The sequence below is a fragment of the Anser brachyrhynchus genome, assembly GCF_964034855.1.
Source record: "Anser brachyrhynchus genome assembly, chromosome: Z".
Lineage (NCBI taxonomy): Eukaryota > Metazoa > Chordata > Aves > Anseriformes > Anatidae > Anser > Anser brachyrhynchus.
Genome location: NC_137697.1, coordinates 16,909,857 through 17,037,174, shown reverse-complemented (window position 1 = coordinate 17,037,174; position 127,318 = coordinate 16,909,857). Strand labels below are relative to the sequence as shown.

General features: G+C 38.0%; 2 protein-coding genes and 1 pseudogene across 10 annotated transcripts in view; all 3 read right to left on the bottom strand.

Moving 5' to 3' along the window:
- Positions 1–3,017, bottom strand: part of LOC308185179 (large ribosomal subunit protein eL33-like) — a 9,738-nt pseudogene extending 6,721 nt beyond the window's left edge. Inside the window, exon 1 of the transcript in view lies at positions 2,998–3,017. The product of the transcript in view is annotated as a large ribosomal subunit protein eL33-like (transcript). The remainder of the gene's footprint in view (positions 1–2,997) is intronic.
- A 12,778-nt stretch (positions 3,018–15,795) lies between these two features.
- Positions 15,796–126,671, bottom strand: IPO11 (importin 11). Of its 7 annotated transcripts, none has more exons than XM_080574115.1 (33): positions 126,542–126,671; positions 126,108–126,278; positions 125,959–126,036; positions 111,981–112,063; positions 111,550–111,693; positions 108,684–108,784; positions 101,306–101,378; positions 97,528–97,731; positions 92,505–92,637; positions 91,513–91,571; positions 90,617–90,665; positions 87,518–87,588; positions 85,672–85,864; positions 84,701–84,853; positions 84,422–84,465; positions 83,477–83,567; positions 82,000–82,047; positions 81,328–81,433; positions 79,298–79,424; positions 77,519–77,552; positions 77,305–77,345; positions 75,970–76,086; positions 73,714–73,827; positions 70,524–70,639; positions 68,815–68,891; positions 61,182–61,261; positions 60,401–60,481; positions 52,333–52,428; positions 50,777–50,890; positions 49,854–49,975; positions 28,722–28,817; positions 25,050–25,134; positions 15,796–16,160 (listed from the first exon to the last, which is right to left on the bottom strand). In XM_080574115.1, exons 5-33 carry the CDS (start codon positions 111,685–111,687, stop codon positions 15,996–15,998), a joined length of 2,928 nt encoding a protein of 975 aa, XP_080430241.1. In that variant the 5' UTR covers positions 111,688–111,693; positions 111,981–112,063; positions 125,959–126,036; positions 126,108–126,278; positions 126,542–126,671; the 3' UTR covers positions 15,796–15,995. The 7 variants fall into 7 exon arrangements, with proteins under 7 accessions (XP_080430241.1, XP_080430239.1, XP_080430244.1 ...); XM_080574113.1 differs by having other exon boundaries at positions 126,441–126,563; XM_080574118.1 differs by having other exon boundaries at positions 125,974–126,036; positions 126,441–126,563.
- On the bottom strand, positions 35,116–49,847 carry LRRC70 (leucine rich repeat containing 70). Of its 2 annotated transcripts, XM_080574128.1 has the most exons (3): positions 41,463–49,847; positions 38,146–38,312; positions 35,116–37,687 (listed from the first exon to the last, which is right to left on the bottom strand). In XM_080574128.1, the coding sequence occupies exon 3, from the start codon at positions 37,674–37,676 to the stop codon at positions 35,754–35,756; it is 1,923 nt and encodes a 640-aa protein (XP_080430254.1). In that variant the 5' UTR covers positions 37,677–37,687; positions 38,146–38,312; positions 41,463–49,847; the 3' UTR covers positions 35,116–35,753. The 2 variants fall into 2 exon arrangements, with proteins under 2 accessions (XP_080430254.1, XP_080430253.1); XM_080574127.1 differs by having other exon boundaries at positions 38,146–49,847.
- Positions 126,672–127,318: the final 647 nt, after the last annotated feature.

Genomic DNA, 127,318 nt, shown 5'->3' with positions numbered 1-127,318 from the left:
GAAAAGTAAGAAACCACTCACACTAAAGAAACAAACCACCACCCCTCCCAAGGAAAAAAAAAAAAAAAAGAAAGAAAAAAAAAGCCATGATCACTCAGTTTTCATATTACAAAAAAAAGCACAACGTTTTAGTTAGTGAGATTTATATGGTTTAGGAAATGGAACCAGACAAAGATCCCAAAGTTTGGATGTTTATATAAAACTCAACAGAACCTAGCTGGCTTGCAAAATGAGACCTGAAATCTGACTGGAATTTGCTCTAACTAGACTTTTTCTTTCCAGCTTGACTCAGTCACAAAGTGTATTTCTGCCTTTTCCTATCCCACATCATCTGAACCCAAAGAAGCACACTTGTACTTTCCTTCACCTATTTTAACTCACTCTCCAGAAACCATACACTGGCATAAGAATACGTTTGTGCACTAGTGCTTATTTTATCAGTATGTGCCTTTTACTGTTTTATCAGGCCACTCCCATTTTTGCTGAGTGTGAACAGTGAGTCCAACAGCAACAGAAAAGCTGATTCTGGTTCCATCAAACCTTATATTGCCTTGTGAAAATTCACAAAGCCTGAAGTCCTGTAATTAAAATGAATTTATTCTAGACTTTTCAAATAACTCCATTGGCTAATTAAATTAACCTCAAAACATGATATAACCCATGCCATTACTAGACACTGCAAATGCAGAAAAGGACTTTCATGAGGATTGATAATGGTAATTATTTTAAAATTTATTATTTTTAAAGGATTGGCTTTTGACAAAAATTGTCTTTTCGACAGGTTCTATAGCAATAGCAGAATATAACTTCCAAACCTTAAAAAAATACTTCTGTTTATCCATGTTTAATAAGTATATTAAAATAACTGGCCAAATAGCTGATGAGAACTTCCATCTCTTGATGTTGTTCACACACTCACCCTTAAACCCCAGCCTTTAAAACAAAACATTGCATGATCTTTATATTTCCATGAGCACTTACTAGGTTTTTTCATCTTTACATAATCTTCTATAATGCTATCATATTCTCACTAAAAGTGTATCAAGAAAACCAGTCACTATGTCTGAAGGTCAACATCTGTTCACTGAAGATGAAAATCCCACTATGTATCCGATTCTAAGCCATCAGCCCTGCCACCAGTATACACATTATTCTCTCCTTTTTAGAAGAAGAAGAAGACGAAGAAGACGAAGAAGATGAAGAAGACGAAGAAGAACCACAAGAACCAGAAGAACCACAAGAACAAGAACAAGCCTGTCAATTCAACTCAAAATATTTTGCCCAATAAACACCGTCTCTTTTATCTGCAACAGTGGTAGACTTAACAGACATTCAGCACTCATCTAGGCTTTATCAATCAGACTGCACAAAACAGATCTTCCCTGAATATTGCAGAGTCACAAAATGCACACCGTATCACATGGGACATTATTTTCTATTTTAATGTTATTGTTTTCAAGCACAATTCTCAAAAACACACGCAGATGGAGAAAACCTTAGTTCACAATGCCTGCTGCTTTTTTTTTTTTTTCTGACACAAATATTTCCCCAGAGGAACAAATATGTTACACTCCTACCTGTCACAGCCCTCATATTTACCTCAAAGACATCTCCAGCATTATCAGAAGCCTTGTTCACATCCTACTTTTTGCCTCATTATTGCTCTGACTGACTGACATTCGCCTGACATTTACAAACATGCCAGTAAGTGAATTGCTGACACCTCCCGTTGAATAACCCACAGTCATGTTTTCACTTTAAAATTCAGTGCCTTGCAATTTGTTTGGAATTGAGTTATCATAGTTTGGGTTGTTGTTTTTGGTCCAGAGTTACCAATTCCTGAAGTGGTTTAATTGCCTTAAAAAGAAAAAGCAACAAAAAAAGAATAAAAAAAAAACACTTGCAGAAACTTTAAAAAAGTGTTTTATACCTTCTGTATAGTTATAGCAACTAATATCATAGAATCATAGAATATCCCAATTTGGAAGGGACCCTCAAAGATCATTGAGTCCAAGTCCTGGGTCCCCAAAGGACCCAAAGATTCAGACCATGTGTCTCTGAGCATTGTCCAAACTCTTCTTGAACTCCGTCAGGCTCGGTACCATGACCGCTGCCCTGGGGAGCCTGTCCCAGTTCTCAGTGCAGAACCTCTCCCTAACCCCCAGCCTGACCCTCCCCTGTCCCAGCTCCATGCCGTTCCCTCGGGCCCTGTCGCTGTCCCCAGAGAGCAGAGCTCAGCGCCTGCCCCTCCGCTCCCCTCGTGAGGGAGCTGCAGGCCGCCATGAGGCCTCCCCTCAGCCTGCTCTGCTCTGGGCTGAGCAAACCGAGGGACCTCGGCTGCTCCTCAGACATCTCGCCCTCTAGAGCCTTCACCATCCTCATAGTACCTCTTTTGGGTACTCTCTGATAATATCCTTGACCTTGTGCATAAAAGTCAAAAATGCTGTTTACATATATTCAGCATCCTACTAGTCTGTTTTGAAACAGAAAACTTAGTTTCAGGAAATTTAGTTTCAGGAAAAACAGTTGTTTTGTTACTCATAAAAAATAGAACTAGTCCCAACTCCTACCTATGAAATCTTCATGTGACAATTTGTCATCATAGACTTTTCCCACAGATGAAAAAATTACTCTTTCATGAAACAAAGTATTAGAGGAGAATAGGTGTAGGTTTCTACACTGCTGTTTCTCAGGTTCTTGTGGCATTTGTTTAAGTAGCAGAACTTCACCCTGCTAGCAGCCTCTATGTTACTACAGAAGCATCATAGCAGTGCTGCAATGGAACATGTAATATGATGGATTGGCAATACCAGGGGTAAATGGCATTGCCTATATGCAGCTCTAGAGCTGAAAGAAGAGCTCTGGTAAAGGCTGCTATTTTAAGCAAGTCCAACAAATTTACTCCCTTTCCACCTTCCTGAATATCAGCACCTCCCCCCCCACCCCCCCCCAAAAAAAAAATGCACCTCTGCCTGAAGGGGGAGGTAAATATCTTACCTTTTCCCAGTTAAACCCATGTTTCAAAGACAGGTTTTCCACTGGTGATGCTTTATGTTCATATTGGAGGCACAAGAAAATGACCCAAATCAATTGTGTTATTGTCACTTGGTGACTTATCACTGATATGCTGCAGTCAAGCTCTGAAGCCCCACGGTCCTGTGCATCTTTGGTGTGAGTTTATGGTGGTCTAAGCAAATAAATTCCTACATACTTCCTACTTAAAACAGGCAGAGATCATACATAAACAGCATAACAAGTGGTACCTTTATATGCTGTGATTTCTATTGCTACTGTATGAGTGGAGCTTTAAGTAGAGATTAACTTCCTTCTCCAAAACCAAAGAAGCTCTGGCAAACTTCTGAATGTGCTCAGGTAAAAGCTGCAAGGGCTCGTTTTCCTGTGTAAGCTCTGGAAAATATACCAGTCCTGGTAACAGCCACAGAAACACAGGTGACTGTGCACACACACACTGATGTCTGCACCAAACAGAACATTTTAACTCTGATACTGTTGGTTTTACTGTTTTCCGTCCTTTCGTATTTATCATTTTTATTCTTCAGCATCATTCATTTCTTACCTCTGTGCTTGTGTCAGCTCTCATCATCTTCCTTTTTCATTGTCTTTCCCACTCTTTCCCCCATAGCTCACCTTTTCTATCCTCCCCCTCCCTAGGCCAGTTCATTTCTCTTGATCTACTCCTGAGGGCACCCTCTACGGCACCTGCTCTCTGCAAGCAGGCAGTTGAAACTGTCCCATTCTGAGCTGTGCAGTTTCACTACACAGAGAACACGACCTGGTTATGTTCAATATGCTGAGAGTTTCAGGCTGTAAAGTGCAATTCAGACAAAATTGACCTGCAGGAATGACACTGTGAGGTTCATGCTACTCTCCCAATCTCCAGACCAGAGTGAACTAGTTTAAAAATATAGTAAATGAAAAGTTGCACCTGCAATCATCCCCAACTGCAAATAGAAGGAAATATGGGACATTTCTGAAAGCCTCCTCTCCACCTCAATTTCTAACTACTAGCCTACAAAATTCTCTCCAGATCTAGGACCAGGAAGATTCACTAATGCCACTGATCTTTATTTAGTTGCAGATTTGGCTATTTTTTCTTTTTTATTCTATAAATCTGTAAAAGTAATGAAGCATATTAATAATGGCCTGATAAATAAGCATTGTAGGTAGCTCTGTTTGAAAAACAAAAACAAAATCACACATTTCTTTCTCTTTTTAAATGTGGTGAATAGGGAAATGCCAGTGTATCACAGTGTTCAATCAGAAGCAACATCCTGGAATCCTTTACAATAAATGATAAAAGAGGTTCAAAATAAAATGTAAAAATACAGCAGCCCCCGATATGGTCTGCTAGGTTTAAGTATTCTGCTAAATTTTAATGTTGTATTGAAGTAACAAGAAATTGACAGAACAGAATAACAGTGGTAAACTTCTAAAGCTGTCATATCATTACTTCATTGTTTACAAACAGATTTCACACAAAGTGCAAATTAAACTAGACTATGTTGCTCAATTGCCTGCGGGTAATAATACATTAAGTATTTCAGATTGTCTTTGGTGCTGAACTCACATTCCTACATATTAAAACAAGGACCTTGAATTCCAGAGAGAGTGAGATTCATGAGGGTGGTCATGCTACCATGAAAAAATTGTCAATATCTCCATCTCTAGTTATGTTTAATATCTTCTGTACCATTTTACAAATGGTCTGAGCCAACACTGTTGGCTTTGTGTTGGTTGTGATGCAAGTGTGCATATGGCTGGTCACATATGAAATGTTCAGTGACTTGAACCCATGGACTGAGCCTTAAAACAAAAGCAGTAGATTCGAGGTTCACTTGTCTCTCTGGAAGCTAACCTATGAAAACAGGACGAAATGATCCCATCTTTCACTCTGCAACCTCAACTCAGACTTTGTGAGCAAATTAAACATCAAGTGATCACTCCTTCCAAAATTAATTTGCTGCAGTGATACAATTCACCAGATGTAGACCTCAAGGCAGAAAGTCTTCTCCAAACCCCACTCTTCCTTTCAAAAAAATCAGAAGTCCTCCCTTTACAATAAAGCATAAATCATCACTGGATCTTTTCTGAAGAGGACCTTTCCTCTTTCTGTTCCTGAAATATCATCTTCAACAAGGCTAAGATATTTTTAATTCCTCATTACAGACTTTTTGTAACATCCCTCCAGTGTGTGGGAATCCTTATGCTCTTTTTAGTATTGGCCCAGTCCCGGTACCCTAAAACTCTTAAGTTTTCTGTCCTAATCCAAGTGCACACTTGTTTCTTTTTCATACCAACTACTCTTAAAATCAAGGTCTTCATCCACTCATATTGTCTTCCTTAGAGGGAAAACATTTGCAGCCTTTCCTTTACTCTGTATTTTTCCCTCAAAAACTCTCCACAATAAGATCCCCAAAGATTTGGGAGTCTCTTACCAGCGTGTATAAGTACCTGCTAGGAGGGAATTAAGAGGTATCCAGACTCTTCTCAGTGGTGCCCACTGACAGGACGAGAAGCAATGAGCACAAACTGAAACCCACGAAACTCCATCTGAACACAAGGAAACTCTTTTTTTTTTTTTACTGTACGGGTGGTCAAACAGGTTGCCCAGAGAGATGGTGGAGTCTCCATCAGTGGAGACAGTGAAAACACAACTGGACACAGTCCTGGGCAACCTGCTGTAGCTAACCCTGCTTGAGAAGAAAAAGTGTACTAGGTGTACTAGGTGGTCACAAGAGGTCCCTTCAGCCAAAACAATTGTGTGAAATCTCATTTTCTGCATAACTGGGTGACTTTGTTCAAATTCTGTCTCTCCCTCCTTGGTAATTTGACTATCTAGGTTTCCAGTTCATCAGCCACACATGAAGGCTGATTCAGGATATCTCTTGCAAGGCTGATTAGCCTTTGCCAGCTCTGAAGCTTCATCTGCCTTTCCATCCTGCTCAGTTACGTTCCTGGCAGTTCCCAATTCACTGGCTATTTTTGCCAATTCACTATTCATCAACACTTCCTAACCATCAAAAGTTTGATAAGAATCTAATCTATTCCAGAACCACGTGTCATCTTTCCGAAAACCTTTTACCAGATTGAAAATTGCCCATTCACCTTCTGCTTTCTACCTCTAATTGTTGAGTTGTTAGAATTTCACGTGTGACCATGCAACCACCCACCTTCCTTGCCAGTCTTTGTGACATGGCTTTGTGAAAGTCCAGCTCCTCCCATTCAGCCATGTTCAAGAAAGAGGCTCAAAGGAGCTTGTTAATTCAGGCACAGCAGAACAATTCTGTTTGCAGGGTTTCAGGCTGATTTCAAAAGTGAGACAATACATCAAAATGCTTCAATAAGTGCATGGCTAGCAGAAAAAAGCCAGAATAGGGCTCCTGGGATCCAGGGACCATTGATATATTCTGCTTTACAATATTGCTGAATAAAATATATAAGAGGCCTTGACAATAACTAAGACAACACAGGACTCTTACTGCTTCCTAAACCTATAGCTATTGGATTAATAAATCTCCTTAGCCTTGACCAGAGTCCTTAGTGCTATATATTCAAGAAGTTCATTTATATATTAAAAAAATAATATAAAATAAAATAATATAATATAACATAAATAAAATAAAATAAAATAAAATAAAATAAAATAAAATAAAATAAAATAAAATAAAATAAAATAAAATAAAATAAAATAAAATAAAATAATAAAATAAATGAAAAACACAAGTGCTAGTGAACCACCAGGCATTTGCTATAGATATAATAAAAGATAAAGCAAGTTCTGTTAGCACAGAAAAGGGGAAAATACACAGCAGAACATTTCACCAGCTGTATGAAACTAAAATATATTAATAACAATCAAAATTTTTAATAACAAACTGTAGTGGATGTACAGCTTATTCCTGTATGCATCCCTGCCTGAACCATCATAGTGAAAGTGATATTTTGGGTTCCCTAATGTTTCCCTTGCAAACTCATAGTCATAAATTCTGTATGTATGTACAAAGTCCCACATTCCTGTTGCATAAGAGTTTCTAGTTTTCCTCAGCATCCTGGAAAAACTGGGGAAAATATCTGGAAGATACAGTTGTCAATTTTGTTTAAACAGAAAGAAAGAAATCAAAAACAACAACGACAAAAATAAATTAGAATAAAACTCCAACTGAAAGAAAGACTATTTGGTTTAAAATACTTCCAGAACAACTTCAGAAATTACTCATGTTGTACTTCAGAAACACTGCCATGCAGCAAAATAACTGCTGTTATTGTTATACAGATTTAGACTTTGTGAATTTACCTATCAGCAATTTCAGTTTTCTCAAGTTGGTAAGTTATTAGATAATACTTGTACGGTTGATTTAGTTGGTTTTCCTGAAACCAACATATTCGTAGCTTAAAACACAAACACTGAACAATGCACAGGCATTCTGTTATTCTCCCTGAGTAACACCAAAGGTTTTGCTGGTGGAAATACTGGGAATAAATAGCTTTCAGTTCAAACAGTCATGTCATAGACAGACTGTGTTCTGTGTATTTTAAAATGCTGTTTCAATGATCTTTCTTGTAGGAGGCAGTTAAAAAACACTGTAGGAAGTGATGACAACCCACAATCACAATCACAAACATAACTAATTTTTTGTTTTGTTTTGTTTTCTTTTGCTGTTGTTTAAAATAACAATGTGCCCCTACCTCCAATGATTTATAATAGTATTAAATCCCATAACAGAATTGAATAAGCTTTCTGGAGCTTAATAAAATGCAGAAAGTGAAAACTAGTTTCAGGTAGTAAGAAACTATATGCAAGTTCAGGAAATTATTTCTCCTAAGAATATTTGTTTTAAATGTTCTAGGTTTTTGACATATTTAGAAGTGACAGAGCTATTTCAAAAGCTATTGTATTTTATTAAAAGCTGGCTACGAAACCTAAAAATGAAGTACTGTATTAAACCTTGGGTCACATAAAATATTTTTTTTGCCAAGACACCATTTTACCCTTCTTTAGAAAGAAAGTGAAAAAAAAAAGCCAATTACTTCTACAGCTCCAGCCCAGGGGACACATTTGCCACCTGCCAACAGCCACTGCTGACTTCAAGCATGAACATACTTTGATGTAGAGTGTGGTTTTATTTTCTGTAATCCCTTTTAAGAGCCATACTTTAGTTACATTTGCACATTGGTGGCAGAATTGTCTTGTTTGCAGCAATTTTACTTTTACTCCTTTATACTTCTTTTTAGAGCCCTCTTTGGAAACTGATGTAACCAATCACCCATTTTGTGTAAACCTGAGAAGAAATTCTTTCATGATCAATATTTCTCTAAGTAGTATGTAATAGTATAAGCAATAATCAATGCAATAATATGCATTTAGCCTAAAAAATGGTGCCTAACCAGTGTGGACTATGGAGGATATATCAATTTTAAACACTTCTTTTCACTCCACAATCAAATTTTAAGGGGGGTTAACTCAATTCCATTTTCATCCCAGAATCAGCAAAATCCAATATGAACCAGCTATCATACCTTTTGAAAAGTTTCTACAGAATCAGTCAAATTTGACTATCTGATGATTAGTCATCATGGTTAATCACAGCTAGCTGCAAGATGGCAATTGTGAACATTTAAAAATTAGTAATTAATCATTTATTTTTTGAAACAGCAGCACTTGAGCAAGACAAGTAAATGAGTTTGGAAAGCCTTCAAAATGTACACCTCAATTACAAAGATGCTGCATTTCCTAGGGCAAGATGTGGCATGTTCAGCAGTTCAAAGAACACTATGAACTCTAATTTATGGGCATCACAAGAGTTTGGAACTATATATATTTAAAAAAAAAAAATTAAAAATTACCAGATGTTATTAACTGTAAATCTAATAGCATGTCTGTGATAATACAATTTACAAAAGTGACTTTATCATTGTTGAACCATCAAAGAAATTAACCCATTTGTTATGATTTTCAGTTAGGAGATGTGTCTCCACTTAAGACTTCAGTCAGCATTCCTGGTGTGCTGAGAGAAGATACCTGTGGGGACCAACAAGAAAACAAAGATTATCATGAGTAGCTTTGCGAAGGAGACCAGACTATGAGGTGGTCCATTTTAAAAGAAAAATTGTGGTCTAAACCTTGGAAAAAAGACAACTTCACAACAGGAAGGACAAAAATCTCTGCATTGTAACATTCTTTCCTTTGTAGCATGAATAATACAGCCTGAAGAGTAATTGCAACAACACATTACTTCCACTGCCCTTCTTTCCCCCTGTATTGTCTCTAAACAACAATGCAGGAGCCAAGTTTCCTTATGCAAATTCTTCCAGATTACTTCCTAGATCACCACGCAGCCCTTCCTCAAATGGTGCATCCTGCCAGTCAAAATGGCTTGGATTGGAAGGGACCTCAAAGACCACCCAGTTCCACCCCCCTGCCATGGGCAGGGACACCTCCCACCAGACCAGGTTGCCCAAAGCCCCATCCAGCCTGGCCTTGAGCACCTCCAGGGATGGGGCACCCACAGCTTCTCTGGGCAGGCTGTGCCAGCGCTTCACCACCCTCTGAGTGAAGCTTTCCTTCTAAACACTAAATCTAAATAACCTCTCTTTTAGTTTAAAACCATTCCCCTTTGTTCGTAGAATCATAGAATAACCCAAGCTGGAAGGGACCCACAAGGATCATCGAGTCCAACTCCTGGCTACGTGCAGAACCACCCAAATATCAGACTAGATGTCTGAGGGCATTGGCCAAGCACTTTTTGAACTCCAGCACCTCAGTTCCAAGACCTGGGCAGCCTGTCCCAGTGCCCGACCACCCTCTGGGTGCAGAACCTTTCCCTAACACCCAGCCCGACCCTCCCCTGTCCCAGCTCCATGCCGTTCCCTCATGTCCTGTCGCTGTCCCCAGAGAGCAGAGCTCAGCGCCTGCCCCTCCGCTCCCCTCGTGAGGGAGCAGCAGGCCGCCATGAGGCCTCCCCTCAGCCTGCTCTGCTCTGGGCTGAGCAAACCAAGGGACCTCAGCTGCTCCTCAGACAGCTTGCCCTCTAGACCCGCCCCCCACCCTCACAGCCCTCTTTTGGGTACTCTCTGATAATATCCTTGACCTTCTGGATAAAAGTCAAAAATCCTGTTTACGTATATTCAGCTCCAGCTCCCTAATCATCTTTGTGGCCCTCCTCTGGACTCACTTTAGTAGGACCGCAGCCTTGTTCTGGGGGCCTCAGACCCGGATGCAGCACTCCAGGTGGGGCCTCACAAGGGCAGAGCAGAAGGGCACAATTCCCTCCCTCCACCTGCTGGCCATTCCTCTGTTGATGCAGCTCAGGACATGGTTGGCTTTCTGGGCTGCAAGCACACACAGCTGGCTCATATTGAGCTTTTTGTCCACCAGAACCCCCAGGTCCTTCTCCGCAGGGCCACTTTCAATACGTATCTGTACTTATGTCTGGAATTGCCCCAGCCCAGGGGCAATGTCACTGTCACCAGCGCATCTTGCACTTGGACTTGTTGAACCCCATTAGGATCACATGGGCCCACTTCTCCAGCCTTTCCAGGTTCCTTTGGATGGCATCCCTTCCTTCTGGTGTATCAATTGCACCACTCAGCTTGGTGTTGTCCACAAATTTGCTGAAGGTGCACTCAATCCCACTGTCTATGTCATTGATAAAGACATTAAACAGCACTGGTTGCAAGATGGACCCTTTAGGAACGCCACTCATCACCGGCTTCCACCAGGACACAGAGCCATTGACCACCACTTCCCGGGTGCGGCCTTCAAGGCAATTGCTATCCACTGAAAAGTCCACCCATCAAATCCATATCTTTCCAATCTGGAGATCAGGATGTCATGTGGGACTCCATCCAAGGCCTTACAGAAGTCCAAGGAGAGCACATCACTCGGTCTTCCTTTGTTGACTAGTGCGGTCACTCCATCATAGAAGGCCACCGGATTGGTCAGGCACTATTTGCCCTTGGTAAAGCCTTGCTCAGAGGTTCATGGACTCAAGAGATGTGGAAGCCTGACTCGCAGTGAAGGCCGAAGCTAAGAACTTGCTGAGTACCTCTGTCTTCTCCATGTCTGTTACCAGTTCTCCTTTCTTGTTTATCTGGGGGGTTGGAGGATGGGAGGCATACTCTCCTTGGCCTTTCCTTTCTTTCCAATTTACCTATAGAATCACTTCTTGATATTCTTTGCAATCTATCAGTATTATTTCACTAACATTACACAAATTAGTCTTCCTAACTGTTTTGCCCAGAAGGACTCACAGGACCATATGCAGCTTTGCAGCATTCTCCAGGGCAACCCCTGTCTTTTATGCTTCCCCATGAATCCAACCAGGCAGACACTTAGTTCTTATCAAAAACAGAAAAGGCTTGCCTTCAACTTCACAGTTACTGTCTGCAGTGGTTTTACCCAGCTGGGCAGCTGAGCTCCACCACAACTGCTCTCTCACTCCCCCTTCTCAAAGGGAAAGTGGGAGAAAATACAATGAAAAGTGCTCAAGGGTTGAGATAAGGACAGGATCACTCAACAGTTATCATGATGGGCAAAACAGACTCAGCATAGGGAGATTAAAGACATTTATTGTCTATTACTAACAAGCTATAGATGTGAGAAACAAAGAAATCAATTTAGACACCTTCCCCCTATCCACCCTCTTCTGTCTCCTCCCCCTGAGCAGTGCAGGGGGCTGAGGTCAGCCCCTGATGCTTCCTCTGTCTCCGCCGTTCCCTCACGGTCCCTCTGTGCCCCCGCTCCACGCGGGGTCCCTCCCACGGGATGCCGTCCTTCCCGAACTGAGCCTGCGGGGGCTGCCCACAGGCAGCAGCTCTTCAAGACCTGCTCCCACACGGCTCCGTACCACGGGGTCCATCCCCCAGGAGCAAACTGCTCCAGCACGGGTCCCCCACGGGCGGCAGCTCCCCCCAGGCCCCCTGCTCCTGCGGGGGCTCCTCTCCACGGGCTGCAGCTCCGGCCCGGGGCCTGCTCCTGCGGGGGCTCTCCATGGGCCGCAGCCTCCTCCAGGCCACATCCACCTGCTCCACCGGGGGCTCCTCCACGGGCTGCAGCGTGGAGATCTGCTCCGTGTGGGACCCGTGGGTGCAGGGGGACAGCCTGCTCCACCAGGGGCCTCTCCACAGGCCGCAGGGGAACTGCTGCTGCCTGCCTGGAGCACCTCCTGCCCTCCTGCTGCACTCACCTGGGGGGCTGCAGGGGTGGATCTCACCCCTCTCTCCCAGCTGCTGTAGTACAGCAGGTTTTTTTCCCTTTCTTAATTCTGCTCTTCCAGAGGCACAAACAACATGACTTATTGGCTCAGCTCTGCCAGCAGCGGGCCCCTTTTGAGGTGGCTGAAACTGGCCCTTATCTACCATGGGGCAGCTGCTGGACTTTTCTCATAGAAGCCACCTCTGCAGCCCCCCGCTACCAAAACCTTGACATATAAACCCACTACATTACATCTTCTGAAAGGTAAAGTGATAAAATTTGTAAGCATCAGAAGTTTAATTATCCTGTATTCCATACACACCCCTTTCCCCTTTCAAAAGTAAAGCTAAAATGACATCAGGATCAAAATCCTTCCTCACTCAGGACAGTTTCAGAATCTACTTCAAGGCTTCTGTTTCAGGTGGTTCGTTGTATTCAGTTTCCTTTCTTATGGAAGTAGCTGCAGTCAGAAATTTCAACATAAAGTGTCTAAGGCTTGCAGCAGTCCTGAATTCACAACCTTTTAGTGAAAATTTAATCCTATTTTGGGAGGGAGAGTGGAAATAATTTGTTAACATCTTAAGACAATGAAGAATTTTTTCTGCTATACCACATATAATATCACCTGACCTGAACCTGGCATTGCCTAAACAGGCAATACAGGTTCTCCCATTGTCTCAGAACATGTTTTTCTTCTATTTTTTAAACTGAAATTTCTCCATTTTTTCAGTATTGGAATGGTACTGAGTGCTGACAGACACTTGTTTCGCATTGTGCTAACAGTTGTCAGATAAGCAGTTACAATGATGACAATTAATTTATAGTCCAAGTCTTGCAGTAAAATAGTTCAAGATGAAAAGCTAAACATTTAGTGAAAAATTCAACTTGTTCCCTAACGCATGTGAAAATGAATTAATATGCTAATTCAGAGGTATTACTCAAAGTTAATCACAATGTTATGATGCCATTATCAGCCGAAAGTATGTCCATCACTCCTTACAGCCTGTGCTGATATTAGTTACTGTGCACTAAAATAAACTGCTAACACTTCATCACATGGAACAACGCAAGGCTTGAACATCTGAGAAAAGAACAGGTCTGGCTCATCTGCACACAGCAGTGCTGAGAATCCCCACCTGCACGCAGATGCTGTGTAGGGTCCTAATGCAGAGACCATCCTTCTACCCATGTCTGGAGAAGGGGTGGTAGGACCTCCCTCCACCTGAGATCACAGAGCCCCACGTGGAGGTGCACATGGGATTTTACCAAAATGTGCTTTAAGATACAGAAGTATTGTTTCCCAGCCTGAGGTTGCTCTGCAGGTCTTTCAGTGATGTTATGCAGTGAAAAAACTAGCAGGGTTGACTAGACCTGCACAGCAAATGTAATTTTCGTGAAATAACAGCACGTATGTACGGTAAAGGAGGAGGAAGTGGAGAACATTTGTAGTGATGGTGTTCTTCCCAAGAAACCGTTATGCATGACACGCCCTGCTTTCCTGGACATGGCTGAACACCTGCCTGCTGATGGGAAGTAGTGATTGGATTCCATTTTGCTTTACTTGTGTGTGTAGCTTTTGCTTTACCTAATAAAATTTGTCTCAATCCAAGAGTTCTTGTGTTTTCACCTTTAGGATTCTCTCCCCAGTCCATCTAGAGACAGTGAGTGAACAGCTGTGTGGTACTAGATGCCTGCAAGTTTAAACCACACAAGATTATCAAAAGTATAAGTATCTCTACCTTTAAATAGTTAATCAACTCTGAGAAAAAAAGAAGTCCGTCCTAATAGCTTAATTATCCTTTAGTCAGGCAAACAAACTTCAGCCTTGGAGGTGGAAGACTAGAACTTAAAAGGAAAAGCTAAAAATGCAAGAGTCTTCTCCTCACCCCAAACCCAGATATGAAAGACAAAGACACAGAAAGGAGAAGCTTTGCCCTGTCATTCCTGCAGCTGCCAGGTAACTAATAAAGATAGCTTTGAGTTTCATTTGAATCTCAAGTTTGTAGACAATTGTTCGAATTGTGACACTCTGGGCTCACACTTTTCAGTAACAATTACGAAGTACCTCAGTGATACGACTTTGGTGAAAAGGAAAAGAACTGTGACAGTGGATAACAACAACTTTAAGTCCAAGTACAGTCCAGAGTTAACTGAAATTAATTATTCATAAAACTCTGGAGAGCTTCACTGTGTTACAACAGCTAAAAGGGAGACAGAAGGAACTCAAGAGAAAGTAAGAAAAATTTTGTAACAGAAATAAACTGGTGACAAAAATGAAAACCTCCATCTTCGGACAGATATACATCTGCATTCTCTAACCCCTTGACAAATACAGTTTTAAGTGTTACAATCTAAGTTTCTTTTTCCTTAAGACAATTCAAACTGAAGTTATCACGTTTTGCTCATGAAGGAATGCTTCTACTCACAGTTTTACTGGTCTACTTGTATGGCTGAATATGGAGCCAAGAAATGGTAACAGGACAAAGAGAAAATTATAAGTATACAGTAACAGAACACGTAACTACTGATACTGAACCATACTGCTGGATTAGTAGGTATGCCTCATGATATATATTATCAAGTTCCTTCATACCTCTCAGTTTATGACATAGTTTTGTGAAACAAAGTCAGTAACGGTAAAGAAAACAGTATGACCTGCAACAGCATATAACACGTTTTGAGGCATTATCCTGAAATTTAATTGACACTTCTCTGTTTTCCTCTCTGGAAGCACCATAAATTGCAGCACTCTTTTACTTTTTTACGTTTTCATAGGGAACAAAGGACTCCCCAGTTACATGCTGTGCGTAGCCATGTACCGAGAATTTATACAGTCCATTTTGACATTACACCTAAGAAGTCTGTCACCACAGGCCAACTAGACAAAAATAGGTTTCTCCTCGTCCCTCCTCCCTTCAGCACTTTATTCTGTTGAGGAATAAGCAGTAATGACAAAGGGGAAAAACACTGCCTTTGAATCACCAACTACCCTCAAGATTTCTCTACAATTTTTCTAAGTTTAATATCCTCACTACATCCTAAAGGGACTGCTCCAAAAATCAAATGTACTCTACAGATTTTGGATGTCCTTAATCTTACAAAGAGGATGCTACTCAATCCTGAATATATCATAGGATCCAGTTCTACTAAGACTGGTAACTTAAATTGCTATAGTACACGTGAACCCTATCAGCTTGTGAGAGAATTCACATATGGTAGGATTTTCTTTTGTAAGGAAAAGAAGTATTCAACTTCTTCAGCCTGGAATCTTAGGCATATACAGGTTTATGTGTGCACATAATGTTTAACAATCTTCAATCAGAACTGTTTCCTGTTGAAACAGTTCCCTACAGCTGCAGAAAAATGCTGTCACAGGCAATTAAGAAGTATAAGGCTGAGAAATCAAGGTATTACCACTGCATAAAAGCAGCTCCAAAATCAGATTCTGCTCCTCAGTGTGGAATCAAAAACACTTCCTGTTACTATTAACAGCAGAAGAAAAAAAGAAAAAAATAAACATATTTCCTTATACAATCCATCGTTCTTCATGCACAGAAAAATCACACACAGTCATGAAACACTTTGTAAACTCTAGCCAGGACCCAATTTACATTTATTCTTTCAGCCATACAGTGAGAAAAAAGAAATCTGCTTTTTCTTTGTGAACACATTATTTTCAGCTTTCAGTAGGCTCTTTCATACAAGAGGGAAGGTTAGAGTTTTTTTTCTTTTGTATCTTTTGAAAGGAAAATTGGACATAAAAAATCTTGTTTTCGCTTATTTAGAAGCCTTGTAAAAATTCTTGTAGCTGTGCAAGTACTTCTGTATCCACGGTTTCCATAAGTGCATGGAAACCTGGTTCTCCCAGCAATTCCTGCTGTGCCTTTAGCTTCTCATAGACGAATTGCTGCAATGACACGGTGTGCACAGGGTCCTTCAGTGCAAGCTGTGGAAAACGAGAAAAAAAAGTATAAGAACACACTTAAAATACTGCAAGTACTCATCTCTCTAATAATCTGAGCCCAGGAAAGAAATCTACATTTCTTTGTAATTAATTGAGAAACAGAAGAAAAAACTATAAAAAAAGATCAAATTAATTATTATCAAAAGCAAATGTCAGCCTAACACTATTTGAAACAATAGTCTCAAACCATGAACACAGTCTGTTGTAAAGTTCCACCCTTCTATAAGATAAAACAATTTCAAAGCTGCTTTGCTGAAATGAATTCTGCTGAATAAATTCTGCTGAAATTCATTCTGTTGAATGAATTCTCCATAACTCCTAAGAAACACATCAGATGTGTTACCATGATAAGCACTTTAGATAGTGTATCAACTATGATCAGTTATATTTTATTAGTAAGGAAACAAAGAAACTAGTTCTACTAGTGCAGCCCTAGACTTACATGACAAGATCTGGAAATAAAAATATTTACGATTAGGTCAATATTTAGGTGTTAGGTCAATAGCTAAAATAAATTGTTCATATGCATAAAGAATAGACACACTTCTTCAGTAGCAGTACTTATATAACAATCTGTCCAGCTGAATTATGCAAATTTCTTTTAGGCAGGGACCGACAGAATATTTGTCTATTTTACACAATAACTGCGGAAGAGGTAAATAGAAGGGCTACATTGACAGAGGATCAATTTTGAAGTCAGAAGAGAGGGGTGGGCTAGCTAGGGACATGGACAGGTATACAGCATCTGTCCCTCAGTCCACCAGGGTGGATGAAGGGGAGGTGAGGACACCTAGAGCTTGCAGTATCACAAAGTACTAGGATATTGAAATAATAACAAAATCGCTGCAGATGCATGAGCTTCTGCTTATCTTAGTATCAAAACCAAACAACACTACTATTTACGCTGGAAAGTCAGGAAATAACATATAATGCCAGGTTTCAAAGTCCACTGAAAAAGAAAACCTTCTGAGCCTGTATACCCTGCTATGCTATTTCCAAAGAAACAGGGCATACTAAATGCACGTATTTTCTTTATTCCTTTTTATTCTTATTTCACAGTTTATTGCCCTAGTCTGTTGCATTATTACAGCATTATCTTAGCCGCCACTACGTAAAAATCCAAAGTGAAAATTACACAGGATTATGGTGACGGGCAAAAGGATATTTCCAGTAATGTACATTTATTGATCAAATTCCTTTGTTGGGTTGAATCAGAACAAGGAATTACGGCATTTAATTCTTCTCTGACTACAAGCTATGGGATACAATTAGCATCACATGGGGATTTATATCAATGGGAATGCAATATCGGAAGTATGCCTTATTAAATAAGCTACCTGGCCTGACAAATGAGGTTGAACACAGATGCATCATTTCATCAGTATGAGTACAGATATCTACTGCCTAATACAGAGTTTTTATTTTTCCAGAGCAGTAGTAATCATAGGTCACTCTCAACTTGTGAGCTGTGTCTTTTTTGTAACATTAATGGATGAATCTACAAAACTTCTAAAGAAAAAATCTTACTGCATATTCATAAATAATTCACGCATACCATAATGTTGCATGTTTTGAGATAAACTGGAATAAAATAAAGAGAATCTTTTCTGTTTTGGTATAACAGAAAAAAAGGAGTATTTGAATTTTAATAGGGGGTAGAAAACATTAAGATGTACTTATCTATTAAACAATACTACAGGCAAAACAGAGGGACATACTGATAGAAACAACCATATAAGCACAGGACTTCTTATAATATAAATACTTATTATTGCCTATTAGTGGTTTGTTTCAAAAATAAAAGCAAAGAAAGAGTAGAACACCCTGAAACATTGTAATTATCACAAAAAAGTGCTAGTCCTTCATCTTTTTAATTATGGTCACATCAACTTTCAAGTTGTAAACCTCATCATTCCCTCTATGTTCCTAACACTGTCTTCTTAGCCTTTGATCGTTCACCATTTTATACTATCCACCTGTTTTACATTTCAAAGGTGAGATATGACCTTTTTACTACTTATTCCTAGCACTTTATAACAATAGCATTTTATAACGTTATTATAATCCTAACATTGTATAACAATTTTTTTAACACATTCTTTCCACTTTTGAAAAGGGGACTAATTGCAGTAAGATTTTAATCTTTTTTTGTATAGTAGTAATTCTCAGTAAATATAGTCTGGTTGCTAGAATATACACAAGCTTTTCACACTGAAATACTGTAATGTAAATTCTAAACTACAGCCACCGTAGTCCAGATTTACCAAGGTGTATTGAGTCCACATCGCAAGGGTTTGGTACCATGGGGGCTGTAGATGTGGCCTCTGTGAGCAGAGCTCAGCAGATGCCCCACGTCAGATCAGAGCCAGCTCCAGCCAGCTCCAAAATAGACCTGCCAGTGGCCGGAGCTGAGCCAGGGACCAGCGCTGGTTGGGTGTCTGGGAGAGCAGATTGAAGAAAGAGAAAAATAGTGCAGCGCAACAGCAGCTGGGAGAGAGGGGTGAGAAGCAGCCCTGCAGCCCCGCAGGTGAGTGCAGCAGGAGGGCAGGAGGTGCTCCAGGCAGGCAGCAGCAGTTCCCCTGCGGCCTGTGGAGAGGCCCCTGGTGGAGCAGGCTGTCCCCCTGCAGCCCACGGGTCCCACACGGAGCAGATCTCCACGCTGCAGCCCGTGGAGGAGCCCCCGGTGGAGCAGGTGGATGTGGCCTGGAGGAGGCTGCGGCCCATGGAGAGCCCCCGCAGGAGCAGGCCCCGGGCCGGAGCTGCAGCCCGTGGAGAGGAGCCCACGCAGGGGCAGGGGGCCTGGGGGGAGCTGCCGCCCGTGGGGGACCCGTGCTGGAGCAGTTTGCTCCTGGGGGATGGACCCCGTGCTACGGAGCCCTGTGGGAGCAGGTCTTGAAGAGCTGCTGCCTGTGGGCAGCCCCCGCAGGCTCATTTTGGGAAGGACGGCATCCCGTGGGAGGGACCCCGCGTGGAGCAGGGGCAGAGAGTGACCGTGAGGGAGAGCAGTAGAGATGAATTGCCAAGGAATTAGAGCCCCCAATCCTCACTCCCCTGTACTGCTTGGAGGGAGGAGGTAGGAAAGGGTGGATGGGGGAAAGTTGTCTTACATTTGCTCTTAGTTCTTGCTGCTCTAATCTCTTAGTAACAGGCAATAAATTACATAAATCTTCCCTATATCTGTTTTGTCTGTTTTGTCTGTGATGCTCAACATTGGTGAGCGATGGGTCGTCCTTATCTCAACACGACTCTTTTTTCATGGTATTTTCTTCCCTTGCTCTTTTGAGGAGGGAGAGTGAGAGAGCAGCATGGTGAAGCTCAGCTGCCCACTGGTGTTGAACTGCCACACAAGGTTATATCCTTCAGTAGCAGTTCGAACAATCTACAGGGTTAAAAAAAAAAAAAAGACCATCTTGCCAAGCAAAGAAAGCAGTTTCTGAACAATTTTCTTTTGTTAATGAATGACTGTAATTTGGAGCACATAACACATTCCTAGTTAGTTTCATAGCTCAAACAGTCAAGCATATAATTACTGTAGGAAATATTGCACAGAAAAACAGGCATTGAAACTGCAATGGAAATGTCTTCTCATAGCTGTGACCCTCAGAGCAGCAACTAGACTAATGGCATGTACTACAAACTTGCCTTGGGAAACAACTCTAAAAAGCTGTTTGTTAACAACCGTTTTACTCACAAACCAATTAATAATCCACAGACGTAGTCAACTAAATGACTTACGTGACCCTACCAAAAATCTCTGTTGAAGTACTCATTATTATGTGTGAAGACAGAACAATTTCCTGAAAATATCAGCTTTGTTCTATTCTTCTAGAAAACATTCTTCCACGTGACAATTTCATATTTACAAAGTATATTCCCTGATATCTAAAGAAAAAAGAAGGTGAAAACAAAGAAGAAGAAACAGACTTCAAGTCAATGGAAAAATAAGCTTCTAATATTTATAACCAATGTTTACTAATAAGCCTCAGCTTTAAGTCCATTTTTTCCCTAATTTTCACAAGCTTCTAGAATACAATTATGCATATAATGCTATTCTAGCACACAAACAGTGATTTTCAATTTCCAGACAGAAGTGCTGTTTTCTTTTGAAATATAAGGTTTGAATCCTTGCATAGTTTTGCAAAGCTCATTGGAACTTAAAATCTGAGCTCTTGCTAGCATCTCTTAATTATACTGGTCCTCTCTAACATCTCTTTGAGGTGCTAACACACTAGCACTTGTCAGGTGGCAGACAGCAATTCCAAAGATCTTTTGAATAATCTCTGCAATACTACTGAGAAGTAATTGTATAAAAATTTGTTTAGGTTATTGCAACAGGCATAAGTATCTCCCACCATCTGTTCAATGCAGCAACACCGTAAGCCAGTAGGGACTTTTATAGTATGATTAATGCTTGCTGTCATAAGCACCAGCTAATGTTTCTAAGCCACATGGGACTTAGTCTTCTGACTTAAATTCAAGGAGCTAAATACACTAATTTGATTTCATTCAGATCATCACATCAAAAATATTTTGAGTAAATTAAATTTGCTTTCCTTCTACTTTACATTTTCGGAACTTGTACTCAGAACTAACAAAAATGAAACAGCTTAGTATAACTAGTTTATAGATAATACTAAACAATCAGCTGCAGTCTTGGCTGAATAATGAAGCAAAATGATCAGTTTGGTAGAACACCAAACACTCAAGCTCTCATCTTTCATCTTATAACGCCAACAAAAATGCTGCCTCAGGTAGAAGTCTCCCCTGACCATACCAGAATTTCATCAAAGTATTCAGGTACACCTCAACGCGTATATATTTTAAAACAAAAGTCCCTTGACATTAACAATGGAAGTCAGTAATCAAGTCTATAAATTACTTTCATTATGACAAAATTGTAACAGTACCTGGTTTAAGAGATGACCTTTCATATGTTTTCAGCCAATTCTACCTGATTTTTCGAGGAACAATTGTCCTCTTGAAAATTAAGTCTCTGGCTTGATAAGCACTGAGCATCTAACATCAGTCCGGCTCGAACAGCCATATCAATATTAACACTGGCTATTATTCTGCAAACACTAGGTCAGGGACAATCTTTGAATTAAAGCATGTATGTTGTGCTCCTAGCTGTGTGGCTAGACTTTTTTTGATTGAAACACTCCTGATACAGAGAAGACCAAAAAGTACCTACTTCCAAATAATAATTAAAAAAATGTAGAAAATTCCAGCAGTTTCTTCACCTGAACAGCAAGCTAAACAAAAGCAGCAGAATTTTGGCAAGGAAACGTATGTTACTAAAATCTGCTTTAAGATGTTGAGTGAAAACCTAATTTGACTAGCTTTTTAATATAGCTACTTTACAAATTGCTCTTGAATCTGGACATGGGTGCCTACTTCAAGGCTGGACTCAAAAAGCAAATTTTCCACCTCACTAGTTGTAAAAAGCAGTTTGAATAGGAAAAGTAATACACAGGTCTGGAGAAAAAACATGCCCCATACCTCCAAAATCCACTTGCCACCATCAGACTTTCTGCAGAATTATCCGTTTTTTGAAACCAGTATTTTGTCAGGTGGATCTCTCCCCTCAACATCTTTTGACAACACCATCAAAAATCATACCATTTCCAATACATTGTTATACATCATTCAGTACTCGATCAGTGATCTAATCACCACAAGCAAGTCAATGGAATGGTATTTAGAATGCAAGAATGGGTAATAAAAGTCTAATAAAACTCAAAAAGTTTTTTGGTGATATCCTGAGCTAAATTTTTCTTGACAAGGTTTCCAGAATTTAAAAGGATCTCTTCAGTTTAAAGATGAACACTGATACTAAAGAAAGCAAGAGTGGCGGACATGAAATATTTACCAAGATGAGTAGTATCTTCAGACTGTGAAAGACTGGAAAAATGATTTAAGTTGTGTTATGTCCTTTACATTTAACAATGATCTCAGATTATAAAATGGAGATGGACAATATGAAAGGTTTTTCACAGACTTCTACTAATATTTTCTCACAGATTTCAATGGGCCTTGCATTAGACCTGTGATTAACCTGTAGGTTAAGTGTATACTGAGAAATTATACCACAAACAGTGCAATAATAGTATTGTAAATTTTATCACATAAAATTTGATCATTTGACTTATTACAATGTAACTCATCTATTTATTTTCCTCAGAATATAAAGTCACGCTTTAACCAGTGTCTTTCCACAGTAGAGTAAAAAAAAAAAATACTCCCAAACCTTTACACATAAGCACATTATTTACACTTAAGAATCATCTAAACAACGTGCTACCATGGACAAATTTTAAGTCTAAATAAAATTTTAAAGGAAAGTAGTTCATTTTTCTTCCCTGGTTTCAAATAGACACCTGAAAAAGGTTAACTCCCTTTTTGAACAATGATACTGGAGTTCATCAAAACATATACATTAAGGGCACATAAAAAAACATTTAAGTCTATATACTATATGCAATGCAAGGTCATGAATCGGTCTCCATCTATCCACATTTTCTTCAACATATTTACAAGAAGAATAAAATATAGCAATAGCTGATAAATGCTGATTAAACAAAGTTATCACGAACTTCTAAAGCACTGTCTAGCTAAAACTGTCTTTAGTAATTATGAGCTATGCGTAACTATGAAGAGAGGTAGCAATGACAGGATAAAGGGATAGATCATAGAAGAATATCTAGACCCTGTGCAAACATCAGGAAGTCATACTTAGCATGGACCTTGACAGCATTTTCTTTTCTCCGTTTTTTTTTTTTTTTTTAATCTTTTCATTAGTGTCTTATGAGGTTTAAACTCTGAACCCTGCCATAAAAGCTGCTGATTCAACACGTAGAATATGTAAGAGGGTATAAACCTCTTGCAGTAATTAGATAGAACAGGAGACTGAAAACTTTCTTAAATCAATTACAGATTCCTGTTAGGTGGGTCCTGATCTTCCTCTTTTCACCCCCAAATATTTGTTCACATCTTTGTTTCACCAGAGGTATTTGCTACTGCATTTGTTATAGATATCACAAGAAATGTGTGTGCTGATGCTATTACATAAAGGAAAAAGCTTTCAGTGCAGGTGGATGGGAATGGTCCCTGGTGCTGTTTTGTTTTTAATCCAGTTTTGCAAATCAAATGCCGGTTGCACTTTCAAAAGCCCAGTGTCGCAAAATAACCAGGATTGGCACGCTCCTACTACTGGTAACTGACCCAAATCATCTGCATCATTTTTGCTACTGACTGCAGAACAATTTGAAATAAACGTTTGTGAGAAGTCTCAACTTGTGCACCATCCAAAAAAATTTATACTGAGTAAATTCAGCTGGGATTCAAAATGAATTTCTAGCAGACAATCCTAATAACTAGAGTTTGCTTGCTTTAACAGCTGAGAGAAATTGCAGAGAACAGCATAAGAAAATAGTGAACACATTAGCTGAAAAAAATGACAGCAGAGAAGGCCCGAGTCTGAAACATATCAGGAATAATCATCTAAGTATGAGCATGAAGAGTGAAACAAAGAAAGATATTCTTACAACAGAGGCTTGAAATGAGAGAAACAAAGGATTTTCATAATACTTAGGAACCTAGAAAACACAGTAACAGTGGAAATAGATATATCTAGATTATGAGATGAGAAACATAGAGGAAGCTGCAATGTCTGTGTATGATAACGTGTTCTAAAACTTCCAAAGACACAAAGGCTGACTATGTGTTCAGGTTGAATGTTAAAGAACAGTAGAGGAAAAATCACAAGCAATTCCTTCAAAAAAAAAAAAAAGAAAAAAGGAAAGTTACAAAGGGAAAATACATTTCCCATGTAAATTAACACCTGACTCGTCATGTCCTTACAAGTTCTGGCTCTTCATTACCGAGGCACAGCTATTTCTCTTTAATCACAAATAAAAACTATTATCCAAACGGCCAATGAACTTTGTATTACGCATGATCCCAGTACAGTTTCTTCATTATGACTGCGTTAATCAACACTGTACTGCTGCACTGAATTGTTTAGGAGGTTAGAATGATACTGGTCATAAAATAATGACCCCTTTTCACTTCTTGTACATCCCCAACAATGGTAATTCATATTAAATCCACAAAGTCAAAATTTCTAAATGCATACTATACTATTAAAGTCAATCTATAACTACAAAATTGAGAGAATTTTGACTAGAAAGTTATTAAAACTTTAGCTAGAGAGAAATAAAATTGGGTATATTCGAAGAATGCTAATAAAATGGAAAGACTATTTAAAAATCCACTTGATGTTTTTAAAATCTGATTACAAAATCCAATGTATACGAATTTGTGTAAGTCTATACATACAGATATGAATATATGGAGCCCTGAATCTTCAGCTATCTCAATAGATATATCTATGTATATATCTCAAGATATCTATATATATTTTATTTCAGCATATGAAATCCTCATCAGATTTACCTATATAGATACCTGCATAGACACAGATAACATCTATCTAGATTAGATATGTACCTAAAGAAACACCACAATTCCTAAGAATGAATACTATGATTCTTCAACAAACTTCAACTACTATGACATATCAGTAAGCTTCATCTTCCTGCATTTTTCGATAAACCATTTTTAAAGCATCTCAATTTTACAATGTCCAGATTTTGTGAACAGATGATGTTTACTTTGACAACATTTTCTAATACTCAAAAGGAATGCAGAAGCATAAATGTTGTCGCTGCAAAGTTCATCAGAGTTTGTTTTTTTTTGATTCAAGAGATGAATTCTCTAAGAAAAACAGCTGAACCAGATACAAGTAATTTAGTCTCATACAAGTGAATTACATAATCAGTTCAATAATTGATTAACAGATCAAAAACTTACAATTTTTTTCCTTTTGTCTTGTTCTGTGGGAGGTTCCTCATCTTCTGTAACTTTGGGCTCCTCAAAATGAGGCATCAACATGCAGCTAAGAATGGGAATAAAAATAGTTTGAGTACACACTATAATTAAAATTTATTTTAAAACAGTTTTAAAAACATGGGACAGGTAGGAGGAAGTTTGGAAGTCTGCCAATACCTATTAACAAGGCAATATATGCCTGTGGAGATAACACATATTACTGCTTAGTCAGTAATTTGGTTGCTGCCAAATTTCACCTGACTTTCCTTCAGTGGAAACACATTTAGACTCTCTCCTCTGCCCAGACAGTAACTTCTGAAAAATTTGTCTGAAATTGTAACTGATGTCTGTTGAAACAGTTGAAAATTAGCCACAAATTTAAAACCTATTCAAGTCTGGGAGAGACAACCAAACTTGGCCACTTTCTAGTGCATAGATGTATATTGTGGCAGCATGTATGTACTTACCATTTTTATATCAGTACTGCATTTAACAGTAGGTTATTATTGTTATGATTATTTTTCTTAAAAAAAAAAAAAAGAAAAAGAAAAGAGCTTGCATTTAGAAGTTTCCGTGGCATCAAATTTACTGCTGATAGACATCTCTTCTGTTAGATTGCAAATCTTTTCTAATTTTCAGTAGTGTTAGGCAACTAGTCTTCTATACTAATGTTTAATATATATGCTTCCTAATTGACTTATAGATAGAAAAAGATTAAGACCGAATTTACTAAGTGAACAGATACTTTCATTTTGCAGTGGAGTTCATCATGACTAGACATTTTTGTCTTGGCAGATCAATTCAGAAATTATATTTAACAAGAACAAGCATCAGGAAAAGAAAATCTGAACAGATATATTTTAGCTCGAGTTCTTGCTTAAAAATGCATTTCTGCATATAGAAAACAGACCAAGTGGGTTTAAAACACATAACATATAAAATCTACTGTCCCTAACTAGAGTTTCCCAATCTTTCCAGGTGAGTGCTATATAAGCAGTCTGCATTCTGCCAGTATGAAAATCAGAGTGGCACATACACAAACCTGTAGCATTAACAAAATCAGCAGACATTTCTCATTACATTCATGCTTTTCTGTGAGATCTTTAACAAGAGAATCTGAAATCTATTATGATCATTACTATTGGTTCAAGACAAAATCTGAAGGACACTGAACAGTAAAGTTTTAGGTGGATAGAAATTAGTTAGCTTTTGCTTCTAGGCAGATACAAGGCTTTTAAACTTGTTTTTCTGTTTTGCCCTGCCCCCAAGTGATAGGTGACTGTATGCACAGATAATAGCCATATTTTAATTTTTGTAGTAGGTATGAAAGGGGAAATTATGAAAAAAGGTCCAAATTCCAGAGATTTTTTTCTGTCTTTTCAAATAGTTTGTATAGACTTCATAAAGCCATTGGTGAAAGTCATCCCCTAGCAAACATGTAACCATAAACAGTAATTAAAAAAAATAAAGAAGGAGGTAATATTTTTTTTTTTTTTTTAAAAAAAGCAAGATGATAAGATTGGGAAACCTGCAAATATTGGTGAGACAATACTAGAAAAATGGAATGCTCCTCTTTCCAGAAAATCTGGAGGTCCAAAAAGATTTCTTCTAATTACCATTACAATGCAAAATACAAGTTCTAGAAAATCCATCTGACTGTAAGCTCTTTGCATTGTAAGCCAGGCCACTGTGTTATCGTTTTCAGACCTTGAGCAGAATCCCATCTATAAACTGGCAAGACCTCTACCTCTGCCTTTGTATTTGGAAAGGCTCCTCCAGAACCTCATTCCTCTAACTACAACACTTTCTTCAAATTCCCAGTGTAAAGGTACTCAGGGTCAGCTTATACTCAAGCCAACACTATCATTTAATTTGTAGTTTTCCCGTGCATATTTACCCCTGCTCCATCCTTTATAAGCTGCAGTTCTATGTATTGCTTCAGCCTTCATTTTCCTATACTCAACATACAAGTTCTATTAGCCTTTCCACTGAAGTAAACACTAAGAAGCTACATGTTGTGATTTCCAGTAAGGTACGTGATTTTTGTTTTCTCTACCAGTTCAAGCTTAAATTCATTCTTCTTCAACCTGGAGAGACGCAATAGCACACACCACTCCAGATGAGTGCTTTTACTTTATTTACTTTCAGATGATTTGGAAAATTTTAACACAAATGTCAGAATCTTTTAAACAGCCCATTCGGTATCTGTTAACAGAAATATATCCTTGGTTCAGTGTGCCTGTATTTTATAAAGAAAAAACAACGTCGATAGTTTAGAAGTGTACAGTGAGATGTTCTACAGGCCTTCAAGCTTAAAATATAAAATGAACTACGACAAAGTTTTATTACTTTCTATGTGAGAGCTCTTTCCAAAAGGTGTTGGCAAAGCAACATGTTTAGAAATAGAAGTGACTCTATGGTGTTGTCTCTGATAGTAAATAAAACATCATCACGGCACATTTCCAGACTTTGCAGATAAATCTTATATACTGATAAACAGTTCAAAGAAAAATAAATGCCTAGCATGGGTCAGCACTTTTGCAATCAATTTTTGAGCACAACTGAGGTTTAGCCTGTATGAACCATTCACACACTGGTGCACAGCCCACCTATTTTAAGGGGAGGAGAAATTAATAACACATATGCAGGCTGTTCTGTGCCAGCTGGCTTCAGTGACAGAAAACACCCCCTTAAGCATTTAAATAATTAGTCCAGGTCCAGGTATTCTGTCACCAGATAATTATCTGAAAGTTAGAAAATGTTTGATTTTTATCACACAGTAAATAATATTATTAGAATATATTATGCCTGTAGGGACTATCCTGCAGAGCACTTTTTTCTCCTAAAGGAGAAAAAAGACTCTCCATCGTTCTAAAACTATGTAATCATCACAGAGGGAAAAAAAAAAAAAAAAACCACAAAACATTAAAACCTCTGTCCTAAAAAAAATAACTTTATTCAGTGTTTGTTTTTGACTTCTCTGGCTTTGATATAATACCTCTAATAAGCTGGGAGTTAGTAGTAGATGAATGAGTGTGATTCTGGCAGCACATTCTCAGCAACCCTGAATCTTCCCGCCATAAACAAATCCCCTTCTTCCAGCTGAGGAAGCTGCCCTTTCAGGTATGCACTGTAGCATAACTTAACATACGCTGGTATGTTAAGTAGAACAACTGAAGACCATGAATTCTGCTTGAGGAATAGGTTTCCAAGTGTCTCCACACCTAGGTACATTGGGTACACTCAATGGATGTGAGGCACTTAAAAAAAAAAATGAGTTAAACACTGGATGTCACATTCAAAGAACTGTGCTATTGTTGAACTATCAACAGCAATCTTTATTGGAAGATAATCTTAAATATAAAATAGTCAAGTGAGCAAAAAGCAAAGCTAAGAATGTGAGTATTTTAAGCCATCATTTAATATTTAATATAAAATTCTTTCCATTTTCATTTTATGTTCAGCCCCAAGTATTTTTCTTGGAACCAAAAATTTGCTAGAACTTTGCAAACAAAATTTACTATCCTGCTAAAACAGATTCTGTTACAGAAACAGACCCTTATGAGCACGTCTCAAATGCCTACAGAGTTTTCCCAAGAGAACACCACATATGCAAAACTATTATTAAACACAAAAATTAGATTTTCCACTTACTCTTTGTATGTTCCTGTTTCAGGATCTTCAGTCATAACGTCATACAGCCCTTCCAATGTAACGTGGATGATACCACAAAATTTATCTTGGATAACACTGGAAAAGAACAAAATTTATTTTGGATAACACTGGAAAAGAACAAAATTTATCTTGGATAACACTGGAAAAGAACAGGAAAGTGACTTAGCTAAAGGAACTAAACAGGAAATATGCTCAATAACTTAAAGCACAGTTAGTGAGCAGTGATTTCATTACTTACTGCTTAGCTAAGCATGCTATCAAGCAGCTAATTTGATTTTTATTTTGATTACATAAATGACCTAAAGTCACCAAAAAGATGCAAGTAACATTCACTTTAAAAAAAAAAAATAGAATGAAGTGTTGCATGCCGTCGTTGAAAACCTAAAAGTAATTGCAAATAATTGCATAGAATTCCAGAAATGAGCAGGGAATCACGCTACTGGCTTATCTTCCTAACACATTTGCACATTCATTTTCTCCCATCATGAGTTGATGAAAAACCTACACTGCAAACTCCTGAGCAAAGAGCAGCGTGTAAAGCCAGAACGCTCCCCTGTTGTCTTCTCTCTTCAGCTTTATGAATATTTAACCTCCACTGTTTCCACCCACAGAAGCCAATTTTCTTAACTAGACAGGTGGGGACAGGATTCATCTCTGCTTAAACATAGGCATCTTCTGTCACTTGAAATACCAGGTTATTTAAGACAACTGAAAAGGGCTGTCAGATACCACCAGCGACTTTAAAAAAAAAAAGAAGAGAAATAAAAAGAGATGAGGACCTTCCTTTCTGCAGCTAAAGGCCAGGCTGGATACCCACATATATCCAAAATGACACCTACATTTAGACACTTATCTCTGCCTTGAGGAAGAGTGCCTGTAGCCTAAGAAGAGCACAGAACCACAATCTCCAAGATTCACTGAAAAAGTAGTTGCCACCAACTTCTAGTTAAACGGAAAGCAGCTGTGATTGCTGTAATTTCTGCTGATTTCCCTGCTATTCTGGGCTTGACTATCAGTGCCTGAACTCTTGCTCTGTGAATTACAAAAGGGTTAAGCCACATTGCAAGTAAAGAGATGTTCATCTTTGGAAGACTGCGAAGTTTCCAGCTATAAGCAGCAAAGAAACAGTCTAACTGGTAATGGTAAACATCAACTCTTTCCTGGTTCACCGCTCTTGGCTGAAGCATTATATTAGCCCCATTTTGGAATTTCAGACTTAGTTTTCCCCAAAAGATGCAGCTGGTGCCTATTATGCAGAAGCAAACAGGTTCCATATATGTTTAATGATACTGAACACTAAGTGTGTTCATGCTAGTTTCATCCTTTATATTCTAAATGTTATTTAAAACTGCTTAGTCAACTCTGTTCTTTAATATTCTTTCATTCCATTTTTGTATTTACAATATGATCAAAACCAAAAGACTGGATAAAAATACAGCTACTTTTACATTAGTTCTATTTGATAAATTCATTTTCAGACGTACAAAGTTATAAATATAAAACAGACTATAGAGCAATAGATTGGAAAAAAATAGGTACCAAGTTAGAATATTAAGCATACAAAATGTGTCTTTTCTATTTGCTTTGATAAGATTATGATTCAGCTCAGGACCATTTTGATTTCACAGGATTGTTTCTTTCTGTTCGCCTGGCTACAGCTGAATGCCAGGAATTGAACTGAATTTTGAATGAAAAAAACTAAAACTCCAGCATTCTCTGGGTTTAAAACTGATTCAATTTTCCTTCAGACTGGCTTCTTATTGTTCATTTACATTTTGAAGGAGACTTTCTCCCTGACAAACAGCTTCACTACCTCATTCAAAGAAGAAAGCAAACAGCCTGCAGACCACTGAGAAAACAAGCACGGGCTATTTAGCAGCCTGCAAGATAAGGCCTCAGAGATAAGGGATTTCTTCACTTTAGTTAGAGATTCCTACAAAGCACACCTCCCATTAAAGCTCTTTTGCCTCATACTTTGTAAAAAACACTTATCTAGGAAAATCCCTATTAGCTTGGTATTTTCCACTGTGAGAAAGGAAACAGCTGTCCTCACATTTATTTCAACAGGAACCTGGGGAATTCAACCAAGAACACTTTGCACCCTGGAGGAGCAAGCTATGCTCTGTAAGCATGCACTATTTTAATTAACAGTACAGGTTGCTATCAGCTACACAGTAGCTATATTTGCTCCTTTCAAGCTTCATGAAGAATCCCTAACTGCCAGAGAAATTTTGTAATTTTAACTGGGGAGGAGGGAAGGGAGAAAGGTGTTTGACGCTACAAAGGCACAGCTTTTTCATCTGCTGCAAGGGCTAATTATGGTCAATCTACTTGGGTGGTGGTGGTGGGGGTTTACATTAACCAAGATGTAAAACATATTGTAAGCATAGTACTCATTAACTGTTCCCTATTCCCCCCACAAGCTTGCAGATTGATACGAGAAGCACACAGAGAGGCCCTTTCAAGTTACTTCTGTTTCCAACAATCTGTGACATTTCCGGAAGAAACTGAGGACAGCGGTTGAAGACCCAAAATATGGTTCTTGATAGCTAGCTGCAAAACACAGAGGTATCAATGTTTCCTTTACTTGGAAAAGGTATTTTTACTTTATGGTATAAATTAGGAATGTTATTTTACTTCTTTCTGCAGTGAATACAGGTAATTTAACAGTAATTTTTCTTTTTCTGAGGACAGCAATATTACAAAATACAGAAGATCTTTCAAAATAGTGTGACTGGTACCTGCAGCTTTCAGTGAAAGTAGTACCTTCTCTTTCCCCCCTTCTCCTTTTTCCCTTGAAATGGGACAAAGTTTCTTCCTACCAGATATAGGTAGTTGCAATGTTTATCAAGTATATAATCATTAAATAATACTGTTTTTATAATGTAAGACACATATGAGGGAAAAATAAAGGGCCTATGTTTACTGTTTGAAAAAAATCAAACCTGGATTAAAGTTCAATGACAATACAAATGAGATACTAGGTCTCATTTTCATAGACGAGGAAGAAATAGCCTTGCAAACCAATCAAATATCTTTTAAAAAGTCTACAGGTTGTGTCAAGAAACACATTGGGAAGTTGTATGAGTGGATTCAGAAAAGAAAGAGACACTGTATTTTAGATTAAAGCTGAACTGTTGATACTGCTCATAGTAAAATCTCAGCTCAGAAGGAAGGCAGTATTTAAGCAGTTACACCCTTCAACTGCATCCAATCCAGGTCAGCAGCAGAACAAAGAACAGCATAAAGGTATGGTTTATAACTACCCTAAGGTATCCTAAATTATGGGAACAACAGCTTGTTTGGTAAGCAGCAAGAATTATCAAGAGACAGGCCCAGAACCAGGTTTATAAGATTCTAACTGACAACTGCATAGAAGCTAATCAGTCTAGGATCCAGTTCCAAAGATGCAATTGACACATTCGTTATTATTATTATTACTATAAAAAGGATCTCTTACACTATCTAAAAAAAATCACTTTGTACTGAAAAAACATCACAAACATTTAGGGTAGCTTGAATGTGAATGATCTCAAATCTTTCATTTCAAAGCTTGCATATTCTGTCAGATAAAAATATTGAACTTTTTGGAAAAGAAAAACACAGACCACATATGTTGTGATTAAGTAGTGATATACCTTTCTCATTCTGTTTGACATTTCCAGCTCATTCAGCTACTTTTTCAGTATTTTTATTACCTCAATGTTTTATACAAACATTCAGAATTTTGAATTTCATTTACATAGCTACTGTAAAAAAAAGTTTTACCATCAGCTTAACAAAACACAGATCATAATAAATTGTTAGTAGTGCAATTGTTATATAAGTAAATAAAATGGTCATTGTGTCCTTGTGTCTGCTACACATCTTCCTCAGTCTACCAGGGAGGAAAAATTCTCATTGGAAAACACACCTTTCTCCTCTAGACATTAAAAGGAAGAGGAGGAATTTTTTTCTGCTTTTCTGTTTGCCAGGATGAAGCAGCAAACACCAAAAAAGAAAGGGAGAAGCTTCATTTCATACCTTTACTGGTGTACACTTGAGAAAGATTAATTTTTTATTCTTATTTCATTAGCCAGGGGAAGAGGTAGAAAGGGACAATTAGATTAGATTAGACACATTATGAGCAATGTAAATGAATTCTTTTTTCTCCCCTAGAAGTTGCACTGTGCTATGAAGCTCCTAAAATGGTAATGACACACCTAAAATGGTATTTCCAGGGTAATCCTATGGCTGACCGTAAATGTGATAATGAACTTTACAAATGGGAACCTAGTAAGGGACTGTGACTAAGTGGAAACTTATGGACCATTTTGCTTCATGAGGGAAGGCACTAAAAAGAATTCTAAATGGGTTCCCTAATGATTTAAATAGTTAGGCCATACGAATCACACGTGTACATGAATGCATCTATTTCCTAGTAGGAACACCTAACTTTAAAAGCTGCTAACTGCCAAGGGCACTTCCCTGCAGATGCACAGTGTACCTCTCAATTCTTTGCTACAGTGAAACACAAAATTGTTAGCAAGGCAGATATTAGAGGATGACTCTTCTCCAGAACATGGAGTCAACTGCCCCAACACTCCTTCCAGACACAACTCTTAAAATATCCTTTTACACTCCACCACTGTAGATTGTGAGACTCATGCCTGAAAAACAATTCCTACAGGAGCTTTCCATCTACAGGTGGAAAGGAGACACGTTCAGAGGGAACCACCGTCTTCTGAAGAGAGCAGGCAGGGAACACAGAGCCTAAAAACAGAAGACCCATCCCTCCCAGGTTTGAGGATTGGGCTTGTTTTGTGCAACCTTCATCCACTCTCTCAGAAAAAATCCTCTCTTATATGGACACATAACATTTCTACTGATGAAAAGCTGGTTAACTAGCTTTGACTGGAATTATCGCCTGGGTGCTAATAAAGCCCATTATTACTGAAGACATCCATATAAAATTGAAAATTTAGAAATACAGAACTGAAACTACAGAACCTACAACTGTGGAATCACAGACAGTGACAAAAAAAGCAACAAATTTAACACTTATCACAAGGAATTACATGGGAAAGGCAGAAAGTAACAAAAAAGGGACTAAAGAGGAAAATTAATTAGCCACAAAAATAATTAAGCATGAATTTAAGAGTTGTCAGTGTTTTCCCTTCTTAGAAGATATTTGCATGTTACATTTAATTAATATCTGACTAGAAAAGTATAAATAAAGCACTTTCTACTGATGCAACCCAAAATAGTTTAAGCTTTTGCTCAAGTAGCTGAATTAAGTGCTCCATAAACTAAAAGTATATCGTGTGTTACACAGTAGATTAGAATAAAATATTGTGATGCAACAGAAATTAATCTCAATGAAACTGAGATTTTGTTACATTTGATAAAAACATGTAGCAAACAACAATAGAGGCACACAGTGAAGACTTCCGCTGTCACACCCATACAAGTACAGTCAAGGTCTATATTTGTATTGGCAGCAGAAAGTATCTGTCATTCCTGGAAATGCACAGGAGATGTACAAACAGGACGACAGGGAGTGGAACAACATGATCATGCACATCAGCTACACTGGCAGAAGGAAGGCTAGCTGGACCAAGAAACCCTGCAGCAGTCCAATGCATCTGGAGAAGTCCTGGTCTCCGGGATGGACTTTGGAACAGCAAGATACTTCTGTGCAACTATGAAGTTGAATCAACATCTTGACTATCAAAACATCGCTCTCCATTTTTCACTGTGCAAAATGATCTCCCTTTAAATTGTGCTGTTGATAAACCAAGTGACTGAAGTCTCTACGGTGCATACCTGAAGACAAACAGTATCTACAAAAACAGGTACACTCAGCTGAAAATTTTACTGGATTGGAGCATTTTGAGACTATTTTTAAGACTTTTTCCTGAATAAAACTTGAATTACTGGAGGAACAAGAAAAAAAACCACACAAATTTGGGTTGAAAATACACCCACAACACACTAGATGCAACCTAACAGTAAGGTAAAGAGAACATTAATATCCTAAATAAATGTTAAAATAAATGCAAATCAAAAATAATATCCATCATTTAAAGCATAATCATAAAATAAGGTCACTAAGAAACATAATTTGAAGAACTGACACTTCTAAATATACATCACGAAAACAACTATCTTCAGCAATCAAGCTATAATTATGTACTTAAAGTATAGATTTCTTCTGTTTATACGCTTCATTGAGCCAGACTCTCTGAAATTTTACTATATAGATGAGAATCTCTTATAGACAAAAATTAACCAACTCCATTACCCTAGACACTATAAACTTGTTCAAGTTTTCAATCCACTAGAAATTTAGCTTCCCTGTTAGCTAAGTTATGACCATAAAATGATACAGATGCACACAAAAAATCACTTTTTAATATATTCATTATACAGATTGAATATACATATTTGTATGTTAGAATGTCAGATATGAACAAATTTTGTATCATTTAAATTTTTTCATTAAGAGTTTCAACATGTTAGCTGTAAATATGCTCACATTTTTCTCTGCGATGATTAATGGAGGCAGAACAGAAATTATGCTTTAGAATAAATACAGTAACCATTGTTCTCTTCCCATTCCCCCACATTTCTTGCCTCCACGATCCTGTTAAAAACTGACGTTTAACTTTAAGTTAGCTATGCAATTTCTACAGAAACTTAATACCAGTAAGTACTGCAAAATAAATCAACATACTTTTTACTGCATACATATTTGAATCATAGAAATAATATTACAACAAGGAAAGATGATAATATACCTATCCATGTCAGATCTAAATGACATCTAATTAAAAAAAAATCAGAACATTCAGGAAGCAAATGATGATGCAGAACCCAAATTACACCATTTGCTACAATTCTATCAACCAGCTGATTTTCATCAGTGAAAGATTATTATTATTACTATTATTTTATTTTTTTTTAGAAAATTGAGTTCTTGACTTCTTGGCATTTCAGATCACCAAAAAAAATCAAATCAAATGAGGTTAATTACAATGATGAATGTTCAAACAATATGACCTGTGCCTGACTTTCTGATGCTGTTCGCTTGAGCAACCTAATTTGGTCCAGTTCTGGATGTCCCACGGAATTCTCAGTTAGAGACTGCACTGGGTTAGTTATGTTGTATCTGCCAGGCTGATAAAAACCATAATATTCTATTCTCTTTTCCCCTGAGTTTTCCAGCACCTTTAGTTTCTGTCTAAACCAAATAATTTTATAGGTTAGGAACAGGATCACAGCACATGCCAGAATGAAAAAGGCTAGCAAAATGTCAAAAGCCTGATTCAGCTTTTCAACCTGTTGTGTACAAAGTACAGACGTTTCTAATGATACAGGAGCAGCATCTGTTGGAAATAAACCTTTTCCTTCTACAGTTCTGTTAACAGGTATAATCCGTGCTGGTATTTTTACTGGTAATATTGATAATGTAGTTGCCTGTGATGGAATTTCAGCAGCATTTTCTTCATAAGGCAAAGGGTTAGCAGATGTAGCTGTAGTTCCTTCCCAGAAAGTAACGTATTTTGTATCCACATTAACAAACTGTTCCAATGTATTCTGCCTGTGTACCTTATGCCATGCCATCAGCAAAGTGGTAGGGCTGTGATGGATTTCTGTAGATCCTAGATTCCACGCTGCTTCTGGGCTGGCAGTGGGGCTACTGCAGTTTGCAAACTGAGTCCACCTAATGTAACGCAAAGGTCTGCCACGCATACTGAGGGGATTTTGACAGTGAATTTTAACAGAAATAGGAGATGATGCTAGCCAATTCAGCAATCCAAGCATTTTGCAGCTACAGTTCCAAGGGTTGTAGTTTACCTGTAGATGAGTTAAAGACACTAGGGGCTTGAGCACTTCAGGTTGCAACTCTGTAATATTATTAAATGCTAAACTGAGTATTTTAAGTGACTGTCCCATTTTTTCAAAGGTACCATCGCCAATACTGGTTATTTTATTTCTGTCTAACTGCAGATACATTAAATTGTTCAATAAAGTAAAAGTGCTGGAATTTATATTTTCTAAATCATTATAACTTAAGATTAACTGACTAAGATTATTTAATCCAAAAAAACCATTTGCAGAAATCTCTTTTAGCTTTACACTTTTTAAAGACAAATACCTAAGCTTGTTAAGTCCTTTAAATGCAAAACGGTGTATTGACTGAATAGGATTGTGAGACAAAGAAAGTCTTTCAAGGTTTTTGAGCCTTCCAATGGCATTTGATGGCACAAGTGTTAAATTGTTACCTTCAAGGAACAAATATACAAGGTTTTCAAGATGATAAAATGCTGAATCTGATATCCGTGAAATCTTATTATTGGCTAGATTAAGTGTTTGAAGATTTATCATTCCCAAGAAAGTTCCACTTCCAAGGACACTGAGGCGGTTTCTTTGAAGTGTTAAATATCTAACAGAAAGGAGATCACTAAATAATCCTCTGGAAACAAAAGCTATTTGATTATTCTGAAGGTACAAATAACGAAGATTGGAAAGACCTTCAAAGGTTCCTGGATCCAGGCGTTTAATATTATTGTTATCTAGATGCAGGTAGCACAGGTTAGGGAGTTCCACAAAAGCTTTTGGGTGTACATATGAAATACTGGAATTTTCCATGTAAAGTGCAGCAACCTTCTGAAGACCTGTTAATTCATTTGGAATGACATGCGATATATTATTCCCACTGAGGTATACAAGAATTGCAGTTTTGGGGAAGTTCCGGGGGATGCTTGAAAGACCCAAGTTACGACAGGTAACTTGCCTCCCTGTGCAGAGCTGGCAAACAGCTGGACAGCCAAGTACCTCCTTCTGGAGGAGCAGCAAAAGAAAACCATTAAGGAGATATGGTAATGCTCCTGTGCAGGGTGGAAAACTTTGCAGTCCACACATATCCCTGTCTTTGTCCTTCTCACTCATCTCTGACTTCGCTAGTAGAGATAAAAAAAATTATGAATATTATTCATTTGAAATTATGGATTCTACTTGTACATTCTTTAAAAATACAGGCATTACTTTCAAGATTGTTATTTCATATATTCTCCTTGTGATGCCAAATAATTTCAAAAAAAACTTTTAAGTATCATGATTTTGAATTACAACAAATTTCAAAGTAAATGAACAGTGAAACAAATATACTGTCAAAATAGCTGGAAAATATGTAACCGGTTGCAGCACAAAAGCTGCCAAAATGACGGATTCTAGTAGATTCAAGATACTGCTTATTATTTATTTTTAACAGTTAAAAACGGCCAGGAACTTTTTCAATAGCAATCAAGTAAAAGTGCCAACTAAAACACTGTTCCTTTCATTTGCAGATCATTTTTAATTTAAATTTTGCTTTTATAAAGTTGTGTTACATTCAAAGTAAGCAAAAACAATTCCTTACCCCAAATCTGAAGTTCATTATTTCCGTTATTTACTTGTTTTGCAGTTTGTTAGGCTGTTACCAGTTGACTGACTATACTCATCTGCGAAACGTTAGTAAAAGCACTATTGTCGTGTGCTACAACTCTCACGTTTTTCCCCTGGATTTGTAACTGCTCACTCAGGAAACTAAGAAAGAAGTGGTTAAATTGAGGTTGCCATGGATACAGGAAACTGTCAGACAGGAAGTCATTTTATCTGTGCTTCAGAAGCATTGTTGGAAAGGAAATCTCAACTATTTGTTTCTAGAAAACCAAGAACTATCCTAATTTGTAACTGTTGCCTTTTTTTTTTTTTATAAAACTACTGATTTTAAGTAGCAGAGCTCTAAAGAGTTTTTTCGAATATAGTTAGTTATAGCTATTACAATAAAGCATACCTACTTGTAACTACTATTGCCTTATCTGTAAATCCCAGCCAGAAAACAAAACATTCTATTAAACGAACAAACAACATTTATATTGTTCCATCTCTGTCCACAGAGCAAAATTGCTCCTCATGTAAGCAAAGTCCTGTGAAATATAGAACAGCAAGGTCTGGAAGGCAAGGCCTGAACCCCTGGCATGGTACCCGGGGCATGCCAGCCAGGCAAACCCCTCCAGAAAGCCCAGGGAAGCCTAGGAAATCTTGGAGATGAGAACTTCGCAACACAGTACTAAAAAGCTGTGTATTACATTTACATTACATATATAATTTACATATTCATGTATTTTGCAATAATAATAATATTACACGGTATTTCAGTCTTGATCCAGGCACTTAGTTAAGTTTCATGTTAGGACACTTTTTTTTAAGCAGACTTATCTGCACAGGTCTATGTATGTTCTAAAAGCCACATCCTACGTACATGGCTTTAATTTCCTTCAGTGTCCCTTGTGCAAATAAAGACTTTGTGCAAATATGAACTATAAATAGTCCCCCCACTTAAGTACCGGACATTACATCCCCAGTTTATCTGTCACAGGGACTAAACACTTGCAAAATCCAGAGACATATTCAAAGGGGGAGAGGACGAAACAATAAAAAGAGATGTAAAGTTAGAGATTAAATGTAAAAATAGAGTAACTATAAAATCACAGTTTATACTAACATGAGACACCTTGCTTAGCAAAATGAAGATAACAAAACCCATCAATGGCCAAACACAAGACAAACACAAGTCAAACACAAGAGACAAACACAAGACATTACAGGAGAATCAAGTAGCTTCAGCCACAAATATCTCACATCGGAAGCATGAGTTCACTTAAGAGGCAAAATGTCATCCAAAATATCTTTGTCTATAAAAATCCAAACTGAAATGCAGGAAGCACATGAGCCAAAGAACAGAACAGATAAAGACACACTTTTGAAGCGTCTTTCCTCCAAATTCTACCTAAAGAGTTTCTAAAGCTTTAAAAAAAGTTTTAACCATACACAACTGGCTTTACTAGCTTTTTATGTTTGAAATATAAAACACAAAACATTGTCAACTGATAAAGCTGTTCAAAAGCACCTAGAGTTGGGAGGAAGGGGAGTGTTTAAAAAAGAGACAAATTTAATCTTTAATTCTACCACTGTCAATCTCTCAAAATATCCAAACAAAATTAATAAATCAGCAGAACCAGTAGAATTGGTCCATGGGCCAATTTAGACAGACACTATCAGTTACAACCCAAAATTTGAATTTCATTTGCTTCTTTATTCTGAGACCATTAAACCAACAGGAAAACTAATTGTTCTTTAGCATTAACTATTCATTTTACATTCGATTTTTTTAACCATATTTAGCATTATTGTGGATGCAAGGGAAAGTAAAATAAAGTAGCATTTCATTTCTTTAAAGCAGCAAACACTGAAATAGTTTTGAACAGTTCCCATGATAATTAGGGAAATATCCCAGATATGGGAGAGAGCAGTTAGAATAATTGAAAAAGATTACTCAGATCAGATATAATCAAGTGAAGGAACAAACCAGAGAAAGACTGCCCCAAAATGATAAGTTACTTCATACTCTGACCTACCCTACACTCCATACAGCTTATTTATACTGACATTTACTTGCATAAAGAAATTGTAAAAGTTATTTCTTACATGTTGTGTGAAAGAACTCCAAAGGACTGAAAGAAGTAAGTCCTGAGCTAAAAATGTTTTAAAGGACAAATACTAATAGATCTTGTGTTTTGAAAATGGGCAGAAAATTTGGAAGACTAAAATAATTACTGAAATTCCATGGGACATCAAATAGTATGAAAATTTAGAGAAAACAGTAGGGTATGGGCCAGATAAACAAAAGTTGGTACCCAGAAAGTTGCTGAATATCTCTGTGGTCTTGTACTAAAGGTGAATTATTGATACCAAAAAATATTTTGATCAAACTCTCAGTACCACAGTGGTCCTGAGTACATCACTGACTTTTTTGACCATCAGGTCCCACATACAAAATTATGAAGAAAAGTGTTAAGGTCATTGATCAATTCACAGTAGTAATTCTGGGGAAAATCTTGTCCAGTACTCTGTAAGAAATGGCACCTAAAGTCCTGCAGATCTGATCTGACTGTAATTTCTAGGTATTATCTCATTAATAGTACACACTTAAAATACCTGAGAGGAGTATCTATTATGGAAAAAGAAAAACAACATGCTATGTAATTGATACCATTTGGGGGAAAACCATTAAAAATTGGTATAGGTATTTCTCAGACTCGCTAGTCCATAAAAAAAAAAAAAAGAAAATTCTGTCATTAGTTTAAAACTATTAAGACAGCACTTAAGCAGAAAATCCCCAAACAGTTCATTAAAAAGAGCTCTGGCACCTCCAACAGTGACATATTTTATGCGCATATTTTGTTTTCCAGTGATAGAAAGAGCAAGTTTATTTACGAATATAGATAGCTTCCCATGGCGATACATTTATTTTTGAATCCTGAAGTGAATTTTATCTTAATACATTAACATTATTGAAGCTCCTTGTGTTGTTTCTTTTAGCATATTAAAATCTAGTTCAATGACTCCTTGCCAATACAAGCATGAAGTCTGAACAACAGCGATTTGTCAAATTCTTCATAAAATGAAATGTCAAAGCAATTGAAAGAACACACAAGCATTACACCTAGTACAGCCCTTCCAAGCGACCTCTATTTTCTCACTAGCCAATACTAGATAAAAGTATGATTCAGGTAAGGATTTAATAAGAATAAAATAGTAATCTAACGCAAAATTATGAGGAGCAGAAAAACAAGTTCAAGTAGAAAAGTTATAAATGTAACAAGTTCAAATGCAAGTTCAAAAGTTACCCACCTTTAAAATGTATTAAAGCCAGTTTTTGAAGAAGGATTTCATTTTCAATCATTACAAAGTTATGTTAAGCTCACACACTGAAGGAAAACCAATTCTTATGACTGCAACTATTCTTTTGAGCTTGTAAGAGTGAAATTGTCCATTTCCATCCCACTACATTATTTCACAAGAAACTGTATAGCACAGTAAAACTATGCGGGGGCAAAAGTTAAGAACGACCTGCATTGGATGCACTGTTCATATCCCAACACAGAATTCAGAAGAAAAATCTCAAGGTCAGTTGTTCTCCATTACCATTTCCCTTTATTTCTTTGCTATTGGAACGGTCAGTCCCCAAAAGAACTGCTTATTTTCCAACCCTGCTTATTTTCCATCTTCTTTTTGCTATTACCACTCTAATAATTCAGCAAGTACTTCCTCTTACAGGCCTTCTGCTTTTTTTTCTTCACAGGTGGGCTAAGATGCTCCTTGTTTTACTTCCAAATAGCTACCACTTTCTACCCACATCTTTCTCTTATGTTACATGTTAAAGCAATTTACAAGCTACAAACCCACTGCTTGGGTAGAATAGCCATCAACATTTAATCTCATTTTCACCTGGTTTCTTTCATCCAGTGCCACCTGCTATGGACATCTTGCTGATGTTAAGATACCAGGCCTCAACCCCCTCCCCCAACTCTCCTTTTTTTCCTCATTATCATTTCGAAAAAGTCTTGATTTGCTCCTTCAGTTACTGAAAATTTCTCCGTTCCACTGAGCACTACTCCACTCTTATATAACAGCAACTGTGATTATCATAAAGGGAGGACACAGGCACAGAAGCTGTAATACTAGATTAATAACCCAGAAAAAAACATTCCTGTTTAATAAAGGCACAGTATTAAACATTTATACATGTAAACATTTATCACAAAACCCATTTCAATCAATCTTTAACTTATTTTCCCTTTTATCCTTGGCATTTATATGCATATTTTTATTAAGTTATGAAAAGCAGGTTTTGCAACATACTGAGAAACAATAAGAAGAAAACTACAAAATTATTTTTCCCATTGAGAATAAGAAACTACACATACACCTCCCTTTTAGAAATCTTACTTCACTTTAAACTCTAGAAAAAATGACAGAAAGCTCGTACAAAACTAAGAGTAAAACTCTTACCTAGCAATAATTATTACACCAAAAAACATTTCTTACGCAAACCAACAACAAAAAATAAAGTCAGAGTGAGCAGTAACCTCGTGAATAAAACAATAACAAAGACTGGCCATTAATGAAATGCAGATATGTAATATGCTGAAAAAAAAAAAGTATTTTTGGCTTTAGCCTCTAACTATTCACTACAATAATTAGTGAACTCTGATCAAACTAGAAAAGCAATACAAAATATACTTAATATGACTGCAATTAAAATCCAAAGATTTAAAGAACTCGATTCAAATAATTTCCCAAATTTCAACCAGAGTAGCTAATTAACTTTCTGGAAACTGATTCAAACCTAAATCCAATTGTACAGCTCTCAGCAGCACACCGCCTAACTTACCATACAGCACGGCCATGCACTTAGCATTAGCAACTGACAGCTTCTAAAAATTTTAGAAAAGGAAAGCATAAGCAATTGGCACCTTCCCTGAAAACTACTAGAGAGAATATGTGTACACAAAAACCAAAAGCTACTTCTCCTTTAAAAATACAAATATTCTTTACGCTCCCACACTAGACATTCCTTTACAAAACATCAAGTTTTGATATTTCAAACAGTCACTTCTCCACCATTTTGATTAAGAAACATTGATTTTTAGGACACTACTTATTTGCAGAAGTACTTGAAGTGACGTGGATTGTGTTGTTAACCAGTTATGGCACCTTATTCAATCTTAAAAGTCCTGCACTGCTAAGTCACCAGAAATCTCAGCTGCTCTCCACCAATCTCAAACATCATGGAATATATGGCAAGACGACGAGCAGATGTACCAAAACAGATTAAAACAAACAGGTGGAAAACTAGCTACAAGTTTCTATTAACTATTTTTTAAAACCTATTACAATCTTGTGATTTCTGACTTAGACCTGACTTTAGCCAGGTAAATACATTTTTGCTTGTTCAAAAATGTATTTGCAAGTATGTAAACTACATATTACAAAGGATAAATAGTTTGAAGAAAGCTATTTTGACCATGTCTCAGAGTGTTTTCATACGACTTTAACACAGCAGCAGTTTAAGATTTATATTATATTTTTATGGTAAATAACAAGGTTACATTGTGTGATTTTTAACAGCACTTAAACAGCATTTAATCACCAGCCAATTGAACACAATGGTTTCAACATAATTTGCTATGATAGACGCAGCAACTTAGTTAAAGGTTCAAGAATGCCAAGGCTCATCTGAGACTTTCCAAATCCAGTCATGTGTTTCCAAAATCCCCCTTTTAGGGTGAATTACTCACCCTACTCCCTTCTCAGCGTTTGCAGACGAGCTTCTTCCTCAAGGAGTCAGCCCTGAGATGTGCTTCTCAGGGGTACCCTGAGAGGTATCCCAGCTCAGGGGGAGATCAAGGGTGCAGCCTTCAGCAGACCCTAGAGAGCTCAAAGGGGCTCTTTACTCAGGACTGCTATTTAGAGGACTGTGAGACTGACTAACAGTACTATCATCCCGGCTATGGTACAGATAAGGCAATTTCAGTATTTTCCACCAACCCTGCCACTCTGGTACCTTGCAGAATGTATGGCTCTGGTACTGCCCAGAGCCTGAGCAGCAGGGTTGGAGACACGATCAGGGAGTGCCTGTTCGTACTCACCCGTTAGGCCTGCTGCTCACTGGCAATGGAGGACTGATGTAACATCACTTAGTCCTGAACCACAGCTGAACTTCACCATGTAGATCAAGCCAGCCACAATCCCTGGAGAGCTCAAATTGGCTTTTCTCCAGCTGCTATATATTTTATAAGAAAAAGTGACTGACTTGTAGTCAAGCTCAGATTCCTTACCATGTTCTGGAACTCCAAATTGCAAGGAAGGATCACATCGAGGCCTACCATGGCTCAGAAGCCTGAGCAAGACTTATGTCAAATGCAGGAATAGCGTGGACCTGCCACAGACCATTAACAACTTTTTCTGTCTTTTATATAATTAGAAGGTTTTATTTTAGGATGGAATAGATTTGTAAGAGTTTTAGGAAAGATTCCTGAAATCCTGTATTTATATAGGTCAAACAAAAACAAGATACTAGCTGCAGTCAATCCCTTATGACTACAGTTTAACTTTATTTTTCAGTAGCTCAGTTGCATTTAGTGACATAATCCCTTGACATTATTTGGTACACTTTTCAAACAAGCCTTATAGGCCTTACGGGAAATGTTCCTAACCAGTCCATAATAAAAACCAGTCCATAATAAAAACTCAGGTGTGGTGAAAAATTAATGAAGTTTTTGAACAAGGGAAGTTTAAACAGTATGTCCAATCTGCATCCTCTAGTCAATGCTTTGATGTCAAATACTAATTATGCAGGTGAACACACATTTCACTAAATAAATAAAAAAAAGAAGTGGGGAAGAAAGGGCAATGGCTTCAGTAGGGTATCCTTGTTTCTTTATTGAGATGATAAAATTAGTTATGTAACAAATTCTGACTTTATAAATGAGGATATATCCACCTTGAAGGAGAATATGACGTTATTCTTATATTATTGGGTTCATGAGGGGTAGGTCCTGCTTAACAAATTTGATTTCCTTTTATGATAAGATCACCCATCTAGTCGATCAAGGGAGACCAGCTGATGGGATCTTTTCGGACTTCAGCAAAGCTTTTGACACGGTTTCCCATAGGATCCTACTCGACAAAATGTCCAGCATACAGCTAAACAAAAGCATCATACGATGGGTGAGCAATTGGCTGACGGGCAGGGCTCAAAGGGTTGTGGTAAATGGGGCCACATCTGGCTGGAGGATGGTCACTTGTGGGGTCCCTCAAGTCTCCATTTTAGGGCCAGCCCTCTTCAATGTTTTTATAAATGATTTGGATGTAGGACTGGAAGGTGTCCTCATATGACATATGAGGAGCGGCTGAGGTCACTGGGCCTGTTCAGCCTGGAGAAGAGGAGGCTGAAGGGGGACCTCACCGCAGTCTACAACTCCCTCGCGAGGGGCAGTGGAGAGGCAGGTGACCTATTCTCCGTTATCACCAGTGACAGGACCTGTGGGAACAGTGTTAAGCTGAGGCAGGGGAAGTTTAGGCTGGACATCAGGAAGAGGTTCTTCACCAAGGGGGTGGTCGCACACTGGAAGAGGCTCCCCAGTGAAGCAGTCACTGCACCAAGCCTGTCTGAATTTAAGAAGAGATTGGACTGTGCACTCAGTCACATGGTCTAAACTTTTGGGTAGACCTGTGCGGTGCCAGGAGTTGGACTTGATGATCCTTATGGGTCCCTTCCAACTCAGGATATTCTATGATTCTATGATTATTATATGACTTTCTTGTTATGTCCTAGTATTACATATAGGCATCATCTTAAGAGGAAAATTAAATTTCTAACAAAGTAACTTTAAAAAATGACAAAGAAAAACTTCTGTAATAACCTAGTGAAGATTTATAATTGCAGACTATAAGTGCTTGTACTTGCTGAATGCCAATTATAATTGGCAGAAATCACACTGGCTGACATATCAGATTTGATATACAATGAAAAAATGCAGACATTCGTTTACACGAAGATTAGATACAAGTAGAGCAACCTGAAGAACCTCTTCAGCTCTTAGCCTCTTCTTTGCAGTAGTTTTTCCAGTCAAATATATTTGCATCAAAGGGAAAGAGTGAACACTGGAATCTGGAAATACTACTCAAGTGCCATAAATTAAAAAGAAAAAAGACTGGATAGATTCAAATGCTTTGTATTTCATACTTAGCAAAGTAAAGTCTCCGCTATTTTGGAGCTGTACCACTCTACACTGGTATGTCTAGCAAGAATGAACATACTCTCAAGCACCAAAATTAGTTGACCATTTTTGGAAGGCACTGACTTTAAGAATTTACAGCAGAAATAAATTAAAAACAGACAAAATACATTTTACAGGTGAGCTCTTAAAAAACCCTCAGGAACAGTAAGAAGTGGAACAAAGAAGCCCATTAGGAAATTACTACCTGCTTATTCTAACTTTAAATTGATTGCCGTAGTATTATTTAAGTCTTTAATATTTTGACTTAACTTCCTACCATTGGTTCTGTTGCTTTTTTTTTCCACTATCCTCCCCAAACTGTGTTATATGAAACTAACACATCTTTCCCTACACAGCATCATGAGAAATTTGAAAAAGAAATTCAACTGTAGTACCAGACTACTATGGTTTAAATTGACAGAGTAATCACAACTGCTCTCCACTTGAAAATGCTCATCAGGAATCAATATTAATAAGAGGTTACAGATGCCACTATTCAGATTTGGATAATTTATGTACAGCATGGTTCTATTTTATATAGATAACTCTTCATGGATATCACACAAATTCTATATTGAAGCTTACATTGACCTTTATTTAAGATCTAAAAAAAAACTACACCCACTTTCACAGAAAACAGTGAAAGGACAAGTATCAGAGGTGAGCAAAAACCTGCATGGCCTTAGAAGCGTCATGAAGCAAGAACAAATCCAATCCATTTTACTCTGACATATACTCTCTAAGACTGCTAAGGGAGAGTGGGTAACTAGCAGAAAAGCATGCTGCTTCTTTTTGCCCTTTTTTTTTTCCTTCAGTGAAAGCAGAGACTGATTATATCTGGGACCTCTTAAAAATCCAACCTGGACTATGAATCCCAGATGTTCACAAGCCTACTGCTCAGTATAAGCAAGCCATAGAGTCTAAGCTAGCATCATTACATAGGACAGCACAATCTACAACGATCTCTTTTCAGTAGACACCCGTGTAAAACAAAGTGTGCTCCCAGACAAAATGATGTGATACAAAAATCCAGCAGTACTCAGTTCAGGCCAAAGAATTCTTGCAAATCCCATGGGATACATGTGTCAGTCACTCAAAAACGCTAACAATTTGAGTGCCCAGATTCAAGACAGCAAATGAAGATAATTATGTAACACTTACTTTATGCAAAAAAAAAACAAATGAGTAAAACCAGGAAATTACTGCAAAGTGAAAAGGTGCTGCAATACTACTCAGGAAAGAAACAGTTATTGTTCTTTTTAATATTTTTTTTTTTTAATATGAACTTCTAAAGACTAACACAATGTGCAGCTGCAAGTAGGAAGATAAACAGGATGCTGGATTGAAGGACTATATGCATGCATGATACAATGCAGTGGTACTGTTGCTACTAAAGATCTGTCATTCTATATGATGATATTGCTTACAAGACAGCTATATTTGGGCTAATAAACTGTCACTTTATAACCTGCTTAGGCCAACGATTTGGCCTGAGAACCACTGTGACCTACAACTGCAATGTAGCAATTTCCATCGTATCCACTCTAAAATCCTTTACTAATGCTAGGTGCAGTACAGATACCTATTTTCTCTACAGTGGAATCCTGAAACCTGCTAGCAGCACCCGCTATGGGAGTGAGCTGAGGGTGGAAACCTGCTCTGCAACAAGCAGAAACATATACATGGCTTTCCTGAGCAAGTCTGCCTCACTGCCATCCTCAGGAGACAAAATCCTGTTCAGCCTCAGCAGCTGAGAAATCTTGAACTGGCTTAGGAAATCCAAAGAAATGTCTAATCAGTAATCTGTTTGGAGAGGTAATTCAAAAGGCAAAATTACATAGCTTTTCTTGAGAAGGTTGTTTGTAAGAATTTAAGTATCCTGTTTAAATACAGTAGTTTAATATATTTTTGCTTAACTCTGCAAGTTGACTTGCAAAAGAACATTTTTTTTAAAATGAGTTTCAGATGTGAGATACAGCAAGCATATGTAATATAATTTCTATGAAATGCCAAAAACAGTGACTCACATTGTTAGGTAGAAGGAACAAGCGCTTGACAGAATCGATTTCACGTATTCAGTCTGAAGGTATGTTTGGCTCTGGCAGTCTATTAGTTGTACAGTAAAATTTTTGTAGCCTTTATAAAGATATGCCCACTGAAGAGAAGCTTTTTTTTTTTTTTGAGAAGAGGCATTCTTAAGTAATTTGAATATCTGAAAACTAAAGCTGTCATTAGCAGAAGTTTTATTGCATTGAGGACTGCCAAAAATAATTTGCTCTTGCAGCAGGAAATTTGGAACGGCTGAAGGTAGTTCAAAATAACAAGGTTATCTAAAGCAAGTTTTTTCCTTCCTATCTTTACAAGAAACTTCACAGGAAGACAGGCATGTACTTCAGCAACTTAAATTTTAGCTAACACCTCTAAGAATGTTTCAAATACACTCAAGTTTTAACACTTATGTCTGCTGAAAAGAACAAAAGCTTTCTCAAACCAGCTGCTTGGTTCACCTTTGGCTAAATATCTGTCCTGATGATCTGGGGAAAAAAATGAAAACTTCTGTGCACACTAAAAGAAATGAAACCGCTAAGTTATACGTATAAGAGTTCCTTGATTTTTAGGTACCAACTACATACTCTACAGCTTTACAAATACTAACATAGCTTTAGGATTTGTAAGTAACGTCTAAATTATCATTGGAAAATACTTCAGACTTTTCAAGAAATCTAGCAGACCAAATGTTAACTCATGCAATACTGTATTCCTGACTTTCAAAGCAAACAAGAATACTTTGAGGGTACATATGACCTGAGCTCTCATCTAAACATGTATTACAAATGAATCCCTGTAGTGACAATTTAAAAGAGTAACTCTGTTCAGCATTTTCATTAAGAATTCTTTTTTTGTGTGTGCTTTTATCCACTAATGGCCATGGTCAGAGAAAGGGCAATACTATAAGCTAATCAGGGAAAAAACTGTTCCACAGTTTTTCCACAGTAACTCTTCCACTGAATGTCATTAAGTAGAAATACAGGATGAATGTTATGAACTACCCCTCAACCTGAAACAAGACTGAACAAACTCTATTCCCTAGAAGGGACATCAAAAGACTAACGAGCCAACTCAAAGAACCACATATGAGAGGTGCAGCTAATCCAATATTAATATGGGAACGTACGCTAAAAATTATTGTCAAAATTACCGTAGTTTCCTCACTTTTGCTGAATGACATTTTCAAAGAAGCTGAAAAAAGTTTACTGCTTTATTACTATGAATCCCAAGAAAAGATTAATATAATGTAGCATCAAAATTTTATCTTTTTAAGCTTCTTTAGCCCTAAATAAAGATGCAATAAAACTACTCATATTTGAATATTAATTTGCAATATTGTGAAAGGTCTTACAAACTATCTTAAGGGGCTTTGAAGAATTCTTTTTAATACATTTTTGCATTCTCTCACCCATTCAATGACGGTAGAAGTGAAAGCAATGCCAAAGCAGACAGTTTTCTTCTCTCTGGCTGAGTGATGTTATCCATGCGATCAACCCACATTTCAATCATGTTACCAAGAATTTGGTCCAACTGCAATGGGAAACAATTACATAAATATGACAGAAGTTGAAGCAAGTGATGTTATTTTTATTTTTTGGCGTGTCCCCCCACCCCCCTTTAAAATTATTAATTGATCATACTTCCAGGTCTTGAACCACCCTTACCATTGTAACCTTGAAGTTACAAATGCATTTAGTTCACAGACAGAGCACAGATTCAGAACACTGAATTACTCAGTTTTCATATGGGAATCTTACCACATGTAAACAACATGAATTTACTCTTTTTAGAAAAACAAAAACAAAAAAACACTTTCACCAGTGGCAGAGACTTGTCTTTTTCTGTTTAAACCTGAAGATAAGAAAATTATTAAATTCCTCTTCAAGACATAGCAAAACACTTGTAGCAAAGGAGCCTCAATAACCTGATCATTGAAAACTGAGCACATTGAACCAGCTGTTCTAGAAACCATCACTGGTGAATGGTTGAACCACTGTCCCTCGTACAAAACCATCAAGGTGCAACAAGGAAAGTAACTCTCACCCTGAAACATCATGCAAACTAAGAGGGCTTATAAAGATCATAGCGGGATACAGCAAGAAGAAAATCTAGAGATTGTATAAAATTTCCTATGAGATGTTTTAAGCGAATTGTGGGAACACATAAAACTTGGTACAGGAGTTCAGGGGAAGGAACAAAGCAGGAGAAAGGGAACATGCTTGTACTGGGGAGGAACAAGCACTGAAAACACAGGGAAATTTTTTTTCACGTCAAAAGAATGCAAGATTTCCACATGAAATACTGTTGAAATACCAAGACAAGCATCCTCACCTCCTGACCCAATTCACATGCCATCTGATTCAAAAGTAATGAAAAAAAACTTGTATTTTGTAGTAGAACTCTACCCATGACACCCAGATAAGTAGACATCAACATTGGGTATCTCTGAAACAAAAGTAAACAAGAACAAAGTGTATTTAGTTCAATCGAGTGTTAAAAATACTTAACATACAGCACAGAAATGCATGGAAAACATTTACATGCATCCTTTATGCATTTTATTAAAGTATAATTTTAAATGTTCATAGAACACAATATTGAGCAATAGTTACCAAGGAGTATACTGACACTTACGAAATGAGAAACATGGCAATCCACGGTCTGTTTCACTCAAACAGCCATGACAACAACCAAAATGATTTTACTATATATATTTAAAAGTCAGAAGCTTGAAAATAAGCAATATACTTCATTGTTAAAAAAATAATTCTTAAAATTGATTATGGTTCCAAAATACTGTTTAAAATTTTAGTAACAATAAACACAGCTAGTATTTCAGAAGTTGTTACTTACTGCTCTGAGAGAACCTATAAGCATTTGCCAAAATCTAGTTTGCAAGTGTCTCAAAAATTAACTGGATACAGTAATAAACAACTTAGTTTATTATCTTTTGTTATTTTCATTTTAAAAGAACCTACAGATAAATCCAACATCTAATAATGTAAGTATTTTGCAGAACTGCCTACTGGAAAAACAAAACGCCAACATTTACCTGAAAATGTTAACACATTATTGTTAACCTGTTCAAAGCCTTTTTTTTTGGTTTGTACCGCAAAAATAAAACTGTTAAGCAATATTACTTGGTCTAATCTTGGAAATATGTTAGTTAACTTGATCACAGTAAGAGTCAAATATTGATAAAAAAAGCAGATGTTTTGATCGAAGAGGTCAGAAGCATAGAGAACTTCACCCACCAGTTCTGCCAGTAAAAATCTTTTTTCCTCCTACTATCAATACTTGGTTAAAGCATATTTGGTTTTACTCTTTTCTGTCCAACATGGAAATTTGTTGAAGGCACAGAGAAAAAGAAAACATGTAAGTAAACAAAATATGAAAGCTGCTTCCACCTTACATAAATCATTCTCACATTCTTCAGCTCTCATATTAGTTATGTCAATTGGAAAAAAAAAAAAAGGTCAAGTCATTCCTCTCCCTACATTCCAGCTTGTTTTTCTCTGATGCGTGTACACTTAAAAGTAAGTAGTATATCACAAAAACGGCACAACAAAAAGCCCTAATACCTACAAAGCATCTAAATGCTACCAGTGTAGTCATAGCACATTTTCAGTGTTAAAAGTGAAGGAACAGAACAATAAAACTTGTGGTATTTTATTATAATGAACATTAGATGACAAAAGTGATGAATAGATTCAACTCTTATGCTACCATTTTTACTACATATAGACTTTGAAAATAGCTGTCAAAGATCTATCAGATGGACTTAAAACTAGAGAAAAAGAGAAATACCAACACGAGATAACTGGGCCAGACAATTGAAGGTACTTTCCTGTTCAAAAGGTAGAGAGGACAAAAAGAATAACTCTTACCTCCCCATCTATAATCCCTTTGAATACTGACGGCAAAAGGGGCTGAAACATTTGAGGACCCAAAACAGGATTTACTTTCAGGACGTTTTCCACAACCTTAAGAACAAAATTAAATTCGATAATAAATACATTTAAAAATCATAACTGAAACTTTAAAACTACATATACCGATCTATAAATAAAACTCTGGTAAGATGTTTACCATTAACAAAACCCAGGACTGCTGAAAGTACGTTCCAGTTAAGTGCTCTGCAAACCTGACCTGCTTTCATTCTCACATGGAAAACTGACATGAGAAGCCAAACCAAGGGTCCCATCTAGACAAGCACCTCCTCATCAGCCTCATTCTGACTCTGGCAAAGCTAGCAAGGCTGGGCTCCAGGAAAAGCAGCCTGATGAGGTACGCTGGAAGGGAGGAGTCCCAGCAGTTTAAGGCTTATTACTGTACCTTTGTTCAGTCACTTTTTTGGGGGAGGAAAAGGGGAACCATTGATTAGATCGTACCATCACTCTGCATGTTGTAACTGCAAGTGATCTCATATACGCTATTCTAAGTACCTGGCTCTGGCTCCCAGTTTTTACATTCTTAACTCATTGTTTCTCAGCTCTCTCTTTTCCCATGAGATGTTCCCTGAAGTAATTTTTTTCCTCCACTCTTTGGGCTTTCTCCTCCCAAGCTGCTTGTGCTCTCCTAGTGCAGAGATGTGTGGTTTCTGTCCTTACTATCCATGCACACATGTATAAAAAAGGAAGAATGGGGCAACAACACAAAAGGTTTCCTTTTTCCACAGCCTTTCAGTTTAGGGGAACTTCCACACAGACATTCTTGTCTAGTCTCCCCTGAATCCGCATACATGTAAAAATCCTGATGCTTGAAGAAACAGCATTTTATATTCCCCTTCCTTTAATTATTTTTTTTATTTTTTTATTTTTTATTTTATTTCTTGCCTTGAACAAGATGTTTTTTCAATGCCTCTCAATTTTGTAGACTTTTAACATACTGTTGTATGTGGGGCCAACAAAACCTTTCTCCCTACTCATCTCTTCTGGGGACTTGAAGATTTGGCTGAATCATTTGTTCCTTGTACAGAATCTTTTCAAACCTTTGATAGTCTTACTTGCTTTTACCTGAGCTTTTTCTGAGTTCTGCTTAAACCTTTTTGAGATTAAGACAACACAGCTTTACATAGTATGATACCTAAGCAAATCATTGATCTTTCCAGGAGCACAAAAAAACATTGTTTTGTTCCCTATTCCTCCCAATACCTCCTAGGGTTTTTGTTTGTTCATTTGTCTTCTTTTTGACTGCTATTTCATTAATGGTTCTGTGGAGATAAAAAGATCATTGGGTCCTGAGCAGTAATGACTAACTCAGAGCTGACTCCTTTAGGTAAGACAAGACTGTTTTTTCCCCAGATGCGTAGTTGCAAGTAGCAAATTTCTGCTACTTAAGTGTTCATTCCAAGATTTTATTTAAAATTGATAAAAACCACGTCATTTATTTTCAACAAATTATGAATTTAGAAAAAAAAAAGAAAACAACTCTTAGAAAAAGGAGAAGACATCAATAACAGTAAAAATCACTGCCTTTAATATAGCCTTTTTCAACTTCCCTTTATCCTGTCCTGTAATCTTAGGGAGGAAAAAATAATCCTATCTGGGCAATAGGAATGATGGCTACCGCAGGGAACCAGCATTAAATGCTGGAAAGACACCTGAATTCCTGAAAATGTAAAATCTACTTCATGTAACTTAATCACCAAATTGTAGCACTGCAAGCATATCAGTTATTAATGAGAGCTCTCTTCCATGCACACTGAAACAATATAACCAATTATTTTTTTTAAAAAGTATTCCCGTGTTAATTAATACAAAATACAGCATAAAAAAAATGCATTAGATCAAAATTACTTTCTCAAGGTTGCCCACTCTTCCTCTTAAGATTGGTTTAGAAAAGAGTTATGCTGTATAAAGATACATTTAAAACTAAAAAAAACTTATAATTAAATGTTAATAAAACAGTAGACATGCCTATGTTGATCATATTAATATGTAAAAGAAAGTCAGAAAATCAAGGTAAAAATGCCTATCAATTCCTATGGTGCATAAATAGAATTTTATAGCTTATGACTGTGAAGTAATCTTTTATAAAAATGTGAAATTTCTATGTTTATTTCTATATAGTTAAGCAATTATCACAAGTATAAACACTAAAATGAAGTTCTAGAGAAATAAATATTAGATTCAAGAAGAGCAGACATTTTGTTAAGGCAGTCAGTCTAACTGCTTGTAAAAACTGGAAAAGTAGCATAAAACAAGTATGAATGTATTTAACTGATAACATTTTGAAATAAAAAACATTTCTCACACCAAAGAATTTGCAGGAATTGGTATCACGACTAAATCTGAAATAATCAAGGCCTGACTGCATTGCAGTCACAGAAGCCAGGTAAAACAATCTGTACTTAATTAGCTGTAGCATATGTATTTCTAAACTACATTTGCAAATGCTTTTGTGTGTTCAGCTACAGTCCATAGATTCAGATTACATTCTGTCAATCTGGTAGTATGTCAGTATTGCCCAGTTTAAAGTGCAGAATAATTCTGGCTAAGCACACATCTTTAAACATGATTTCACTTCTAAAATATTCCTGTAGTGCTCATCCTGAACCTCAGCAATGCTAATGATAATTTTTTATTGGCAAATTTATTTAATTTGTTACTTACAACAAATCATTTTGTCAATTCTGTACTCTTTATAGTGTCCCCCACTATTTATGCATTTTATTGCTTCTAGCACTGTTTATTCTCTTCTTGATATTTAAGTAGCAGAAGTGGCTACTAAACGTGGTGACAGAGACTTTACAACTCTCATTGACTTTCAAATAACACTGATGCATGTTTTTTCCTTAAATACATGGATTTTTTTTATAGTTTGTTTAACACAATGATTACTTAAACCACTACACTCTAGCTAGACAACCCATGAAATTTAGTTAATATTTTGTCAAACCAATAAGCCTTAGAGGCCTACGGACAAATTAATTATTCTTAGATCTAACACATGCTCAAGTATCTAGCAATACCAAAAATCACAATATATATACAACAAAATTAGGTCATTTACTATGTTAAGCAAGTCAACTATAAAATATTTCTAGTTAACTTATTTCCAAGTGATTTCCTTCAACTTCTTATCTACTTATTCATGACAGTTACTGCTTGACTGACTCAGACAGCCAAAGAGAAAAAGGAAAAATAGTGAAAACTAGAAGTATGTCAAAATTCAACATACATAGACCTCGTACTTTAAAGGAATTTCTCTTTAATAAATAAAATAATGATTAAATACTTGCACTCAAGAGTTATGGCTTTTTTTCATGAGCTATGTAACAGTAAATTTAATGATTTGAGAAATTAAGCAAGAACTGTGTTTCAGCTCCTCCCTTTTAGTGGATGGCCAACAGCTTCGTTTAAATAGATGCTTGCTCTTGGAGATTAAGCTCAAGAGTCAGAACTTGCTAATGCATGCAGGATTACTTCATGAAGTCTGCAACTGGATATGATAAGATATTTAAATTAATGTTTTTAAAGACAAAAAGCACAAAAGAAAAAAATGGTTGAGAAATTATAATCTTGCATTTCCTGTACAATACCTCCTCCCCCCAAAGAGATTATATTACTTATTTATAGTGAATTTTGATGTCACACACTGGCAAGTTTGATAAAGGAGGCCACCAGCCTTCCCATAAAATCTTGTCAAGGTAATTTAGTAGATACAGTTGGTCAATTTTGGATTATGGAGTAGAAAATAAGAAAAAGATGGATGCTAAATAAGATTGGAAAGATTCCTGCAGGAAAGATACATAAATGTACACTACATGTCTAAAAGTATATTATTATAACAGCTTGATTACATACAAGACTTGGACAGGCTTCAGTTTTCAAATTTAAGACAAAAAATTGCTACAGGCAGCAATGAACCGTATGTGTAATCTTTCCTTGCTTTCACTAGAGTTGAAAAGCAGTTGTAACACTAACCTTGCAGGTCCTTAAAAAACACTGGTGTTGAGTTATGCATAGAAATAATGATAGGATAAAACAGCAAGAGCAGCACATAATTGAAAAGACTCAGACATTACTCCCTAAGAAGGAAAAACTTTTTCCTGCAGAGAAAACACGTACTATGTACCACTAAGGTAAAACATGTATTAAGGGGCTCTAATTTGCATACCAAGTGATACTGGGGACAATTCAGATTGCTAATTCTGTTGGAAGTATTGGGAATTTGCTAGGCGTAGTGCATCCAACATGTTTTTCAGTTGCATGTGGACCCAAGTAAATGGTCCAGCACAGAAGGATTGTTAATAAACGCATTTTACTAGATAAAGACTTCACCATTTAATTAACGGCACTGAGACTGATTTCAACAAGCTGCTTATGAAACTCTGTGGATACTTAGAGGCTAGCAGCCAAAACATGTGCTCCTGAAATCCCAACAAAAGAGGCTCCTTCCTGTAGATGAAAGAGTCTGTCGCACACCTCTGAAATAATACAGTTGTTTAGTTCTTGTTTAAAATCTGGAACCAATTTGTTAACCTGACAACACGGAGAACAAAGGCCGCCTGAGGGAAAAAAGAGTCATAAATGCCTTTCCTTTCTCATTTATATACGTAAGTGACTTATGACACTTTGCTCAGGAGAACAAGGTACACATTTAGCAGCCTAATACAACACCTAGAGAAGTACAAGGCCATCCAAGACTCAAATCGGTAATCGAAAAGACCAAGGAGATATATAGATATTGTCATCATTAAAACACAGTGTGGTATGTTCACCAATGATACTGATGTGCAGACCACCAAGAGCAACAAAAGTATCTTCTAATTATTGGTAAACCTATTTTCGAGCTAACAGAACAGACAGAGGTTTAAAACTGATAGAATGTTTCCAAAAAGTCTCTCTTGGCAATGTTCAAACTCCCAAGAAAAACTCATTACTTGCCAACACTACCAGACAAGTTCAGTTTTCTTAATAAAGTGATGTTGTTCAAAAACTTGTTGAATAGGACTTCTATCACATAGGGGAAGAGTTTTCTTTATTGCAGGATTACTTTATAGACTAAAACTATCTAAAGTAAATTGTTGTAAGCAATAACTTTATTGCTCTTGAATCTAAATGAAGCAGTAGTTAAAATATCAAGAATCTGAGTTTTTGAAGTCCTGTATCTCAGAAGAATTTTCAAAGTGACCACAAAAGTCAGAACTTCTTTGACAAGAGGATTAACATTTGTTTGATACAACCTCCTCCAGAAGAGAAAAAGGTATTCATTTACCTAACACATTTGACAGTTATGAGTTACTGTAAGACAGAAGGATTTGTTCTCATGCTCTGTAATCCTCTCATTCTCCTTAGACACTAACCACTGCAACTGACAGAATAATTTAGCAACCATTTCAATTGTCTTAAGATGTGCATTAATACAGTCATCATACACACACAGAGAAAACCTATTTAAGCCACTTTTGATTGCTTTAGATCTCCTCTCCTTTTTCTTTTATACACTACTCAGAGTAATTCTGTTACTACCCCAATACTAATTTTGTTCATTAGGTCTCTCCCCTTTATTTCCTTTTTATGTGTGTGTGTGCCTTATTTCTGTGGATTTGTTTACAGTATCACTTATCTTTGGATAAGAACAGCAGAAAAAAACACATTGCTTAATCTCTCAGATAATTAGAAAATCAAGTCGCATCAAGCCTCAGCAATCTTGTAATAAATTGTCTTATCAGTCCAAATTAAGATTCTTCAATCTTATGTTTTTATTTACTGCTCTAATGCCTATTTTCAACCCAGCCAAAGCTGTTCGTAACACAGTATTTCAGAACACTCCCTCATTTGTTTCTAATATTTCTTTTTTTGTTGTTGTTGCTCAACACATCAGTATGATGCCTGAGAAAACTTTTTTTAGAATACAAATATTTACATTGATATTTCAGTTATCCCTTTGGGATCAGGCATACTAAGAAGGTGTTCAAATTACAGTGGACAAACTGTGGCTAATGTAAGGTCACACTGGAGCCAAGAGGATAAATATGTCATATTACTAGTGTTATTTCATTTTAAGGTTCAGATTAAAAGCTGCAATATCATGTATTTGCCCAACAACAGACTCTAAATAATACCATCAATGGATAGGTATTAGCATTTTAAGCTACAAAGCTAGAGTCCGTACGCTCCCCCCAGCAGCAATTATAAACAGAGGAGGACTATTAACTCCTCCTGTTGTTTCCCTGTCCACAGACTCTTTCTGCAAGTAGTTGTGCAACCCAAAGAGATAGGTGAGATTTTAATTTTTGCCTCTGTTGTGTTTATAATGAACTGGACTTCATAACCAACACAAAGTTCCTAGTAAGTACTTCCACTGAAAATGTAAGTAGTAATAAACTACAGTTACTATTCTGTATAGTATACCATTCTGTACTACTACTAAAGTTCTTATTCTAACTTTATTTCCTCTTGAAGCTCTTCAAAAGGAATATTTGAAGGGTCAGATTTAATATTTTAAATGCTTATGAATTTCATAGGATCTCTTGCATAATACCATTTGAAGTTTGTGTGGAAATAGTGTTGTTTTTTTTAATGATTTAAAAAACATCTAGCAATTCCATCTAAGCAGCTGTTGCTATTACAAAGTAACTTATGACAAAAGCAAAGATAGGCTGAACATCATGTCACAGTACAAACTTAAGTGTGCTACACAAAGCAATGTGATAAAGAGTACGTACATGATAAAGAGTATGTATATTCAGTATTTAGTAAATACTGGCCCAACAGCTATTAAATTCTAGCAATTGTACAGAAATGCAGGAAAAAGTAAATTTTGAAGCTTTGTGCTTATTTAATAATAAAATCACAAAGACTCATCACTTCAGCCTTATATTTCCAGTTACAAAACTTTAACTCTGATTATTATTCTTATTGGTATTAAATACTCAGAAGTAAAATTAATTTATGACCAAATGGATCAATTACGATTCACAGGGTACAGATGTATCTCAGATTTGGATTGTTAGATATGGCAATTAGGTAGTTATCTATCTTTACATATAATGATTAGAAACACTCAAAATGAACATACATTATTGATGTGTGCTGAATGATTTTGAAAATTTTTAGGGTTGAATCATTTCTTTATGTTGCATTTTGAACCAAATAATGGAAAATATTTTTTTGAATTCTGAATCAAGCTGAAAAAACAAATAGGACAACTTTTAAAACTTATTAACCATCTTAATTTTGCCTTCTTATTTGTAATTACAAGTGTGGGTACTTTTCATGTTGTCTTCTCCATTTTATAATTCAACTAGAATTGAATAGCTTTGATAAATTTTCTTCATCTTCCCTGAGTCACCAATATTCACAGATTAAATCAAGTTACCTTAAACATAAACATAATCTTTGTTTTGCAACTCAATGTCCTCAAGGTTTTCTAAGGATAGCATCATCTTTGCCATATAGTGATTGGTCATCTGGCTGTTTAAATGTGCTGCTACCATGCTGCAAAATAAACTGCTTTCATGAGGGTGCAAGCCCTCACTAACCTTCTTTCTGTAACAATCTATGTGAAGTGGAGATCTCAGACTTTAAATCAATTCATAAAAAGATTATTTTACTCAAACTTTACTTAAATGTACTTAGAAACATCTTGAAATCACATGACTTAAAGCATTGCAGATATGGTACAGGAACACCAAGTGCATCAACTAATTATCATAGAATCATCTTTTACAGCGCTCTGTATGGGACAATACTAGCCTTCTCTTGGTAAAATATATATATTTTTTTGAAAATACATGTGTGCATGTATACACGCTCCCAATAGATACACTTTAAATATGTAGTTTAAAACATCTCTGACTCCAGTAATGAGATGTGCTAAATCAGCTGTTTTTTTCTACATGTTCTATATTCATACTTGAAAATGTTATTTAAACTTGACAGAACTAGCAAGTAAGAATACGGATGTCTGGAGCTGAATATTAACATTATTTTCATTGTACTCTACCTTTAAAGCTTGAACTTGACCTTCAGTAGTGATGTCCTTTAAGAGTTCACAAAACGATCGACACAAGTCAACAGCATACATCTGAAATCAAATAACAGAAGCACAGAATGTCAGGGATTGGAAGGGACCTCTGGAGATTATCAGTCCAATCCCCCTGCCGGAGCAGGAACACCTAGATCACATCACACAGGAACGCGTCCAGGCGGGTTTTGAGTATCTCCAGAGAAGGAGACTCCATAGCCCCCCTGAGCAGCCTGTTCCAGTGCTCCGTCACCCTCACTGTGAGAAAGTATCATCTCATATTTAAGTGGAACCTCCTATATTCATGCTTGCACTAAGCTTTATATGTTTACGTATATATTTCAAAACAATTAGTGATATTTTTAACAGAGAAGATTTTGAATCATGACATAATATCACTAGTTCATTTATTTCTTGATAGAACTTATCATAATTTTAATCTGGCAGGAGAATCAATAGAGCAATGATTACTGCCCTGCATAGGACCTTTTCAGGTAGGAAACTACTAAACTGACCAACATTATTTCTAAATCTTTCAGAAATCCGATTTTATTGAGTGTTCACCATGTGCCATAAACAACATAATTCTATGATTCTAGGATTTTAACATTCTTATATTCACAAAAAAATGACCAAGAGTATAAATGTTAATGTGCCCAATGTTTCCCAACACATGTTAAAAAAACAAAAACAATAACTTGCCAGTAGGGAATTAAGGTGCTTAATAAGGAATATGAGGTTTTATATCGTGGTAATGTACCTGCAAAAATTCAGTCGATGATAAGAAAATATAAGCATTGATGATCTTAAAGCAATTTTTGAGGTTTTCTGAACTCAGCTCTGGAAAAAAAATAAAAAAAATAAACACGCAATTCAGAAACTCATAACCAAATTGAAATACAACCAAAACAATCCACTCCTAAAACTGGTTTTCCTCATACAGCATTAAAGTGCCAAATGCCTACAAATAGGAAAAAAAAAAGTTGTTAGATTCAGTACCATTCACATTCTGTTTCCCTGCTAGGTTACCAGTTTCAGCTAACGTGTTCTCATATGGAAGCACAAGAAATCTTATGAACCCAAAAGCCAATTCTAATCAAACAAATAAAGTTTTGGATGTGATAGTGCACTAAGAAGCTACTGAAGACAGAACAAACGAAACACATATTTGAGAGTCCTGCAATTTCTGATACATCATCTCTTTCCTATTTGATTCACTAATTGTTGGATAGAATGAGTGAAAGAAAGATTTCAAGTCTGCTTGTCTGACCCATGAGCCACATCAAATGGCACTGAGCTTCTAAACTGAAACAAGCTGAGCTGTAGGCCATACCATGAGTACTTCAGTAAGGAAAGCACATAGATCTAATAGATGGTGTACAGCTGCATTTTGAAGACAGAGGTAAAAAGGCACATTGTCAGGGAGCGCCTGATACACAGATTAAGAATAATCCTTATCAGATTAAACAAACAGCAGGACCTGGCCGAGATCTGTGTGTTCCATTGCTTAAATGCATGCAGTCTATATGAAAGTGGGGCTTACACCTAGTGATGCTTACAAAGGAAAAACTTCTACAGATAATTTTCCAGGACAGAAACTATGGCTGGTTTTCTATTATAGTGTCTGAAAACTTCTAGCGAGTTTGAACAGTTCCTTCTTTCCCTTCTGATTATAAAGATCATTGAAGTTTCTGTTATTTGACATAGCCCTTAGAGAGCTTTGAATGAGTGATTACTTTAATATCTCAGTGATTGTACAGGTCATGCCTTATTATCACTCATCTTAAGTATTTAAATATCTTGACTTGAAAAGAGATGGACTTTCAAGTCATCCATCCAACAACCTCATCAAAAGATTCTAAATATATTAGCTTTATTAGCACATTTTGTAGTCCCTCTCTATTCCACTCATGAAAACCCGGAGTACTGCGTTAAACTCTGGGGCTCCAAGCATAAGAAAACATGGACCTGTTGGAGTGAGTCCAGAGAAGGGCCATAAAGATTATCAGATGGCTGGAGCACCTCTCCTACAAAAAAAGGCTAAGAAATTTGGGGCTGTTCAGCCTAGAGAACAGAAGGCTCCAGGGAGACCTTCCAGTACTCTACTCAAAGAATGTTGGGGATGTACTTCCAGTACTCAAAGAGGGCCTGCAAGAATGTTGGGGATGGACTCTGTCAGGGGGTGTAGCAACAGAACAAGGAGTAATGGTTTTAAACTAAAGGACGGCAAATTTAGATTAGACATTCAGAAGAAAGTCTTTATTATGAAGGTGGTGAGGCACTGGAAGAGGTTGCCCAGAGAAGCTGTGGATTCCTCATCCCTGGAAGTGTTCAAGGCCAGGCTTGTTGGGGCTTTGAGCAACCCTGTCTAGTAGTGGGATGGGTAGCCCCCCCCCCCCCCCCCCCCCCCCCCCATGGCAGGGGAGCTGGAACCAGGTCATCATCAACCTTCCCTACAACTCAAAACTATTCTATGATATTACTAATATTGCACTTTTTTTTTTCTGAAGTTCTTGCATTCTCCTTAGAAGCCTGAAGAATTTTTCTTACTGAATACAACAATACATTAAGTTTCAGATAATGATACAGTAGACAAATAAATAAATGGTCACCTAAACATGAAATACTACTCAGCTTTTGATAGTTGATAGAAAGATAATAAAAATCAAGTAGTAAAATTACAAGAAATAAATTATTTCTCCTCAGAAGAAAGAAAACAGATAAGACAAGAAACTACAAAATTTCAATTGCTCTTTTGTGCATAAAGATCAGTGTTTACTAAAAGCATTTTTCACGTTAAACCTGATGCTTCTCAAAGCAGGTATGTCTTGACTCTGGCATACCCCAACCTGAAATTGTATCAGATTTATCTGTAATTTTAAGTAGTCTTACTGCAGAATTGCATTCATCCACAGAGAATATATTCCTCCATTCCACATTATTCAATCTGCTGCACTAAGAGATGGATGGAAGAACCTCTGCAACCCCTCTGTAGGGCAATTATATTCCTTCAGAATTTAAACATTAACAGTGCTGAAATGAAAATTAAATACTACAATTATGCTGTGATTTATTATTGTACATCAATGATAGTACTATGCTGTTTGAAGGCAGGTCAGCTATGCAAGTGAAATTACTCTTATCAAATGTAACATTCTATTCCTGTATCTTTAAGATTTAACAACAGCACTGATTACTTTAAGGAGCAAATCTGATTGATTTGTACCACTTGCATCCGGTTCCAACAGCATTAGTATTCTCAAATGGATATGAAAAGCTTTTTCAAATTTATCTGAAAAGGAAAAACTATATATTACATTTGGACTAGTTAAAAATCAAAAACTTTTTTTTCTTTTTTCCCCTTGAAGTTGACTGTTAAAAGAGATGTTTGACATATACCTGTGTTGATATATGCCACAAGCCCATGACATGGCCATGAAAAAGAGATGCTCAAATGATGAAAAAAGTAGTAGGAATGTATAGGACACAGAAAAAAAAGTCTAACTAAATCCTAAACTAATTTTTATGTATCCAGCACTGGAACGGCTTGCCAACAGGCACATGAATATGTGTGTCATAAAAATTCTCCCAAAAGATCCAGAAGCAAGGGTGAACAATTGCTTCTTTATGCTGTAAATTTAAGTTAGGAATTAAAGTCAAAGGACCCTGAAGGTACTGTTATCAGTAAAGATGATCATCTTCAGCAGAGAAAGCGTAAGAGGAAGCAGCAGGGGTGTCCTCAAAGTTCAGGTTTGCCAGGTGCTACTGATGGGCCAAGAAGTAATCATAGACAAATCTTGGTAAGCATCATAAGAGCACTTCATAAGAATTGTGCAACAGGTGACATTCTTTTGCAATCATCTAGACATGAATTCATCAACAGGAAACAAAGCACAGCAACATGTTCCAGTTAAGTGATATTCATAGCACACTTCAAAAACTACCTGACAATTTGTTCACAATGTATTTCATTCAATTTTATACCACTTCGCTAAAGAATATGGTGTACAGTCACAACCACGTAAGCACAGGACCTCATCACAAAAGCAGTTAGTGCAAAGCAAAAGCTGCAACACAGCAAAAAGCCAATGAACTCAACAATATACAATCTAAGACTGTCAGCCTGTTTTCTATGCCTCCTAAAACATATGCTTAAATACAAATGGTTATCAACACTTTTTTCTACAGTACCTTTGGGTGAGAGTTATCAAAGCTGCACTATTACATTTACAGTTCAATTCCCATAGTAGTTTGTCACCTATACATACATGAATACAGTACCTCTGTGAGAGGTAACATTAACACGAGTCTTAAAAATCGTTATCTGACAGTGAAGAAGATGAAATAAAAAGACAAAATGCGTACAGAACTTCTCCAGCAGAAAAGCTTCCTGTCATAACTACTTCCTCCTCCTCAGTGGGACAGAGTATGCTGCCTCTCTCTGATGTCCAAAAATCTCATCTAAGAACTTCTTTCCTCCTTTCCTTCCAGCTCTTCTAGTTCAACCATCTTGACCTCTAATAGCACACTTTTTCAGAAGGACACAGTCACTGACAGAGTAGTTAGTTGATCACAGCAGAAAAACAATTATATTACTTGTGAATTAGAGTAATTCCATTCAGTAAAAATAAATTCAGAAACTGAAGGTCAGAAGGTTCATATTCCTTATACTGTATTTCCAACAAAATAATTTTGTGGAGTGCCTTGAAGATAATTCCCCGCCAGCTCCAAAAGACATATGCAAAGCAATCATCTACTTATGACCTCCCCTTCACCAGAAGACTTAAGACTGAATGAGAACCAGACTCAAGTGCGTTTTTTTCATTTATTTTATCTCAGAAACTTAAGGCACGTAAGACATCAGGATCTTGAGACTAAGAATTTGAGGATCTCAAAATTCAAATGGATTTCTGCATCTTACCAACTGAAAATAAACAAACTTGCCAGTTAAACTACTTTCTCCTGTACTTTTATCACCATGGTGGGAAGAATGGGTAAAGAAGTGCTTTTCTTAAATGCTGGAAGTTTCATATAATTACTGCCACTGTATACTGGAACTTATAGAACTAAAAGTAGTAATTTAACTAACTTGCACGGTTATTTCTCATTAACGTATTTTCTTCCTCAGGTGGCTGCAGCTTAAACAGTGTTGTTGCATTGGATTTAAGTGGAGGATCCCTTTTACAGGTACAATGTATCAAAAAAGCAGGTGCCTAAGGCATACTGGAAATACTGCAGTTTTTATAACTACATAACTGTAAAATAAATTTAGCACTAACCTAATATTCAAGCACTATTTCAACATCACTTTGCCATGTTTATGATATGTGGAAGCAGTCCAGCCAGATGTAACAAAAAGGGAATTGCAGGCAAACTGTGCATCAGAATGGTTTCTGCTTTCTGGAAAACATACGCTATTTGGACTATAGAAATCAAAATTTTTGACTGAAAAGACACTCAGAAAACAAAAGTTTCTCAGAAAAATGATCAAGAAGTAAACTAGTAACTCAAGGCTATACTAGGAAATTGGTTTATGATTACATATTGCAAGGGCAATTGTATTTTCACCACTCAACTCCATCGCTGATGTAGAAAAAAAATGACAGAAGCATGTTTGAAGCCTTACCTCCAGTAAAATCTGCCTAGCTTAACTGTAATATTTATGCTGTCAGCATCATACAATAACTGTCTTTAATAAGAATAAGGAACATTCCTTTGAGGAATGTACATTTTTTCCAAAGGAGTGTCTCACTCCTCTCTAGGATTCGTTAAAAAAATGAAACAAATTGTTACAAGCATAGAAGATAGACTTCATTCTCTAGAGCCTCAGGAACAAGGAGGGGCTTCTGGGGAACATGAAGCTCAAAGGCAGCCTTGTCTGCAGCAGTCACCTCCAAGCTCAAGAACGATGCATCCCAACACAGGGGATGTGAAGCAAAAACACCAGGAGGTCTGCATGGATGAAGGAGCTCCTGGACAAACTCAAACACAAAAAGGAAACCTACAGATGGTAGAAGCAAGGATGGGTAACCTGGGACAAATACAGGGATGTTGTCTGAGCAGCCAGGGGTCAAGTTAGGACAGCTAAAGCCCAGGTAGAATTGAATATGGCCAGGGAGGTCAAGGGCAACAAGAAGGACTTCTACAAGTACATCACTGATAAAAGGAAGGCTAGGGAAAACATGGGTGCTCTCAAGAAGGAAACAGGAGAGCTGGTTACACGTGAAATGAGGAAGGCTGAGGTACTCAATGACTTTTTTGCCTCAATCTGCACCAGGAAGTGCTCTAGGCACAACACCCGAGTCACAGAAGGCAAAGGCAGGGACTGGGGGAATGAAGGACCGCCTACTGTAGGAGAGGATCAGGTCTGAGACCATGTAAGGAACCTGAAAGTACACAAGTGCACAGGACCTGATGAGATGTAACCAAGGAGCCTAAAGGAACTGGTTTGAAGTGAAAGTGAAGTTTCTAAGCCACTGTCAATCATATTTGAGAAGTTGTGGCAGTCCGGTGAAGTTTCCACTGATTGGAAGAGGGGAAACATAACATTTTTTTTTTTTAATGGGAGAAAAAGTCAACCTGGGGAACTAGAGGCCAGTCAGTCTCACCCCTATGCCAGGCAACATCATGGAACACATCCCCCTGCAAACTACACTAAGGCACATGGAAAATAAGGAGGTGACTGGTGACAGACAACACGGCTTCACTAAGGGCACATATGCCTGATACATTTGCTGGCCTTCTACAAGGGGGTTACAGTTTTGGTAGACAGGGAAGAGCAACTGACATCCTCTACCTGGACTTGTGCAAAGCACTTGACACTGTTCCACACAACATCCTTCTCTCTAAATTGGAGACACATGGATTTGGCAGATGGACCACTCCAATAAGGAACTGGCTCAGTGGCTGCATTCAAAGAGTTGCAGTGAATGGCTCTATGTCCAAATAGAGACCACTGACAAGCGGTGTTCCTCAGGGGTCAGTATTAGGACTGGCTCTACTTAACATCTTTGTCAGCAACACTGACAGTGGGATTGAGGACACCCTCACCAAGTTTGCCGACAACACCGAGCTGTGCGGTTACCATGTTGGAGGAAACAGATGCCATCCAGAGGGACCTTGACAAACTTGAGAAGTAGCTCTCTGTGAATCTCATGCAGTTCGGCAACACCAAGTGCAAGATTCTGCACACGGGTCAGGGAAATTCCAGGCACAAGTACTGGCTGGACAGAGAATGGATTGACAGCAGTCCTGAGGAGAAGGACTTGGGGGTTCTGGTTGATGAGAAACTCAACATGAGCCAGCAATGTCTTCTTGCAACCCAGAAAGCCAACTGCTATCTGTTTCTATGATTTAGTAATACATCCACATTTTGTCTGAAGAATGTGCCACGGTTTCCATTCATACCTATCACTACCACGGAATTTATTGCTTGAAAACTAGGCAGAATAGGGTAGGCAAAAAACAGAAGCAGCAAACGTAAGGAAAGCACAAACACAGGCCATTTCTGAACTTAACACAAGTGGAGTGGTAGCGTGATACAACCATGAAAATCATGACCACTTGTATATTGTGAGTTTCCCATAGCAGACTACCTGCTATTAACACAGAACAAGGAGGAGAAAGGGAATGTTTGTAGATATGAGTGAAGATAAAGAGTAAGTATTGGGCAGCTACAGAAACTAAAAGGTGTATCTGGAGATAAGATTGTACTAAAACCAGTACAAAATACAACTTTCCTGAGCACAGTTGTCATTAGAGACCTAATGTACATGAAGCAACAGTGTAACAGGAGGAATTATCTTCTGCCTACCCACTGTGTTGCAACCTTCTACTGACCTTCAGTCAGAATAAAATATTAAGAGCCAAAAAACAATCTGTAAGAAGAAAGCCGGTTTCTGTAATCTTATAAAAACATTCCTTAAAAAAAAAAAAAATTTGCTACATGAGCTCCATAGCCTAAAAAAGCACAACTAAAGCTTTCATTAAGCAAAAATATTTATATAATGAAATTGAAGTGCAAAATTTTTATACTGCATTTATTCACAAAGAAAAAAAATCTGAACTTCAATTCCCATTATTAAGTTTATATTTGGCAACAACTCAGGCAAAACTACTGCCTTTAATTTCAGTGTTGCTTGTCCAATACACTTTTAAACATTTAGGGAGTTTGAAAACCTCCTATGTAATTATTGACCAAATAATGGTAAAGCTAATAATGGAAACTTCAATTCTTGAAACTGGAAATCATCATTATGGCTGTAAGCAGAACAGGCAAATATATAACCCATACCAGTAAAACTCAGCAAATTTGGTGTTAGATTTTCAGTAACAATACTGGCAGTTGAAAAAAAAAAAAAAGCAAACTGAAGTTTTATTAGTAAAAGGCTCACCAAGAAGGGCGGACATGTTCTGAAATATTCTCAGGAGCTCAGGTGTAAGACAAGGACTATTCTCCAACGTCACTAACCTAAGAACAGATTAAATGAAATAATTCAGATGACTTATGAGTAACATTGACTAATCATTTTGACAGATGTAAAGCATTGCAACTTGAAGTAATCATGCACATGACCCACAAAAATAACATAACAATTGCTTGAAGCATATTTCAAGTCCAGTATCAGTCTTTTACAATATACAGAATTATAGAATCATTACGGTTGGAAAAGACCTCCAAGATCATCTGGTCCAACCATCCCCTTACTACCAATGTCACCCACTAAACCATGTCCCTAAGCACCACGTCCACCCCTTCCTTAAACACCCCCAGGGATGGTGACTCCACCACTTCCCTGGGCAACCTATTCTAATGCCTGACTGCGCTTTCTGAGAAAAAAAATACACATTAGTTGAGTCATCGGTTTTTCTAAGGTAGTAAAACAAAGATATGCTACTGGTGGTTTTTGTTTGTTTGTTTTACAGGTAGGAGGGTTGTTGGTTTAAAAAAAAAAACCACAAACTAACAAAACCTCAAAAATGGAGCAGTGAGAAAGTTTAAGCATCTGACTTGGGGATCCTGGGCTGAACTCAGAGAAGATGGAAGATGGGAATATTGATGGTGTAAGGACCAGATGTGCAGTGCTTCAAGAGCTACAGCAGAAGCTGGCTCAAATAGTTTTTAGAGTCCCAGACATTTCTGCCAGCTCCATTCAGGTATCTCTGATGCTCTAGAACAACTTAAAATACCATATACATTCTTCAGCACAGGCATCAGAACAACCACCTTAAGATCAGCATTAATAAATCATAGAACGGTTTTGGTTGGTAAGATAAAATATGAAAGTTCTGATCTGAAACCTTGTCTTAAATTTTGTGAAGATCTTGCCATTTAAAGTTGCTCCTCCCCACCAATGGCATTATAGATCTTAGTTTGTAACGTAAAACAGATCATTTTCAGATTAGGCGTTTGAACTACGGATACTTATTTACAATTTAGATCTAATGAATCTCTCACTGTTTTAAGACAATTTTAATATATTCCTATCCTGTAGGAAAAAAATGTGTTGAATTTGTTTCAGGTTAAGTTTTCTCCCTTTATAGGTGGCAGTTAAAAATAGATCAGTGCCACTTCTTATTTTATGTTCAGTCACCAGATAGCATGAGATAGCAAGACACCTGAAAGATAACTTTTCCATTTTATTCTTTTAAAACACACAATCTCTTCCAGCAACAAGCTCTGAGAACCAATGGGTTATTGTGCTCAAGTCAAGCATGTCAAATTGTTAGTTCAGCATGCACACTAAAAGAGATTCTAGACTTTGTCTTGCTGTGTATTATCTAAACAAAGCCGTATGTTGCTACGAACTGCCTCAAAAAGGAGGCAGTTTCAGTAGTCACTGAAAGTAGTCACTTTCAGTTGTGTTTCTTTTACCAACGTTTTAACATTACTTCTTAGAAAATGTATAGTATAGTGTATATATATATATATACTATATATAGTATATATATAGTATATATATATATATACTATATAGAAAATGTATAGTATAGATGATGTAAAGGTAAGATATCTAGAAAGCTTTTGTTATACTCCTTTTTTTTTCTTCTGAAGATATAAAAAGAAGAATTAAGTATTACATTTGATAAAAAATTTTCTTACCATAGCTCCAAACCGTCTTCCAGAAGATAGACATGCGGAGGCTGGGAAACATCTGTACTTAGCTGAATAACCGGAAGTAGAAAAGGATAGAGATTTTTGCTGTCTGCTCCCAGGCCCTGTAAAAGTAGATAAAAAAATATGTAAAATGCTTCAAAAAAAAATTAAGCATTTCATGGATAGAACTGAAAAAGATCTGTAATGCTGTTCTATTTATATACTGTAAACACGTATTTGAGAAATCAAACACTGAACCTGCTTCCATTTCATACAACATGAAGTTGCTTAGTTTGATATTTGAGCTCTCTCTCAACAAGTCTTGAGAAATTTATATAAACTTTTGGAGAATGAGCAGCTACTAATGGTCGGCAAGAACAATACACATTCCTAAATAACATTCACTAGTCATTCCATTTCTTGAAAAACTCACAGCTTTAACAAATACTAAATGATTACATGCTGAATAAATTATGCTAAAGATCAGAAATGAACTACTTCGACATTACTACATCCTAAATCTTTTGACACATTCTAAGAACAGGAGAAGGGTTTGATTTTGTTCCTAAACAAAGATTCACAGACTAATGATAAAGTTTTTTGTTTGTTTTTGAAGTGATCCATGAGTCATATACAAAGATGTCTTCCTTCCCAATGATGTAAAACACATTTTTCTTTCATCAGTTAATAAAAAAGAAAAACAAATAAAAAATACACTCAAGATAACCATTGTTGAAGCTACTCATAAATTAAAACTAATTTTACAAAGATTGGAATTCTTAAATTGGAAACTACTGGCCATTTTGCAATATTACTACAAGAGAGAACTAAGTCTAACTGAATGCAGCTTTTATATAATTACTAATATTTGTAAACTTAAGTTTAAAACTATCTAATGTTTTTCAATTAAGGTTTTATTTTGTAGAATAATTTATTATTCCTATTGTTAAACAAATTTTGAGTAAAAGAGAAACAACAGCAAAGAAAAAGAACCTTCCATAAATGTGTCTAAACTCTTTTGAGTTTGTTTTGGCCTACATAGTGGTCTGTAAGAAATTCCACAATTTATGCATTATGGAATTATTATTATTTTTTTTTTTTAAAGAACTAACCTCGCTTTTAAAAGAACCGTAACTTTTCTTTTAGTTGTAATGTATAACAGCTCCCTTTACACTTTTATTCCGCTGTTAATGTTTTCATAGACCTCTAATAATATCACTTTAGTCATGCCCTTCCCCAGGTTCAAGACTGCCTGCATATTCAGTCTTTTCCTGTATGGAAGCTGCCCTACATCCTAGAAGCCCTTCATAATCCTTGCAAATTCTACATTTATTTATTTATTTGGAGATACAGTATGGACTAGAGAAGGTGGGATGGTGGGATACAATGCATATTAGGGAAGTGTTTAATAGCATTAATTCTGCAGGCAGTATATGGTTATAGATTGCTTTATTCTTTTTTTAATTAACTTACTCCATTTTATTTGTATTTTTTTTCTGCCAAGAGCAGAGATATTTCCTGTTATTTCAGATTTAAGGATTTAGTTATACCTAGATCTTATCATTATCTTTGGATAAAGCAGCAAATAATTTCTGTAATGTACTTATAGTAAGCCTATAGAAGAATTACAGAATTCATAGTACTATAGCACAGAAAAGCAGGAAAGAAAGGCAAATTACCATCAGGAATTTGCACCCCCCTAAAGGTCAAAACTTGTTTGACTACGGATTACCAGCAACTGTCATTCTAGATATAACATTGCATACTGTAGCTATTAATGTTATATAGCAAAATCTAGGTATAAAAGTTACCTAGATTTCTCGATCTCTGAGAACCGTAAGACAGTAAGTGAACAAAATTAACTAAATGAACAACTATGTGCAAATGAAACCTAATGTTGATAAACACCACCAATATATTCTGGGCCACGAAAAGTTTCCTACAACATGCAGAACTACAAAAAAATCTACAAAAATCTACAACAAAATGGTCTGAGAATCATTGTATTCACCTTTATTCTCAGTATTACTACTTTTATGTTATTGCACTTAGACTTAGAAGTTGCAGTCATTAACAAAGGTAAGGTGACAGACCATGCTCAAAGAAATTTTAATAGCTCTGACAATACCATTTTAAAAACATACATTGAGAAAGCCGAAATACTCAAGTATACTCAAGAAGAGACTTATAAGCGTGGATGAATTCTCAAAAGAAAATAAAAATTTGAAATACAAACACAAGCGTATGTGATGCAAATCTGTTATATAACAAAGCAGGCAGCTCAAAGCTGCTATTATCTCTGCTCCATATTACACATGAACAAAGCAGAAGAGAACATAAAAGCTGAGAAAAAGTATTTTTCCCATGTGCTACATAATGTTGCAGAAATCATTGTAAGTGCACATTACAGGTATCGTAGGTTATACAGTAAAAAGACAACAGTAAAAATGGTAACAGAAGGGTCAGAATGCTAAATAAACAAGATGACCCATAATTAGTTAATGCCAAAAAAAACCTGGAAAGACATTATCCAAACAGTTAGAATTTAAACGATAAACATTTGATGATAGCCTGAATTAAAAAGCCAAATTAAAAAAAAAAAAAAACAGGCACCACTCTGAAGCTAGTTATGTTGGCCTACTTCTCAGCCTATGATTTAGAAATGGCTCATTTTCCACATGAAGCCTGCAGCCAAAATAGGAATTTTGCATCCTTGGGAGCCAAATAAAACAAATGGGGAAACAGGAACACCTGCACTGCTGAAGTCTGAAGCACATACATTGTTTGTCAGAAGAGACTGACATTCCTAATGTCTTCTGGGACACAAAGGAAGCCAGAACAAGATGCTTCACAGACACTAAAAGAGGTTCAATTCCAAGATTATAAAACCAAACTAAAATGCTCCAGAACACAAGTATATCTGCTTAAAGAACTGCTTTTCCTGAACAACCCTCTGGAAACAAAGCAGTTGAATACTTAACATTACCTGTGGTTATCTTCATTCATAGCACTATGTTATTATAAGACCAAATGGCATTTAAAAATAGTCTTTAAAGCCAAAATATGTAAAGTATATCTAAATTTATCTATATAAATATGTAAACCCCCCCCCCAAACACACACACACTGAGAACCTGCAGAAATGACTGATAAAAGTGGAGACACTAGCAACATTTCTGTACTTTTGACACCTTACCTGAACAAGATGGATTAGGGTGGTTAGAATGGCACACCGTAGCATATTGTGCTCCTCGCTCTGTTTCCAAAGGAGTGGTAAATACTGAACCAAACATCCTACATATGGTCGTATCTGAAGTTCAAAACACAAATGTGTTTCTTAGTATGTGAAAAAATGCCATTAATTTACCCCAAACATGATTTCTGACAGATTTAAGGTCTCCCTTAAACAGCATATCCCTTACTCTGCGACTGAAGTGATTTCTGACTGAACAGTGGTTTGAAAACAACATGCTACCTATGGTAACATTTGAGGTGACAAAAAAGCTTAAGTATTAAATAGAACATGAACAATAACTTAATAACTGAAGACGTTTCAATATCTGTATGATATGCGTCTGCACTACAACACAATTGCTGAATTCTTTAAGAAGACCAGAAGCAGTGCCAGGAAAAAGGATCCTTAGAGACATAAATGTGGTTGCTGAATGCTATTTTACATGAAGTTTTCAAACATACTAAGTTTCCAGAGCAGGACACTAATCTGAAGCTGTTACATCTATCATGATCATATTTCCGGAGAAGAAAAAAAAAACAGGACTTCAAAGAACCACAAACTCTCAATTGCAAGCAAAATACCCATGATGTTACCTATTGCACATTTTAAGTGTATGTCTATTCTCTTGACATCTGTAACAGCAGGACTATCAACAAGCTAGAGTTTTGTTTTCTGTGCTTAAGACTTAAGAATTAAGCATTTATCAATCCCTAAAGATTATTTTAAATTTAAGATGTTTTCCAAAATGGTGAAAAGTACAAAAAGCAAGAAAAACAAAGTAAACTCAGATATAAATGTTCCAATGTAGATCAAAACTTAGACCTTTTTTTGAGAAGGAATGATATAAAATTTTAAATAGAAATAAGAAAACTGTCACTTCACATTGAATTCTAGTTCAAACTAAATGTTGTCAGCTCTGGGGAGAAAGACAGAATCACTACAGGGTTACATCTACCCTGTGATAATGACAAGACTGAAAGAGCCCACAACAAGACACTGAACTTAATTCTAAAACCTATATAAACCCTTTCGACCTCCATAAAATTCACAGAAAGTGTCATCTGAAAAGTTTCTCCCCTACTAAAAAGAAAGCACAAATAAAACCACACACCAACTGCTTTCTCCCAGAAACAAGAGTCAATAGCCAGATGCTAGCTTTTATCCATAGTTATTATAAAACACCAAGTGCTCAGTTCAAAGACTGCAGAATTGCCATTGTCAGAGATAATCAAAATTCAGCTGGAAGAGGGTCCTGAATAACCTCTGACATGCTGTGGGCTTGCAGTGTACCTCCAGATGGTTGTCTTAACCTAAATTTTTCTATGATGCGCTACAGGGCTAAAACTTTAGTCTACTTTTTTCCTACAGTACTTAATAATGAATTAACCTTAACAGACTCATAAAGACTCTTACTGAACTTGTTTTTCCTGTTGCTTCCATGGCTGATATAAAAACAAATGCAGGGAAATCTGCTGTCACGTTGACTTTTCCTACGATGAAAAATTAGGAGAGCTACATTTGGCTCTCAGACAGGATTACTTGTAGAAGGTGGAGAAACTACAAAGCATGCACTGTCTCTGACCTTAATAGAATAATACAGCAAAACAGAAAAGAGACAAAAGCAGTCAACAATTCATTTTAACACCTGCAAAAATATCATCTTTTAAGTTTAAACCGAACAATATACTTCAGCAGAAAGTTGGTAACTGCATGCAACTTTGTGTTAACTAGCACTGTACAGGCAATCCTGACCCTTACCCATGCCAATGAGAAATAAATTTAACTGCATTCCCTGGGAATGTAAAGCATTTTGTCCCCAAAAATGTCTCTTTTAATATATAAGGTTTAATAAAGGTATAGGTCAGATGTAAGATGATACAATTAGAATACAAAATGGAAATCATGAAAATTGCAAGAAATGCATTAAAATAAGCAGAGGAATTCATTCTGTACTCCAAAGGGTGAGTGAATGCCAAAAATAAATAGTAATTTAAAAAGTTATAGTAACAGAACAAGAACAATATTACACAAAAAGACAAATGAAAACTAAAAAGTAGATGACCAAATAAAGGAAACAATACGGGCACCTACCATAACAATAACCAGTCGACTAACCAATGCCATTTTTCTACTATTTTTGCAGAAGCCAAAAAACAGTAAGTTCTCTGTGGTGCTAGTACAAAGCTAACACTGTCTGAATTCTAAAAGAAAAAATACCTGTACGTTGACTCTTTCATTCACACATGACAGAACATGAAGAACATGCATTTTTGTGTCACATTCTGTTACTTCCTGAAGTAGCTGAAAGAGCAGTGTGAACATGGATTCCAGATACTAAAAGAAAAAAAAAATAGGGATTAGACCATCAAAAATACTATCCAAGAAACACAGAACATCCTGAGTCGAAAGGAACCCACAACATTCATTGACTCCAACTCCTGGCTCCACACTGTACCACCCGAAAATCAAACCCTATGTTTGAGAGTGTTGTCCAAACAGTGCTCAACCACCCTCTCCATGAAGAGCCTTTTCGAATCAGTGATATGAATTGGCAGTTTTTCAGTATGCTTACAACACCGAAAGATAAAGTGTCTTTGAAAGTTCATGAAGTGTGCAAAATGTTACTCTTTCATTTAGAAAAATGTACACTAGATGTCCACAGACTAACCTACAGAATTCAGATATGCTCTTACATAACAGTTGAAGTATGTAATCAATCTGAACACAGATAATTTTCATGTTTCAGATACTATGAACATGATTTCACAAATAAAATTCTATGAAGCTGAAGGCCATCACTCCAGAAGGAACACTTTGCTAGGGTCTGAGCAAGAGTATAGTCTTCTAGCTCTTGGATCAGCAGGTAAAATTTAGATTTTGAACTTAAAAAGACATCTTAACCAATTCCAATGTTCAGAGTATAGATACACTCTGCATTTTGTTCCCTCCCCCCAAAGAGTTACAATTAACACAGAGGTCATAATCTAATGAGGACAAACACCTGCTAAATTTAAATATCAAAACACATCTTTGCTGCATTTGTAAGTAGCATTTTATTATTTACTCAATGCCAGCAATGATGACCAAGTTAAGAAACATCAAAATAAGAAAACAAATCCAGGTTTTTAATGCACTATTTTAACCACATGTCTATGCTTACTACTGATGTGCAACAGAATGCTGGAAAGTACTGTTTGAAACAGGTAAGAAGGAAACTATTCACTAACAACAGCATACATACTGTCTGAGCATGAAAAATCTTAGCATCTGGTAACGCTTGGTATATATAGTACTAAATACCACAAGAAGAAATTGTAATAATCATAATAGAGAGGTCTTGAATTGTCTGTCTGAATATTGCACATCAGCAACCTTAAGGGCAGCAACATGAATCTTCACATTCTGCCCTATGAAAACTAATAATAAATGCACACACATACACACTGATTACTAAATAGCTTGGTTTAAGAAGAAATAGGACATGATGTTTTTTCCTGCCTTTCTCTACAGATATGCCAGCTCATGAGAATACATCCATATAAATGCTCTTACCGGTAAGAACTGATCAGTTCTGAACTCAAAGTCATCAACAGGTAAAAAGCCATTAAGGAAAATAATACTCATTGCACAAGACTACAGTAAGCTAGTATTTTATGAATACATAACAATTATAATGTGAAAATGTTGGTAGTAAGTTTAAAGCTGCTTATTTTCCAGTAACATCTAATTTAGAATTAATCAAGTTTCTATGTTAGTAAAAGGATATTTAACTTCAGTGTTGTAGCAGTTTCGATACGAACCTAAAAGACAAAATATGCATAACACTTATGTCGATTAAACATTATCCTGATTATCAACATAGTATCTAAAAATATCAAACCAGTTATTTTAGTAATTGAATTGTTCTTTGTGTTCTGTCATCCTCTAAGAAATTTGGTTACGGAATCACAGAACCATAGAATCCTAGAATCATTTAGGTTGGAAAAGACCTCAGAGATCATCACGTCCAACCATTAACCTAGCATTGCCAAGTCTACTGACCACTGACCATGTCCCTAAGCACTACTTCTACCTGTCTTTTGAATACCTCCATGGATGGTGAAACAACTATTTCCCCGGGCAGCCTTTTCCAATGCCTCACAACCCTTTCAGTGAAGAAATTTTTCCAAGTATCCAAGTTAAACCTCCTCTGGAACAACTTGAGGCCATTTCCTCTTGTCCTATCGCTTGCTGCATGGGAGAACAGACTGACCCCCACCTTGCTACAACCTCCTTTGAGGTAGTTGAAGAGAGCCATAGGGTCTCCAGATCCTCCTTTTCTCCAGGCTAAATAATCCCAGCTCTCTGAGCTGCTCCCCATAAGACTTATTCTCTAGACCCTTCACCAGCTTTGTTGCTCTTCTTTGGGCACACTCCAGCACCTTGATGTCCTTTCTGTAGTCAGGTGCCCAAAACTGAACACAGTATTTATTTGAGGTGCAGCCTCACCAGAGGCCAAGTTCAGGGAAGCAATCACTTCCCTAGTCCTGTTGGCCACACTATTTCTGATAAAGAAATTTGGTTAGTTCAACTCAAGACATGTTTTTGTTTGCTTTAATTTTAGTATCCTTTACAGTTAGTTTGGCATTGCCTGGAGAAACCACCTGGAAAAACTACTCAAGAAAAACCTTCACAAACGTCAAGAAAGAATTAAGCAAGATCTTTCTATCACAAGCATGTGAAAGAAACTTTCACAACAGTGAAGGAGTTTAATTTGAGATTATCTCATATCTTGCTGTCACCCAAAAAGCAAATAAATCAAACTCAAAAGGTAGCATGTTCTTCCCTGGTAGATATCGGGAAAGCACTAACTACGAAGTCATAACATTGGCAGGGAAATCCATCCTGTTTTTGCTAAAGCTGTCTGGAATCACGGAAGTAACTGTTAGATTGCCAGTTAGTAATATTTAACAAACTAGCTAGGTTTTGACAGTCTCGTTTGTTTTTTCGTTTTGTTTGTTGGGTAGATGCTAGGTCTGTTCAAAATAAAAAACACTAATACAGCTTCTCAACTTAACTTCACCTGCTGGTAAACTGAAATTGTTGATTGAAACCACAGAGTTGTGCTCAGATTAGCAACCAATGACATTTATCACAATCTGTCAGCAGACAATAGCTATGTTGATGCTTAAATAATATTGTATACCAGATAGACTGTATCACAGAATATTCTTGTTTTATCTATACAAAGTGTTCCTGAGTTAATAAGTGATCTATCTCAAGATTCCTCACAACTTTGTTACAAAAACAGATGGTTGCTCTTGCCATTCATTTTCCCAGATTCATCACCTAGTGGACATCTTAAAGGTTGGTTTCGTGCCTGTGAACTTGTTTTCCACTATATCCACAGACTCCCTCAAAACTTCCCAACAGATTATTTTCTGCACAACACAACAGACTTTGAAGTGTGATGTTATTGAGTTTCCAAGGTTTATATAAGGTACAGTATGCATGTTTCACCTGTGTTTATAGAAAATGTGTAACCCAAAATATTTCTTATATTTACCACTAGGTCTTGGTCTTGAAGCAAGTTACGAATTGCCTCATACAACATAGGCCTCAAGTCTGATTTGAATTTAACTGAAATCCACTGTCCAATCAGCCAGATTACTCGTCGACGTATTGGTTTATACCTTTAAAAGAGGGGAAAAAATATCATACTCATTCATTCATTATGCTTGCTGTTCTAAATTACTTTGATGAAAAAGAAATCTAACAATCAATACAAAAACAATATTCTGCAAGACAAGTATTAAAAAATTTTGTCAAGATCACCTTTCCAGAAATTTAATGTAGAATTTTTTTTTTCCAAATCAAAATTCTTCACCAGAAGGCTTGGGAAACAAATTCATGTCTGAAAACAAACAAACTACCAAAAAAAACCACACAACTCTTCCTAAATGAATCTTGAAGATGTCAGAAACACAGTTTATTTTGCGCATAACACAGCAATAACTACTGCAAGCTCCTGCCTCCACAGGAATTTCATCCCAGGATATCACAAATGCCAACCAAATGGTATGATTAGGTGTCTTTCTTACTATAAATACAACTATATCACCTGTGGAAGATTTTTTGTCAGTTTTTGCTTATGATATATGGGTAGACTGCATACATATACCACCATAAATATGCCAAAATCAGAATATGCTGCCAATACCACGGCAGCTTTACAGATTGGTGTTGGGGCAGCATTACAGCAAAGGAATAATCATATATACAGGATCTCTAATTTTTTCCCATTTTTCTGACATTTAGCATAACCATTACAGTACTTGGCCACTGGCAGATAACAGAATGAATTTGTGATATTAAAAAAAAAGAGACTAATGAGGAAAATAAAAAAAATAAAGCATCGGGGACACAGTTAAAGTAAATAATTAGAAAAGAAGTATACTGTAATGACAAGTACTTAACTTTCTTAAGGTTAGCAGGATCTTCCACTGTACATGAAATTTAACTGTATTTGTAAAAAAATGTTTATAACTACCATTTACAAATAAAAAAGTCAAATAGCAGCTCTTTATGGAAAGTCATTTACAACTTATACCAGCTCTTAAGGGCATTAGCATACAAATTAGTTCATATTTCATTTCACCAGACTCAACTGTTATCTGAATTTCAAATAGAGAAGAAAAAATAGCTAGTTGTTTCAAAGGACATTAGGGTCACTACCACTGACTTTGAAGAGCACAGTAAGACATATTCTGAGTCAAAGGGTGATTTGGAATTCACCTAATGAGGATAGCAGTAGAAAAGGATTTAGCGTTCTTCCCCCAAGGGAAGGGTGACAGCCTGAGGAAATAGGAGGAACACTGTCTTCCTAGTCAGAGTTGTCCATCTCTACTCTGAGGTACCAAAAAATATCTGTCAAAATACCTTAAGAGAGACACTAAAGACAGGTACTCACATGAAGGCCAGCCAAGTGAAGAGGACTTTGGTGGGATGCAAAACCCTTGGCAGACAAACTATGGAACACTCTTCACACAGAACCAGACTGTAATCATTCACACTTTTTAAACATAATTCAAATTTGCCCTTACTTCCCTATTTTATTGCTGGCCAAACTAACTGAAGAGTGCTACAGAAGGCTTGTACTAGTACCGAAGAACAAGTCACCATCTTGGCCAAGCTACAGTTTCACAGAAATCACTTCCACAGATTTCAGGGCTTTGCTGCCTAAAGGGTTCTGGGAAGTCAAGAGGCCTACGTAATTTCCTTCAAATAAGAAAATGTGGCTGTCCTGAGAAAGTTTAGTGAAGTCAAAGAGCTTCAAGAGGACAGAGTGATAGTATCTTTACAGATCGTGGGAAGTAGCCACCACACTAACAAACATTAACAAAATATAAGTTTCACAAACATTGTCACATCTGTGACTGTTTACCTATTCATATTTCATGCCTCTGTTCGTTTAGTGGATGTGTTTTAAATAACAAGCATTTCTCAGTTCTGCAATTATCAGATCTTCTACCTTACCAGATCTGTATCAATAATTCATGTTTCAATAAGGAATACATACCAAACCAAGGTGTTTACCTGTTATGAGAAACCTGCAGTTCTGCTAGTAGCTGGTTTTTAAACCACTGATCAAAATCCACACTATCAAATAGCTCATAAGCAGCCAGTCCAACCGCATTATACACTGGGGAAAACAATAAAGTCATGCTTATTGTTTGGTTTAATGTTTTATTTTTAATTCTAAATAATCACACTAATTTAAGACTAAAAACACTTTTGCTAGTGTAAGTGCAACAAACAAAAGCAATGCATATAACTTAAATAGAACTTAAACACTCCTGAAAACGGTTAAAAGCAATAAGAACAACGAAGATCTCATTCTAATATCAAGAGTGGTTTAATTAGAGGCCCCAGACAATTCTTTTGCCAAAAAATATCCCTATCTATAAAATAGATAGAATATAGCCATGACAGCATTGCAATTCATTTACTTGCAGAGAGGGAAAAATAGGACAGTAAAGGACATTGTCTAAGGGCTTGTTAAAAAGCTGAAAAAAATACCATATATTTACACGAGTATCTCTAAAAGTTAACACTGACATCGAGCGCAAGGAAAAATAGGACTTAGATCCTACTTTCCAAATGTCTTAAAAAATACATCTTGCATATGCTTCATATAATGTTTAAGAAGTCAAGCACATACACAATAGCAGCTCTGTTCCTTCAAAGGTAAAGTAAAATTTAATTTACCAGCATCTTTAATCAGTATAGCACTGGTATCTTCCATGTTCGTAGTTCCTACAAGACAAAAAGTTAAAGAAAAAAGCATAACTAAAACAAAGAATGCAAGCAAGATGCTTTCTTAAACAAAGAGCTTACACTTCAACTAACTATGCTCTAAATTAGGACTACATCACTATTTTTACTTACAATTCAGTGTTTAAGCTTTGATACCTTTTTCAGTGAGTATACTGAAATCTAATCTGCTTTCACAACCTTTTTTTTTTGACTTGCTTCCTCAGATCAGAATTACATTTCATGACAATATGCAAGTCAGAAATTGCATTTTAATGAGCAGATTGAAGACCATGTGGTAGACATTGTAAACAGTTACTACCCTGACTTAGTTCTGATATACTTTATATGTTTATGCATGTGTGCTTAGAATGCCAAAGTAAAAATTTTCTCAAGTCTTGAAAATTAATGAACTCTTAATACCATCTTGTACTTTAAGTCTCAAATTGAAAATATCCATAAATTGGTACTTGGGGTCTTCAGAGAAAAAAAAGTATGAGTATCTGATAGCATAAAAGTAGTATCTTCCATAATTCTTGGAAAACAAAATAACTTAACCCTTCTATAAGAAATCTTCTGCTATTCCCAGTATCAAAGCATAGCAAACCATCCAGAAACTTATGTATACTAAGAGGTTCTGGATGTGAAGTCAGAAATAAACATTCATTTTCTGAGCATGGTTTCTATTTAATAGGATGTACTCAGCCATTCCGGTTAAGTTCAAATACAAAACATTATAGTAAGTCACATACGATGCAACCTGGAGAAACAAAACCTAAGCCAAAATGATAGAGAAAAAGTGCCAGTTACTACTTGTTATCTTCTATGGCCACTGTAAACTTCAGCTTGGGAGCAAAAAAAGAATAACTTCTCAGCCTGCAAAGGCTTCTGTTTCATACAGAAAAAGACTAAGATTTTAAGACTAAGTAGATTGTACAGAGCTGGAAAGTCCTCTAGACCCTCCAAAACAACAGCATAACTTGAGCTTTCTATTTAAATGTTTTTTTTTTTCCCCCCTGATTCTTGCATAGACATGGCAAAATCAACATAAACTGTCTTGCAACATTTGAATAGAAAGTTCCCAGTGAAAACCAATCTACAGACTTCATTAAACTTCACCATTCTCAAGAAAGCCTGGAACCTCACAGAAGCAGAAATGCTTCTATCTTTGTCAGTCATCTAAAAGTCACATTGAAAAGGAAAGAATCCTTAGGATTTCCTCTTCCTACATACACATTGTATTTTTTATGGCAAGTTTAAAAATGTTAATGTATTAACAAATTCTTTCAAATAGAATACAAAATGAATGTGCTATGTAGCACTAGCTATCACAAGGTAAATTTGTTTAATATTTGATAAAAGTTGATAAAACAGTTTATAAAAAACAAAAAACACTACATTTTACAGTTCCTGTATGTTTCAAACAACTTACCTTGCAGACTGTGAACCATTTCTAAAAGCACAGGGGTAAGAGTCTGATTGTACTCATGGAAAATATCAATAAAAAGAACTTCTGTACACGGCTGAAAATTTAAAACAAAAAAAAACTTTCAGAATCAAGACAATGGCAATTAAAGTGTATTTTTTGCTGTATTTTTTTAAGTGCCGAATACCTTACACCGAAAGCCATAATTTAAATTGTAATCTTCTGTAGACAAATTAGTTTTATATGAAATACCATTTCATATTATACAGTATATAATATGAAACAATATTAGCGAGCTCTGTGGTACAAGACTGCATCTGTGGAGTGCCACAGATAACTCAGAAGCTAGTGACCACACTGTAGGTATTTCACAGTTTCCTTTTGGATTAGTTCAGTCATTTGGACTGAATGCAGAGCTATACTTGCATTTTGGAACACATTAGATATTCAATGTTATTTTAGTTTTAATCTGAACGTAACCCAGCGAATATGCTTTGAGATCTTGCAAAGCAAAGCACAGCATGGATAATTGGGAGATTCACTCCAAAAGAACAGTTTTGATCTGATCTGAAAGGTACAGATGCATCTGAAACTTCATTCATCATGTATACTAAAAAAGTCATTAGTGATAACATCAGTTATCAGTTTAAAGAAGAGAATTTCTCTTCAATAACCACCAGATCCTACACAATACAAAATGCTGAAGCAAACTCCTTTTCCTCCGTTCTAGAATATGAAGCGCATAGTTTCCAATAAATTTCAGAAAGTTTAACCATTGATAAACAAATGAAGTTCATTTACATTAATTTGAATGAAATTTCTCTAACTAAAGATTTTTTTCTGAAAAACATGAGCTTATCTTTTTACCACCTATCATCTCTCCTGGTTACAAGACTATTAAGAAGTGCATGCAGAGATGTACAATGTTTTATTTCAAAGTGAAATACTTACTCTGAGACTGTACTTCCAAGAATCTCCTCCTGTCTCTTCTACAGCTGTTATTTCACAAAGAAAAGGAGAAAGCATTATTTCAACTATGGTTCAAACAAAGTTTAGTATTTAAATGTGAGTATCACGGACAACGGAGAAAGCTCTCACATTATGGAAAACACAGACATACACTCCCTCTGGAGGTTTAACAAGACTGCAAAAAGTAAACCAATATTGTAGGAGGTATATATATTATACCCGTATCTAAATAAATTGTGGCCAACTATACAAGTTTCTTACTGAAGCCTTCTGGGTCCTCTTCCCACATTGTTAATTCTTCCTCTGTCAGCAGAAAATAGTGAGTGACTAATCTCCTACATATCTCCATTAGTGTTGGATATGTGAAAAATGCCGTCTTTATTTTATGTGCTTCAAGAGTTTCAGGACTGCTATCTGAAATGAAACGCATAAAATTTCAGATTACAATTAAATAGTGAGGAAATTCTTCAGTATACGTGTGGTGAGGCCCTGGCACAGGCTGCCCAGAGAAGCTGTGGATGCCCCATCCCTGGAGGTGCTCAAGGCCAGGCTGGATGGGACTTTGGGCAACCTGGTCCGGTGGGAGGCATCCATGGCAGGGGGTTGGAATTAGATGATCTTTAAGGTCCCTTCAAACCCAAACCATTCTGTGATTCTATAATTTAATTTTAGTAGAGTTCTCAAACACTATAATTAGATGGCCTTTCAGTCAATAGTGATTCACAAAATATTTACCAAGTTTTACAGCTACTACTTAAGTGAAAAACACTGTTTTACTGTTGTTTTATATATATATATATATACACACACATACATACACACACACACATATCACATTACTGAAGAAATTAATTTAAAAACACAGAATTCAAAGAAAGTTTCATTTATATCTATTCAAAAAGTTTATCCAAATATAATCTTAAAAACAACTAGGATGACATTGTTAGTTTGTTTTTGTTTTAAGGAATTAACAGTGGTTATAGAAAGTAGCAATAAAAACAAATACTGCATGCTATACAACCAACACAAACACTGTATATGTTTGGCAAATCCATGTCCATATATATCAACACTTTAACCATCAATACAAGAATTACCTGTATAGAGACAGAGGCATATATTACTAAGTTTTGATGCATTAAGTGCTTCAAAAGTACGACTCGAGTTCACTAACAACTCGCAAAATTTTTTTCACAAAATATAAAAATATATTTAGTAAATAGAAGCAGTACCTTCAATATATTTTGATGGCTTATAAGCATAATTTTTTACAATCATCTTGATGAGATTCATGCACTGTACAATAAAGCGCTCAAATACAACTCCTTCACCAGCCTCTGTGAAAACATAGCTTACAGCGAACTCCAATGACCTCTGAATTAAAGATGTAAATGAAAAAGGATGTTGATCCAGGAAGTCCAAAAGCTAGAAATTAAGCAAGTAGAAGAGCAAAAAAATCAATTTTTTGTGCAAGTCTTACATTAAATGCTTTCATAAAACTATTTACATAAAATTATAGAAAATAAAATTGAAAGGAGGAAATTAGGAAAAGATCAGTATCAATGCTTAATGAAGCACTAGTTTCTCCACTAAATTATTGATTCACATTCAAAATTATCTTTTGTTAAAAGTTTAAGGAACAATACCTGTTTTCAACTTGACCAACTTGATAGCAACACAATATGTAAAACACATCCACTACAATTAAAGCCGTCAACATTTTAGCACATTGCTTTCCACATGTACTTCTAGAGCAGCATTTATATTTCATGTTGTTTAAAAACAAATTCCAGCCTCCAACTGGGTAACTACTAAGGAGAGGCAACCCTCCGTATTTTCACTGGACCATAAACATACAGCAAATTATTGCCAATTTCCAGACATCCTATACTGTATCACGAAAAGCAATTCCAATGTACACAGACCATAAGGAAAAATATTTAAATTGATCACTACAGATACTTGCTACCTGTTCATAAGACATACCAGATGCTACTGACATTCTCATCATTAAACACACGGGACATAAGAAAGATAGGAGGTGCAAGGGTAAGATGTTTTAATTCTTTTTTCCCCACACACCCCACACTGCAGAACAAGCACTTGCTTCTTCACCGTAGTTCTTCTAACTCGTGATCTAGAATGTGCTTACAACTTCCTGATCTCTACTACTTGGAAAAACACCTAAAGCTAAATTCTTGCATCTTAGTTTCTATAGATGGTAGATTATCTATGAATAAAGTGTATTTTCTCTCCAGATCTATGAAGAAAAAAAAAAGATGTGCCCCCATACTCTGCTTATTAGTTCAAAAGAAGACTTATTAGTTCAGAAGAAGAAGTACTATGATAAAGACTAAGAATGTTGGGTAGAGTACCTTCAGTTCAATTTGCTGATAGCTACATGTGCCTCCCACCTATTATAATTATGCTGAACATTTAAATTAGAACCATTGTCCCAAAATATAATTTGCAAACAATGGGAAGTCATTAGGTTTTATACCTATTAAAGGCAGAGCAAATGTCAATGCTAAAATTACCTTCTGATAACACAATTAATGGTTGCACAGAATTAGCTGAAAACTCAAAATGTACTATATAATACAAAAGTCAAAGACTGTAAAAGTGAGAAAGAGAAGGGTTATTTTTGTTAATTTTCTTTCAGTAAATCCGAACTGGCCAGAGATTCAATAGAACTAACAGTGCCTGAGAAATAGCAATCTAAGTATATACAGAAGTACTTAACTGGATGAAAAACCTCATGATTTCTAATAAAGACCATGATTTTTTATTTTTTAAACAAAAGACTAGTTAATAATTTACTTATAGAATGCCATTCTATTTGCATTAAGGAAATTGATTCTTTGCTCCTGTGATTTATGTCAGCATGAATATACAAATACATTTCTGAAAAAAATAAAATAAAATAAAGGCTATTTTATAGCAAAGAAGTTCCAAGTTGCAGTACCTTCTTTTTCTTTAAAAGATCTGAAACCTACTGGTTTTAAGGAACATACATATTGGGGACTGGGGACTGCACTGCTCAAATCTATTCAGTAACTGTATGGAGAATTTACTTACCACTTTAGTGAACAGAATTATAGTCTTTTCTAGACGATCTCTGCATACGTTTTCTGCTCTTATACTTCTACCTGGTAAATCAGATATTTAACAACTATCATTTTTTCAGACTCCCCTTTTCTTTCTGGATAACTAAATCTTAAAAAGTTAATACTGGTGAACAACTTGTTTTATCTGCAGTTCAGGGGTTATAGCAGCCAGAAAAAAAAGTTCTACGGCAGAATAAATTCAAAGTCATAAATTGAAGGTAATGAGTATTGCAAAAAAATAATCTTTAACCATTTCTCTCAGCTGCAGTGAAAGTCACTATAACTGATCTGAATAAAACAGTCGGGACATCATTACACACCACTCAACCATAGAAGACAGTCAAAATAATGCAAGCAAAACGCTAGCATAGATTAGCAAAATGCTAGCAAGAGCGTACTGAAAAGCTTAAAATGGCCTCATAAGAAAACTATGGTATATCCTTATTACGTATGTATGTATGTGCTTTACTAGAAAACCCATCATAAAAAAAAAAAGGTTATGGACACCGGAAAACAGTCTGAATTCAGAAAACAAAGATAAAGTTTTTATAAGAAAATAGAAAAAATAAAGACAGCCATACTGACAGCATACAAGCAAAGAAGATGATATAACTGAAGTAGATTCTAGTTTCATTATAGTTAGTGGTGCGTGCTTTTGAAAAACAGCTTACTGATAAGGACTACAGGCCAGTCAGTCTCACCTCTGTGCCAGGCAACAACATGGAACACATTCTCCTGCAAACCATGCTCAGGCACATGGAAAATAAGGAGGTGACTGGTGATATCTACCGTGGCTTCACTAAGGGCACGTCATGCCTGAGAAATCTGGTCTTCTATGACGGGGTTACAGAACTGGTAGACAGGGGAAGAGCAACTGACATCATCTATCTGGACTTGTGCAAAGCATTTGGCACTGTCCCACACAATATTCTTGTCTCTAAATTGGAGACATGGATTTGACAGATGGACCACTAGGTGACTAAGTCTTAGATGGTTGCACTCAAACGGCTGCAGTCAATGGCTCACTGTCCAAGCAGAGATCAGTAATGAGTAGTGTTACTCAGGGGTCAGTATTGGGACCAGCACTATTTAACATCTTTGTCAGTGACACAGACAGTGAGAATGAGTGCACCCTCACCAAGTTTGCCGATGACACCAAGCTGTGTGGTGCAGTCAGCACACTGGAGGGAAGGGATGCCATCCAGAGGCACATGGACAGGCTTCAGAGGTGGGCCTGCGCAAACCTCAAGAAATTCAACGTGGCCAAATGTAAGGTCCTGCATCTGGGCCAGGGCAATCCTAAGCACAAATACACACTGGGTGGACAACGGATTGACAGCAACCCTGAGAAGAAGGACCTAGGGGGTTTTGCTGGACAAGAAGCTTGACATAAGCTGGTAACCTGCGCTTGCAGCCCAGAAAGCCAACCGTATCCTGGGTTGCATCAAAAGAAGCATGGCCAGCAGGATAAGGGAGGTGATTCTGGACCTCTGCTCTGCTCTCGTGAGACCCTACCATGAGCACTCCAGAGCTCCCAGCACAAGGACATGGAGCTGTTGGATCAAGTCCAGAGGAGGGCCATGAGGATGAACAGAGGGCTGGAGCACCCCTCCTGTGAGGACAGGCTGAGGGAGTTAGGGTCGTTCAGCTTGAAGAAGAGAAGGCTCCAAGGAGACCTTATAGCAGACTTCCAGTGCCTGAAGGGGGCCTACAGGAAAGTTGAGGAGGGACCCTTTGTCAGGGAGTGAGTGGAGTGATAGGACAAGGGGGAATGGCTCTAAGAAGGTAGCTTTAGATTTGATATTAGGAAGAAATTCTTTATTCAGAGGGTGGTGAAGCACTGGCACAGGTTGCCCAGAGAAGGTGTGGATGCCCCATCCCTGCAAGTGTTCAAGGATAGGCTGGATGGGGCTTTGAGCAACCTGGTCCGGAGGGAGGTGTCCCTGCCCATGGCAGCGGGGTGGAATTAGATGATCTTTAAGGTCCCTTCCAACCCAAACCATTCTGTGATTCTATAGAAACCAAAATGTCAATAGTAAGCTTCAGCTCATTTCTTACCATAGGACATTTGAATCCTATGACAACTGTCAAGCATCAAGATGGGATTGCCTTAAAAGTCATTCAATTTATGCCAGAAGACTATCTAGCCAAAAATGAAAGAAGGGGCAGAAAGAGCATGATTACAGCACAGCAGAATGGGCAGTTGCATGCAGAGAAGACTGTATTATAGAAGACCAAAAAAAAAAAATATTTTGGCATTGCACAGAGTGGAAGTTTCAGTAAACTTTCCTATAAACAAGGTTCAGAGTCCAAATCAGCACTTCTCACCTAAGTACAAGTTCCCAAGTCAACTACTTTCATTTGTATCGAAAAATTATTTCTATTCAGCTCAGATGTCAAACACTGGAAAGAAATTTGTTGAATCCTAAAAGAGTGGCCTGACAAGCTTCAAATTAAGGAATGGTTTGCACTATGGGTGAATTAAATGAATGAATGGCTTTGCACACCTACTGCAAGTGAGGAGAGCAGTGTGTTGAGATGCAATTCCACTGAGCATTTTTTTTACCTGCTTCAGGTAACTTCCCTACAAAAGCAGTAACACTTGCCAGTTATGCTTATACTTCTGTTGACTGTGTTAACCCGTGGTTGTCTGCCTAAGACTACTATTCTGCCAGGCATAAAGTACATATAGCTGAATGTGGTAATTATTTTCCGTTTGACAGTTACCAAAATATATAGCAGACTCAAGGAAATATGAAAAACAAAAAGAAAATTCAAGATGATGTGTATTTCTGTGGTATCTACATATTTGAATATGCATACTTTGTCACTCCATGGCTTAAGACACTTTTCTCCCCAAAATAGGCAATATAACATCAGGTATGATTTTGGTGGGGTTTTAGTCTTTTAATACAAAAGCAAAAACAATGTTATTTAAGTCTTTCCTGTGCAGTCTCAGCACCGCTTAAAATAACTCTGCATTTATATAAAAAGATTTTGATAGAACTGTATTACTCTCTCATCCAATTTCTAATATTTAACCAACACAAGGAAAGATTAAGATACTTACTACACTCCAGAAATTGTTTTAGCCGTTCAAACACTGCATGTAGAAAACCCTGAAAAATATAAGAGTATGTGTGTCTAAAGATTAAGTTCATTTTGCACTGTATTATGAAAAGAAAGAGGAGTCAAACATAATGTTAACAGCTCAGACATCACAGGATCACTTTTAAGTAAGTAATTAATTTTAATGGACAAGCAATTTCACCATGAAACAAGTAATTAGCTAGCTAGCATACTGCATAGAAGATCTTTGTTAGCACCACACAAATAGCACAATATCTCCAATAGAAACAGGAGTCTGTAAATACAGACTTACGCTTTACAATCTTTCCTTTTGAACTCAGCATATAATATGGCAGGTATAACTGTTCTCTACTTCACAGTTTAGGATGAAGCTGTTAGGTACCCAACTTTTTCAGCAAAGTAAAAAGTGTTTGGGTGTGAAGGAGAGATTTGGGTTTCATTTTGTTGTTGTTTTTGCCCTAGATGGGCTGCATACCGCAGGCTTTCATCTCATAATCAGAAAAATTCTATCATGGATAAATACATCATTACATTCATCGTTAAATGAAAACATCCTTTCAAATGATGGGGGAAGAGTACACATGGAATCTACCAGTAGAGAGAGAGATGCTACTATCACATGACACAAACTGGATGGACACTTTTTAAGGTTTGTTTTTTCCTTTCCCCAAAGACATCTTGCCATTGATGTCACAGTGTCTAGGATCTACCTAGGGTCTGATGATCCTTAACTTTGAGGGGGCAACTTTGAGAGAATATTACTTGAATTTCCTTTACAAAACGAAAATGTGTCTTTCAGCCATCTTTAAACATTGCTGTAACACCTGAAATATTGACAAAAGATTTTTAAATTAGAAACAAATACATATTACTTACCATCACCTCTGCACTTCGATGAGGTTCTACAAATCCATGGACTGTTAGTTTACGAAGCACTAGGAAAAAAGAAGTTACTTGTGTAGATATTTCTCATGTTCAGATTTCAGACCATGATTAGTTGCTGTGCATTTCTTCCAATTTCCAGATTTAAAAAATACATTAATTTTGGGCCTTCGGATACCTCAACCATAACTAACATGAATATAATCTCTTGAAATAATTTAAAATTCTGTACATTACGTGAAAACCAATGAAAAGAACACCAAGAATTACTGAATTGTAAAGAATTCTGCAAACACTGTAAATATTCACCCTCTGTAGGGGGGGTTCTGTAAATGAAAAGGGCCAAGCTAGGATGCATATGCCATCTTTTTAATTTTCTCAGGTTTGTTACTGCCAGTAACCCAAAGAAGCCATACGCCACAACTTCTGAACTAATTCAGGACTGATATCAACCACACTGCAGGCACCACACAAAAATATTTTAATTCCTCAATGCAGCAAAGTACAGTAAGAATATGCGATCATTCCACCATTAAGTACCTGAGCAGCAACCTAAAATCTAAACTGACCGATAAAGCTACCTCTTAACTGACCATGAGATGAACTTAACAAAACAAATTCACAGCTCAGATTCTTCAGTTAAGCACCTAAAATAAGACAGACAGATGCAAGTCTACACTACAACACACACAAAAATGTGTCCTGTCATGCCTTCCACTTTCCCACCTCCAAGACTTAAGACTCCTTACCACATGCATATCAGAATGGTGCGTTCTGAGGAACAAAGGTACTTTCTTCCCCTTCCGAGTGCACCATTCTTATTCTGCTTTGCTAAAGGCACAGGTAAAAAGAAGCCAAGACTACTGGCTTTCCCAACAGGCATGGCTTTATCAGATGTTAGGACTCTTTACCAGAGAACTGTTTATCATCTGGTGTAAAGAAACTTATTTCATTACTTGTATTAAATAATTATTCTGTATTATTACCTTTCAGTGATAACAAGGTTCTTTCTAAGGAATTTGTAGCGGCAGCTTCATCCCCTCTACAAGCTTGTTGTAGGAACGTATCTGTATGATGATTCCACAAGGAACACGCAAAGCTATAAATACCAGATGCAAGCTGCAAAAGATCAACAATATTTGATTTCCTGAATGTATTAAAATATATTCATAAATTTTAAATGGCAGTTGAGACTATTATATTACTTAATCCATCTTCTTGTATAATATAAGCAACAGTGTTTCACTCATTCCTTCGTTGTACTAAGTTGTACTGACTCAAAACTATTTTCCAGAAAAATTTCTTGTCTTAATTTGAGTATGTTATGATAGACTCATCTGCTTCCCTGACTACTTGTTCTATGACTATCGCTTTAAAGCTAACTATCTAGGCCTCCTTTCTTATCTGATTTTCACTAACTCTAGCCATAGGTCTAAAACAGAGTAAGAAGCTTCAAAAAATTCCAGCTGTTCTCATTGCCTTCTCTCTCACAAGATTTAAACTACTTGTCTTACACCATAGGTAACGTCTGAATCAGCTTACATTGGGAAAACAGGTAGCAGTTACATGCATATATCTAAGCAAAAAAGTACTGAACGATGCTTACACTGAAACTTATTACCATGATATCTGCAAACCCTGGATTCACCTCGAATCATTTAAAATATAGAATGCTTGATGGTTTTCAAAATAGTTATTGCTTTATTAACAATAAGGGGGAGTAAGAGAACCACAAATATATATACCATCCAATAGGAAGACCCACCACATACTTTTAACATCTGAAGTCATTCAAATGGCAATTGTAATTTGCATTACTGCAGTACCTAGAGACCTAGTCATGGGGCTAGGGCTAATTTAAATTCTTTTAGTCAGTAAAGCAGACAAAGTGTGATAGTGGTAGTAGTAAGGGACCCAAGCTGAAAAACAAATATGCAAGATCATCATAAATGCATAAGAAAGCAAGAAGGGATGGCAAGGAAACCAGGGTGGCTGACCTGCTGGTCAGACTGAGGCACAAGAAGGAAATGCACAGGCAGTGGAAGCAGGGACACATGGCCTGGGGAGAGCACAGGGATGCTGTCTGGGTGTGCAGGGATGGGATCAAGAAAGACAAGGCATGGATGGAACTGAGCTTGGCAAGGGATGCAAAGAATAACAAGAAGGGATTCTATATGTACATTGGCCAGAAAAGAAAGGCCTAGGAGACTGTGCCCCCTCTGATAAATGAGAAGGGAGGACTGGTGACAATAGATATGGAGAAGACTGAAGTACCCAGCAACTTCTTTGCCTCAGCCTTCACTGCCAGTCAGGCTTCCCACGTCTCTTGAGTCCCTGAAACTCTGGGCAGGGGCTGGGGGAGCAAAGTGCCTCCCACTGTAAGTGAAGAGCAGCTTTGTGACCACCTGGTGAAACTGAACAGATACAAGCCTATGGGGCCTGATACCTTGCATCCCAGGGTCCTGAGGGAACTGGCTGATGGAGATGCCAAGTCTCTCGATCATAGCTGAAAAGTCCTGGCAGTCAGGTGAAGACACTGACAACTGGAAAAGGGGAAACATCACTCCCATTTTTAGAAGAGTAGAAAGGAAGACCTGGGGAACTAGAGGCCAATGAGTCTCAGCTCTGTGCCTGGGAAGATCATGGAACAGATCCTCCTGAAAGCAATGTCAAGGTACAGGCAAGACAAGGAGGTGATCTGAGAACATGGCTTCACCAAGGGTGAATTGTGCATGACTGATCTGGTGGCCTTCTATAGCAATGTGACTGCATTAGTTGACATGGGAAGATTGACCAATATCAACCTGGACTTCTGTAAGGTCTTTGACATGGTCCCACATGAAATCCTGATCTCCAAATTGGAGAGAGATGGATTTGAAAGGTGGACCATTCAGTAGATAAGGAATCAGCTTGATGGACACAGACGGAGAGTGGTGGTCAATGGCTCTATGTCCTGCTGGAGGCCGGTGATGAGTGGTGTCCCTAAAGGGTCTGTCTTGGGACCGGTGCTGTTTAGTACCTTTATCAACATTATAATGAGTGGGATCGAGTGTGCTCTCAGCAAGCTGAGTGGTGAAATGGATGTAACAGAAGAAAGAGATGCCATCCAAAGGAACCTGGAAAGGCTGGAGAAGTGAGCCCAAGTGATCCTTATGAGATTCAACAAGTCCAAGTGCAAGGTGCGCTGGTGACAGTGACATTGCCCCTGGGCTGGGGCAATTCCAGACATAAGTACAGACATGCTGAGAGCAGCCCTGCAGAGACAGACCTGGTGGTTCTGGTGGACAAAGAGCTCAGCATAAGCTGGCAATGTGCATTTGCAGCACAGATGGCCAACTGCATGCTGGGCTGCATCAACAGAGGAGTGGCCAGCAGGTGGAGGGAGGGGATTGTGCCCTGCTGCTCTTTTCTTGTGAGGCCCCACTTGGAGTCCTGCATCTGGGTCTGAGGTCCCCAGCACAAGGATGTGGAGCTGTTAAAGTGAGTCCAGAGGAGGGCCACAACGATGATCAGAGGGCTGGAGCACCTCCTATGAAGACAGGTTGAGAGAGCTGGGGCTGTTCAGCCTGAAGAAGAGAAGGCTTCAAGGAGACCTCATTGCAGCTTTTCATTACTTAAAGGGGGCTTATAAAAAAAGATGGAGAGTGACTTTTTGCTCAGGCAAATAATGATAGGACAAGAAGGAATGTTTTTAAACTGAAAGAGGAAAGATTTCGACTATAGATGTTAGGAGGAAATTCTTCTCACTCAGAGGGAGGTGAGGCAGTAGCACAGGCTGCCCAGAGAAGCTCTGGATGCCCCATCCCTGGAGGTGTTCAAGGCCAAGCTGGAGAAGGCCCAAAAACTGTAAGAAACTGGAAAAAAAAAGTAACTGATGTTTTCACTGATTTGCAACAATTCACAGTATCTTTTCCAATACAGCCATGTAGCTCGTCCAGATGATCGATACTCAAAAGTAAGAATTAGGATAACAAACATTGTCCTCGTTTCAAAAGATACAGAAGTTCTGAAGTACAGACACTCAGAAGCTGTACAAATGTTTAGAATGGCTCTTATTTATTATGAGAAATAATAACCTGTCCAAGAGAAATCACCTGCCACTCAAAGAATGTGAATTCCCTTTACCAGGAGACAGAAGAAGCAAACTGCAAAGTTGACCAGTTTTGCTGCTGTTAAAAAAAATCATAAAATATGAATACCATAGTACCAGATGCTCAAAAAATCTCCTTCTTCCACATAAGGTTAAAAAACTATGCACATACAGAGTTCAGAGCTGTTTATTTCTCTTCACAGTGAAAATGAACACACTAATATTTCTGTTAATTTCAAATCAGATGATAGAAGAACTCTAGGTATTGAATTTACCCAAAAGCTAAAAACCAGCAAACATTTAAATGTAAAGACTTAGACTGTGCTTAAATGTTAGGAAATTTCAATTGTATTTTGGATATGAAATGCCCTATAAATCTTAAAAAAAAATTGTTATATGGCTTTTCTTCACACCTGAAATTTTCTTTCTCTACAAACCAAAGAATATACAAAGAAACTGTAGTGCTGGAAAAACGGTATTCCACAAGGAAGAAGGTTCATACAAACTTAATGAGCTTGCTGGAAACAAGTGAAATATGATTGAAGGTAACTGAGCTCTTTTTGAATCTTGTGAAATGGCTGAAAAACAGCAAAGGTACTGTTGGACAAGACAACTTTAAAAATACTACACCTTATGACCTATGAATTCCTTTCTGCCCCTGTACTGAGATTTGACTATTTACGTAGATGGCGCTTTGAGGTTGGGCTTTTATTTTTTTTCTATCTCCATAAGCATCAGCAACATTCACAGCTGCTTATTTTATGAGAACACTAGAAAACAAGTAATTATCTTGCTCTTTATTACTTTCGAATAAAGAACTGAATCTACCAAAACCTGTATTGTACAAGTACTCAAGTCATGTATAATAGTCTAACAGATTGCAAAATTTAAATACAAATATTTCCTATATAGGGATTATATTCATCCGTACCTATATATGTCTGAGGGAGGAAAAACTGTTTCTCCACACACAAACCCCTCACAAAAACTTATCATCTCAGTCCTGTCCTATTACAGGAATCAGCCTTCAGTCCCTCAAGCTCCTGCTGACTTCATTTCACCTTGATGATCTCACAACCAGACAAATTATTTCTACATAGATAAGTAAGTAAACCTTCAGAAGCATTCTTCAACACCTGTGTGATAAGCTTTTTTTTTTTAAATCAAGAAATGAAATAAAATTTTGAAACTTCAAATGCAACATGCTTGGAAAAGATGTTTAGCTCACTAAATTCAGTTATCTGTACTGTATCATTGCCTAACTCCAAACTGGACTGGAGATTCAGCCAAAGACAAACCTGTGTTCTAATCAGTGGACTCTTACAATGGAGATTACAAGCTGGATGAGACAAGATTTGGCATTTTCATTCATGTCTTATCGTTTAATTAACCTGGAGAAAGAAGTTGATCTGATAAAAGCCCTGTCATCATGAACACACTTCCACTAATAATGAAGGATAAAATATTGAGTTATGGAAGTCTAAAATTTGGCACTGTTTAAACTATTGAGTTATGAATCCAGAGCAGTCTTCCAAAAACACTTCAAGTTATATACAACATCTGCTTTAGGGCCTGATAACAAAAGGCTGATTTGCACAGATTGTGTTGCAGATCAAACTCTGCTTCTTAACACAAGTTGTTATAAAAAACACCCAAGTCATAAACATGAGTCACATTATAAAAATATTTGTCACATACAAAGTTAATAAAAATCTCAAAAACATTTCATAAAGAAATTGACTTTCAAATATTTCATATTGTACATATAACCACCAAAGTAGGAGTTTTTCTGCTTCAAATACAGACACAAAAGTCAACATACCTGCCATTAATTCAGTGCCAGCTAAACACAGGGAAGCAGCAATCATGTAAGACAAGCTGTTTGCCTATACACTACAATACTGCATTACATTACTTACATCATAGAAAAGCTTCCTATCTGCAGCGAGCCGTTTGGATGCCAGAGTCTTTGTAACATGATAAAAGGTAAGTAATGCTCTGTGTTGTCGAAGATCATCTTGGACTTTCACAGATTCCAGAAGAGTGGGTATCAGTTCTGGCCATTGCCTCGGGCAGTCCACCCTCGCAACTTTAGCTATTAGCACAGAGATCTGAGTTGCTATCTGAAAAAAAAAAAAAAAAGAAAAATAAATAAATAAATACAGGTACCACAATGTCAAAAATCATTTAGAAAACAGACACTGCAGAATTCAACAGCCAAATAAAACCTGAATTAAAAATAAGTTAGTACAGATTGACAGAGTTTGTGTTGTTTTCTTCCCCTTAAGCTATTTCAAAGTTTGCAGAACACAAAGTGGAAGAAAACTGTACTTCAATTTTATGATTAAATATTACATAAAATGTTGAGCTCACTAAACTGTTTAAATTTTACATAAAGATCACTGAAGTCATTTGTTATAGAAATCATGTTAATGAAGAATCAGATACTTGGGAAACACTTTTTAGTTAATCATCTTTTCTACCACTTCCTACCAAAAAAAATATACCATAGAATTCTGAATACCAATCACTCTTATTTCTGCTATCCCTGGGTGCGATTTTTAACTTTTAGACAGAGACTTTCCTTCCCTCCAGCTACTGGCACCTAGTCCTGCAACCAACAGTCCCATCCAAATAGCTCTCACCTGCTCCAGATCCTCATAGCACAGGCCAGGGACACCTGCACCCTCCAACTTCAGTTGCTAGCACCAAACACACCAGTTTCACTATTAGCTGGTACCTATCCCTTGCAGTGCACACATGCAAGAGAGTGAGATTACACCAAAAGATATCCAAGAAGGGATTTAACCTGAAGATAGGACAGACTGTAGAGATCAGGCACAGCACTTGTTCAGACAAGGGTATTGACCAGCTGTGGTTTACAGGGCTGGCCCCTCCTATACACCTTCCTGCCTATTCCCCACTTTACTTCTCCCCCTAAACATTTCTTAATAAACTTTGCGTAGTTTCACATACTCTCATCCCAAATAACCCCAAACCTCATGATGTTGTTCTTTCCCAGTTCTAATCCCTTACAAAGTCCAGGTTGACTCTCTTCAGAGCCATGCCTGGAGTTCCTTAATTGCCCACCAGTTAGTGGCAGCAGACTCTTAGTGTGTGGCATTGTCTGTCAGCCCTCATCAATCAGGCTCTGTCAGTTATCTCCTTCACACTGAAAAGGCCCTTCATCAGATAACCTTAATGAAGCCGTTGTTCCCACCCTTACAACAACCACCACACTAGCAGTTACCTTCTGATGTTATCAAAGGTAGTTCCAGCAACTTAAGGGCATAAGAGGTAATAACCATGCCCTCCTTCCTTTACCGCTTCCTTAGCTGTTAAATACGAAGTCTGACCACCTCCACAAAACTCTCTACAATATTCACTGCTGCCTGCTTGATAAGGGAGCTTTCTTCAGAAAGCTGATGTCAAAGTTTGCAAAGAAGAACCAGGAGGTTTATTTACTCTTGGATCAAGTGATGTTGATTGGCAGGAGGGAGCAAATAAACTCTTTTCCAGATATAACACAAGGAACTTCTACAGGGACGCTAAGAGTACTTTTGTCTTGAGGTATTGGCTATTTAAGTAGAAAAAAAATCTAATGTCAGATTTCAATGAGCATTTTATTTCACTGTTCCTTCTATATGGTAAATATCATCAGAGGGCATGGAAATTATGCTCCCATCATATGTTCTGTTTTTCTTCTCCCCCTCCCCTGGAAGTCAGAGGAAGTCATCATAATACCATGTCTAATTCTTATATTTTGAGGTACTTTTTTGTTGTTTTTGTTTTCATTTTTATACATAAAATGGTTATAATTTTCCTGCTTTTAATGATGCAGAAAGCACAAGGAACTGTTATGAAGTATCTGTGACTAAAAAAATGGCACTCATGAAGAACACAAGATACCAAATTTCAGGCTTATCAGAGTGGGGACTAAATGAACATTGCCTCTGAAAGGAAACATCAAGATGCCTATAGAACAGTTTGGGTGATAGGGAAGAATGGGAAATGGACTGAAATACCTTCCTACAACTGCCAACTATGCACGCCCCAAGAACCTTAACATCAAAGCATGTTAGCAAACAATGTGCAGGATACATAGCACAAAATTCTGTGTGGTTTATCTGTGGTTCATGAACCATGCTGCATGCTTTGAATAAGCATCAATAAAGTCTCTATAAATACATTTCAATATCACAACAACTGTCTGGGCAAACACTCAGGATCACAGTGCTGGCACAAAATAAACCCCTCCGCATCTTGAATCCTGACATTGTCATACAGACAGATAAATACATAAATCCATATTCTTATAAATGTCAGTTTAAAAGGTTCAAGTCTCCGCATCCAACTACAGTCTTAAATTGCCTAACTGTTCATCAGCAGTAGAATTTGCAACTGTAAGATATACTACTGTGTTTGCAGATAAACTGACTAAATACTAATGGGAGAACTTATTGATAAAGTTGCAATTTTTTAGATACAATGCATTTAACATTTTTTAGAAACATGAATATCATGCAGTCACTTTAAAATGAAATATATGCTAAACTCTGCGCTACCTAGCAATTGCATAAATGATGCACACATAATGGTCCAGCATGAAACACTTCATAGTTTCTTTTGGTTGAAAAATAAGTAATATTTGGTCATACTTTTACACTGAAATGGTATTTACATGAAAAATTAACAATTCCTATGCCTACTGGCATTTAAAAAATATATTTGAAATAAAAACTAAATTCTACTCAAAATCATCACTGCACAAGTGACTTCTACAAAGCATAAATTACCCTTTGATATATTGCTGTAATCCTATGAATAGCAGTAATCCCATGAAGGAATTTAAGAGAAGCTAAAAACTGAACTGTTTGCAGAATGAAAGCTTGTTTCCTATACCTTTTCTGTTTAAGTTTTACCTTTTGCAAATCATATCTATGTTTTGTCTTCCAAATTCTTTAAGACATAACTTAAAATATTAGCTAATAACTTCCTTTCAGAATGTCAATCTGTGAGCAAGAATGCTGTAGTAGAAGGAAGACTGATTCATCTATGCCTATTTTGAACCCTTAGCATTAGCTCTTAACTCAATTTAACAATAAATCCTTATTCTAATCCAAACAGTAGCTTAATATTAGTCACTTTAAATTATGTAAGACAAGACACCATCATACTGAATCTTTATCATGCTTATTTAAATTAATTAATGCTGTGATTAGACATGTGACAGCAATACTGCTTAGGCAGGTTTATGCAGCAGCTTTTTCAACAGCTCATTCCTGCTACACCAACGCCACCACACTTCCGTGTATGGCTATACTGGGAGGCAGATCAAACGGAGAGAACAGATACATCTGTAAAAAGTAAGGCACAAAGGAGCAGGAGTAGGGAGAGGGTTATTTTTGAGCTACACCCATTCCCTGAATCATTTCACCAAGCAGCTGCATAACAGTAAGGGGCAACATGACCTGTCACTGCAACAAAGAACAAACAAACTAAACAAAAAAGCAAAACAAAACAAGAAAGAGACCACATTGAATTATCATATATAGAAAAACATTCTGAGAGGCAACACATAAATTGCAACTTGTCAACTTCATTATTATTCTCGTACACTTTGTAAATAAAGAAACCAAATTATACACCAATACAAGCATTTGCTAGGACAGTAATAATGAGTCATTCACCACCAACCTGGTTCACTGGCTCATTAAAGTTGGCAATAAGTCCAGCACGCAACGTAGTTTTTTCTTCTTCAGAAAGAGCACTGTAAGAATACAATTATTAGAATATCATTTCATTTTCAACAAAACCCAACTACTAATTTATACTTAGAATTATTTTGTCACTATTAATGGACACAGAAGCTGATCATTATTCAGTCAAATTCAGTTGCACAAATGCTAAAGATTACTTTTAAACACCATGTTCTTGAAACTCATGTATTTCAGCTTGATAAACTATCAAGAGCACATCCACTGTAATTCTGCTATCTCAAGGTATTTGAAAAGAGAGGGAACAGTGAAACATCCAAGTACTTATGAAGCCCTTTGAAATCAGGTTTTATTGTGACCTCTGCAAACCCAAGAAGCAAAAGACAAAGTTCACACATACAGTAGGGTACACAGCTATATTAAGGAAAAAAGCTATATAAAGTATGAACTGGTTGTTATTAAAGAGTTATTATACAGTTATTACTATGACAATTATGACTGCAGCATGACCTGGCCCATATACGCTAGTGGATCAGGACAAAAAGGTGCTAAGAATAAGGCAATCAGATACAAAAGCAATAATCCTTTTCAACTTACTGAACTAAGAAAGTACTAAAGGAAGAAAGTTATATTGCTTACAAAGGGTGGACAAGTAACCAGGAAGGAACACAGAGACATTGTCTGAGCAGCCAGGGGTCAAGTTAGGACAGTTAAAGCCCAGGTAGAATTGAATATGGCCAGCGAGGTCAAGGGCAACAAGAAGGACTTCTACAAGTACATCACTGATAAAAGGAAGGCTAGGGAAAACATGGGTGCTCTCAAGAAGGAAACGGGAGACCTGGTTACACGTGAAATGAGGAAGGCTGAGGTACTCAATGACTTTTTTGCCTCAATCTGCACCAGGAAGTGCTCTAGGCACAACACCCGAGTCACAGAAGGCAAAGGAAGGGACAGGGAGAATGAGGTGCACAAGTTCATGGGACCTGATGAAATGTAACCAAAGGACCTAAAGGAACCCATGGATGAAGTTGCTAAGCCACTCTCAATCACGTTTGAGAAGTCATGGCAGTCCAGTGTAGTTCCCACCGATTGGAAGAGGGAAAACGTAATGCCTTTTTTTTTTTTTTTTAAGGGAAAAAAAGACAACCCAGGGAACTAGAGGCCAGTCAGTCTCACCCCTATGCCAGGCAACATCATGGAACACATCCCCCTGCAAACTACACTAAGGCACATGGAAAATAAGGAGGTGACTGGTGACAGCCACCATAGCTTCACTAAGGGCACATGTGCCTGACACACTTGCTGGCCTTCTACAATGGGGGTACAGCTTTGGTAGATAGGGGAAGAGCAACTGACATCCTCTGCCTGGACTCATGCAAAGCATTTGACACTGTCCCACACAACATCCTTGTCTCCAAATTGGATTTGACAGATGGACCACTCCAATAAGGAATTGGCTGGGTGGCCGCATTCAAAAAGTTGCAGTGAATGGTTCAGTGTCCAGGTGGAGACCAGTGACGAGTGGTGTTCCTCAGGGGTCAGTATTGGGACTGGTCTTATTTAACATCTTTGTCAGCAACATTGACTTGATTAGGATTGAGTGCACCCTCACCAAGTTTTACAATGGCACCAAGCTATGTGGTGCAATTGATCTGATGCCAGATACAGATGCCATACAGAGGAACCTTGACAGGTTTGAGAAGTGGGACTGTGTGAACCTCGTGTAGTTCAACAACACTGAGTATGAAGTCTTGCACCTGGAAAACTACAGGCCCATCAATCTCACCTCTGTGCCAGGCAACATCATGAAGCACATCCTCCTGCAAACTATGCTAAGGCACATGGTAAATAAGGAGCTGATGGAAAAGGAGGTGACCCTCCTAGAAAGTACGCTAAGGCTTGAGAGGTGGGCCCATATGAACCTCATGCAGTTCAAGGCCTGCATGCAGCAACCTCATGCAACTACAAGGCCAAGTGCAAAATCCTGCAACTCTGTCAGGGCAACCCTAAGCATGGGCTAGGCAGAGAATGGATTGAGAGCAGCCCTCAGGGGAAGGACCTGGGGGTTTTGCTTAATGAGAAGCTAAACATGAGCTGACAATGTGTGTTTGCAGCCCAGGATAGAGTTGGCTTTCTGTGCTGCATCAAAACTGTGGCTAGCAGGATGAGGGAGGTGATTCTCCCCCTCTGCTCTGCTCTTGTGAGACCCCACCTGGAGTGCTGCATTCAGCTCTGGGGCCCCAAACATGAGAAGGACGTGGAGCTGTTGGAGCAAGCCCAGAGGAAGGCCACAAAGACGATCAAGGGGCTGGAGCACCACTCCAGTGAGGGGCCCCTCACTACAAGAAGGACATGGAGGTGCTCAAGCGAGTCCAGAGAAGGGCAACGAAGCTGGTGAGGGGTCTGGAGAACAAGTCTTAAGAGGAGCGGCTGAGGGAGCTGGGGTTGTTCAGCCTGGAGAAGAGGAGGCTCAGGGGCGACCTTATCGAACCCTACAGGTACCTTAAAGGAGGCTGGTCTGTTCTCCCACGTGCCTGGTGACAGGATGAGGGGGAATTGGCTAAAGCTGCGCCAGGGGAGGTTTAGGTTAGGTATTATGAAGAACTTCTTTACTGAAAGGGTTGTTAGGCATTGTAATGGGCTACCCAGGGAAGTGGTTGATTCACCATCCCTGGAGGTCTTTAAGAGACGTTTAGATGTAGAGCTTAGTGATATGGTTTAGTGGAGGACTTGTTAGTGTTAGGTCAGAGGTTGGACTCGGTGATCTTGGAGGTCTCTTCCAACCTAGATGATTCTGTGATAGGCTGAGCGAGTTGGGGGTGTTCAGCCTGGAGAAGAGAAGGCTCCAGGGACACCTTAAAGCAGCCTTCCAGTACCTAAAGGGGGCCTACAGGAATGTTGAAAATGTACTTCTTACAAGGGCATGTAGTGACAGGACAAGCAGTAACAGCTCCAAACTTGAATAGGGTAGATTTAGATCATACATTGGGAAGAAATTTTTTACTATGAACATGGCGAAGCACTTGCACAAGTTGCCCAGAGAAGGTGTGGATGCCCCATCCCTGCAAGTGTTCAAAGACAGGCTGGATGGGGCTCTGGGCAACCTGGTCTGGTGGGAGGCATCCCTGTCCATGGCAGGGGGTTGGAACTGGGTTGTCTTTAAGGTCCCTTCCAACCCAAACCATTCTGTGACTCTATGATTCTACAAAATGCAAGGAAGACAAGTAAGAAGGACAAACTGTAAGCCATAAAGGTCAATTTTTATTCAAGTAAAGCTTTAAACTACCTTTATACTTCTTTAAGTGACCTCTTTATCAGTTTATGAGTTCATGTTACAAAATATCGTATCACTCCCCTACTGCTTCGGGCTTCATATGAGCCACATAACTCCTTTTAATTTCTGGACAGGAAAAACTGCTTTCCAAAATGCCTTGTTGGTATTTGATTATATAGTCAGGAAAAATAAATGCTCTTTTATTTACTGATGATAGCTAGAAATCTGTTTCTTGCATACATCAATCAAGGTTATTTAGGAAAATTTTACCTCGCATCACAATGATTTAGATGCATGCATTCAATTATCACATCTCAAATGAAGTCTAGTAGCTAGAATCAGAGATTAAACACACTAACACTACCACTTCCTGTTGTCTGATCTCAGTTGCCAGTCTATGATACTAACCCACACTTTCTACACAGCAAGATTTAAAATTATACCTAAAGTCCCTAAAACAAAACTAATCTACACTAATCTAGGCAAGTATTAAATATTCATCTCAAAATACAAAAAAGTAGTATTTACCCTAAGATCAAACATTCGCAGCAATTCTGTTATTTTTACTTTTTACCCGCCTTTGCACAAATATGTACTATTTCCCAAATCAAAGACATATCACTAAGTATTGTACACAGGGGTGGGCCATTCATTGTTTCATTGGTGACTTATAACTGCATAGTAAGCCTTATTTTCAAAAGTAATTTGAAAGAAAAAAAGGAAAAAAGGACTCATGAGGATGAACTCCTCAAATACAAAAGCTTATGACAAGCAAAGCTGGCAAATACTAAGTATAAGAATTTAAGAAACTAATTAGGATTCAAGTGGTATAGCGCATTTTTATGTGATTTGTACAAGTAAAGGAGTCTCAGGCCGCTCACAGGAGGATGGAAGAATTTACCATGTAGCTAATCCAACAGTGACATCTGCTGGACACTGGAACCCCAGCTACATATTCACCTACTGCAGAGTTGAGACATAACGGCTGAAAACCATCTTCATCCTTTATTATATTGCAAGAAAAACCCACAACTCCATAGTGAAGTTGTAGGCAAACCAGAAATTAGGAAGAATGCATGTTATTCAACAAACTGTTTCACCTCAGCACTGAATCACAAACAAAAAATTAAGATCTTCTGCAGAACAATTTTAAACTCTATGTTGTACTCTTCCACAGTTTGCAGTTTCAAAGTTTTTGATCTTTTTCCAACTAGTTCATAAACCAGAAATATGAATCTGAAGATACTTATAATTAGTGTTAAAACAAAAATATTACACAAGTTGCTACCACAGTAATCAAATCAAAGAATTAAGTCCACAGAAGACAGGAATTAATATAAATTCTCTGTGAAATCAAAAGTATTTTCAGGAAAATGAACTCTTAATACCATTCAGATTAAAGAAGTCTTTTCTAAAGAAGCCAAAAATGTGCAAAATTGTAAAATGAGGAAGCTGGTAACACTTCCAAAAGATAGACAAAATTGTGCCTGAAAACAGGCCATTACAATCCTAGACTCCTTCCTGTAGCAATCTGGAAAACTGCCTGAGAAAAATAGGAGAAAGGACATTCAAATGCCCATCTCTAAATATACTCTCACCCAAAAATGCTGATTTTAGTTTAAGGCAGGTAAAGAATGAGTAGCATGAGTAGGATAAATAGCAGTGGTGAATGTGTGCTAAAAGCAAAATATTTCAGAAGGTTCACTTTCTTTTAAAAAAATAGTCTGTATTCACCCTTCTGTAACTGTGTATTTTATTATAATGAAACACTCAACCACTGTACTCTCCAAAGAATTCATGATCTCAATATATATTTTCCTGCCTTGTAGTACTAGCAGTTGTGAAACCACAAATGCAGAGAAGTAGGGTAAAACTAGTCCTGCTATATTGAAAGAAAACTAACTTCAGTACACTTGTACAACAGAGGCATTTTACTGGTTGTGAAAGTTTTTAAAGATTCAAGATTCTCCACAAGTATATAAATATTCAAGACTAGCAGTCTAAAAGAATCCTTCTTTAGCTGTTTTACTAATGAATTAAAGCTACATGAAGAGGTCATTTATCTGCAAGAACTCTTTCAGTTCTCACAGTTCTTCAATCTACGCACCAATTTCAAATTTGGCAAATGGCCGGTGTCAATAGTACAAATTTTTCAACCAAACAGTCTAGAAAGATCAGAGCAAGCTTCGACGTACTACCATGTATGGACAAGTGACAGCTGCTGATCTGAGAGATGAGGTGAAAGATGAGAATTATACAAGGACAAAAGAAAAAATGCAACCTGTTGAATGTAACCTCCAAAAATCATGGTATCCAAAACACAACTGTTTCAAAGAACGACTGAGGAACTGCCACTAAGAACAGTATTTCTCAAAATGATTTCAACATATTCAACAAAAAGAAAACTGATCTGTGTTAGCACAAAATACTGGCAAGATGTCCCACAGAAGAAATTGAGAAAGACAATTAGAACAGGGTTAAAAATGGGCAGTATGAAAATCTAACATGGATTTACTCCATGCAATCTTTAATAGTAACCAGTGATTTTATTTTTTTTTTTATTACATTACATTTGCAACAGTAAAAGCATGTTGAAAGACTGTTACTCATTTTTTACCTCACACTAAAAAGATTGCAGTCATTACTTCTGCAGGAAATTAATCACTGACTTTTACGCCAGTGCTACTAATATCTATCCAAAAAAAATAACACATTGGAACAATGTATTTTAACTGGTTTGACTAATACTTGTTAAGTAAGCAGCAGTAATGTAAACAGCATTATCTTGTAATTTTAACCATGCCCAAGACAGTATTTTCCTCTCAAAAAAGAGAATCTGCTTGCATACGTTTTTCAATCATATACTAATCCACCTATGCAAAAGTTCCAGTGCTTCACGTAATAATGGAATACCACACTATTTGAAATGCCCTGTAGGTACAGAATTTCACTACTTTTCCCTCTTACTGACACAAACTTGGTGGGTCTTCAAAAAAGCTTACAGTACAAGGCAAACTACACTAAACTACCTCACAAAACATTATGGAAACCATGCCATACTTTCTGAGTTTTAGTTTTTCTTTTTAGTTTACAGTTATACTCCATAAAAACTGGACCTGAAATTCCAGTTTACACCCTACACAACCTGACACTGATGTTCCACCTATCGATATCATTAGCATCTAAAAGACAGACGTAATAATTCCAGGTCTGTCATAGCTCCTGTAAAACTAAGGAAAATTGAAACCGTTTTTTAAATTACATCTACTTTTAAAGGAAAAAGAAAATAACTCACACACAGAGCAGTGACAAGTATATAGCTCTGTAGTTACCACAAATTATAATGGCATTCTTAACTTTTAAGTAAATGCTCACGAATACTGGCTAGATTTTTAGTTTCTTTGGAGAACTTTTTATCATGCATTATCAGAACAACAAAAAAGAGGACCAGAACTTTCTATCATGACAGCTATTGCCTCTTTCTCATATAAAAGGAACAAGGGGAAATGGCATCAAACTAAAAAAGGGTAGATTTAGATAAGACATCAGGAAAAAGTTCTTTACTCAGAGGGTGGTGAGGCACTGGCACAGGTTGTGCAGAGGAGCTGTGGATGTCCCATCCCTAGAAGTGCTCAAGGCCAGGCTGGATGGGGCTCTGGGCAACCTGGCCTAGTGGGAAGTGTCCCTGCCCAAGGCAAGGTGGTTGGAACCCAAACCATTCTATGATTCTATATATTCGATAAGAATTCTGAATTAATGTGTCTCAAATAACCTCTCCAAGAAGCCTCCTACCTGTCACATCTAATAATCTATCTAGGTCATAACTTCATAAAACTTACGTCGCTTCAAAATCTGGCATCTATGAAATAAAACTCGTAACTCAGTTTGAGAGTAAAAATATGAACAGTTGTAAGAAGTAATATGAACACAGACTGATTCATTAATGATCCCCAATATTGAGATGTTCTATCAATTCCACCGTCAATTCCAAAGCTGCTGCTATCAGCCAAGAAACATACTGTTTCCAGTTGGGTAAGTGTAACAAAACCTATTGTAAGTTAAGTGCAAGAAAACTAGAACTTACTGTGGCGCAACTCGTCTCCAATAGCGATCAATTCCATTTTTAAAGTACAGCACAGCTAACCATCTGACATTCACATCCAGGGTATGATTTGTGAAGATGTTCTGTTTAAAAAAATAAGTTAAAAGTTATTCAGCATGACACTCACAGGATAGAAGTTGTATAAACATATGCACTGGCATATGTATAAATACACCTACCTCTGTATATACAGTTGTATATAACCAAAATGCACAGTCAGCATTTGACAGGCAAGTGAAATAACATGTTAAAAACTACTTTTAAAAGATCACAGAAGTGCTTAGCACTAGGTCTAATAATTTACAAAAAATAAGACCAATATATAGTGTAAAGATAATTCTAATCTTGTCTGGCTGAGCAGGGAATATAACAGCAATAACTACTAGCATCAACCAGTTATTACATTTTTTTTTTTTTTTTTTTAACAAAACAGATGGATTCTGGCTGCAGGAAAAACAGTATTCTGTATCACGCAGATTTCCAAAATCTTTCAAGAAATTTCTTCATTATCTTGACCCACGCAAAGAACCTTCCTCACTACCAATATGGTAGACAGGAAAACAGTGACCTGCTAGGAGAGCAACTCTCAAACTTGCCTATGCTTATTCTTGAAAATTAGCTTCTGCTGCTAGAGTTATGTAGGTATCTGTGTATATACTTATATATACACATATATTCACACACACAATACATACATATACACACAAATGCATATACACACATACAGGTATTATTTTATATGGTGCCGTTGTAAAATTAACCAACTGGGAAAAGCTGAAATAAATGATGGCTATTGAAACTTAATACGGGTACTACTCTGGATAGCAGCTCTCCTGCTGCTTTACAGCTGTGTCCACCATCCCCTTAAGAAAAGGGTGACTACACTAGATGGTTTCGTCTTGAGGGTGAGAGACATTACTCTTCTTTGGGGAATAAACTGGCATAAGCTCAGTGGTCTTATTTTATAGTGCACTTGAATGAGTTAGCTTCAGAACTCTACTAAAACACAAGGTTTCAGGTCAGAAGATTCTGCTACAATTGGGTGCCAGGTTTGATGCAATTAAAAATACACTCTTCAAAGAGCTGAGGACTATAGAAACCTAAGATCATCAAGCAACACACCAAAAAAGCCACAAACCCCAATCACTACAAAGCAAACACTTACATGCTAACAAAGGTATCAGTTCGAAACTAGCAAGCTTTAGAAAAATACCAAAAAGGTTGTAATTTCTGTGACAGCATTACAGCTACAAGAACACCACAAACTCATACAACTGGTAAAGGACAAAGGTTGCTTTTCAAAACAAACATTCTAACTCTGACTTTTCATCTCTGTTCTTCAAGAGAGGTACATAACACCTTCACAAGAAGCATAGAAATAAATATTAACATCTCCACTGGGTACTAAAGGTTATAGATTCACAGATGGGTTTCACTGTGAATTACGGTTTTCTGTCTTGATCATCCCATAAGAGATATCTGACGTTAAGTACTTAGATTACTCCCCTATCCCATAGGGATTAGCTGTCTTACCGACTCTCCATTTACAACCACCTGCTTCACCCCTCAAGACCTCATTTTCTGCTCCACTAAGAAGATACCAGCTACCTTCTCCTTCAGACAGTCGGATTCCCGTAATCAAGTTAAACAAAGTAGAGATTCTCCACTTATATTTGGTTTGGAAGATTACTGTTTATATTTCACACTTGAAGAAAGTCTCATGTGTCCCCAAACAGGTCTACTTGATCACATTAATAGAATTAACAGGATTTGATCCTTTTAAACGCCTCAGTTATTAGCCATTATATCTAAAACTCCCACCAACTTCAATTACAGCTGTGAGTACTCATCGTGTCCACCACATGAGCTGTACAGCTGTAATGCTCAGAAAACAAAGAATTCTAAGTCAGAGGCAATTTCTGCTGTTTTCTTTCAAGATTGTTTGTCACTACCGAAACACTAAGCAGCAGGTAAAACTGAATTTGGCAGCTCAATCTCTCTTCCTAAATCCTGACTTGCTTCAACTTTTCAAAAAAGGGGGTCTGCAGAGAACAGAACGTCACCATACAACTCTGTGTCATTGTGTCCACTGAAGGCAGATGTTTGTAGAAAAAGCAGTTTATCTGCATGTTTTTTAAGACTGTGTAGTTCACATAAACACATACACAAAGGAATACAAGAACAACACTGTTAAATTCTGAGTGTCTTCTCTGAAACTGTTGGGCCTCCTTCTCAGAAGATGTTTCTATCACCTTGCAACATGCTAATGCATCTGTTTCATCAACAGCAGTGGAACCTTCACAAGTTTTCATCTTTTCCATGTCGGGAACCTTACTACCAGCCAGTCTGGTAATCTCCCTGGAAGTCCCTCTCTACTGATAAGGAAACAATCCAACCTGGGAATCAAACTCAGTACACTGAAAAGCACGGGGAGCTTTTCTTCTACAAAAACCGACACAATGCACCACCTCCACAATAAAGAAAAGGTGTATTTCCTCGGCATATACAACTGTCACCACCTCCTGGGGTGGTAGAGGCAATTTCTTTGGCAATGGCCTTCTGTTATCTACAGTTTGCAAGAGGACAACAACAGGTTTAGCACTAGAGGCCCAATCAATCATGATGCTAGAAGATGGATTTCCTCCTTTTTGTAAACAACTGGGAAAAGAATCTGCTTTGAGACAGCGACAGCAATGCTTAGCATGGCATACTGTACAGATAGCAGCAGCTGGGCCTTGACAACTAAAAGCCTCCCTCAGCTAAACATTACTGTTCAACAGCATTCTAAAAAAGTCACATTCAAATTTACTCACAATGTAAGTAATAACACTTTTGCACTGTATCTTACCAACAAGACTGAATAAAAACCTGGCTGCGTCTCCCACTGCTTCAGTTGTTCCTCAGCTGGTTTCAGTACTGCAGTATCTTGACTAGTAGCTTGCGTCAAGACTTGCAAAACAATAGTACTTGCACTGTTGAGATCCATGAAAGTCTGAGAACATTTTAAAAGGAATAAAAACACTTAAAAGAAGACAGCAAATACAGACAAGTAATTTCCATGCATTTTACCTAAACAAACCCCACTAACTTTTCATTAGACTACACTGTGTATGGTAACATCACACTGACTCACACGCAGTATCAAGGTACAGAAGTGATTAAACTATTCTGCTTTCAGAAAATCCTCCAGAGCAAAAAGCAAACATGAAGTCTGTCACTACAAGTACATTTACTAGATTTGAGGAATTACGGAAAATATTTTGATTTTAAACTGGTTACCTCTCCTGTGAAGCACAGCAGACACAGCAAAACTCGAAGTCACAATAAACTTCAGCTCCAAGCAGGCAACACCATGGGGTTAACTAAAACAGGAAAAAGATGCAGAGTATTAACAGTTCTTTATTTTCAAAATAGTTTTTCCTCAAAAGAAAAACTGATCCATTTCTGATAGTTATATTCTGTGATTCAAGTATATATAGACATTTTATATCTACTTTAAAGGATGATTTGTGGAATCCTGTTCAATTAGAGTTCTCAATGAAATTGAATTTTCCTCAACATATTTGTATTTATTATCTGTTTAGCATCACATGATAATCAGATGAATTTAGAGTGCCAACTGCGTAATTTCCAATATAAATACATTCTTATGATTGTCCTGGTTCCAGTTAGGACAGAGTTAAGTAGCTCATAGTAGCTGGTAGGGTGCTATGTTTTGGATTAGGACGAGAAGAGCGCTGATAACATGCTGATGTTTTAATCGTTGCAGAGCAGTGCTTACACCAGGCCAAGGACTTTTCGGCTTCTCGCTCTGTCCTGCCAGCGAGCAGGCTGGGGGTGCAGCAGGAGCTGGGAGGGGACAGACCCAGGACAGCTGACCCAAACTGGCCAAAGGGGTATTCCATACCATTTATGTCATGCTCAGGTTACACTCTGTCCAATACATTCTAATTAATCACCATTTTCATCTATGATATATAGCAATCATGGTAGTGATGACATACATTATTACATAATAATTAACATACTACAATTCAACTCATGGGCTATTCTCACCCAGTATCAAATCCCCTTGAGGTACACACCGGACCTCCCCATTCTTTTGCATTACCCACCAAGTGCATCCAGGTCCCTGAGCAAAAGCAATTCCACGAATGGGTTTGCCTTTTCCTGAGGCAGGAGTAGCCCAGACTGTTTTACCCAGCATGTTTCTTACGTGCACTACAGGAACTTTATCCCCTTCTACAGTGCGTAACAGGTTTGATTGGGCAGATCCCCTGGTATTGACTAACCAGGTGGCCTTTGCCAAATGTGTATCCCAATTTTTGAATGTCCCAGCACCCATTGCTTTCAGTGTAGTCTTCAACAGTCCATTGTATCGTTCAACTTTTCCAGAGGCTGGTGCATGATAGGGGATGTGATACACCCACTCAATACCATGTTCTTTGGCCCAAGTGTCTATAAGGTTGTTTCGGAAATGAGTCCTGTTGTCTGACTCAATTCTCTCTGGGGTGCCATGTCGCCATAGGACTTGCTTTTCAAGGCCCAGGATAGTGTTCCGGGCGGTGGCATGGGGCACAGGATATGTTTCCAGCCTTCCGGTGGTTGCTTCCACCATTGTAAGTACGTGGTGCTTGCCGTTGCGGGTTTGAGGGAGTGTGATGTAATCAATCTGCCAGGCCTCTCCATATTTATATTTCAGCCATCGTCCTCCATACCAAAGAGGTTTTGACCGTTTGGCTTGCTTGATTGCAGCACATGTTTCACAGTCATGAATAACCTGTGCTATAGTGTCCATGGTCAGGTCCACCCCTCGATCACGAGCCCATCTGTAGGTTGCATCTCTACCTTGATGGCCTGAGGTGTCATGGGCCCATCGGGCTATAAATAATTCACCTTTATGTTGCCAGTCCAGGTCCACCTGAGCCACTTCAATCTTAGCAGCCTGATCCACCTGCTGGTTGTTTTGGTGTTCTTCAGTAGCCCGATTCTTGGGCACATGAGCATCTACATGGCGTACCTTTACAACCAGGTTCTCTACCCGGGCAGCAATATCTTGCCACAATGCCGCAGCCCAGATGGGCTTGCCCCTGCGCTGCCAGTTGTTCTGCTTCCATTGCTGTAACCACCCCCACAGGGCATTTGCTACCATCCATGAATCAGTATAGAGATAGAGAACTGGCCACTTTTCTCGTTCAGCAATATCTAAAGCCAGCTGAATGGCTTTTACTTCTGCAAACTGACTCGATTCACCTTCTCCCTCAGCAGCTTCTGCAACTCGTCGTGTAGGACTCCATACAGCAGCTTTCCATCTCCGATGCTTTCCCACAATACGACAGGACCCGTCAGTGAACAAGGCATATTTCTTCTCATTTTCCGGTAGCTTGTTGTACAGGGGGGCTTCTTCAGCACGAACCACCTCCTCCTCTGATGATATCCCAAAGTATTTGCCTTCTGGCCAGTCCATAATCACCTCCAAGATTCCTGGGCGACTGGGGTTTCCTATTCGAGCCCGCTGAGTAATCAGTGCAACCCACTTGCTCCATGTAGCATCAGTTGCATGATGCGTAGAGGGGACCCTTCCTTTGAACATCCAGCCTAGTACCGGCAGTCGGGGTGCCAGGAGGAGCTGCGCTTCAGTACCGACCACTTCCGAAGCAGATCGAACTCCTTCATATGCTGCCAATATCTCCTTTTCAGTTGGAGTATAGCGGGCTTCAGATCCTCTGTATCCCCGACTCCAAAACCCCAGGGGTCGACCTCGAGTTTCCCCAGGTTCTTTCTGCCAGAGGCTCCAGGTGGGACCATTCTCTCCGGCTGCGGTGTAGAGCACATTCTTTACATCTGGTCCTGTTCGGACTGGCCCGAGGGCTACTGCATGAACTATTTCCTGCTTAATTTGTTCAAAGGCTTGTCATTGCTCAGGGCCCCATTCAAAAGCATTCTTCTTACGGGTTACTTGGTAGAGCGGGTTTACAATCAGACTGTAATTTGGAATATGCATTCTCCAAAACCCCACGACACCTAGGAAAGTTTGTGTTTCTTTTTTGCTAGTTGGTGGAGACATAGCTGTTATCTTGTTGATCACATCCATTGGGATTTGACGACGTCCATCTTGCCATTTAATTCCTAAAAACTGGATCTCTCATGCAGGTCCTTTAACTTTATTCTGTTTTATGGCAAAACCGGCCTTCAGAAGGATTTGGACTATTTTCTTCCCTTTCTCGAAAACTTCTTCTGCAGTGTCACCCCACACAATGATGTCATCGATGTACTGCAGGTGTTCAGGAGCTTCCCCCTGCTCCAGCGCAGACTGGATCAGTCTATGGCAAATGGTAGGGCTGTGTTTCCACCCCTGGGGCAGCCGATTCCAAGTATATTGGACTCCCCTCCAAGTGAAAGCAAACTGTGGCCTGCACTGTGCTGCTAGAGGGATGGAGAAAAATGCATTAGCGATATCAATTGTGGCATACCACTTGGCTGCCTTTGATTCCAGTTCATACTGGAGTTCTAGCATGTCCGGCACTGCAGCACTCAGTGGTGGCGTGACTTCGTTCAGGCCACGATAGTCCACTGTTAGTCTCCACTCACCATTAGACTTTCGCACTGGCCATATGGGACTATTAAAAGGTGAATGAGTCTTGCTGATCACTCCTTGGCTCTCCAGTTGACGAATTAGCTTATGGATGGGACTCAGGGAGTCTCGGTTGGTGCGATATTGCCGCCGGTGCACAGTTGTGGTAGCGATCGGCACGTGCTGTTCTTCAACCCTCAGCAACCCCACAACAGAAGGGTCCTCTGAGAGACCAGGCAAGGTAGACAACTGTTTAATGTCCTCTGTCTCCAAAGCAGCTATGCCAAAAGCCCAGCGGAACCCTTTTGGGTCCTTGAAATATCCTCTTCTAAGATAGTCTATGCCAAGGATGCACGGAGCATCTGGGCCAGTCACAATACGGTGCTTTTGCCACTCATTACCGGTTAGACTCACTTCAGCCTCCAATACAGTTAACTGCTGGGATCCCCCCGTCACACCATAAATACAGATGGGCTCTGGCCCTTTATAGCTTGATGGCATTAGAGTACATTGTGCACCGGTGTCTACCAAAGCCTTATACTTCTGTGCGTCTGATGTGCCAGGCCATCGAATCCACACAGTCCAATAAACTCGATTGTCCCTTTCCTCCCCCTGGCTGGAGGCAGGGCCCCTCTAGTCCTGGTCAGAATCTTCATTTCTGTGTTTAAAGGACTGCCTGCTGGAAGTTGGAGCAGCAAACCTTTCAGAGAACTCCTTTTTCCCAATTGTTTTCCTTTGCAATTCACGAACCCGTGCCTCTAGGGTCGCAGTAGATTTTCCATCCCATTTTCTCATGTCCTCTCCATGGTCACGTAGGTAAAACCACAGGGTGGCGCGGTGTGTGTGCCCACCATATTGTCTTCCTTGCATAGATGAACGTTTACCCCTAATAGCTGAGACACTGGTTTGTACAGGTGGGGAGGAAAATAATCTCTCTTCAAGTTGGTGGATCTTTTCAGAAAGTTTCTCCAAGGTATTCTCTTTTAGCTGGTGGACACTGGTTCGTTCAGGTGAAGGGGAAGATAATCTTTCTTCAAGTTGGTGGATCTTTTCAGAAAGTTTCTCTAAAGCATTCTCTTTTAGCTGGTGGACACTGGTTCGTTCAGGTGGAGGGGAAGATAAATTCTCTTTAAGTTGGTGGACCTCTTCAGAGAGTTTCTCCACAGCTGAGACACAGGCCTTTAGGGAAGAGGAGAGATTTCCTTCGTACTGCCGGAGTATTTTAGTCACTTCATTCACTGTGGGATTCTCCTCCGTTTTCCAGGCTAGTATTGCCAATGAGTTGGCATATGATGATGGGGCACTCTGTACAAACTTCCGCCACATAGGTAGTGTACACCGGACTGCATCTGGATCTGCGGATGTTTGTGCGTCGTCTAGGTCCTTATAAATTACTTCCCGTACGGCCAATTCCCTCAGGTACTGAATTCCCTTCTCCATGGTGGTCCATTTGCTTGGTAAACATACAAGTTCTTCCTTGAAGGGATACCTTTCCTTCACAGCTGACAGGAGACGCCTCCAGAGGCTGCGAGATTGTGCTCCATCTCCAATTGCTTTGTCAATGCATGCGTCCCTAGCAAGGGATCCCAGCCGCCTGGCTTCCTTGCCCTCCAATTCCACATAATTGGCTCCCGTGTCCCAGCACCGGAGCAGCCAGGTGACAAGCTGCTCGCCTATACAGCGACCAAAATCTTTTCGCACATCTCGTAGCTCACGCTGGTATAGAGTCCGGGTAATTACTGTTGATTTTTCGACATCCTCATCTTCAGTCTTCTGCACCTTTGATGGCCGGTGTAGAGTCCGGGTAGTTACTGTTGATTTTCCGACATCCTCATCCTCATCTTCAGTCTCCTGCACCTTTGATGGCTGGTATGGAGTCCGGGTAGTTACTGTTGATTTTTCGCCATCCTCATCCTCATCTTCAGTCTCCTGCACCTTTGATGGCCCAGCCTCGTCTTCACTACGCCCAGACTTAGCAGAAGACTGTCTGCGTTTTAAACGACCTGAGCCTCTATACCATTTTTTCACCTTGTCTACAGGGGCAACTTGCACTGCTACAGCTCGTTTCTCTGACCCAGACACAGGGTCTGCCACAGGGGTTGGAATACCCTCTGCGGGGTCAACTTGCACTGCTACAGCTCGTTTCTCTGACCCAGACACAGGGTCTGCCACAGGGGTTGGAATACCCTCTGCGGGGTCAACTTGCACTGCTACAGCTCGTTTCTCTGACCCAGACACAGGGTCTGCCACAGGGGTTGGAATACCCTCTGCGGGGTCAACTTGCACTGCTACAGCTCGTTTCTCTGACCCAGCCACAGGAGTGGGAGCAGCTGCACGAGCTGGGGCAGCTGCAGGAGCCGGAGTGGCTGCAGGGGCTGGAGCTGGAGCGGCTGCAGGAGCTGGAGCTGGAGCGGCTGCAGGAGCCGGAACGGTAATGGTGATTAATTAGAATGTATTGGACAGAGTGTAACCTGAGCATGACATAAATGGTATGGAATAAGGGGTGGATATCTGTCCTGGTTCCAGTTAGGACAGAGTTAAGTAGCTCATAGTAGCTGGTAGGGTGCTATGTTTTGGATTAGGATGAGAAGAGCGCTGATAACATGCTGATGTTTTAATTGTTGCAGAGCAGTGTTTACACCAGGCCAAGGACTTTTCGGCTTCTCGCTCTGTCCTGCCAGCGAGCAGGCTGGGGGTGCAGCAGGAGCTGGGAGGGGACAGACCCAGGACAGCTGACCCAAACTGGCCAAAGGGGTATTCCATACCATCTGGCGTCATGCTAAACAATATATAGGGGTGGCTGGCCGGGGTGGGGGGGGCCGGCTGCTCGGGAATAGGCTGGGCATCGGTCAGCGGGTGGTGAGCAATTGCATTGTGCATCACTTGTTTTCTTACACATTATTATTGTTAATACTATTATCATTATCACTATTATTATTATTATTGTTATTATTATTTTCCTGTCTTAATAAACTGTCTTTATCTCAACTCACAGGCTTCACTTTCCCGTTTCTCTCCCCCATCCCAGAGAGGGAGGGGGGAGGGTGAGCGAACGGCTGTGTGGTGTTTAGCTGCCAGCCGGGTTAAACCACAACAATGATCTATAAAGACAAACCAAAACATTGCCCTCCAAATGACACAGAGAAGAGAATGACTGTAGGAAAAGAATTAAAACAAATTGAAGAGAAACATATACAAAAACAACTACAAAACCTGACAATTAACAGAACTGGTTTTCTGTCTACAAAAACCTCCATTTATAACCTATGTAAACTTATTGTAATACAGAAACATGTTAAAATATTTCTATACTTAAGTTCTCCAAATAAAGAACCAATCACAGTTTATTTCTCTTCTACAAAGATGTGTGAAAATTTGTTCAAAACTGAAAAAAACTTTATCATTCCAATTTCACCAAAAAAAAAAAAGAGGCAGAAAATTGTTATGGTGATAGTAAAAATGCCAGAGAAATCAAACCTTATTCTGATGCAGGTGTAAAATTTTCTTTTGAAAAAACAGAAACCACCCCAACACCAAAACGAAAAATAAGATTAAAGATTTGTTATTCTAGAAATAGCCCTGCAATATTAAATGGAAAAAATCTATGAATTCACAATATATGTATGTCTCCAATCTTCCTTAATGAAAAAGGACAAAAAATTTAAAGGTTTTAGGGTTGAAAAAACAAACCTTAGCGTACTTTCAAAAATACTAACCACTAAAACATCTCTCTTTACAGCAGTAATTGAAAAGAAGCAAGGAATCTTCTGTTTTATACTTGCCATGTGATATATCTTTTTATGTCTCTGCCTTAACTGCCCTACAAAAACAATTTACCTTCTATTTCTTCTTAATTACTTGTACCATTTAAACCTTTATCAGCTCACAGACTCTCTAAAGATTTCCTAAGATTATGAGAGCTTCACATAACTTTAAACATTCAAATTCTTAGCTTGCTTCTTAGAAAGCCATCAATTTCCATGGGACCAAGACCCTGATGCACACTGTAAAATCAAGCTGGGACTGGTTTGCACAGAACAAAGAAACAATGTCAAGGTAAGACTTGGGTGTTATACTAAAAGTCCTGCTAGGTTCATTTTTCCATCAAAAGTAATAATGAAATCATAAACCTGTAAATAATCTTATAGGCACGACAGTAAGATGACATATTTAGGTGCTATATCGTTAATTTTTCTCCCTTTCAGGGGATATTTTGGTATCTTGAGTACCTTATGCTGTCTGTCTGCATCACTGCACAGTCAAAATTAACCAGGAAGCAGCAAGACAATGACAGCACATAAAAACACTGGGTTAACTCACATGGATCACACCAGGAACTTTATATCGCACAGCACAAAGTACTTGAGTAAAACAGACACACAAGCAAAGCAGCAGTAAAAGATACATTCAGATTTTTCTGGTATAAACACTGTAGTGCTAAAGTATGTCTATTATAGCTAATAGAATTTCAGAGAACCTAAAAGAAAGGTAGTGAGGGAAACGAATAGAGGAAAATAAGTAAATGGGGGTAAAACGTCCTAAGAAGTAGATGTAGAGCTTGCACAAAAGACGAAAACATATCAATTCCTACAAGATCAAAACTATAATTCATACTTGAAGTGATTTCAAATATTTCCACTTAAAAGTCAAACTATCTGCTTTCCAACAGAAATACATTCTCATCTTACACCAGCCATCAGAATCTGATAAAGTATAATTTTGGAGCACCTAATCAACTAAAAAAATAGCTGAACATTAGTTTTAATTGTGAGGTGAAAACCAAAAAGACAACTTCTGAAAGTTAACAGGCTTGCAGTGTGTACATGCCTAAGCAAAATGTTACATAATTTCTTAAACTCCAAATAAGTTTATTTTAAGCCTATTGATGAACCATGTTCTTCAAAGAATGATTTACACAGGAAAACTGCATGTATCAACAGCAATTCTGTGGCACATATCCAGATACTTGCTGTAAATATCCATTGCAAGGACATGGAAAAAAAATCATTAATGAACTTCTGTGTAAAAACTGATTTTTCACTAAAAAACTAACATCATGTTTGGTAAACAAAACTGTTTCTCAGCTACATTCGAATCCAATGCAGAAAAGGAGGGGGTTTTTTTTGTCTCTTCTCCCAGGGAATAGTGCTGCTACTAGAGTTTCACATAATTCATCAAGAACAGCTCTCATTAGATAACTTGCTTATTGAAGTTAGTGTAATACAAACAAAAACCTGTAAGGACGTTTTTCATTTTGTGATTTCAAAATAATTAGCTGACAGATCTAAAGATGACAAAAAAAGTCATAGAAGTATTTGCAAAGTTTCTTTTTTGATAATGCTTCTCATTCTTCGAGAAGTCTGTATTTTCACTTAAAAAAAAAATGGGGCTCACTCCTAGAAGAATAACCTCAGCAGGTCAGAACAAAAAATAATTTAACCCATCATTCTGTCTCTGACAAAGACCATACTGGATGCCCAAGTGAGAACACCGGAATAGGACAACCTTTCAGTGATATTTCTGAAAAATAGTCTCCCATCCTCCAGAAGACTGTGGTTCAAGGACTTCCTAGAAGCAGGCCGTTTGAATTTAACAGCCCCCAGTTCTTCCACAAATTTACACCGTTGGTTTTTGACCCCATGTAGACGATATCCCTCACACAACATTGGATGAGGCTGTCACAAGCGAAATACGAGATAAAATTAAACATTGCAGCTTAAGCTAATTACAAATAAGGTATGCTTATATAAAAAGCTACGATTACTAAAGTAATGAGTACCACCCTATGCTTACCTCTGCACCCCTTAAATGCTGGATGCTGGAGAAGGATGAGGAAAATGCATAGATTTTTACTTGCATCAAGCTCCCATATCATTTCCACACCACACTGCCACGCAACTAAGGGTGCTAGGCATAAAAGAGCAGGCAGAACAGCAAGCAGGTGCTTCTTCAGCAGCAGTACTGGTTTATGCCAGCTGGAAGCATTCATCCAACTGCAGGTTTAATAAACAAACACTGACAGCTATTAGGAGATCCAAGATCTATATTAAGATGCCTAACAGTACCCTAAGAATGAATGAGTACGCATGTTTAGGGACGTCCCTTTTCAGTGAAATGGAAAACTGTGGTATTAGCAGCATGTCTTTTTCTCATAAAAATCAATCTTAACACTAGAAAAGTACTTTTCCCTTAAATCTTAAAAAATTTAAATAAATTACCAAATTCAGATACAGGGAAAAAAAAAAAAAACATGCCTTCAAGATGACTTCAGCATTCCTTTAAGCTAGTGAACTTTCAACTACAAGTAATTCCTAAAAGGAAAAAAAAATCCTGGGAACCAATGCGGTCTATCAATCTTCTTTTGCTTCTGCCTCATAAAGAAATACTTCAAACAAACATATATTAAAACAGAGCCAACTTAAAAATTGGTCCCAAAAGGGAGACATATACTTCCCTTTCCACCACTCCCCCCAGCTGCCTTTCCTCCTGTTTTTGTCTTTCCACTCCCTTCCTTTCACCATCTCTCATCCTCACTTTTGGTAAGCCGGCTGAACTCAACAATCATCCGGAGAACCAAAAGTTGTTTTTCAGTGTTTTTTTTGTGTTTTGCAAGGTTAGTGTGTCAAGTCACCTGAGTACATTGTTCAGCAGACACCAGAAGAGGCTACAGGACGTTGGAGGAACACAGGACTTCCAGCACTGGCATCAAGCCATTACAGGCTCTGGTTTTAACAGACAAATTCAATTCTGATTCAAAAGTCTCTCTTGATATTCCTTTCCCAAAAACAACTTTATTTTCAACAGAAATCCTATCCTCTGCATGCACTCTGTAAAGATGATCAACACAATTAGGGCATCAGCTCTTATCTCAGGTGTTAGTGGATCCTCCCAGAACACAACTTTTACTGCTGTCAGTGCAGAGATGCTTTCGTGCTATCAGTTCCTGCAGATAGGACCCAACCAGGTCTGGCGTTTAGCTGACAGTTAAAGCTTTGCATACCATAAAAACATGATTTTTCAGATGAGGAAGAAAAAATTGTACTCCTTCCAACCACGCACGAGTGTAAGTACATAATATAAGGTATATATTTCTAAAAAATATTTTTTCAAACATTTTCATTAGATAAGTAGAATACATTAGATCATCAGAGATTGAATGTAACAGTAGAACACAGCTGGATTGCATTAGGACGACGAAAGCCCCACCAAACCACAACTTTAGGAATTATATAAAAGCTGAAGCAGGGCTGTTCCAGGTCAGACCACTTTTAAAACAGGAGGTGCAAAAGTCTTTTCTGTTGCACAGCAAAAAACAAGGGACATGGGTTACATCACAGATGCGTTACACCACAGGAACAAGGATTTTCTCCACAGCCTGCTGAGTACTTCCAGTACTCAATTCATTGTTAAACAAGTTCTACAAGATGTGCTGAAGATGAAACAGATGAGGCAAGTATTAAATACTTGTTATCTTTTCGGTACCTTCACAGCCATGACAGGTGCACAGAAACATTGGTGGAGTCTATCTACATTAAAAACACCACTTTCTTAGAAGGCAGGCAGGGGCTGCACTTTTGAGTAGTAAAAGACAGTTTCCAAGCTTGATCACTGGGAAAAGCTTAGTGTTTCCAACCTCTATATCTAATCTCAGAGCTTGTTCTCAAAGTAAGCAGTGAGCAATTTCAGCAGCACTCGTTGCTTTCTGCTGCTTTTCTGTGGTTTATACCTATTGCTATCGCAACTAAGCAGGAAGCACGTGGGGATAAAAAGAAAAGAAATCCCTTCAGCTGAGGGTATTGAACATCTTCCAATTGCAAATCAAAGCATGGGTTTATTGCCACATCAGAATTTCTGCTCGTATGGAGGAACTGAGCGTAACCACATACAAGAAGGAAACCTATTCTCCACGACCCTACTGCGCATGCACAGACCTGTGACAGCAGCATATTCCCCAGTTTCCATTGAAATAAAAAACTTTACTTACACCTAGAAAATATATAACACCTCAAATGCAACCCCTCAGCACAATGAGCCAGTGATGTCTTGAGACACCAGGAAAACCAATGCTCTGTTCTCATTCTTACCTTCCAGTGTTCAGCACTTCTGTTCCTACTCACCAACTCCTACATCTCCTTTCCCTTGCAAAAATCCAGGATCCACTTTTCCTGTTCTACACTCCACTCTTTAATTCTCTTTGTAAGAAAATACACAAACATGCAGTTCTCTCCAAACAATAGTCCTAGTCGCTTGAATGTTCTGCCATCATGTTTTCCCTTATCAGTCAGTCCTTTTAATAGAGGCTAAAAAGTATACTGGTACTTTTCCCATACCACTGAAACACATATGAATTTTAGAATCACTCATCAATTATGAAAACAAAAAAAAAAAAGAATAGCTATGTATCTGCAAGGGAACAAAACATTTGTAAATGGCTACAAACTTCACTTTTTTGAACTTCAAAGAATGCAGTATTCATTCATATCCCAATAATTAATTCTGTACATTTGTTATCTTTTGTTAATTCCATAAATTGTTTTCCACCGTGATGAGGCGTAAGAACGGATCTAGTTACAATCCTCTGAAATTGGTTGAATTATTGCACAAAATACATAGTGTTATTGCTGAAAAGAATGCAAACTACATACTGGGCTTCTTTTAGAGGGACATGGTAAGCAGCTCTAGGGGTGTTACCATTTTCCTCTGTGCAGTAATGTGTGAGACTCCTTCTAGCATGCTGACTTTGGCTTTGTCATCATTGCTCTCCCTCTCCCCGGTTCAAAGAAAAAAGTGCAGATATTGGAAAGCCCAGAGTTACTAAGATGATTGGGATCTGACTTATGAGGAGTTGTTGAGGACTTGTTCAAGTGGTGAAGCGGAGTTAAGGGACGACTTAAAAGACACCTACAAATAACAAACAACTACCTGAAGAGCACTTTCAAAGAAGACAGAGCCAAACTCTTCAGGTCAATGGCAGATGATAGGCTAAAGCTACAAACTGCAGCTTGGGAGGTTCAATAAGAAACTTATGACTGACTGTTTTTCAGCACATTTATTTTAAGGAAAACAGGAAAAACAAAGTTGTTATTCTGAAAAGCCACAAGAAACAGTAAGGGGACACCTTTTAAAAAAAAAGAAGGTGAAAGCTAGGATCTGCGGCAATATTCATGTGGCATTAACAATGCTTGTAAGGATACGGTCAGTTTCAGGAACAGCTGGTAATCATTCCAACCTCTCTCCATCATTCTATAAATTTTCCTATGAGCCTTTTTTCCTAAGATTATAGTACCTGTATCAATCATGCCAGATGTTAGTATTTCTACTGAGTAGTAAAAACAAACAAACAAACCACCAGTATTCTGAATGTTCAGGGTATTTCTAGAACCATTAACAACTACACTAATGACCACAATCACTACAAAGATTAATGTTAGTCATTAAGACTTTCAAAAACAATAGACTTTTTATGTAAATGAGGAAGACTGTCTACACTTTGCCAATTGAAAACATAATAAAGAGAAATAAAGACACTTATATAGGAAGGAGCTACAGTGTTTCTTCTCCTCACTGCTATTGACAGAAACAGAAGAATAGAACTTATTTATAACAATTTGTATATGTATATATTTTTTACAAGAGTACAACACTGAAACTAAAACCCAGTTATAAGAAAAATCAGCATGCAGAAGACACCAGGGAAGAAGCAGTAAAGAAAAAGGAGGAACACAGGAATAATGGAGAACTGCGAGCAAGGCTGATAATATTTACAGAGGTATCTCGGATTACATTATAAAATATGCAGATGAAGAAAAATAGCCTCTTATGGTAAATGGAAACTGGCCAAATGAAACTGACCAAAAATCCCAACAGAAATAACAGGAATAAAAACTGACAGTGGGACTATTCCAAGGAATATGCTTGGATATAGCTCAGAGGAAACCATGTCATAGGGCTCAGTACCAATAACACAGAAAAAGAAAAAAAAAAGAGAAACACAGAGACAATAGAAGAATATTTTTAATGTTTAATAGTCAGCTTATGCAATGACCAAACTCATAAGACTAATCTTATTCCCTATTCTTCCTAGCTCATCTTATTTTAGTAGATTTTCAAAAACACGACTGAACACTTCATAGTGAATTAGCATTCAAGAGCTGACATATAAATGCAAGTTTCAGTCTGCCTTCATGCAGAGACTTTAAATTAATTATTAAATAGTTAATTGAACTGAAAATTGAATTGAAAACAATTTCTGAAGATGGTTAGAACTTGTGTCTGATGATACAGTTTGAAAATTTTCTATGTTCAGCTTGGGCAACAAAAGCCTTCATTAGGCCATATATATATATATTTACAGTACAAAACACCCTTTTGCAGAACATTACAATGACGGAATGCGAGAAGAAAAGTAGAGAGTGATGAACGATACTAGCATTTAAGTTTCAAGAAGTCATAACCCATAAGGAACACGCTATTTGTAAGGACTGAGGTGGTCCCATGTATTACGAATGTGAATCCAAAAGGCACTGCACACACATTACAGATACACTTCATCTTTGAGGCAGGGGAAGCAAGGTATGTAGCAGCAGAACCTGGAAACTGCACCAGCACTGTGTTTATGGCCACGTTCTTACACTTCACACGTTGCCAACTTGTACGTAAACACAAATAGGAGACATAACTCACCACTCCTGCACCCACCCTGCCTTGGATTTTGGGAAGAAGCCGTTTCCAGTAAGTTGTCAACTGCTATCCCTCCAGAATCTGTAGGAAAAAAATAAGCGTATTTAGCAAAAAAAAAAAAAAAACAAACCAACTAATAAAACGGTACTCGCCCTTTTCCACAGAACAGAAGTTCTGCCAAGATGCAGCCCGACCGCTCAGCTCACCGACGCCTCCCCGCCGGCCGTACCCGCACGGAGAGCCACCGCAAGGAGAAACGCGGCAGCGGCTCCCCGCGATTAGCTAGCAGACCCCTTCTCCCTCAGAGCCCCTCGCCACGCGACCTACGCGCAGAGCCGGGAGGAGAAAAACACCACACAAAAAATAAGCCGAAGCTGAGGCGGGGCAGCGGGCAGCACACGCGGCGGCCAACAGCGCGGCGAAGGCCGCCTCGCCCCCTCCCCGCCTCCCGGCCGGGCCCGGCACCCCCCGACCCGCCGCGGTACCCGGGCCGCGGCCGCTCCCTCACAGAAGGCGGCCGTTGGCGGCCGTTAGCCCCGTGACGACGGTGCCGGCGCGTGCAGCGGGGGCCCGGCGCGCGGCTCACCGTTGGCGGCGGGCGGTGGCGGCGCCGCACGCGGGGGTGGGCGGGGCGAGGCCGGCGGTGGGCGGGGCGAGGCCGGCGGTGGGCGGGGCCGGCCCTGGCGCGCGACCCCCGCCCGCTCCGAAGCTGGCGCCACGAGCCCGGGGAGGGGAGGGGGGGGAGGGGGCCGCTGCAGCGCCCCGGGGATGACGTCATCGCCCAGCGACGCACGCGGGGGGCTCTCCCCGCCCGCCCCACGCCGCGCATGCGCGTGCCGCCGCCGACGGGAAGGGGGGGGCGTGGCGTGGCTGAGGGGGTAACGGCCGTTTAACGGTCGCGTAGCGGGCCCGTCGGTCGCGATGTGTGCGTGTCTCGCGACACGTCTCGTGGGTGGCCTCGAGCTGTCGAGGTCGGTGTGTAAGCGGTGGGAGGTAACGGAAGGAAGGAAAAATAAAGTTTTGGGGGAGTTTTAGTTACTCCGTGGTCATCCCGAGCAGTTGAGCGGCGAGGGAGCACGGCATGAAGGGGCTCCCGTACAGACACGGGGTGTTCACATGCACCGAGCCGGGCGTGTGGTGCTCAGTGACTTCGTCACTGTTCGTTTCTTCGGAGGAACAGCAAACGCTGAAGGTGTATCTGATGAAACCGTCAGGCTGGGCTCTGCGATGCCCGGATCTGCAGCGGAGTGAGGAGCTGGGGCCCCTGTACACAGCCCTACCGCTGGGTTTGTGTCCTTCACCTGTGGCAGCACATCAGCTCGGAACAGCGGCAAACACCCACCCCTACGGTGTGCCAACAACA

Excerpts from the sequence above, each read along its gene's own strand:
- LRRC70 (XM_080574127.1), bottom strand. The coding sequence starts at position 37,676 with ATGAGTGAGAAGGACAAAGACAGGGATATGTGTGGACTGCAAAGTTTT.
- IPO11 (XM_080574115.1), bottom strand. The coding sequence starts at position 111,687 with ATGGATCTCAACAGTGCAAGTACTATTGTTTTGCAAGTCTTGACGCAA. Across the intron at positions 61,262-68,814 it reads GAACATGTCCGCCCTTCTTG|AGCTGAGTTCAGAAAACCTC; the intron begins GTGAGCCTTTTA and ends TTTTTTTTCCAG. Across the intron at positions 49,976-50,776 it reads CATGTGAATTGGGTCAGGAG|TTGGACCAAATTCTTGGTAA; the intron begins GTGAGGATGCTT and ends TTCCCATTGCAG.